The 110,667-nt window shown below is 39.3% G+C and overlaps 6 protein-coding genes across 7 annotated transcripts; 2 read left to right on the top strand and 4 right to left on the bottom strand.

The window, feature by feature from the left end:
* Nucleotides 1–1,745: 1,745 nt before the first annotated feature.
* LOC135468888 (uncharacterized) lies at nt 1,746–5,529 on the bottom strand. Its single transcript, XM_064747350.1, has 3 exons — nt 5,178–5,529; nt 3,786–3,926; nt 1,746–3,246 (listed from the first exon to the last, which is right to left on the bottom strand). Exons 1-3 carry the CDS (start codon nt 5,443–5,445, stop codon nt 3,062–3,064), a joined length of 594 nt encoding a protein of 197 aa, XP_064603420.1. The 5' UTR covers nt 5,446–5,529; the 3' UTR covers nt 1,746–3,061.
* A 5,053-nt stretch (nt 5,530–10,582) lies between these two features.
* On the bottom strand, nt 10,583–12,497 carry LOC135466962 (uncharacterized). Its single transcript, XM_064744716.1, has 3 exons — nt 12,230–12,497; nt 11,306–11,446; nt 10,583–10,767 (listed from the first exon to the last, which is right to left on the bottom strand). The coding sequence occupies exons 1-3, from the start codon at nt 12,495–12,497 to the stop codon at nt 10,583–10,585; spliced, it is 594 nt and encodes a 197-aa protein (XP_064600786.1).
* A 14,586-nt stretch (nt 12,498–27,083) lies between these two features.
* Nucleotides 27,084–60,385, top strand: LOC135466961 (uncharacterized). The gene is made up of 37 exons (XM_064744715.1): nt 27,084–27,749; nt 29,043–29,331; nt 29,958–30,080; nt 30,831–31,014; nt 31,746–31,833; nt 32,286–32,372; nt 33,248–33,333; nt 33,612–33,731; nt 33,936–34,018; nt 34,367–34,430; nt 34,650–34,717; nt 35,151–35,263; nt 36,087–36,177; nt 36,648–36,737; nt 37,973–38,141; nt 39,224–39,305; nt 39,836–39,928; nt 41,200–41,403; nt 42,911–42,962; nt 43,589–43,926; nt 47,755–48,043; nt 48,874–48,996; nt 50,829–51,012; nt 51,638–51,725; nt 52,057–52,143; nt 52,575–52,660; nt 52,960–53,079; nt 53,277–53,359; nt 54,156–54,219; nt 54,460–54,527; nt 54,942–55,054; nt 55,563–55,653; nt 55,960–56,049; nt 56,239–56,407; nt 57,446–57,527; nt 58,632–58,724; nt 59,524–60,385. The coding sequence occupies exons 1-37, from the start codon at nt 27,445–27,447 to the stop codon at nt 59,732–59,734; spliced, it is 4,770 nt and encodes a 1,589-aa protein (XP_064600785.1). The 5' UTR covers nt 27,084–27,444; the 3' UTR covers nt 59,735–60,385.
* Nucleotides 60,386–63,024: 2,639 nt separating this feature from the next.
* LOC135466748 (N-acetylated-alpha-linked acidic dipeptidase 2-like) lies at nt 63,025–79,598 on the top strand. 2 transcript variants are annotated; one of them, XR_010444152.1, is made up of 18 exons: nt 63,025–63,684; nt 64,483–64,771; nt 66,019–66,144; nt 66,684–66,861; nt 67,223–67,319; nt 67,762–67,848; nt 69,308–69,393; nt 70,620–70,739; nt 71,662–71,744; nt 73,316–73,379; nt 73,824–73,891; nt 74,146–74,255; nt 74,891–74,981; nt 75,818–75,910; nt 76,190–76,358; nt 76,806–76,990; nt 77,303–77,384; nt 77,512–77,522. XR_010444152.1 is itself a non-coding variant. In XM_064744409.1 (18 exons), the coding sequence occupies exons 1-18, from the start codon at nt 63,401–63,403 to the stop codon at nt 78,664–78,666; spliced, it is 2,334 nt and encodes a 777-aa protein (XP_064600479.1). In that variant the 5' UTR covers nt 63,030–63,400; the 3' UTR covers nt 78,667–79,598. The 2 variants fall into 2 exon arrangements, 1 of the variants encoding a protein (XP_064600479.1); XM_064744409.1 differs by lacking the exon at nt 76,806–76,990 and adding an exon at nt 78,453–79,598 and having other exon boundaries at nt 63,030–63,684; nt 77,512–77,604.
* Nucleotides 79,599–80,366: 768 nt separating this feature from the next.
* Nucleotides 80,367–83,799, bottom strand: LOC135469041 (ras-related protein Rab-1A-like). Its single transcript, XM_064747558.1, has 7 exons — nt 83,705–83,799; nt 82,793–82,865; nt 82,445–82,492; nt 82,171–82,218; nt 81,587–81,682; nt 81,077–81,208; nt 80,367–80,634 (listed from the first exon to the last, which is right to left on the bottom strand). The coding sequence occupies exons 1-7, from the start codon at nt 83,752–83,754 to the stop codon at nt 80,437–80,439; spliced, it is 645 nt and encodes a 214-aa protein (XP_064603628.1). The 5' UTR covers nt 83,755–83,799; the 3' UTR covers nt 80,367–80,436.
* Nucleotides 83,800–98,181: 14,382 nt separating this feature from the next.
* On the bottom strand, nt 98,182–105,054 carry LOC135468285 (beta-microseminoprotein-like). Its single transcript, XM_064746449.1, has 4 exons — nt 104,898–105,054; nt 102,178–102,326; nt 101,230–101,353; nt 98,182–100,535 (listed from the first exon to the last, which is right to left on the bottom strand). Exons 2-4 carry the CDS (start codon nt 102,281–102,283, stop codon nt 100,421–100,423), a joined length of 345 nt encoding a protein of 114 aa, XP_064602519.1. The 5' UTR covers nt 102,284–102,326; nt 104,898–105,054; the 3' UTR covers nt 98,182–100,420.
* Nucleotides 105,055–110,667: the final 5,613 nt, after the last annotated feature.

Here is a 110,667-nt window from a genome sequence, read left to right as displayed (position 1 = left end):
CCACTTGACCAGTTTTAATTATACAGAAGTGTTAAGAACATGTACAAACAGACATGTTGTGTTGAACATATATACCAATGGCTTGAAGCACACCATTTAATAGAATGGAGCTCGTCGCCATAAAACTACAGCCATCATCATCATCATCAGTCTGCATAGAGATTCAGACATTTGCATTCTCCTCACGCCCTAGAATATCGACCATATACTACACAGCAACATCTTGGGTTCAGATGGTTGGGATCTGTATGGTGGTGTTCAGTGGCGTGTGGGCTGTTTCATGTCAGGACTTTGTAGACGCCATATGGTGCAGTGCAGTCTAGAACCATGCAGTACTACATATTGCTGAGTCGTGTCACATCTGCTCAGTTCTGTTGTTGTGAGATGAGAGTTTCATATTGATTACTACACTGCATTATAAGAAAATATTCAAACCTGCTGTCACCCTGATACATTGCGTTTATATCGCAAGGATTATAGAATCTTAAAGGGAAATGTTACCGCACTTAAATTAAAACTGTGTACTGAACAGTGTAACAACGACAGTATGATTTCTAATGAACAACAAAATAGTAACGGTTGAGTATTAGTAAAAAGTCTTTGGCAGACCCGCTTGCCCGCCGGGTTAAGATTGTACCTAGCCTATAAACCGTCTTTTGGTTGACCGAGCCGTTCACATGTGTGTGTGCGAGTGTGAATTCTTTCATTATCTTCTGTGCTCCGAAAACTATAAAGTTTGAAGTATGAGCTATTTCTGTTGCTTTTTAGCTTAAATATTTGTATTAAGTTTGTACCTACCCAGGCACTCAAGGTTTTAAAACTGGAAAAATACACTGTGTGTGACAATAACTTAAATTAAATACCCTAGTCTAGCTTGATAACTGCCCTTTAGCCCCTTTGTTGAGGACATTTCACTAATTTGCTACAATGAACAAGTTTTGTCTGCATTAAACAATTGTTATATAATTTATGATTATTTAACATATAACGGTGGTCAGATATGTATATGGGCCCTTGATTGAGTGTTATGCCTGGCTCAAATACCGAGTTGAAGACACTACACAAGAGTGATGCCCAGTCAGGGTTAATACCTTATCGGCAAGTGTCCTTGGTCTGTCCCCTCGTGGTCAACACCAATCAATGATATTGTTCATGACTGAACTAAACATGCCCAGGCGGGCGGCATCCCATTCGGTTACCTCAGAGCGGTCAGTTCTATTGAGCAAAAACGAGAACTATATTTCACAAAGGAATATCGTTTTTTTAATGATTTGTCCATCAGAACTCAAGTATTTTCAGCGTCGATGTTCCATCGCAACATCAGCATCAGAAGCTAGCTCTTAGCGATTTGGTTAACTTTATATGAAACGCATAAGATAAGGTTTGCTTAGTTCATACATCGACGTTCGGGCAATTTGGAAGTTTGATGGCAATATTACACTCCCATACTCATAAAGCGATTTGAGCATACTTAATTGAGTAAATACTAGTTGAACTTAAGTACCGGTGCAGTAACACTTTCTAAAACGAGTGACTACTGGGTGAATATCTGGTTTGTCCTTGGCAGGTGCTTAAATAAACCAACATACTAACAATTCATATACCTTTGGTTTGGTCTTATCGGAATTCCGAGGTGCGCTTTTTGACATCTCTGCCAACGAGGGTTCTCTTGCAAATAAGAAAAACTCCAAAACATGGAACATGTTGAAAGATTAAATCCAAACTTTTATTTTAAAAACCACAGGAATTAATTCTTTACTTCTTGCAAAAACAAAACCCAATCAAACTGTCAGCATTTACTGTTGATCATAGAAAATATTCAATAACTTATATACACGTATATATATCAATGTTCACCATATGGCAACGAAAGGAAAACGTTACGATGATTCACTTCACAGCAATATGTTCTCCAAGGCATCACACAGTGATAAGGTGGTTGTTCACTAAGGCGTTACAGAATGGTAAGGTAGTTGTTCACCAGGGTGTTACAGAGGTGTCAAGGTGGTTGTTCACAAAGACGTTACAGAGTGATAGGGTGGTTGTTCTCCAAGGCGTTATGGAGTGGTAAGGTGGTCGTTGCAACAGGTACAAATAACGAAATCCCTAAGAATGTTTATCATATATGTAGACTGTTTTAGACTCATAGTCGTACCTGGATTCTTTTAAACCTTTAATTATTAAATAAATCATAAATAGGATCAAAAGTTCGTGTAGCATATATGAAATTTACGTGGTAATCCCTTCATTATTATGTGTTTATGATAATTTGTTTAGTTTCGTCTGGTGGTCTATAATTATTCATTCATTCAATCATTTGATTGATTATGGAAGACAGCGTCATCTCAACTATTTTGGGATCACATCTTTCTGTTGATAGTCTTTTAAGGAAATATGACAATTTGAGACCCACGGTGAAAACGTGTCCATCAAGTAATTCAGGCCTCTCCGTTTAGTGATTATGATTAAGGTTCAGGCTTAGGGCAACTCTTCTTAAAACAAGAAGCACGAAAATTATCTGAACATTGCCAACGTCATGTTATTATAGGGCTCACAAGGTCAAGATCATCACCACAAATAACCTTGAGGTCAACTCAAGTCTGGAATAGGGTAATAAAAACTGTACCCATCCTATTTCAATGACCGGTGACTAAATTAAGATTTAGAAAAATAATTAAGAAGACTTTATGATCAGAGTCAGCTTCTTTAGCACTAAAACCATACAACATTTACAGCTTCGGGATGCTCTTGGCGTGAGGTGAAGGGGAGGAGTGAATAGGGAGAACGTATGGCAGAAGTTACCAACCAAAAAGGATGTAAGATCATACTTTCAGGCCTCCCATGGCTTCGCTGTAATTCCAGATTAAAAGATAACAAGTTCGTCAGAATAAAACTGTTGTGACTGTTTATATCTGTTTCCACCTCTTCCCAAATGACTAACATTAGATTATTTATTGTCTTTTCTTTTAAGAGAGGGAGGTGGGCTGGAGGAATGGAGAGCATAGAGACTGTGTAAACGAACTCAGCTTGTAGGAATATTTGATATGTCCTTCGTCAGGTTCTAGGACGGCGAAGTAGCGGTACCTTTCCGGCCCAACAGAAGCAGTACACCAGCTACTATCTCGAGGATCATGGAAATCACTGCAAGTCCAAATGACCAGGACAAGGTGCGCCCAAAACCCGAAGTGATCACAGGGCTGTAAAACTTCACGCCGTATATGACGATCCCAATAAAATACAAGACGCCTGTGGAAAGGAGCAAGAACAGAAATGAGGTTAAAATATGCATACATGTATATATGACAACAGACGTTTGTATATATTACATAAGTATATCCTGTATTCTTACTCGCTAATAAGACGGTTATTATAGACGAATGATCGCATATTCCCTGTTTCCATGACAACAGTTCAAACATACTCAGGAAAACAACAGTTCAAACATACTCAGGAACGTAAGAATTATAAGGTTCATATTTAGTTTTAGAAGCGCGAATATGGCGTCCTTGACGTATAGGCTGTATCACACATTCATGTTTCAACAAATCGTAAAGTATCGTGGAGTATCAAAGTTACATGCGATTTTCATTATTATTATTATTTAGAGAAGCTAGTGAGAAATAAATGGATCATATCAAGATTTAGAAATATCAAATTTATCAAGATCAGAAATCTGATTACTGACATCTTAGTAAACTAATGTTGAGTACAGTGCAAAAACGCGTGTTAAATCAATGAATAAATAGATATTTTACATTGTAAATAACGGTGTTAAGCGAAATTACCTGTGATTATGCAGATAAAGGCCGCTAGCAGTAGGTAGTCACCGTTCTTTTCTCCCAGTAGGTAAGCCATCATTAAAATCAAAGAACCCAAGATTCCGGCAAATCCAAACACAGCCATGGCCTGAACACACGCCATCCAACCTTTACAGAACATAAATATGTCAGTCAGATATCACGATAGTTAAACTGTTACCTCTCATCTTCAAGTATAATTTAATGGAAATGTTACGAACTATACAAGTTTATGGTATTAACTGGTACATGTATTTCGACTGTCTCCTTCGCCTATACATGTGCCACAGGCTAGAATCCAACTCTGGATTGTTTCGCTACGGCTTCAAGTCGACACACCCGAGATATTTTAGTAGGTATGAGACATAAAATCATGGCGAGATGAATCATTTGTTTATTGATTTATTTTTTGCTTTAACCTTTTGGGGATCGGTATATGTGAGATTAAAAGCAAACGTCCTTGATAAAATATCAAGTTTTGATTGTGGAGGAAAAACAGAGACATTGATAGGCATTTGGGATCTATTTAGATATCTGACATATTATAGAGGCTGACATCAACCAACAACTTGGTAATGTATGGCTTGTAATACACACACAACATCAAAACAATTACAGGTACAACTTCGTTTCTTGTAGCTCTGCAAGTATTCATATAGCAAGTTTTGAGGATAGTTTACCTTGTGCTGTATTTACAGTTGTGTACGTATTCACATTGTGTCCAGTTAGTGAGTTTTGAGGATAGTTTACCTTGTGCTGTATTTACAGTTGTATACGTATTCACATTGTGTCCAGTTAGTGAGTTTTGAGGATAGTTTACCTTGTGCTGTATTTACAGTTGTGTACGTATTCACATTGTGTCCAGTTAGTGAGTTTTGAGGATAGCTTACCTTGTGCTGTATTTATAGTTGTACACGTATTCACATTGTGTCCAGTTAGTGAGTTTTGAGGATAGTTTACCTTGTGCTGTATTTACAGTTGTGTACGTATTCACATTGTGTCCAGTTAGTGAATTTTGAGGATAGTTTACCTTGTGCTGTATTTACAGTTGTGTACGTATTCACATTGTGTCCAGTTAGTGAGTTTTGAGGATAGCTTACCTTGTGCTGTATTTATAGTTGTACACGTATTCACATTGTGTCCAGTTAGTGAGTTTTGAGGATAGTTTACCTTGTGCTGTATTTATAGTTGTGTACGTATTCACATTGTGTCCAGTTAGTGAGTTTTGAGGACAGCTTACCTTGTGCTCTATTTATAGTTGTACACGTATTCACATTGTGTCCAGTTAGTGAGTTTTGAGGATAGTTTACCTTGTGCTGTGTTTACAGTTGTGTACGTATTCACATTGTGTTCAGCTTGTGGGTTTAGAGGATGGTTTACCTTGTGCTGTTCCTAGAGCAGTATAACTGCATGCCCCAAGGCCATCAAGGGCGTATGTCACCTGTGTTCCTGTACAGGTACGCCACAGGCCCACGTTCGTGTACCTCGCCGTTGGGTCGATTACATTGGAGTTAGCGATGTAAGAGAAGTATTCTCCCCATGCTGTCGTGGAAAACGCAATCCCATTGAACAGATTGGCTACCAATATCAAGATGAGTGCCACGAGAAGGAGTACGGGTAAACCCTTTACCGAATCTACCAGCCCCATCACTCTTAATCAGTCAGGGACTTCACGCAAAATATTGCTGAACTGATCCAGGCGCTAACGACTTAAGAGAGTGAAGTAGAAAAATGGGTAGCAATCCCGGTGTGAAGTCTGGTGTATGACTCATAAACACTGGTTTTCCATTTCTTTAGGGCTGGTCTATCTAGGCCAATCGATCAAAGTACGCGTTTGTACTTATACAATTGTTAGGGCCAAGTCTAGCCTAGTTCAGTCGAAACATGTAACCTTACTGTCTAGAAATAAAGGTAGGTAAGAAATAGATGTAGCCCCTAGCTACACAATTACCAACTCTCTAAAACCAACTGTGTACGAGTGGTGCACAATTTATACTGTGGTGTACGAGTGGTGCACAACTTATACTGAGTTGTACGAGTGTTGCAACACATATGCTGTGGTGTACGAGTGGTGCACAACATATACTGAGTTGTACGAGTGTTGCACAACATATACTCAGGTGTACGAGTGGTGCACAACATATATCGAGGTGTACGAGTGTTGCACAGTGTGCACTGGGACATAATACATATCCACATGATGTTAAGCACTTTGTTTAACACACCCACATTGACATATGCACCAGTGGTACACAATTTCTGTATCGCAAATATTTATGTCTTTTGTACACAGTCGTTTTTAGAAAGTATGGTATGTCTTTCACACAAACACTCAATACGACCCAATTAATAATCATGAATTTTTTACAAAATGTAACGTTAAATTAGTTATTCCCCTGAAGAAGAATCAAATAATAGATTAATCGATTAGTTTATTTGAAGTGATGCTATAAACAGCGTATGAAGAGTGTACGTGTCTTTGAGTATAATTATATTACTATTAAATATAAATCTATTGTCAGTAAAAAATATGAACAGAACGTCCAGAATCTCTGGTACTACATCATGATTGTGTGTCATTTCGCTTAAGCCGGGGCTAGGTGCCGTATTCATTGTGTAGAAATAGATCTCCACATTGTATATATGAACAGTTGCAATCAGAGCGCAATTTTGCATATTCCTTGCGTCTTTACAACATCATTGAAAACTGGTAACCGCTTCTCTCTGCATGATTCCGACCTATTTTCGCACCTGTTTTACTTTTTAATTTTTTTTAGTGGTTTCTGTCATTTTGGGAATTGACCTTGTGATTGTTGACCGGGAAAGTCCATTTGATTCACGTGTGTTACATGAATGTTGGTTTCAGACGCATAGATTTCAGTAGCGCAAACACGTCTCACAAGAATGACTTCGTAGGTTTTTCTTTCCATGTCTCCATATGACCCTGCACCACAATAATAAATCCGAAATATACTGATGTTAACGAGCATTTCATGGATAGCGATTTTTTTCTTTCACTTGACTTATTTTGTCTCCTACCAAAACTATATAAGCAAGTAAGCAATGTATTTCTGTAATTTCAAAGAACCATGCATATTGTATGGCACAATCTGGGAGCAAACGAATTACATAAAATAACTGATAATTTAAGATAGAAATATTAGGATTTATTCAGCTATATAAGTTTTCGGTAAACACTGAACGCTATGTATAGGGCACTGCGTCTCTAGAAGAATTACTAACTGATCAATACAACAGTCTGTGCGTTTATGAGTATTTTTTTACGTTATCCTTTTCACATCCACGCCATTGCTCTGTTTGATGACTTAAACTTGAAGTCAACAGTAAATTGTTACCGTACTAAGCGCTTTTATCACACTGTGAGGCCTAACATATCTCTTTTCGCTTTTCTACCTAAATTTGTGTTTACCAGGCACTTGTTCATTCTGAACTCTTCATGTCTTTTCTGAGAGTATTCTTTTAAGGCAGTTTCCGACAAAAAGTTATGAACAAAAACACATTTTTTCTGTAAGTTGTCAGGTGTTCTTTTATATTTAAAAGTTTCTAATTCTAAGCTGATTGATGAGCTGTCTATATTTTGTTATCTATCTCTCAGCTGAACAGTCGTCCCTCGAATATTGCTACAATGTTTATGTGTGTTTATTAGTCTCTCGGGTTAACTTGTGTTGCCATGCGAGATATTTCGTTGTATTTTTCGTCACGGTGGGTACATTTAGTGTAGCTTTAATAGATATGTTCAGGTTGTTCGGATCTGTATGGTGGTGTTCAGTGGCGTGTGGGTTGTTTCATGTCAGGACTTTGTAGACGCATGATTTCTAATGAACAACAAAGTAGTACGGAGATCACAGTGGTATTCACTGGGTACGGAATTCATTGAAGGACAGGCCCAAGTTGGCCAGCATTGTAGGCTACCGGTAATGGTTTCATTTCCACATGTCACTTAAACTGAGCTATGATATAACCTATTTAAACTAATCTGTTGCTATAGATTGCGAATGGAATATCTGTAAGTTACAACTCCAATGACTTCATGTTTATGTGTATGTGTAGGAGTCTGTTTATCAAGGTGTGACGAGGAAAATGAACTAGTCAGGACGTGATATCAATAATGTTAAATAATAGTGGCCTGAAAGCTTATATATCTAGATGCTCGGCACGCGATCTTCTTTATATAGCTTGTGCGACTTGGAGACATAACAATGAAGTATACATAGACTTCTGTTCGGAGAACATGTCTAATATTGGACGCTTTGCTTGTTGGCGAGTTTGCTTGACAACGTCGTCTACTTGTAGCAGGCTAAACCCTGCACAGACATGTTTATTGTGATTAATTTTATTTATCTGATTGCTTTCTAACAAGGTCTTTCCACTTATTTAGAACATATTAAAAATACACTAGCTTGAGTGACGATGAAGACATATTTGGCACAGCATATAGTCGCGGTATAGTGCATGTTGACTGCTGTAAATGATCGTGTTTTCTGCAGCTTCTGTGCTCCGAAAACTATGAAGTTTGAAGTATGAGCTATTTCTATTTTTAGCTTAAATATTTGTATTAAGTTTGTACCTACCCAGGCACTCAAGGTTTTAAAACTGGAAAAATACACTGTGTGTGACAATATCTTAAATTAAATACCCTAGTCTAGCTTGATAACTGCCCTTTAGCCCCTTTGTTGAGGACATTTCACTAATTTGCTACAATGAACAAGTTTTGGCTGCATAAAACAATTATTTTATTATTTATCATTATTTAACATATGGCGGTGCACAAGAGTGACGCCAAGTCAGGGTTAATACCTTATCGGCAAATGTCCTTGGTCTGTCCCGTTGTGGTCAACACCAATCAATGATATTGTTCATGACTGAACTAAACATGCCCAGGCGGGCGGCATCCCATTCGGTTACCTTAGAGCGGTCAGTTCTATTGAGCAAGAACGAGAACTATATTTCACAAAGGAATATCGTTTTTTAATGATTTGTCCATCAGAACTCAAGTATTTTCAGCGTCGATGTTCCATCGCAACATCAGCATCAGAAGCTAGCTCTTAGCGATTTGGTTAACTTTATATGAAACGCATAAGATAAGGTTTGCTTAGTTCATACATCGACGTTCGGGCAATTTGGAAGTTTGATGGCAATATTACACTCCCATACTCATAAAGCATACTTAATTGAGTAAATACTAGTTGAACTTAAGTACCGGTGCAGTAACACTTTCTAAAACGAGAGACTACTGGGTGAATATCTGGTTTGTCCTTGGCAGGTGTTTAAAGAAACCAACATACTAACAATTCATATACCTTTGGTTTGGTCTTATCGGAATTCCGAGGTGCGCTTTTTGACATCTCTGCCAACGAGGGTTCTCTTGCAAATAAGAAAAACTCCAAAACATGGAACATGTTGAAAGATTAAATCCAAACTTTTATTTTAAAAACCACAGGAATTAATTCTTTACTTCTTGCAAAAACAAAACCCCATCAAACTGTCAGCATTTACTGTTGATCATAGAAAATATTCAATAACTTATATACATGTCTATATAACAATGTACACCATATGGCAACGAAAGGAAAGCGTTTCGATGATTCACTTCACAGCAATATGTTCTCCAAGGCATCACACAGTGATAAGGTGGTTGTTCACTAAGGCGTTACAGAATGGTAAGGTAGTTGTTCACCAGGGTGTTACAGAGGTGTCAAGGTGGTTGTTCACAAAGACGTTACAGAGTGATAGGGTGGTTGTTCTCCAAGGCGTTATGGAGTGGTAAGGTGGTCGTTGCAACAGGTACAAATAACGAAATCCCTAAGAATGTTTATCATATATGTAGACTGTTTTAGACTCATAGTCGTACCTGGATAATTTTAAACCTTTAATTATTAAATAAATCATAAATAGGATCAAAAGCATATATGAAATTTAGCATATATGAAATTTACGTGGTAATCCCTTGAATATTATGTGTTTATGATAATTTGTTTAGTTTCGTCTGGTGGTCTATAATTATTCATTCATTCAATCATTTGATTGATTATGGAAGACAGCGTCATCTCAACTATTTTGGGATCACATCTTTCTGTTGATAGTCTTTTAAGGAAATATGACAATTTGAGACTTACGGTGAAAACGTGTCCATCAAATAATTCAGGCCTCTCCGTTTAGTGATTATGATTAAGGTTCAGACTTAGGGCAACTCTTCTTAAAACAAGAAGCACGAAAATTATGTGAACATCGCCAACGTCATGTTATTATAGGGCTCACAGGGTCACGATCATCACCACAAATAACCTTGAGGTCAACTCAAGTCTGGAATAGGGTAATAAAAACTGTACCCATCCTATTTCAAGGACCGGTGACTAAATTAAGATTTAGAAAAATAATTAAGAAGACTTTATGATCAGAGTCAGCTTCTTTAGCACTAAAACCATACAACATTTACAGCTTCGGGAAGCTTTTGATGTGAGGTGAAGGGGAGGAGTGAATAGGGAGAACGTATGGCAGAAGTTACCAACCAAAAAGGATGTAAGATCATACTTTCAGGCCTCCCATGGCTTCGCTGTAATTCCAGATTAAAAGATAACAAGTTCGTCAGAATAAAACTGTTGTGACTGTTTATATCTGTTTCCACCTCTTCCCAAATAACTAACGTTAGATTATTTATTGTCTTTTCTTTTAAGAGAGGGAGGTGGGCTGGAGGAATGGAGAGCATAGAGACTGTGTAAACGAACTCAGCTTGTAGGAATATTTGATATGTCCTTCGTCAGGTTCTAGGACGGCGAAGTAGCGGTACCCTTCCGGCCCAATAGAAGCAGTACACCAGCTACTATCTCGAGGATCATGGAAATCACTGCAAGTCCAAATGACCAGGACAAGGTGCGCCCAAAACCCGAAGTGATCACAGGGCTGTAAAACTTCGCGCCGTACATGACGATCCCAATAAAATACAAGACGCCTGTGGAAAGGAGCAAGAACAGAAATGAGGTTAAAATATGCATACATGTATATATGACAACAGACGTTTGTATATATTACATAAGTATATCCTGTATTCTTACTCGCTATTAAGACGGTTATTATAGACGAATGATCGCATATTCCCTGTTTCCATGACAACAGTTCAAACATACTCAGGAAAACAACAGTTCAAACATACTCAGGAACGTAAGAATTATAAGGTTCATATTTAGTTTTAGAAGCGCGAATATGGCGTCCTTGACGTATAGGCTGTATCACACATTTATGTTCAACGAGTCGTAAAGTATCGTTTGTATCAAAGTTACATGCGATTTTCATTATTATTATTATTTAGAGAAGCTAATGAGAAATAAATGGATCATATCAAGATTTAGAAATATCAAATTTATCAAGATCAGAAATTTTCTGATTACTGACATCTTAGTAAACTAATGTTGAGTACAGTGCAAAACGCGTGTTAAATCAATGAATAAATAGATATTTTACATTGTAAATAACGGTGTTAGCGAAATTACCTGTAATTATGCAGATAAAGGCCGCTAGCAGTATGTAGTCACCGTTCTTTTCTCCCAGTAGGTAAGCCATCATTAAAATCAAAGAACCCAAGATTCCGGCAAATCCAAACACAGCCATGGCCTGAACACACGCCATCCAACCTTTACAGAACATAAATATGTCAGTCAGATATCACGATAGTTAAACTGTTACCTCTCATCTTCAAGTATAATTTAATGGAAATGTTACGAACTATACAAGTTTATGGTATTAACTGGTACATGTATTTCGACTGTCTCCTTGTATAAAAACCTCATGTTTTTCGCCTATACATGTGCCACAGGCTAGAATCCAATTCTGGATTGTTTCGCTACGGCTTCAAGTCAACACACCCGAGATATTTTAGTAGGTATGAGACATAAAATCATGGCGAGATGAATCATTTGTTTATTGATTTATTTTTTGCTTTAACCTTTTGGGGATCGGTATATGTGAGATTAAAAGCAAACGTCCTTGATAAAATATCAAGTTTTGCTTGTGGAGGAAAAACAAGAGACATAGACAGGCATTTGGAATCTATTTAGATATCTGACATATTATAGAGGCTGACACCAACCAACAACTTGGTAATGTATGGCTTGTAATACACACACAACATCAAAACAATTACAGGTACAACTTCGTTTCTTGTAGCTCTGCAAGTATTCATATAGCAAGTTTTGAGGATAGTTTACCTTGTGCTGTATTTATAGTTGTACACGTATTCACATTGTGTCCAGTTAGTGAGTTTTGAGGATAGTTTACCTTGTGCTGTGTTTATAGTTGTATACGTATTCACATGGTGTCCAGTTAGTGAGTTTTGAGGATAGTTTACCTTGTGCTGTGTTTACAGTTGTGTACGTATACACATTGTGTTTATTTTGTGGGTTTAGAGGATGGTTTACCTTGTGCTGTTCCTAGAGCAGTATAACTGCATGCCCCAAGGCCATCAAGGGCGTATGTCACCTGTGTTCCTGTACAGGTACGCCACAGGCCCACGTTCGTGTACGTCGCCGTTGGGTCGATTACATTGGAGTTAGCGATGTAAGAGAAGTATTCTCCCCATGCTGTCGTGGAAAACGCAATCCCATTGAACAGATTGGCTACCAATATCAAGATGAGTGCCACGAGAAGGAGTACGGGTAAACCCTTTACCGAATCTACCAGCCCCATCACTCTTAATCAGTCAGGGACGCAAAATATTGCTGAACTGATCTAGGCGGTAACGACTTAGGAGAGTGAGGTAGAAAAAATGTGTAGCGATCCCGGTGTGAAGTCTGGTGTATGGCTCATAAACACTGGGTTTCCATGACACTATATAAACTGTCCCCGTCTCGGGCATTCCTTGCCCCTGACGACATAAATACTAGCCCATGGACGATCAGTCGATCCAGTTTTCCATTTCTTTAGGGCTGGTCTATCTAGGCCAATCACTCAAAATACGCGTTTGTACTTATACAATTGTTATCGCCAAGTCTAGCCTAGTTCAATCGAAACATGTAATTATACTGTAAATATAGGTAGGTAAGAAATAGATGTAGCCCCTAGCTACACAATTACAAACTCTCTAAAACCTACTGTGTACGAGTGGTGCACAATTTATACCGTGGTGTACGAGTGGTGCACAGAATATACTGAGTTGTACGAGTGGTGCACAACATATATCGTGGTGTACGAGTGGTGCACAGTGTGCACTGGGACATAATACACATCCATATGATGTTAAGCACTTTGTTTAACACACCCACATTGACATATGCACCAGTGGTACACAATTTCTGTATTGCTAATACATATGCCGTTTGTACACAGTCGTTTTTAGAAAGTATGGTATGTCTTTCACACAAACACTCAATACGACCCAATTAATAATCATGAATTTTTTACAAAATGTAACGTTAAATTAGTTATTCCCCTGAAGAAGAATCAAATAATAGATTAATCGATTAGTTTATTTGAAGTGATGCTACAAACAGCGTATAAAGAGTGTACGTGTCTTTGAGTATAATTATATTACTATTAAATATAAATCTATTGTCAGTAAAAAATATGAACAGAACGTCCAGAATCTCTGGTACTACATCATGATTGTGTGTCATTTCGCTTAAGCCGGGGCTAGGTGCCGTATTCATTGTGTAGAAATAGATCTCCACATTGTATATATGAACAGTTGCAATCAGAGCGCAATTTTGCATATTCTTTGCGTCTTTCCAACATCATTGAAAACTGGTAACCGCTTCTCTCTGCATGATTCCGACCTATTTTCGCACCTGTTTTACTTTTTATTTTTTTTTAGTGGTTTCTGTCATTTTGGGAATTGACCTTGTGATTGTTGACCGGGAAAGTCCATTTGATTCACGTGTGTTACATGAATGTTGGTTTCAGACGCATAGATTTCAATAGCGCAAACACGTCTCACAAGAATGACTTCGTAGGTTTTTCTTTCCATGTCTCCATATGACCCTGCACCACAATAATAAATCCGAAATATACTGATGTCAACGAGCATTTCATAGATAGCGATTTTTGTCTTTCAATTAACTTATTTTGTCTCCTGCCAAAACTATATAAGCAAGTAAGCAATGTATCTCTGTAATTTCAAAGAACCATGCAAATTGTATAGCCCAATCTGGGAGCAAACGAATTACATAAAATAACTGATAATTTAAGATAGAAATATTAGGATTTATTCAGCTATATAAGTTTTCGGTAAACATTGAACACTATGTATAGGGTACTTCGTCTCTAGAAGAATTACTAACTGATCAATACAACAGTCTGTGCGTTTATGAAATCACGTATTTTTCCGGCATTTCGTTATCCTTTTCACATCCACGCCATTGCTCTGTTTGATGACTTAAATTTGAAGTCATCAGTAAATTGTTACTGTACTAAGCGCTTTTATCACACTATGAGACCTAACATATCTCTTTTCTCTTTTCTACCTAAATTTGTGTTTACCTGGCACTTGTTCATTGTGGACTCTTCATGTCCTTTCTGAGAGTATTCATCTAAGGCAGTTTCCGACAAAAAGTTATGAACAAAAACATACTTTTTCTGTAAGTTGTCAGGTGTTCTTTTATATTTAAAAGTTTCTAATTCTAAGCTGATTGATGAGCTGTCTATATTTTGTTATCTATCTCTCAGCTGAACAGTCGTCCCTCGAATATTGCTACAATGTTTATGTGTGTTTATTAGTCTCTCGGGTTAACTTGTGTTGCCATGCGAGATATTTCGTTGTATTTTTCGTCACGGTGGGTACATTTAGTGTAGCTTTAATAGATATGTTCAGGTTGTTCGGATCTGTATGGTGGTGTTCAGTGGCGTGTGAGTTGTTTCATGTCAGGACTTTGTAGACGCATGATTTCTAATGAACAACAAAGTAGTACGGAGAACACAGTGGTATTCACTGGGTACGGAATTCATTGAAGGACAGGCCCAAGTTGGCAAGCATTGTAGGCTACCGGTAATGGTTTCATTTCCACATGTCACTTAAACTGAGCTATGATATAACCTATTTAAACTAATCTGTTGCTATAGATTGCGAATGGAATGGAGATAGAATTTGTGAACTAGACTAGTAGGAAACTTTGTTCTTAAGGATAACTTGAACCAGTTCGAATGAATATTTTCACATATCTGTAAGAACTTGAACCAGTTCGAATGAATATTTTCACATATCTGTAAGTTACAACTCCAATGACTTCATGTTTATGTGTATGTGTAGGAGTCTGTTTATCAAGGTGTGACGAGGAAAATGAACTAGTCAGGACGTGATATCAATAATGTTAAATAATAGTGGCCTGAAAGCTTATATATCTAGATGCTCGGCACGCGATCTTCTTTATATAGCTTGTGCGACTTGGAGACATAACAATGAAGTATACATAGACTTCTGTTTGGAGAACATGTCTAATATTGGACGCTTTGCTTGTTGGCGAGTTTGCTTGACAACGTCGTCTACTTGTAACAGGCTGAACCCTGCACAGACATGTTTATTGTGATTAATTTTATTTATCTGATTGCTTTCTAACAAGGTCTTTCCACTTATTTAGAACATATTAAAAATACACTAGCTTGAGTGACGATGAAGACATATTTGGCACAGCATATAGTCGCGGTATAGTGCATGTTGACTGCTGTAAATGATCGTGTTTTCTGCAGCTTCTGTGCTCCGAAAACTATGAAGTTTGAAGTATGAGCTATTTCTATTTTTAGCTTAAATATTTGTATTAAGTTTGTACCTACCCAGGCACTCAAGGTTTTAAAACTGGAAAAATACACTGTGTGTGACAATATCTTAAATTAAATACCCTAGTCTAGCTTGATAACTGCCCTTTAGCCCCTTTGTTGAGGACATTTCACTAATTTGCTACAATGAACAAGTTTTGGCTGCATAAAACAATTATTTTATTATTTATCATTATTTAACATATGGCGGTGCACAAGAGTGACGCCAAGTCAGGGTTAATACCTTATCGGCAAATGTCCTTGGTCTGTCCCGTTGTGGTCAACACCAATCAATAATATTGTTCATGACTGAACTAAACATGCCCAGGCGGGCGGCATCCCATTCGGTTACCTTAGAGCGGTCAGTTCTACTGAGCAAGAACGAGAACTATATTTCACAAAGGAATATCGTTTTTTAATGATTTGTCCATCAGAACTCAAGTATTTTCAGCGTCGATGTTCCATCGCAACATCAGCATCAGAAGCTAGCTCTTAGCGATTTGGTTAACTTTATATGAAACGCATAAGATAAGGTTTGCTCAGTTCATACATCGACGTTCGGGCAATTTGGAAGTTTGATGGCAATATTACACTCCCATACTCATAAAGCATACTTAATTGAGTAAATACTAGTTGAACTTAAGTACCGGTGCAGTAACACTTTCTAAAACGAGAGACTACTGGGTGAATATCTGGTTTGTCCTTGGCAGGTGTTTAAAGAAACCAACATACTAACAATTCATATACCTTTGGTTTGGTCTTATCGGAATTCCGAGGTGCGCTTTTTGACATCTCTGCCAACGAGGGTTCTCTTGCAAATAAGAAAAACTCCAAAACATGGAACATGTTGAAAGATTAAATCCAAACTTTTATTTTAAAAACCACAGGAATTAATTCTTTACTTCTTGCAAAAACAAAACCCCATCAAACTGTCAGCATTTACTGTTGATCATAGAAAATATTCAATAACTTATATACATGTCTATATAACAATGTACACCATATGGCAACGAAAGGAAAGCGTTTCGATGATTCACTTCACAGCAATATGTTCTCCAAGGCATCACACAGTGATAAGGTGGTTGTTCACTAAGGCGTTACAGAATGGTAAGGTAGTTGTTCACCAGGGTGTTACAGAGGTGTCAAGGTGGTTGTTCACAAAGACGTTACAGAGTGATAGGGTGGTTGTTCTCCAAGGCGTTATGGAGTGGTAAGGTGGTCGTTGCAACAGGTACAAATAACGAAATCCCTAAGAATGTTTATCATATATGTAGACTGTTTTAGACTCATAGTCGTACCTGGATAATTTTAAACCTTTAATTATTAAATAAATCATAAATAGGATCAAAAGCATATATGAAATTTAGCATATATGAAATTTACGTGGTAATCCCTTGAATATTATGTGTTTATGATAATTTGTTTAGTTTCGTCTGGTGGTCTATAATTATTCATTCATTCAATCATTTGATTGATTATGGAAGACAGCGTCATCTCAACTATTTTGGGATCACATCTTTCTGTTGATAGTCTTTTAAGGAAATATGACAATTTGAGACTTACGGTGAAAACGTGTCCATCAAATAATTCAGGCCTCTCCGTTTAGTGATTATGATTAAGGTTCAGACTTAGGGCAACTCTTCTTAAAACAAGAAGCACGAAAATTATGTGAACATCGCCAACGTCATGTTATTATAGGGCTCACAGGGTCACGATCATCACCACAAATAACCTTGAGGTCAACTCAAGTCTGGAATAGGGTAATAAAAACTGTACCCATCCTATTTCAAGGACCGGTGACTAAATTAAGATTTAGAAAAATAATTAAGAAGACTTTATGATCAGAGTCAGCTTCTTTGGCACTAAAACCATACAACATTTACAGCTTCGGGAAGCTTTTGATGTGAGGTGAAGGGGAGGAGTGAATAGGGAGAACGTATGGCAGAAGTTACCAACCAAAAAGGATGTAAGATCATACTTTCAGGCCTCCCATGGCTTCGCTGTAATTCCAGATTAAAAGATAACAAGTTCGTCAGAATAAAACTGTTGTGACTGTTTATATCTGTTTCCACCTCTTCCCAAATAACTAACGTTAGATTATTTATTGTCTTTTCTTTTAAGAGAGGGAGGTGGGCTGGAGGAATGGAGAGCATAGAGACTGTGTAAACGAACTCAGCTTGTAGGAATATTTGATGTGTCCTTCGTCAGGTTCTAGGACGGCGAAGTAGCGGTACCCTTCCGGCCCAATAGAAGCAGTACACCAGCTACTATCTCGAGGATCATGGAAATCACTGCAAGTCCAAATGACCAGGACAAGGTGCGCCCAAAACCCGAAGTGATCACAGGGCTGTAAAACTTCGCGCCGTATATGACGATCCCAATAAAATACAAGACGCCTGTGGAAAGGAGCAAGAACAGAAATGAGGTTAAAATATGCATACATGTATATATGACAACAGACGTTTGTATATATTACATAAGTATATCCTGTATTCTTACTCGCTATTAAGACGGTTATTATGAACGAATGAACGCATATTCCCTGTTTCCATGACAACAGTTCAAACATACTCAGGAAAACAACAGTTCAAACATACTCAGGAACGTAAGAATTATAAGGTTCATATTTAGTTTAGAAGCGCGAATATGGCGTCCTTGACGTATAGGCTGTATCACACATTTATGTTCAACGAATCGTAAAGTATCGTTTGTATCAAAGTTACATGCGATTTTCATTATTATTATTATTTAGAGAAGCTAATGAGAAATAAATGGATCATATCAAGATTTAGAAATATCAAATTTATCAAGATCAGAAATTTTCTGATTACTGACATCTTAGTAAACTAATGTTGAGTACAGTGCAAAACGCGTGTTAAATCAATGAATAAATAGATATTTTACATTGTAAATAACGGTGTTAGCGAAATTACCTGTAATTATGCAGATAAAGGCCGCTAGCAGTATGTAGTCACCGTTCTTTTCTCCCAGTAGGTAAGCCATCATTAAAATCAAAGAACCCAAGATTCCGGCAAATCCAAACACAGCCATGGCCTGAACACACGCCATCCAACCTTTACAGAACATAAATATGTCAGTCAGATATCACGATAGTTAAACTGTTACCTCTCATCTTCAAGTATAATTTAATGGAAATGTTACGAACTATACAAGTTTATGGTATTTACTAGTACATGTATTTCCACTGTCTCCTTGTATAAAAACCTCATGTTTTTCGCCTATACATGTGCCACAGGCTAGAATCCAATTCTGGATTGTTTCGCTACGGCTTCAAGTCAACACACCGAGATATTTTAGTAGGTATGAGACATAAAATCATGGCGAGATGAATCATTTGTTTATTGATTTATTTTTTGCTTTAACCTTTTGGGGATCGGTATATGTGAGATTAAAAGCAAACGTCCTTGATAAAATATCAAGTTTTGCTTGTGGAGGAAAAAACAAGAGACATAGATAGGCATTTGGAATCTATTTAGATATCTGACATATTATAGAGGCTGACACCAACCAACAACTTGGTAATGTATGGCTTGTAATACACACACAACATCAAAACAATTACAGGTACAACTTCGTTTCTTGTAGCTCTGCAAGTATTCATATAGCAAGTTTTGAGGATAGTTTACCTTGTGCTGTATTTATAGTTGTACACGTATTCACATTGTGTCCAGTTAGTGAGTTTTGAGGATAGTTTACCTTGTGCTGTGTTTATAGTTGTATACGTATTCACATGGTGTCCCAGTTAGTGAGTTTTGAGGATAGTTTACCTTGTGCTGTGTTTACAGTTGTGTACGTATACACATTGTGTTTATTTTGTGGGTTTAGAGGATGGTTTACCTTGTGCTGTTCCTAGAGCAGTATAACTGCATGCCCAAGGCCATCAAGGGCGTATGTCACCTGTGTTCCTGTACAGGTACGCCAACAGGCCCACGTTCGTGTACGTCGCCGTTGGGTCGATTACATTGGAGTTAGCGATGTAAGAGAAGTATTCTCCCCATGCTGTCGTGGAAAACGCAATCCCATTGAACAGATTGGCTACCAATATCAAGATGAGTGCCACGAGAAGGAGTACGGGTAAACCCTTTACCGAATCTACCAGCCCCATTAATCAGTCAGGGACGCAAAATATTGCTGAACTGATCTAGGCGGTAACGACTTAGGAGAGTGAGGTAGAAAAAATGTGTAGCGATCCCGGTGTGAAGTCTGGTGTATGGCTCATAAACACTGGGTTTCCATGACACTATATAAACTGTCCCCGTCTCGGGCATTCCTTGCCCCTGACGACATAAATACTAGCCCATGGACGATCAGTCGATCCAGTTTCCATTTCTAGCCTAGTTCAATCGAAACATGTAATTATACTGTAAATATAGGTAGGTAAGAAATAGATGTAGCCCCTAGCTACACAATTACAAACTCTCTAAAACCTACTGTGTACGAGTGGTGCACAATTTATACCGTGGTGTACGAGTGGTGCACAGAATATACTGAGGTGTACGAGTGGTGCACAACATATATCGTGGTGTACGAGTGGTGCACAGTGTGCACTGGGACATAATACACATCCATATGATGTTAAGCACTTTGTTTAACACACTCACATTGACATATGCACCAGTGGTACACAATTTCTGTATTGCTAATACATATGCCGTTTGTACACAGTCGTTTTTAGAAAGTATGGTATGTCTTTCACACAAACACTCAATACGACCCAATTAATAATCATGAATTTTTTACAAAATGTAACGTTAAATTAGTTATTCCCCTGAAGAAGAATCAAATAATAGATTAATCGATTAGTTTATTTGAAGTGATGCTACAAACAGCGTATGAAGACTGTACGTGTCTTTGAGTATAATTATATTACTATTAAATATAAATTTATTGTCAGTAAAAAAATATGAACAGAACGTCCAGAATCTCTGGTACTACATCATGATTGTGTGTCATTTCGCTTAACCCGGTGCTAGGGGCCGTATTCATTGTGTAGAAATAGATCTCCACATTGTATATATGAACAGTTGCAATCAGAGCGCAATTTGCATATTCCTTGCGTCTTTCCAACATCATTGAAAACTGGTAACCGCTTCTCTCTGCATGATTCCGACCTTTTTTCGCACCTGTTTTACTTTTTATTTTTTTTTAGTGGTTTCTGTCGTTTTGGGAATTGACCTTGTGGTTATTGACCGGGAAAGTCCATTTGATTCACGTGTGTTACATGAATGTTGGTTTCAGACGCATAGATTTCAATAGCGCAAACACGTCTCACAAGAATGACTTTGTAGGTCTTTTTTTCCATGTCTCCATATGACCCTGCACCACAATAATAAATCCGAAATATACTGATGTCAACGAGCATTTCATGGATAGCGATTTTTGTCTTTCAATTAACTTATTTTTTCTCCTGCCAAAACTATATAAGCAAGTAAGTAATGTATCTCTGTAATTTCAAAGAACCATGCAAATTGTATAGCACAATCTGGGAGCAAACGAATTACATAAAATAACTGATAATTTAAGATAGAAATATTAGGATTTATTCAGCTTTCGGTTTTTCGGTAAACATTGAACACTATGTATAGGGTACTTCGTCTCTAGAAGAATTACTAACTGATCAATACAACAGTCTGTGCGTTTATGAAATCACGTATTTTTCCGGCATTTCGTTATCCTTTTCACATCCACGCCATTGCTCTGTTTGATGACTTAAACTTGAAGTCATCAGTAAATTGTTACTGTACTAAGCGCTTTTATCACACTATGAGGCGTAACATCTCTCTTTTCGCTTTTCTACCTAAATTTGTGTTTACCTGGCACTTGTTCATTGTGGACTCTTCATGTCCTTTCTGAGAGTATTCATCTAAAAAGTTATGAACAAAAGCATACTTTTTCAGTAAGTTGTCAGGTGTTCTAATTTTCTAATTCTAAGCTGATTGATGAGCTGTCTATATATTGCTATCGATCTCTCAGCTGAATAGTCTGCCCTCGAATATTGCTACAATGTTTATGTGTGTTTATTAGTCTCTCGGATTAACCAGTGTTGCCATGCAAGAGTTTGTCACCCACTGGTAGCCACAGGAATGAAGACAGCGTGGTATGAAACCTACTAAATATAGACGACCACAAACATATATCGCTGGTAGCTCAGGGTAAGTATTGGACATCTAAAGGTGTGCCAGTGACACCTTAAGCAGGTCAATAGGTTAACGAGGTCGTATAGTTGTATCCAGGCGGATCGATGTAAATATCATATCAATCGAACTTACCCTCATTTTTGAATCTTTGAAGCGATCGGGCTTTGGAAAGCCTTATACAAATGGGGGCATGCGTTCAATGCCTGTATGACGTCAGGGACTTAGTACAGTGGCTTCTCTTTTGTTACACTCTCTTTTCTCCACTCTAAACTCGTACCTTCTAGTCTTCGTATTTAGTCAGATATTGCTGAGTTTCCTCAGGGCAATACCTTTTGGTCCATTCTGCGTCATTTATGAAACTTTTTGGACATCGCACCTGGTTGTCCTTTTGAACATCACACCTATTCGTCTTATTGAACGCAACACCCAAAGTTCCAATGCTGGTTTCATGCTTACATATTTTGCACATTTTCCAATAAGACTTGGATTTCCGTATTGACATGAAACGTGTCATCATCAGATTATCATCCATGTGTCTCATTAAAATGTCACACATGTTTCTTCATCAGAATATCACACATGTTTCTTCATCAGAATATCACAAATGTTTCTTCAGCAGAATATCACACATGTTTCTTTAGCAGAATATCACACATGTTTCTTCATCAGAATATCACACATGTTTCTTCAGCAGAATATCACAAATGTTTCTTTAGCAGAATATCACAAGCGTGTCTTGCTCAGAATATCCCACATGTGTCTCCATCAAATATTACACATGTTTGTTCAGCAGAATATCACACGTTTTATCATCAGAGTATCACACATGTGTCTCCATGAAAATGCCACATATGTTTGTTCATAAGAATATCACACATGATTCTCCATCAAGATGTCAAACATGTTTGTTTATCAGAATATCATACGTGTCTCCATCAGAATATCACGCATGTTTCTTCATGAGAATATTACACACCTTTAATCATCGCAATACCACATGTTTCCTCATCAGAATATTACACATGTCTCATCAGAATATTACACATGTCTCATCAGAATATTATACATGTCTCTGTCTCATCAGAATATTGCACACGTGTCTTCACCACAATACCAAGACTTCATCAGTGTGGCTGTGTTGACTGTTCGCTGATTTCCCACACAGAATTTTCACACTTATTTTTTGTTAACTATCAGACCGTTAACGATCTGGTAGAGTATCACGACTCTATTGCAGTCAGGCCTTCACACGTATTTCGATGAGAATAGCACATCTTTTTTTCTGTCCGCAGTTAAGTTACGTGAGAATACCATACAAAAAAAAAACACGATATCGATTTGCTGCACTTCGTACCATTTTCTGTGAGAAAATCAAGTTTCCGCGATAATATCACACTTGACCGTTGAAAACCAAGGTTACCAATGTTGTCTGGGATATTATCAGCCAAGGATTTCTTGTGTTACTCAATTGTGTTACTCTGAGATGGAGATAGTGCGGGTTACAGTAATTTCCTAAACTAAGAATCGACGAAGCGCAATAGTGTTATGTTGATTTGTCTGTTAGGAAAGTACGGTTTCGACTGCTTGATTTGTCTGTTAGGAAAGTACTGTTACGACTGCTTGATTTGTCTGTTAGGAAAGTACTGCTACGACTGCTTGCTCTGTCTTGAACGATATTCACTAAAAGCATTTATGTATCTGAGTGACTTTCTACATTATTCAGATGATACAGGAGTAAACATTTGACATAAATTGCCCTATTTTATGCTGTGAATATGGACTATATATATCAACAAGGCTAAACACTTTATTATCGTTTTTTATGTAACACATTCGTGAATTTATAGCCGGTTGTCTTATATATGCAAGCCTAGTTAACTTGTGTCGGTTATCTGCGTGCAAGTGTCTTGGACCTTTGAACACATGTGCTAACTGAACAGGACAGTATCCCGGTAAAACATGCTATGACATTTGCATGACAAAGGCAGTGGGTTGCATGCGTGTCTTATGCAAGGCTGGGCTGGCGCAGTGAGTGACAGCTTTCTAAGATCCAGACCACATAACACTGTGCATTATTTCACCATGTAATACTGATTTTGTTGTCTCTGTAAACCAAGTTCTCCGTCGTTCTGTACTTTCCAGAATCTGTAGTTTCCTTAAAAGACAGTTTGACAATAGGGTGACGTCACAACTATTGTGTAAGTGAGAATATTATATATCTGTATGTGTAAAAAGGCAGTTAGGGAGGCGTTCATGCCAGTTTCTGATGAAAAATCCCCTACATATGATAAGCGCAAAGCTAAAGATATACACTTCTAGAAATGATGATCAGGACTGAGGCCTGGACTTTTCGCACACGAGGCTCCCTTCGCCTGGTGAGGCATCGTGTCAGTTCGCTATCAGTATAGCATGTGCTTAAACAAGAAATACAGAAACCACAGTTTTTCTTTGTTTTTTTTTTCTCAGTTTGAATATCACAACAGCACATTTGACCTAATATCAGTCCGTTTGTCGGTGAACACTTTGTGAGGAAAGTCTGTGTAACTTTCACACGTTAAATCATACAAGTTATCTGAGTGAATATCACACCACTTAAATATTCAGCCTAAATATGTAACAGTCATATATATTATAAATTATCATGTCTCTTATCATCGCCGCACGGTTACATAAGAACAGTGACGTGTTTTCACTTAGGCAAGATCAGTTTAAAGTCGGATAAATTATGTATGCGTGGTTCTAAAACAGATTTGTTAAAGGGTGTGTTGTTATATTGATCTGCACAGGTCTGCACAGTGAGGGGAGCTAACTCTGTAACTTCACTTCATCTAGCATTTCTTGATACGGTTGGTGTGAAGATCACGTGCTTCAGTTCCATTGTTTGTGTTGACACACATTCCTGTCTTTGTTCTTGTTTTATGGTAGTAGAAAAAAAGAAGGAGACTTATCATAAGGATAACTGGACAATTTGAAAGGTATAAATATAATCTTAAATAGATGGTGGTATATGTACTTGCAGATTTGCTTACATGTATGGACCACACTGTACTCTGTACCTACCTCTAAACGGTGGCCAGCATTATGGTGGGAGGAAACCGGATGGGGGGAAACCCACGACTATCCGCAAGTTGCAGGCAGACCTTCCCACTTACGGCCCGCGAGGAAGCTAGCATGAGCTGAACTTGATCTCACGACGACTGCTATTGGTTAGAGGCACCTGGGGATATTACGCCCTTCTAGCTTGCTAACTCCTTTTCTTTAAGTACGTTTTTGTCTTCACATAACTGTGAACAGTTTAAAAGTATCATATAGCCGAGCGTCTTCTCACAATTGTGGTAGGGGTTGTGATCGGAAACAGGAAAACAACAAGGGGGATGTTATTCCTTGATGACTACAATATTTACTCGGTGACATCAGATATATCATACAGTTTCGCTCATAACTTTTTCCTGTCGACCACCTGTTGTCAGCTGAAGGAAACGTGAAATGAACATAATAATAAAAAATGACAAAAATACCAAAAGGAATGTAACGAAATAATAAAAAAAATTATTTTGATTGGTAAAAAAATGATCATGACCTTTATAAACTTTAAATATGAGTCTCTGAGTCTAATCAATTTGCACCCGTTGAACCATTGATTTCAGATCCAAGGTGTTATGTGAAACCGAGATAAGATCTGTGGTTGACCACAGTAACTACGGATGACATACATATGTAAGTATAAGTATACAGCAGAAAGAATAGCGTATTCTAGAACGACACAGCTGACCACAGAAACGTAAATGCCAGTAGGTGAGAGAAATACAAAAGTATTAGAGAAATACAAACGCATTAGAGAAATACAAACGTATCCTAGAAATACAAACGTGTCAAAGACATACCGATATATCATAAAAAAATCCAATGTATCGCAGAAAGACACAGTGAGATACAGAAATATATCAACGTATCGCAGAAAAACATAACGCATCCTAGAAAAACGTAACGGATCACTCCTTGCGTATATCTCTCCCATAAAAGCAAGTGTAGTTTAAGGGATATTATAATACGTGTCTCAATCGGTCTCCGGCGAATGTATACAAGACCAGTAGCCAACAAAGTGATCACATATATGGCCGATGTTTGCGGCCATCATTGAGACCCCAGTCCTTTCCTGCCTTTGTTTCTCTATACAACATTGCATCTCTGGACATTCCAAAGAGCAACAAAGCGTTATCGTGTTAAATTCTCTCGATGATTCACACACACACACACACAAAATCTAGTGATAAACGCTGCGATTTACAAGTGTGAGTGAGAAAAAAAAATTATAGCACGAGTACATTCCGACAAACTAAACGACCAGCGGCGGATAACGCCGGGTTTTTTAACATGTCAACAAACTACCGACCGACAGCGACAAAAACCTGCGACTGGCAACTGATATCAACCCATTGGAAGTAAACACTCATTGCGACTTTTCACTCTCGTTTTAACTCCCTAGGTTATACTCGCTTAGAGGGAATAGGCGAACTCCTAAGAATTTGACACACATCATGCTGGTGGGAGATATCTAGTGAACCTGATGCAAGACCACACCGTCGGCTACATATTGCCACCAAGGCCTTAAACATCGAACTGTGGACGCAGAGGAATCTAGAAAGCTCTGTGACCGATATTAAATGGGACTGAACGTCTCGTGTGTTTATTTATTTGATTTATTTGATTGGTGTTTTATACCGTACTCAAGAATATTTCTCTTTTAGGACGGCGCCCAGCATTATGGTCAGAGGAAACCAGGCACAGTGGAGAAACCCACGACAATCCGCAGGTTGCTGTACGACCTTCCCACGTACGGCCGGAGAGGAAGCCAGCATGAGCTCGACTTGAACTCACTGCGACCGCATCGGTTGGAGGCTCCTAGGTCCTCCACGATGCGCTAGCGAGCTAACCAGCTGAGCCACGAAAGCCCTAAACGTCTCATGTGGCACTAACGATTGGAACGCAAGCATCTTAACCCGATAATAAAGCCTCACGACCCGATTTCCAATCTCAATAATACATAACTTATATAGGTGTGAATCCACAATATGTATACAGATAAACTGCAGAAAGTACACTACTCTTCAACATTAAACATTATGCTGATAAGCTCGTTGTAAATGAGAGGTGTGCGTAGATTTAGTCGTGGACACGAGTTACGTGACCGAATTTATGATTTTAACGTGCAGCCGAAGTTCATGTTTAAACCACAAACATGTTAAGACAGGAAGATAAACAAGCTTTAATAGACCAGCTTACATGAGTTATGCAGGATTTACAGTGTATGTAAAACAGACAATAAAGAGCTTGCATTCATAAACCACAGGGCGAGGCTATAGAACATCATGTCAGGTCAGATGAATACTCAATGTTTACCTGACACCGAAACTGCTTAGCCTGGAGAAACCTGTACTTAAGTAACGGAATATTAATGTTGAGTTGTTTGCAGATTTCAGCCTTATACTGGTCAGTCAGAGTGCTTCTTCTGAAAATCGTTCCACTATATCCGAACAATAGGAATATGAGCTGACGCCAGGAGAAGCTGACCTGAATACAGCTAACTGTGTAAGCATCTGTGTGAAATCCTACCAGCTCTACTAAGGGGACGAGTTATAGACTGAGGGTTGTGGCGTTGAATCCAGACGACATCTCAGATAGTGCAGGGCTTTGAGTACAGATAAGCTTATAAGGTAGCACACATCGGCGATATGGATCGGTTAAGCGAGGAAATCTCATTCAAGAAGACAAGCAACAGAAAATATTTTGCCATTATCGCTGTCGTCGCCTTGATTGTTGGCTTTGTTATTGGCATTCTCATTGGACGATTTGCAATAGACCGGGGAGAAGGGAGTGAAGGTAATTCCCGGTCCCCGGCGGAATGTAGCACGCCCCCATTCCAAGACGGCGTCTTCCTCCCGGGGGTACCGCAGGCGCTGATCCAGGATGGCGACCCTAGGATCACGGACAGCATCATCAAGTTGATGGATCCAGAGAACATTAGAGAGAACTTAAGGTATTAGTGTTAATAGAGCATGTGTTTAACCATGGGGGCTCACAAGTCTCTTTATTTATTTATTTGATTCGTGTTTTACGCCGTACTAGAGAATATTTCACTTATAGGACAGCGGCCAGCATTATAGCATTATATTCAGGTGAGTTCAAATACTCTTGAGAACGGCGTAAAACACCATCGTAAAATAACCCATCTGGTTACGGCGTAAAACATCAATGAAATAAATCAAATACATAAATAAATTCACGTGTTCTTGAGCCAGTTGTCGATTGAGTACATTTCTGTTTGAGATGCCGCTGTCACGTGAGTATCGTGGAAATGAATGGAGGACACGACCTCTGTGCTGTAATAAATCCCGGCGTACAAATGTGACGAGTGTTTGGCTTTGATAGCTATACCTGGCGCGTCTCCCTGAAGAAAATGACGTACATTCATTGGTCAGTAAGTGAGTGCTTGGGGTTCAACGTCATACGTATCAATCTTTCAGTCGTATGACGACGATACATTCTTTGGTGTATGCTTATAAGAAGTGTATGTACACATTATATGCCACTTTATGTAGAATGTTAAGTTTGTACTTCTGGGATTCTTGGAAAGCTTATGATATAAAGCCGAATAATGCCCAAATATTCATTCAATGAAACAGGCTCATTAGTTTTGTTAAGCTACCCTACTCTTTATTTGTTTTCCTTCCGCCTTTTTTTTTTTCAAAAAATGAAATATTTCGTTTCAGTTTGACAAGAGCCTGACGAGATATCTAAGTAGATCAGTTGATAATTAACATCTGTTACACAGACCTGTACCCAATAATCATAGAGTGCCCCGATCGAGAAATTTTTGTACATTAACCAGTTAATAATTATGAACAATTTTAGGCTACTTTCTGAGTATTCTACATTGTGAAGTAAAACATTGTGTTAACGTAGGTGGTACACACGGTTTATCTCTGTTTTTACTGTCGGTTATGTTGTGTGTAGTGCCGGAGTAACATTCTGCTGCTAACATAATTTTATGTTCGGTCCTTTTTGGTGCGTAGTATATTGCGTTATATTCAATACGTATTGTATTCAACTCGATGTTTGAGCGGTTGCTCTGTTGGTATTTCAAATGAAGACCCGTTTTGCTCCGTGTACCAGTGAGTATATAAACTCGTATGATTATTAAGTATAATAAGTAAGTATAGACAATGGAACTGAATTATGGAACAAGTAACATACGTGATGTGTTGTGTGGGTTATAGAATCCCTGCCACGTCTGCTCACTTCCTGTCACATGCATGATTATGTTCCGCAGAAATCTGACGTCAGCGCCACACCTGGCGGGCACGGCTGCGGACTTGCGTCAAGCGCAACAACTCCTAGATTACTGGAAAACGCTGGGCTATACTGAAACCAAGCTGACCCCTTACAACATCCTGTTGTCTTACCCTAACGAAACGGATCCGAACGTTGTACAGTTCATCAACGAGACTGGTGATGTAACGTTTACGTCAGTGATAGCTGAGCAGATTCTTACCGATAAGGAGAACAAATCTGACGTCGTCTTGCCCTTCAATGCCTATTCCCCAAAAGCTGACGTCGAGGTGAACAATTAACTTGTAATATAAGCCATATTTTTGTAATGAAATCATGAAGGTCTTTGAAAAGACATCTTTCTAAAACGTCGGAAACCCTGTTAATTTACCAATAAATAAATTAGTTTTGTGCACTGTATTCTTGGAAAAAATGTTGACAGATATGCTGTTCATCCACAAATTGACCCTGAATTTGCATAGTATTTACTTCTCAGGTAACATACACTAGCATATCAATAAGTGTACAATTACATGGTACAAATGCCTTAAGTATATCACTGGGGACTTCTCATAAGAAAGGTTTTGTAAAAATATTATGTCAAGCTAATACAATTCAACTTTCCCTGAAAAAAATTACTCTTTATCGATCTTGTCAATTACTACAAACTTTGTCATGTTATACAATTTTAATCCTTCACACGTAGATGATGGCGATGAGATATATTGACTTTTATTTAATGTGTATTTAAATCTTTGTTATTTGATGACCATGGGTAATTCATGGTAGGTGATCATCGACGTGGAAATGCTTTTGCATCTGGGTGAGCAGTATTTGGGCAATACGCTACCGCCGCCTCTTCATCTAGTTAGTAGTGGAGTTTTCAGTGTATTTCCCTACTGCTTTGCCTCCTCAGGGAGACCTTATCTACGTGAATTACGCCAGAGTAGAAGATTTTAACTATCTTCTCTCCATAAATGTCACCGTTTCTGGAAAAATCGTCATATCTCGGTATGGGAAAATCTTTCGGGGCGACAAGGTAAGACTTACTGTACAATAAATATTTGACAATTTTAATTGATCTCTACACCATGTTGAGGAGTATATCATTGATAGGATGGCAGTAAAATTTAAATGAATGATTTCCCTTCATAAGTGTAAAAATCTCATGCTGTGATCATTAGCTACATTATCAAATGAATGTGTTGTATAGAAATAATGGAAAACCAATAGCATATCCTGACAAGCAGAGGTGTATGCATATATATCTTTTGACACACCCGCCCCATCAATATACACCGGTTAGGGTGTTTGAATATAAGGAAAGAGACAGTTTCCGTTAATCAACTACCGTCTTATGTCAGCAGATTTGTTTTACCTGACAAAGGGCGGTGGTTTCAACTGACTTCAGATCGGTATCGCTGATATACATATTTTGTTGTCGACAACTGATGGTCTAGCATGTTACACGATTTGAATACTGATTCCGCTCAGTCGCCTAGAACTTACCCTGCGTATTTCCAACATCAATGAAAACTGTTGACTTCTTGTCTTTGCATGATTCCGTCCTATTTTCGTACTTTTTCGTACATATTTTCTTAGTTCTTTGGTGGTTTGTGTCATACGTCGTTTTGGGGAACTGACCTGGAGATAATTGACCTGGAATTTCTGTTTCGAGGATTCCTTTGGTACGACTAAAAACTCTCACTGAATTATACCACAGTATAATACATTTCTAAATATACATAATGAGTGTGATTTGAGCATGTATCATCTGTAAACATCACAGGTAAATATAGCCACCAGATATGGAGCCACTGGCGTTATTCTGTACTCGGACCCAAAAGACTATACCTGGGGTACTGACCCTAAGGTCTACCCGGAAGACTGGTGGCTGCCTGACACAGGGGTCCAGCGGGGATCGATTTATTTGGGCTCAGGGGACCCGCTCACCCAGGGATACCCGGCTACGGGTGAGTATCGTATCTCAGTATAAGCATTGACTAATTAAGCGTGTTATTTTCCTGACCTGAACTGGCTTCGATCTGAAACGGTGTAAGGTCACACTGGTCTGCTCACCCAGGAATATTTGGCGGCGAGTGATTTTGAGTGTCAGCGTAAGGATGACTAATATAGCGGATTATCATCACAGACTACACTGGCTTCGATTCGAAACGGTGTAAGGTCACATCGATCTACCCAAAAACTTGGCGACGAGTGATTTTGAGTGTCAGTGTTAAGTTGGGCTGATACAGCGGGTTATCATCAGAGCCTGAAATGGCCTTCATTGTGATACAGTATAAATAAGGTGACAGCAGTCTGCTCTCCCCGGCTACAGGTGAGTGTCTGCTGGAGGTGAGTATCGTATCTCAGTGTTAGGTAGGGCTGATACAGCGGGTTATCATCACAGTTTGAAATTGCCTTCATTGTGATACAGTATAAATAAGGTGACAGCAGTCTGCTCTCCCCGGCTACAGGTGAGTGTCTGCTGGAGGTGAGTATCGTATCTCAGTGTTAGGTAGGGTAGGCTGATCATTATTATTATTTGTTGGTACCGAGAGAAGAAGGCACAGAGGTGTAATAACTAGGCTTACCTTACACATTGTTTGTTCACTTTCCACGATATTGTCGTTTCCATACACGGGGTATATACCCAAATCCCTTATAAATGACTTAAAACATTGCTTGTCCACGTTCCTCGCAGATACGGCGTACCGAAATAGAGAGGAAGACGTTTTGCCCACGATTCCCTGCCATCCAATAGGCTACAGCGACGCTGAAGTTTTACTGAGGCAAGTTAACTGTAACAATGTTCTATAGGTGTTCAGGCGAAATGATTCGTCTGAAGAGAGGGTTTTCTACAAAATGTCACCCTTAAAATCTACAGACCTACGATCTACAGACAACTCTACAGAAACGACAATATCCCAGTCTTGTGAAGGAATAACTTCAGTTTTGGTATCGTTTATTTATTGTGTTTAACAACAATATATCTAAGTCCTGAATACATGGTGCATGGATAGCGTGTGTGACAGTCTATGGTCTACTCCGTGACTTATACCCAGACTTTCAGCAGCAATACTGGAGAATAGTATACAACTTGTTAAATGGTTTACGAATTATTAAGTTTAATATTAATTAATTTGTAATTGAAAGAAAGTTTATATAAATTCGTTTTATACTTGTTGTTCGTATTATTTTGGCTTAGTTTTAGAGTTCATGAGTGTCATCTGGTTTATTGTAGTAAACTCGGTGGAGTTCAAGCACCACCAGACTGGAGGGGCAGTTTGAACGTATCCTACAACATCGGGGGTCTTATGACATCGAACACGTAAGTATATTGGTGGGGCAGTTTGAACATATCCTACAACATTGGGAGTCTTATGACAACGAACACGTAAGTATACGGGTGGGGCAATTTGACCCTATATCCTACAACATCAGGGGTCTTATGACACCGTATACGTAAATATACGGTTAGGGCAGTTTGGCCTTATATCCTTCAACATCGGGGGTCTTATGACACCGTACACGTAAGTATACGGGTGGGGCAGTTTGAACGTACCTACAAGCACCAGGAGAATGGCGGGGCAATTTGAACGTATCCTACAACATCGGGGGTCTTATGACAGAAAACACATAAGTATACGGGTTGGGCAGTTTGAACGTATCCTACAACATCGGGGGTCTTATGACAGCCCGTAAGTATACGGGCGGGGAAATTTGACCCTATGTCCTAAAACATCGGGGGTCTTATGACACCGAACACTTAAATATACGGGTAGGGAAGTTTGACCCTATATCCTACAACATCGGGGGTCTTATGACAGCGAACACGCAAGTACACGGGCGGGGCATTTCGAACGTATCCTACAACATCGGGGGTCTTATGACAGCGAACACGTAAGTACACGGGAGGGGCAGTTTGATCCTATATCCTACAACATCAGGGGTCTTATGACAGCGAACACGTGAGTATATGGGTAGGGCAGTTTGATCCTATATCCTACAACATCAGGGGTCTTATGACAGCGAACACGTGAGTATATGGCTAGGGCAGTTTGACCCTATATCCTACAGTTCATAATAAGGATACCGAATTAGTTCTGAGCAAATATTCTGGGTTATGGTCAAATCCATGTAGCTCAGATAGTCCGAGTCTGAAAGTAACAGAGGAAGTCGTGACTGTTTGTTGTATTTTCTCAGGACGGTGAAGCTGCACGTGAGCACGTACACGTCACTGAAGAAGACCTACAACGCCGTGGCTGTGATCAGGGGAGAGATTGAACCAGGTATGGTAGAGCCGATGTGCCCACCGCCTCGCAACTGACAAATACTCTGACGTAAAGGGAACCAGCGAGTACTGAATTTGAACCCGTGACTTCAAGCCAAATTCTTTAAATTCATTACATCCGACAGAAAATGGCTGGGTCTTTTGGTAACTTTAAAATATCAAATGTATTGGTAATACTGAAGATCAATTATACAATAATTACACAGACGTATTGCCACAATGATCAAAATGCAGATTAAGTCATGCACACATGACTGATGTCATATCCTCTTTCAGATCGCTATGTTATACTTGGTAACCATAGAGACGCATGGGTTTTTGGCGCCATCGACCCCTCCAGCGGAACTGCCGCCATGATGGAAGTGTCTAGGGTTTTCGCAGAGCTTGTCCGAACCGGTAAAATTTAAGTAATGATATCTGGTCAAATTATATCATAAATCGTTGAAACAGTAGTTTGCGTCTGCTTCATTACATGTTTTCATGTTTCATTGTTATTTATCGTCTAAAGTGTAAAACTCTATTGTTACATTGCCTCTGCGTTTTTATGCTGACAGGTATTTATTATAAATGTCTCATGTCCCAAATGTGTCGTACTTTCAGGTTGGAAACCCCGGCGCTCAATCCTGATATGCAGCTGGGGAGCAGAAGAGTATGGTTTGATCGGCTCAACGGAATGGGTGGAGGTAGGAAAGTATTCACCTCGAATTTCATCCGAGTAATTCTGGCTAGCTAACTTTGCAAGTACAAAGGATAACGAAAGCGTCACTTTGATCGTTCCCTTGGGTAGAGAAACTACTAAATCCAGGATTGAGAATAGCCTTGCAAAATGTTTTCCTTTGTGAACAGATCAACCTATGTGGCGACCAACTACCCTGCCAAATCCGAGACACCAAAACGATCAACTGAATACACAGTGCGGAACCTCAAAGTTAACAGTCAGTAATTTTCCAATTTAGGTATATGCATATCTAACCAGATTTGCACGTTAGTTTATTTTCTCTACACAGCGTATGCACCTTTGACTATTCCAGCAATATATCAAATCCCTGGGAGAGAGAGCTGTGGCCTACCTGAATGTCGACATCTCTGTCCAAGGTACTCATAATACTGCTTGTACGCCAGGGCGAAACCTGACTTGTTGGCTGCTGATATACTAAAAGCATTAAATCTCAAGATCATGCTGTTTAAGCATCACATATATATCTAGGATATGAATTCGTTTTGGTCTGTCTGCATCACTGTCCCTAAATATATAAATCTTTCACCGACGGTTATTTTAAAGAAGAAATAATTGGTAATTTATGACTGCTTCAGGAAACTTCTCTCTTCGCACGGCGGCATCCCCTCTTCTGTACAGTACCATCTATGAGGCCTCCAAAAAGGTTGGTCTGTGAGAGTTAGTGGAAGTGGAGACCATGCTTCCTTTGTCACTAAATGTGTACTTTATTATCATCGTCAATGTGCACAGTTATCACATTTTGTTTTCAGTCACTGAGAAGCGTTTTCAGAATTGTACACTCTCTTTGCAAAGAATAGTCCTTAATTCTTATTCTTTTGTTGCAAATCCTCAAATGTGACGGTAAAAAATTACATTTATAGTAATGTTAGTAGAAAGCCATTAAATTATCTTAGCCTAGCGCTGAACCTGTTTTTGTTTACACATTTTGATGCATTTTTGGCAACTAGAACGGACAAATTGTGTGGCAATATCCACGATCCTGGTCTCCTAGGTATTGTCGTGCAAAACATGTTTTATGTCTGATTTTCTGCGTAAAACAGAATGAAAACAGATCAATAGATTATTCTGGACCACAGGTTCCCAACCCGAACCCCACTGAAGTGGCGGCAGGCAGGAAGACGGTGTATGACACTTATCTACATACTTTCCCAGCCAAGGACAAAGACGGAAATACTTTGCAAAAACCAAGGTAAAGTCTATTTTTTTCAAACAGTGACAATATTCTTTGCAATGAAATTTTACGTGTAATAAAATGCGCTTGATTAACTGTGGATAGACTCGCTTTTTCCTCATATGTTTAGGAATGTTTGTTGTTAACATTTTGTGTCATGTTAATATAATGGTAGCGATGTAACTTCCCTAAGGAGGAAACACTGTGAAAGAAAATAAAATCTCAGTAAAAATCACACATCCCTGTTCTCACGGATTCACCCGACGCGATTCACCGTGCCAAAGAAATATATACCATTTAAAGGGCTCTACGGAAGGTGTGTGTGTTTGTACACAGTGGTGAATATTCCTAACTGTATTATTGTTATTTGGGATTCACACATTCTAGGTATATGACAAATTCTACCAATCAACTACCTACAATTTCTGCGACTGGCCTATTGCCCGAATGATCCACATCGCTGACATATATTTCTGGCGATCAGGTGCTGTTTCCGAAATGTGATTATTTCACAATAATTTCTTGACCTAAATACTTAATACATGATATCCTCCAATGTTAGTGTTCCTGGATATGATCCCGGCACATCGGACAGACTCTCGTCGTCATATGACTGAAAAATTGTTGAGTACGACCTTAAACCCCAAGCACTCACTCACTCACTCGGACAGACTCCACCTTTAACTCTCACAACTTCGTTGCTTGGACGAAAGTTGCCCTCATTCTGCCAGATAAGGACGTACAAAGTCTGCTGTATTGGATGTATGACTTCACGACGAATCCATGTTGTAATATGAAGACAACGGGCAGAATTTCAGACAAGGTTTTATTTGTTTACCAGAGTTCGGAATCTTGGGGCCGGGAGTGACTATGCTGCATTGTTACAGAGGGTGGGTATCCCCTGTCTCGATGCTCGCTACACATATGATGAGGTGAGTCTGATCAAGTCCCCCCCCCCCACCCCACCGACACACACTATAACCTGTTAAATGTAAATACGTCACTGATAATGTCTGATAATAACTTTCTATGGTAGAAGGAAATCATTGCGATGATTCGAATTTATTATCTTATTGGTGTTTTACACCGTACTAAAGAATGTTTCACTTATACGACGGCGATCAACATTATACTGGGAGGGAACCGTCTTTGATCTAAAGGTAACATGAACATTTCAGATGTTGGTCGAATTACACCTAACATCCAAATCATAGTGCAAAAACTCAGGTGTTCAGCAGAAAAGTCTAGTCCACTTTTGCATTGTTTTCTTTTCCAAGTTATAACTTTCTGAATTTATAATTCTACATTCGAGTAACTCTTCACCTTTTTAAGGAATCACTCACACCAATTCAATAAAATCTATTTCCAAACAGCTATAAACTCTTTACCATTAATTTTACAGAACACGATGAAACTAGGCTCCTATCCGCTCTATCACTCCGCCTACGAGACGTTCTTTGCTGTTGATCAGATTATTGACAGAGGATTCCACGTGAGTTGTCTTTAAAACCTTATATACTTATTGGCATTTTCAGGGTCATGTAATGATACATGTTTAGGTGAACTAGATATTCTTTTAGCCATACAGTATCGCAATCTAGTTCTAGTGGGGTTATACACTGCCTCTTTGGGTTGAACACTGTCTCTTTGGGTTATACACTGTCTCGTTGGAGTTAAATACTGTCTCTTTGGGTTAAACACTGTCTCGTTGGGTTAAACACTGCCTCTTTGGACTTAAACACTGTCTCGTTGGGTTAAACACTGTCTCGTTGGAGTTAAACACTGTCTCGTTGGAGTTAAACACTGTCTCGTTGGAGTTAAACACTGTCTCGTTGGAATTAAACACTGCCTCGTTGGGGTAAACACTGCCTCGTTGGAATTAAACACTGCCTCGTTGGGTTAAACACTGTTTCGTTTGGTTAAACACTGTGTCGTTGGAGTTAAACACTGTGTCGTCGCAGTTGAGCACTGTCTTGTTGGGTTAAACACTGTCTCGTTGGGTTAAACACTGCCTCGTTGGGTTAAACACTGTCTCGTTGGAGTTAAACACTGCCTCGTTTGGTTAAACACTGTGTCGTTGGAGTTAAACACTGCCTCGTTGGGTTAAACACTGTCTCGTTGGGTTAAACACTGTCTCGTTGGAGTTAAACACTGTCTCGTTGGAATTAAACACTGTCTCGTTGGGTTAAACACTGCCTTGTTGGGTTAAACACTGTCTCGTTGGAGTTAAACACTTTCTCGTTGGAGTTAAACACTGTCTCTTGTTTCCGCAAAGATATGTGCAGCTGCTTGAAAAAATGCTATTAATATTTTTATATTTTTCCTGTTGAGGGTAAAGTGTGGTAATGTCAACCGCTGTGTGACTGTACTCGTGTACGGTTGCTTTATGCTAGAAGCTCTTTATGCCAGATACCATTTATTTATAATTCCACCGTTATAGCCGCAGAATCCTAATCGCTTAAGCTTGTCATCAACACGACAAGAATAGTCTCATAGTGTATAAGAAATTAAGTAATCATCAGATTCCACTGATTGGACAGAGCGACTGAGACTTTTCTAAAATACATCGATCCTTTTTGTCTCTCCAATAGATGCAGTGGGGAAACTGTTGAACAGGTACAAATTCTCCTCGTAGTTTTATCAGCTAGTTTACAGAGTAGAAAGTTAGAAATTGAGGCTTCCATCTTCATCGATGCTTTTTACTCTCTTTATTTGTTGCCATCACAGTATCACACAGCTGTTGCCAATTTCTGGGCCGAGGCTGCCAGAAATCTCGCGGAATCTCTCATTTTACCGTTTAACGTGAGTGACTATGGCGTAGCGCTGGACAACTTTAGAAAGACACTCTACGACGATTACGGCACCCTCATGAACCAGACAGGACAAATAGATCTCAGTATGTATACTCAATTCTTGTTGGAAAAATAACTCAGTGCCTCTTTTTAATGTCTCTTAAAAGTAAAGCCCACATCCCCCACCTCCCTACGCCACCACGATGATGTTGACAGAATTTTTTCAAGATTTCTGTTGATGGCATCCATGATTACTTTTCCACATTTATGCAATGTCTAGTTCCACATGTCAACTAACAGAGAACGCTGTGTAACTTGTGTGACGTAAGGGATATAGAATCTCTGCTTGCTCATTCACCTCAGATGTAAATATAAGTTTATGACATGGCCAACTTGAGAGAGGCACAGCTTTTGCTTCTTCTTCTAGAAGTTGACAGATGCTCTAATGTTTTATCGTGGGTAACTTTCTTGCTTCAGTATCACAAGATAAAGGTATGTGGAAAGAAATTTATTTATTATATGGCTTGAATGTTCCTACCTTAAAATGTGTTGAAAATTTTATCAAAATTGCATGCCAATTTGCCCTGTACCTCTATCAAGTTATTGACACAACTTGTGTGTACAGCTTAAGCAACGTTAAGCAAAATGAGTAGAGAGATTTTCATAGGAAGATCTAATCGCCGCAAGTTCTAGATTGGTCAGTTTAAGGAAGACAACTCTTTGTTAGGCAGACTTTACTTCTGTCCAAAAGCTAAATGTACAAAAAAGATCGATATTTATTATCTATTAAGCCGGATTTAAACTCACAGCCTCAGTGAACAGATATTCAACTCAAAATTAATCCACATAGAACTGTCATGTAGCAAGAAAAAGTTCAATTCGCTGTTAAGGAAAGATTTCAATGAATGTTTCATCAACCAATTTATTTATTTAAATATTCTGATTGGTGTTAACGCCATGCAAAAGGCGTGCAAGTTTATACGTGCGAAAGTTCTTGGGAAGCCCGATCACCCATACGGCGTTAAACAACGATCAAATAACAAATAGAAATAACGACTCACATATATGTAGCGGTATATTCGATAATATATACATTATTGTATCAATGTTTCCTAGGGAAGGGAACATTCAGTAACGTGTTCTTATACAAAGAAACCTATCCTGTACTTTGTATTGTAAATTCCAGGTCAACTGACCTCCGCCGTTGACAGTTTTATCACATCCGCCACCGATTTCCACCAAAGAGTGAAGTCCATCGACAAGAACAAGCAAGTTGTTTAAATTACCATAGACTGCTAATTCTTCAGCAGGTCGTGATGAGAAAAGTAGGTATATTGTTATTGGTCATACAATAGTGACTAATGGATACGGCACACTTCAGGGCTTGTGATGACTCATACGTAAGCGCTTAGAGCAGTTTTGTCGACGAACTGCTCAGTTGCGAAAACCTCTCGATCCGGTTTTTTTCCTATTTGAAGTGATCCAGTCGGTGGGTTGCCAGCTTTCACCATTCACATTTGTCAAACACGAACCTGTGGACTGTCTAAATTTAATTTCTTTGATTTATTTGATTGTTGTTTTACGCTGTACTCTAGAATATTATCACTTATATATACGATGGCGGCCAGCATTATGATGGGAGGAAACCGGGCACAGCCCGGGGGAAATCAAATTCTGATCGTTGTAATGTTTGTGGAATGGAAATTACTCTGTTCCCCTGCCTTGTGACCTGACTTTCTCTCTGTCTGTCTATCTGTATGTGTTGGGTCAACTGTGTGTGTTTTGTTTCTGTGCTCAGTCCCATTCTGACCCGGATGGTAAATGACCAGATGATCCAGGTAGAGAGAGCCTTCACCGACCCCATGGGGCTTCCGGGTAGACCAATGTACCGGTCAGTATAAAAATGTTTGTAACATATTTTGATATTATGGGGGAACACACTTTTACATCTGAGCAGCATCAACTAACCTTGGGCACTTCCTTAACATCTTGAACCTGCTAATCTGGGGCCCAATCCTCAAAGCCCTTTCTCACTAAAATCAAAATTTTAAAATTTTTAAACCATGATTAATTTTTGTTACAGGAAGTTGAAATTTGGACACATCTGTTTTAACACAACAGCGATGAAGGGGACAAAATTTTAATTTCGAAAGCCCCCAAACAAGCTTTCGTACAGCATTTCAAATTTGCACTTAAGTTAGAAATGGCAGAAATGTTATTAACCCAACCCCTGAACCAATCAAAGATCGCTGAAAAGTTTAAATGGTCTTTTTCTTATATATAGTCTTTATTTTGTAATCTTTGGGACCACAATAAACCGTGACTTGTATTGTGATCCATTTGGTGAATACAACAATTTGACAGATAAATGACTGTACGTAACTATATATACAATGTAATCAGACTAGCGCATTACTTGTGCAACAGAAAGTGCTTTTGGTGGGAACGTGCAGTGCTGAATGGGCTACATATCAACAGTTCAAAGTGGTTGATATAACATAGACATGTGCTTGAATAAATGAGAAAATCGACAGATATCTAGGAACAATATTTTGGAAAATTTCCTAAAATTATACAGCTAAATATGCAAATAGGATTACAGATGTTTTTGTCTCTTTTGTCTCATCAGCCTGAGACTGGTGATATTAATACACACTGCTTAATTAAATCTCCGGCTCTCATTAATAAAGCAACCCACATGTTGCTTAATTATTTCATTAAATTTTGCCGGAAATGTGTTGTCCCCAAAAAGTAACGTAACAGGCGTAATAACACCGTAAATAACACAATGGATTTGTGAACGTTTAGCGAGAGCTCCCGAATGTTCTAGACCAGTGCAGTTTAATAAACTAAATCACTGCTTTCTTTTTGACTGATTTTGCTTAAGCCATAGCGTCTGGGGAAAATGTAAGTTGCCAGTTTTTAAAGATGTAAATAAACAATTAGAATAAAACCCTAACGGAAGTAAACTGACAAAAGGCCGGATTTCGCCTATGAAATGTGACCATTTGCCATTTATCATGCCGTCATCGATGCTCTGAGAGTTTACTCTTAATGCCGCATTCTTTTATGTTAGTAATCTGTATATAGAAGATTAACGTCATAGTTCTCGCTGATTATTTTGTGTACCTAAACAGTAACATGCATATTTTCTTTTTGTAGTCACGTGGTATTCGCTCCGAGCTCAGTGAACACGTACGCAGGCGCCAGTTTCCCCGGAATCGCGGACGCCCTGTTTGAAATAGAGAAAGACCCAGATGAGGCAAAGCGCTGGGACGCCGTCAGGAAGATCTACTCTGTGGTCGTATTCACTGTGGGATCCGCGGCCTCTACACTACGCGATGTAGTCCAGTTCATGGACTCTATGCCCTAATACACTTCATCGGACCACCTATATGCTAAGATGTTTGCAGTTAGGCTTTCCCGTGTTCATGGAATCCTGTTTAAACCCATTTGTTTTACCCATTTGTGTTGTTAAGAGCCTGCCCATTTGAGAAGTCTTACGTTGGTGTTTGACTATGTACAGTTGCTCGGAAATAAACAATGCTGTTGAACATCTAGTTTTGACGGTTTGTGTTGTTCGTCTTCTCGCTAGTAGTTATTCAAGCAAAGTAGGCCTGGTTTGAAATGATGCTGTTCATCTGTACAAAGAGGCTCACGTGGCCACACGTCACAGGTATATAGGCTCGCCTGTATTGCATTCCTGTATAACAATGGCGAAACATAAATGTACTTCAGTGTCCTATATTCGGTTATGCGTGGTTTTCTGCACCCGTAAATAATACCTGATACTCGATCTGAATGTATCACGTGACGAAGGTGAAAGAAGCAACACGCTTGGACCCAGATAAATCTTATTATTTCTATTTTACCTCATTGGCCACAACATACCATGTCAGGCAATTTGACTTATTTACTATTTGATTGGTGTGTTACGCCTTACTCAAGAATATTTCACTTATACGGCGGCGGCCAGCATTATCTCGGAAGGAAACCGAGCAGAACAGGAACCCACTAGAATGACTTAAAATTCTGTGTTGTCATCATTTAATAAGCGATAATATGAAACAACGCAAAGAGACAGGGCCTCGGGGATGCCTAGTAGGCCTACACCAGAGGATCCCGCTATATGGAGGCATACATGTGTAATATGAAAGGTGATGTCTTCATATTCTGATAATTCATTTATCAGATGGTGACTTCATTTATGATCATAGATAAATACAGAAGATATATCCACAGTCCCTCATATGCAGTACACAGCATAGTCTATTACCGGAAATACCATTCAGTCTCTTAGGTTTGAGGTTAATGGAGGGGTTTTAACGTTAATGACACTTTACGGGAGTTGAAATATGAAAACTTGGAAGGTGTGAACTAAAATCATTCATTCCATGGGTCAATTCCACACTTACACAGATACACCTTTGTGTGCTTTTGCTGATGTATGCATATTTACTGAAACTTCCGAATCTCCAAGTTGTTAGCTGGTAAAAAACAGTAAGTCATTCGATATGGCTTACATGTATGTGTACTCAGTAGTGTGATTGGAAGGAATATATACTTCACATCAACTAACTTCCAAAGATTTCGAATTTTTTTCAGGTTGTAATTTAGATATAGGTTTTATCGTCAGTTGAACAGGTTGTCTTGGGACACTTCGCGAAAAACGATAGTCGTATACACAGCAGTAACGTGTCATATGAGCTACTTTCTTGTTCATATAGATGAACGCAAAACCGATGTTTGATCTTCTCCTTGTACATCAGGTGACAGATATAGCCCATAGTTGTAAATTCTCACTGCATGAAGAATCCGTTGTACGCACTCTGATGGATCCAGCTAAGAAAATGCCCTCACATATACGCTGTAGTGTGGCAGTTCACACATCGTACGGGGCGGCCGCCTGGAGATTGGCTGTAGCAGTAAATCTATTGTTTTTTGTGGGTTTGACCTCATTAATACGTTTCTCAGAAGGCCACCTTTAACAAATTCCGCATTTTAACACTTCAATAGTTCTACGTGTACTTTAACATGTCACTATGCAAAATAACTTCCCTTGTCGTATTTGAACTGCAGAATGTAAATGAGGAAGCGTTGAATGAAACCACATAAATGCCGAGTTGGAGAGATCAACAAACCATATCCTCAGACTAGCTCGAGGGGCCTAACAATATGTTTTAAAGAAAACAATAAAGAGCTGAACATAACAAAAGGAGAGAAGCCTCGCTTGCCCACGGATCTTCTCAGTTCAGGTAAGTGTTAAGTGTTCACCTGACACAGAAGCTGCCCGGCCCTGGAGAAAACCTTTTCTATGGTAACTGAATACTTACACTTTTACTTATTATTTGGTTCAAGTACCTGGGACTATTTCAACCTTCCTACATGTATGTGAACGTAGAATAGCAACATAAGCTCGAAAGATATTCTGACCTGAATATAAGTGAATACACCTGTACAAGGCTCTATATCTGCTCTTTTGCAGGTATCGCACAGATTGCGGGGATCAGAGGTGAACTCAAAACGGGTTCCATACGTTTGGAATTAACAGGGACAACAGGTACACGTACCACCTATCGCCGATATGGATCCGCTACAGGAAGAAATCAAGTTTAAAAAGCTTGACAACAAGAAACATTTTGCTTTCGTTGCCGCCATCGGTTTGGTTGCCGGATTTATTATTGGTATTCTTATTGGACGATTTGCTATAGACCGCGGAGAAGGGAGTGAGAGTAATTCTCCGTCCCCTGCAGAATGTAGCACGCCCCCACCTCAAGACGGGGTCTTCCTTCCTGGGGTACCGCAGGCGTTGATCCACGATGGGAACGCTACGATCACGGAGAGCATCATCAAGATGATGGATCCAAACAAAATCAGAGATAACTTAAGGTAAGAGTGTGAAAAGATGAATATGTAACACCGTCCTGGGATGTCCGGTTCCCCTCGCCCTAACCCCGCCATAATGCCGGGCGCGGTCGTCTAAAATTAAATAAATAAGTAAATAAATTAAACACTGTCTGGGAAGGTTAATCTTATTCTCCATAATTTGTGTATTTTACTCTGTTAAAAACTGACATTCAAAGCCTGGGATAAAGGAATTTTTATTTCCGTGAAAAATAGATATATTTTACATTTGCAAAATAGTCATACATATATCCAGTACTTTTGTACCTATGTAATATATTAATAAATAAAAAAGTATTAGTACAAATGTTCAGAAGAATTGTACATTTATAAATATAAATGCATTGTACATGTGTATGAAAGAATTGTACATATGTATACAATAAACGTTTATTTTACTTATGTAGACATTCTTGTTGTGCACACATATGTATAATTAGAACACAGGACAATGACTTACTCACTAACGCATCTGAATTTGACTAAAGCTAATATAGTGGAATCATGCAGTACACAATGACAAGCAGAATCGTGTCTGTCTAGCTCTTTGTGGGGATTGGGGATCTCACGTTTCAACCGGAGTACCGGCGAACTTTGTACCAAACCCCAAATTTAGGTTCTAATTATCGAATGTATGAATTTAATTCATTTCAGTAGATAGTTCACAAAAATACAAATCCTGTAATTTTATTGATAACAACCTCTTGTAGTTTCAGAGCTAGCTACTCCAAAACAGAAAAAAAGACTTTTTGTTTCTATATGAAACTCCAACTTTGTTTACTTACATCAACCGCAGCAACAAATCGGCTGTGATTCTTCGTCATACTGCTGATGTATATACACCATAACTAGAGAAATAGGACATTTGTATACGTGGCGATAATTAGTCTTCAAACACGATGAATAAACCATTCATTTTCTACAAAGATGAAATCCACAATTCCCACCAGTCAGTCATCTTGCTGAAGGTAATTCTGGCCAATGCTCGTCGTTACAGACCGTGGTTCTGGTGACGTAAAAACGGAAATAGATTATTTTCATTTACATGAGTTTTAATCTAATCGGTCTGTTGGTCAGTCGCTCTGTCTGTCTCTGGGCCTGTTGGTCAGTCGCTCTGTCTGTCTCTGGGCCTGTTGGTCTGTGGGTCTGTTGGTCAGTCGGCCTGTTTGTCTGTGGGTCTGTTGGTCTGTGGGTCTGTTTGTCTGTGGGTCTGTTGGTCTGTGGGTCTGTTGGTCAGTCGGCCTGTTTGTCTGTGGGTCTGTTGGTCTGTGGGTCTGTTGGTCAGTCGCTCTGTCTGTCTGTGGGTCTGTTGGTCAGTCGGCCTGTTTGTCTGTGGGTCTGTTGGTCAATCGGCCTGTCTGCCTCTGGGTCTGTTGGTCAGTCGCTCTGTCTGTCTCTGGGTCTGTTGGTCTGTGGGTCTGTTGGTCAGTCGGCCTGTCTGTCTCTGGGTCTGTTGGTCTGTGGGTCTGTTGGTCAGTCGGCCTGTTTGTCTGTGGGTCTGTTGGTTAGTCGGCCTGTCTGTCTCTGGGTCGGTTCGTCAGTCGGCCTGTCTGCCTCTGTGTCGGTTTGTTAGTCGGCCTGTCTCTGGGTCTGTTGGTCAGTCGGCCTGTGTGTCTCTGGGTCTGTTGGTCAGTCGCACTGTCAGTCTCTGGGTCGGTTGTTCGGTCGGCCTGTCTGTCTCTGGGTCTTTGGTCGGTCGGTCGGTCTGTCTCTCTCTGGGTCTGTTGGTCCGTCGGCCTGTCTGTCTCTGGGTCTTTTGGTCAGTCGCTCTGTCTGTCTCTGGGTCGGTTGGTAAGTCGGCCTGTCTGTCCCTAAGATTACTAAAAAGTACTGTGTTGTCACCACACTTGTCTGTGTTATTAACACGAAAGATGTGACATCGGACATATATCTAATAAAACTGCAGTAATACATATGATTTATTTATCTCTAGAGTTAACTGTACGCCATATATCAAGGTGTTTTAGTACAAAGAAGGAGTAAACATAGAAGGTATCGAACTTTTTCAGTATCTTTTGGTAATATAAGGAAAGTAAAAGGATCGACCTGAAAAGTGTCCTTTCATTTTTTTTTAACATAGTGGAATCGGATGTACTGCATGGTGAAAAACCTTGAAGCTAGCCGCCTAAAGTAATTAAATGAGCAATACTGAGCAAAGAAAAGGATTGTTTAGTTTGATTGCAGCGTAGAGTCACAATGGCGGCGACAGCGAAATGGTTGCTAAAATAAGAATAGCGACTGCTTGTCAACTGTAGCCTATATAATGAAGAAAACGTGCAGCTATACAATTAAAAATATCAAGTTGTATGCGATGGAATAAGATTTAGACATACATAAAAGATAATAAACTGACGAGATTCAAATTTATTCTTAATAATGCATGGCCATCGATCGTACTAAGCTTTACAAGTTTAATGTAATTCACTCATTTGGTTATGTACTGAGGACTGGCGAACGTTTCATACTATAGATTTCCTGATCTGAATGAGAATAAATGCTTCCCCGGGTAATTACCCGCTTTACTCCCACATTCACGCTGGCCGTCGCCGTACAAGGAAATAGTTTTTAGTACGGCGTAAAACACGTATGAAATAAAAAAAAAAATGAAAGCAAAATTGTAAAAAGCTTACACTTCACGGCATTTTTCAATGCACTGAGTGGTACAGAATTTATCATGCTAACCAGACTGTACCAAGGTGAGTTATCTGTGCTTACTCGTCTTGATACGATATACATCCTGTGCCACCCTGAGCATAGCCATGTATAATATATAAATAAAATATAGATACATGTGCAGAATCTTACATAACGTGCTGGTAATAATCTGTGCACCTCATCCATCTCCCCCAGGGCTCAGAATCCTGAAACATGTTTAATTATAAAACAATGGGACCCCATTAGACCACCAGATTGTTAAAATTGCACTGAAGTCTACATATATAGGCAATACAAACAGATTATTTGTACACTGTTAAATTTTCCCGAAAAGGTTTACCGAAATAGGTGAAGCTTGGCAGTATCCGATTCAGAAAAGTTTCACTTCACATAAAAGTATACATTTATTTTTGTAATTTAAAGGTTAACATTTATAGCTTGATAAACTTTTAACGGTTATGAGAATACATTTATCGAAACATATATCAGAAAGATGCAGCCCAGATTTGTTGTCCTCATTCATGCATGCTGCAGTAGGTCTATTTGTTTTTGGAAAGGAGTGACTTAATACCCATAATTTCCAAAAGAGAAGCGTCTTATAAGGCCGGATTTAAACGTTCAGCTATTTGCCAGCTTGTGGACAGTGAGATATACCCGTACCAGAACATATACATGTTTACTGATTGTTACTTACACAATGTAAAAGATGACTAAGTCAAGTAAAACACCTTAGCTCATCTCGTAAAAGTGAAATGTTTACTGTACCAGGAAAACATTTACACAATATGTGTAAAACATATACAGTAATCGTTGAACGTTTACTGTATGATTACGGTTTTATGCCGTGCTCAGGAATATTTCACTTATACGACAGCCTCCAGCATTATGGTGAGAGAAAACTGGACAAAGCCCACGGAGGCAACTTTACTTTTACTCAGGTCTGTAGGTTTATACTAAGTTAATTCGTTAATCCCATGTGCATTTCCAAGTGAGTAAATTAAACAGTTAAACAGGAACAAAACAGGTAAAGAGGTGTACGACTGATAGTCATGGTCAGGGGCCACATATGTTGTGTATTGTTGTGTATCAAAATTACTGATGCGTGTAGCAATAGTTCATTTCCTGTCACGTGTTTTTTGTGTTTTTTTTTCCTCGCAGAAATCTAACGTTAACGCCACACTTAGCCGGCACAGCGGCTGACTTGCGTCAAGCGCAACAACTCCTAGATTACTGGAAGACGCTGGGCTATACTGAAACCAAGCTGACCCCTTACAACATTCTGTTGTCTTACCCTAACGAAACAGATCCGAACGTTGTACAGTTCATCAACGAGACTGGTGATGTAACGTTTACGTCAGTGATAGCTGAGCAGATTCTTACCGATAAGGAGAACAAATCTAACATCGTTTTGCCCTTCAATGCCTATTCCCCAAAAGCTGACGTCGTGGTGAGTGATGAGTGATAGATTTCTCTGTCGCAAAATGGCGACTCGGGTAGGCCTACAAACTGAATGATCATTCTTATCTTGCCGTTAAAGTGTAATACGTTGTTAGTTTGCCCATAAAACGTCATCGCGAAGACGGGAAAGGTCAACAGACTATACACAGCTTTGGCCCAGTTCCTTCCAAGTTGGAAAGATTCCCGTTTGATGAACTGAATAATTCAGTATGAACACCCTTACTAGCCATATATAATGCAATGAACGTAGACTGAAAATTGGACCAAATCTGCCACACAAATAATATATAATATTTCAAATTATATACAATTATTCAGATTGTGAGTGGACATCCTATGTGAATAGTGTCAGGAGGGAAGGTCGTATAGCTTCAGTATAAACTGAGAAATGAGGTCGGCTGTAAGAAGGGGGCAGAATGTTGGCTCATTCCGAAAGTAATTAACGAGCAAATAAAACCACTGATCAAGAGATATTATATGAACCTGGACATGATTATCTCGTGTTACAAGAAGTAACACTTAGCCGTTCATCTATCTCGTCAAAGTTTATGTCTTACCGATGAACCAGCACTTTAACGGGGTTGTTCCAGAACATCGCCTATATTTCGTTTATTTTCCACACTGAAATTTAACTGTTCATTGATTCTCTTGCTATATGCTCCCAGGCCACAATCGATTTGGAAATTCCCGTTACATTTGGCGGACGAGCAGTATAGGTTGATACCAGTGTAACGATTACAGTAAAAGCTCCAACCTTTTATACTGTTATAATTTGTTCACGTATTTTCACATATTTCAGTACTCTTTTTGTTACTTTAGGGAGACCTTATCTACGTGAATTACGCCAGAGTGGAAGATTTTAATAACCTTCTAACAAAAAATGTCAATGTTTCCGGCAAAATCGTCATCGCTCGCTATGGAAAAATATTTCGGGGAGACAAGGTAAGAATTCTAGCTCTATGATTGTTTGGCAGTTGTACGTGTTGCTTTTTTGTTGTTGTTGTTCCCCCCCCCCCCCTCTTCAGTATTTTCACTGGTGTTTTAGGCTAATCAGCAGTCAGGTGTATGATTAAAGGAGACTGATTTCAGGCAAGTTTGTTAGGAAATGAAAGAGAACAGGTGAACGTTTCAGTATAAGATATCTGGACAAGATATCGTAGATGGTAATAAGGAAGGCTTAATTGGTAGTTTCTAAACGCCCGGTTTTAAATTCTGTTAAAGTGATAAAATCGTAAGATAATAATAAAAAGCTGAGTGAATGGTCAATAAAACAGCCGATTGAAAACTGGGTCTCGTGTTCCAGATATAGCTCAATACCCGACCTGACCGGTCAGGTAAATTCTCGTTTAACCTACAATAGTCATTCTTGTCATGATAAAAACAGTAAATGTTTGCTTTACATGCCTTATCAATGACCGTGTACTTAGACAGCACATGTCATATGGGCTTTCACCCAAAAGAAGAACAGGAAAATCATAATATATAAAATACTACTATTAAAATGCACTGTACAGTATGAAAGAGACATTACGCATCCCTGCCCAGAGCTATAAATATCAAGCAGGCGATATTTTCAAATCAAACTTTATTTTCATATGATTCGATGAAAGTAAAACCCAGTAAGATGGGGGAGATTTAGTGTATCACAATCGACTTGAAACAATTCAAGTGGTGTCCTAAGATTTCTCGGACAGAATTTTCAAGGCTTCCCCACTTTCATTCTTCTAGTCGCCATAGTGACAATAAGCGGTTAACAGCGCTCTCTCGTGTAGTCTTGCATGAAGTTTACTGGAGCCTACTTACCTTCCATCAGCATGACACGTGTCAGGCGTGGAAAAGTTTACCAGTTATCTCGCGAACAGTCAGTACTTTATTCATGGCTCTTCGGTTTCCTCAACTCACATTACACCTGTACTGGTCGCCAGATCTAAAATCTATCATCTGTTCTGACAGAAAGTAGCAATTTGTGCTTGTGTCACGTAGAGATACATTAACGGCAGAGTAAAGTGCACAAATCCACCAGCCCTTGTACGCCGGGTATGGAGCTATATCGGGAACCCCGGTGTTTGTATATTTCATGTCCATAGTAGATATAAAGGTAACTAGTGGTGTACGTACATGGTGCCTGGTTCCTTTTATTTCTCTGTTTCAGACCCATCTCAGAATGGGAGGGCTGGTAGATTTGTGCACTTTACTATGCCGTTAATGTATCTCTACGTGACACAAGCACAAATTGTTACTTTCTGACAGGACATATGATAGATTTTAGAGTTGGCGGCCGGTACAGGTATGAGTTGAGGAAACCGGAGAGCCCTGAGTAAAGCACTGACTGTTGGCGAGATGACTGGTACATCTGACACGTGTCATACCGTTTGAGTGAGTGCTTGGGGTTTAACGTCGTACTCAATAATTTTTCATTGTCATATGACGACGAAGGGAACCTTAGGGTGCATGTACGTGTAATGTGCCTCTTTGTAGCAAGACGGATTTCCAACGCTCTTTTATCAAGAGCTGCTTCACTGAGACGACTTACCGAAGGCAAGTAAGCCGGCCCGCCCGAGCCATTATACTGATACGGGTCGTTGCATTATCCCCTTCATGCTGAACGGCAAGCGAGGAAGTTACAACTTCCTCTTTTAAAGTCTTAGGTGTGACTCGATCAAGGATTGATCCTGGATCTACCGGTCCCGAAGCGGACGTTGTATCAACTGTGCTATCCAGGCCGGTCATACCGTTGAAGACAAGGCCTTAATAGTCATCTATAAACATCACAGGTACACATCGCCACCAGGTATGGGGCCATTGGGGTTATTCTCTACTCGGACCCCAAAGACTATGCCTGGGGTACCGACCCTAAGGTCTACCCGGACGACTGGTGGCTGCCTGGGACAGGGGTCCAGCGGGGATCGATTTTCATGGGTTCTGGGGATCCGCTCACCCCGGGTTATCCAGCGACCGGTGAGTATCGTGTTTCGGATGACACTAATCATCACACTATATTGGGTTGTTATTTTGAATCAGCATGTGAGCAAATGTTACTCCACTCAATCAGTGTAAGAGTGGCTCTGCACACCTTGGGTGAAGATTATTAAACGAAATTGTGTGTTATAAAAACTTGCAATGAACATGGCAGACTGGGACACCTTTTTTCTTATCCTGACCCAGGCGTTGTAAGTCGTGTTTGAACATTATTTAACATATTGTGTGTTACAAAGACATCAAGCATGTCTGATTTGTGTCTATAGTAGGTTCAGATTCAGACGTTGTACACCGTATATGAACGCTTTTTTAAAAAACTGTTTGTCACACAGACATTCAACATAGCTGATTTATGGTCATTTTTTGTCTTGACCTACGTTCACGATTTCGTCGTTTCACGATTCTATACAAATGTGTGTTATGTCCGTACTTTCAAGATCACATAACTATTCATTAAATCTCAGCTAATAGATTTACTTTAGCGTCCCATTTATACAACGCGGTTTTAAAGAATGTGGAGTACTATCGCGTATCGCGCGCGATAAAATTCCAAACTGCTCATGTGGATATTTACCTAGGACATATCTACAACATTGTTTTCCAGACACGGCCTACAGAACTTCAAAGGAAGCTGTCCTGCCCAAGATTCCCAGCCATCCGATTGGCTACAACGATGCTAAAGTTTTACTGGGGCAAGTTGACGTTAACGTGCTTTTGAGGCCTTTGGGAGAAAATTAGGCGTCTAACTGGCCCACATAGCTTTTCACAGATCTTTTCAGGAAGATATTTTGAATCACAAAAAAATCGAGTCATTAATAAAAGTTATTGTTTTGAGTTTTCGTTTTTGAAAGAATTTATCATTTGGAACAACTTACCGCCAAATGAGATGTAGCACATATAAACTTATCTCTACTTTGTGTAATACGTTATAAGCCTGATCGGGGTAAAATTAGGCAATGCCATATACTCTCTCTATCTATTATGTATACAAGGTTCTTTTTTTTTCTTTTTTGGGGGGTTTAGGAAACTCGGTGGAGATCAAGCACCACAAGACTGGAGGGGCAGTTTAAACGTATCCTACAACATCGGGGGTCTTATGACAGCGAACACGTAAGTATATTGGTGGGGCAGTTTGAACATATCCTACAACATTGGGAGTCTTATGACAGCGAACACATAAGTATACGGGTGGGGCGGTTTGAACGTATCCTACAACATTGGGATTCTTATGACAGCGAACACGTAAGTATACGGGTGGGGCGGTTTGAACGTATCCTATATTATCTTCTCACATCAAAAACCCTGGCCACCATCGTATAAGTGAAATATTCTTGAGTTCGGCGTAAAAAAATAAATAAATAAATGGCATATTTGCGGCTTTAACTGGAGAGCTTTACCCGGATCCTCAGAGGCTGCCAATAGGCGTTGGTTTAGTCCTTGGATGTCGATATCCAATCATAAATCTGACTAGCGTCATATAAGGGAACATATAGAGCAATCAAACAAGTGTGATTGTGGATACAAATGTTTTGTTATTACAGGAAAGTGAAACTGCACGTGAGCACATACACATCATTAAAGACGACCTACAACGCTGTGGCCATTATCAGAGGAGAGATTGAACCAGGTGAGGGTGTATTATCCCACGCAAGTTGTATCTCTGCCTCGGTGGCCTTAGTATCAATTCAGAGAAAGTAATGGAGCCTGTTGTCTTCGTTTTAATTGGTACAAAGTCCATCCATTGTCACCAAAACAGCGATACAGGATATTTAACGCTATTTGCTTACAAGCGCCCTATTAACGAAAGGCTCATTTTCGTCCTAAATGTTTTGGCCCATGGTATATGATTCACTGAACTTAAAGGAATTTTGTCACAGTTATTGCAAACTCAGACATTGACCTAAATGGAGTCATATCGTCTTTCAGATCGCTATGTTATACTCGGTAACCATAGAGACGCGTGGGTGTTTGGCGCCATCGACCCCTCTAGTGGAACTGCCGCCATGATGGAAGTGTCAAGGGTTTTCGCAGAACTTGCCCGAACCGGTAAGATTCAAACAAATCATTTTATTTTCATGTTTTGGGGATGGCGTCACCTTCATGAATTTTCATGTTTCATTGTTGTCATGTGTCGTTTCCAAACTTTTGGTGTTTGCAATTTAAAATTCAATCGCTGTACATCTCATCGTGTATTCCACCTGCTGCATTCAACCCATCATCTTCTCATGTTTTAATTCGTTTAGGCTGGAAACCTCGACGATCCATCCTTTTATGCAGTTGGGGAGCAGAGGAGTATGCGTTGATTGGCTCAACTGAGTGGGTGGAGGTAGGAGAAAGATTACAGAACTGTGTTTGAACACAGTTATTGGAACGGTTATCTTTTGTTTAGGGTACAGCGTTGTTGCCATCATTAGTTCGGTAATTTCACCACTGTATCTACTTGTAGCATGAAGGACGGGAATAGTATTGACATTTATAGTGCTGTCTCATTGAAACACCATGTCAAGGATATCATACATAAGTATACACTTGAGTGCCGACGAGTATTTTGTCTTACATGCAGAGCGCCAAACAAAGTAGAGCCAGCAGTATTGGCAGTTATATATGTATAGATTCCGTATTGGCGCTTTGTCATAAAGCAAAAGATTAAACTACTTTTCCCATGCCCAAACTCTGTAAATACAACGAAATTCAATAACGTAACAGTCAATTTGATGTCCACGAGAATGATAACAAACTTAATTATATCGGCAATCTAGGGATAGGCCAATATATTTGTTATCTTTTGTAAAAACCGTACCAATAAAAAATATTCGATGGCATCAATCGACACAGGAAGGGGAAATCAAAGAATACAAGAAACATACGAAATACACGGCACTGAACCGCGATGTTAAAAACCCCAAAGGTGTCCGTTTCCCTGCGCAATGGCGACTCTGGTCCAAGGTGGACTGGCCTCAGTTTTTTGTATTCAGTCACCAGTTTGCTTACAAATCTCCATCGTTAAGGCAGGAATAGACGGCAATAGGCGAGCAATAAGAAACGTTCCCAGTTAAGGTGTGGAGAACTATCCGTTTTTATGTGCCCGTCTTCAGGTTCATGTTCTCTGATTATCATTCCAGCAATACATCAAATCTCTGGGGGAGAGAGCTGTGGCCTATCTTAACGTCGACATCGCTGTCCAAGGTATATAGGGGTCATACACTAAGATTTTATTTATTTATTTATTTATTTGATTGGTGTTTTACGCCCTACTCAGGAATATTTCGCTTATACGACGGTGGCCAGCATTGTGGTGGGAGGAAACCGGGCAGAATATATACAAGATTTCAGCACACATAATAATTATACCATTGTCTGGACTCTTGTTGTAATGATATACAGGTGGTTAATCACGTTGTCATGGCAATATTTGGGTGTTTTCAGGAAATTTCTCTCTGAGAACCGCAGCCTCTCCTCTTCTGTACAACGCCATCTATGATGCATCCAAACAGGTAAGGTTGTATTGGTGTGCGGAATTGAATGCGGTCTAAATACCACAAAATATATTTTAAAAATTCTTGATAATAAGAATTAAACCCTTAGAAAGTTAACTCTAATTCTCTGCTTGGAATAGTGCTTTTTGTGTGAAGTTCTAAGCTTAACTGTGTTGTTATGAAAGGCCTGGCGTATGATAAATGAAAGTTGTGCAAACATGATAACAGAGGGCTTATTTCTCAATAAAGCTGTAGCTGCAATAACACTGAACACATTTGTCGTCATAACAACACAGTTTTAAAAACTAGAAAGAGAAACCATCTTTATTACGTTATTTCTCCGCTTGCTGACATATATTATGTTATGACGTATATTGTGCTCGTGTTTAAAAAAAACGAAAGTAATCAAACTTCTTCTCAACTTTCTCACAGGTTCCCAACCCGAACCCCAGTGAGGTGGCGGCAGGCAGGAAGACGGTGTATGACACTTATCTACATACCTTCCCAGCCAAGGATAAAAACGAAAGCGCCTTGGGAAAACCAAAGTAGAGTCCTTTGTTAAAATTCGATAATTATATCTTAAGCAATGTGAAATTGATGGAATCTACCAATTTTTTGTCTAAAAATGTTTACCAAAAGAAGTTGTTCCGTTTATTCATTTTCTGTATGTTGTTGAAAACGAGTTGATTTTAGCCTTAGATTTGGTGCATGATGAATATCTACATGAATGTGTACTTTTATCACAAAATTTTATTTACCGTAGACCCTTGATTATTTGTGATTTCAAAGGTCATAATTCGGTGGATCACGAGAAACAGTTAACCCACGTTCTGAGGCATAATTCTGTATCTAATAAAAGATGTTGTAACACCTTGGTCAGCTTACTGAAGGCATTGGCTGCATAGCACCAACAAAGCACCATATTCCACTCAGCATGCAATAGTTGTACATTAAATCACAAGACAGTTATATAATGAGACGATGGATCCTTGTAGAACCTACAGGTACCACACACTGACCTCTTGACATAAAAAATCCTTTGTTTTGCATCAGAATCTTTAATCTGGGCTCCGGAAGTGACTACGCGGCGTTCCTGCACAGGGTGGGAGTTCCCTGTATCGATGCCAGCTACACATATGACGAGGTAGGTTGCCTTCCCCCTACTACCCACCACCAGTCTCTCACTTACATTCGTCATCACCCTCACTTACATTCGTCATCGCCCTCACTTACATTTGTCATCACCCTCACGGATTTTTGATTTTCATGAAATTATTTGGTATGGCGTAGAACGTAAGTAATATGTAAATCAACTGGTCAAAATTTGCGCAAAGTGACATTTAGCGAAGATAACTGAATAACGGAAAAGAGTAAAAATTGGTGACTTTACAAGGTTGTTGTAAACTATGAATATTAACTGATATCCTTCAATGTAATTCTCACGTTGTAGAACACGATGAAACTTGGCTCTTATCCGCTCTATCACTCGGCCTACGAGACGTTCTTTGCTGTTGACAAGATCATTGATAGAGGATTCTTCGTGAGTTGCCGAAACTATGTAGTAATCCTAAATTGGTTTTACCTTCCATTTTACATGTATACACATTACAGTTATTTGTTTAGCTCAAGGCTGTTTAATAATTTACTGTGGTGAAAATGACGATATTTAATTAGAATTTCTAATATTACTCCCATGTTAACAGCATTTGACCTACCTTTTTCCTTACAGTATCATACAGCTGTTGCCAAATTCTGGGCCGAGATTGCTCGAAATCTTGCAGAATCTCTCATTTTACCGTTTAACGTGAGTGACTATGGCGTGGCGCTGGGCAACTTCAGAACAACACTCTATAAGGATTACGGCTCCTTGATGAGTAATAAGGGAAAAATCAATCTTAGTAAGTTTATTCACCTCTTACAACGCTCACAGCACCTCTCTGCTAAGATTAGTTATTGGAGTATCACGCGAATCTTATTAAATATTTTGAACGTTGACACACAGAGCATATATACGGCCTATGATTCTGGTTATGGCGAAATAAGCAAATCTATTGCCCAGGAGAGAACAGACACATCCTTGCATTCGTGTGCTCATTTAGTGTCTTACGTTTGCCCTAACATCTTCTACTGAACAATCTATAGGACAGATCTTGAATTTAACCAAACATATTTGTGTTTTTGTTTATGACAAATTGTTCAGATTCACTTAAGTAGATAGATTTAACTTTGTAAAGGAATAATTTCTGTGTTCTTGTTAGAGTCTCACGTTTGCCCTAAGATCTACTGTTGCTGACACACACTTTGTCAAAAACACGCATATACATATAGAAGAACCAGGTCTCTTAGAAACGGACCTCTGCATTCCAAACTGCATGGTGTCCACAGCCTCAGATTCCTGCATCCATTCCATACTGGTGTCCCGTTCCTCTGGATCGACCAGCCTAAAATAACAGGCAGGCCATTTTGGTCACTTTATGCAGGTGTTGTGGCTTTTAAATTAAAGTATAGGCCTACTGCTATTGAAGGCTTAGAATGCCTTGTTCACATCAGCCACACATGCACTATTTTCAGAAAGTTGATCGATTTAGTGTTGTTCCCAGCCTACTACACTGCAACACTTTCAAAAAGATTCAACAGGAAGAGCTACCATGGAGATATGAAATACTTAGATATCCGCCATTCTCATTCCGACGACTAACTCGTGATTCTCACGACCTCTGTTTGCAGGATAAGCTTTGCTTACTTTGTTTATTAATCGTCATACAAAAAACGTCTTCAGAAACAGAAAATCTGATCCAAGCTAAGGGAGACAACTCAAACAGCTAACCATTTCTTCCTCAAAAGACGTTGATACAGGCACATGCAGCAAGAAAACGTTGATTTACTGTCAGTGAACCATGCTCTGTACTCAGTATTGTACATACTGTGCATTTCAGCTCAGCTGACCTCGGCCATTGATGGCTTCATCAAAGCTGCCGCCGATTTCCATCAAAGACTCAAGTCCATAAACAGGAACAAGTAAGTTTTCGATATTGTCATATTTAAATCATACATTGTCAAACTTTGTCTGGAACCAAGTAGTCGTACTGTTAACAAGGAACTGTTGACATCATTCACTATTTAGAAAAATATAGCTATGATTACTCAGTGTTTTGAAAGTGTAGATTTAACCATGTGTAGGTGAGGAGCCTAGTGACAAAAGAATTCTCAGAATGTAGTGTCAAAGCAGTTTTATTTTAAACGATCCAGTTTCGAGCAGTCTACTGTTGCCATGGTGGCACGTTAGATTGAGACAATTTAATACTAAAGAGTTGTACGTCTATGAATCCGACTGACATATTTCATCCGTGACTCCTTACCCGAATGTATGGTTGCATTCAGACTATTTAATCGAGAAGCTTTGCATTGCTTACCACTGAATCACGATGGTTCACGATGACCCACGACCCTGAATACTGTTATTACAGTACCGTCAGTATTTAATCGCAATTTACAGTGTGCAATGCAATGCTACGATTCAGTACAAAGTGAAACCCAAACTGTTTTCACTGGAACTAATTCTGTCAGGTGCCTTGTCACTCCAAATAGAAGCAGCATAGTTCAGTATACATCATTATTTGATAAAAAAAAAAACATCGTTCAATTACATCGCAGCATAAACAGAATAACGTATGTATGAGTAATATACAGAGATTATTTGCGGATAATTTACAAAAAAACGTTTTTCAAAATTGTTTTAGACTTATTACCAGATTTAATTTTGGACAAAGTATTCGATTTTGCACTGAGCCCAAAAATTGCGTAACTGTACCGCTATAATAAATACGACCTGCTGCTGTCATACTTTTACTTTGAACAACTACATTGGCGGCTGAGTCTGACTAAAATTGTAAATATAAAACATGACTTAATACCAGTGTAAGCACACTTTCGAACAACTGGACCCAGATGTTTGCAAAGATTACTACAAACCTTTGCGCATTACACATCAGCTATCTGTATTTTAATGTGTATTACAACCATCGGTTGTCAATTCACCTTGCGTCAGACTGCCATTTCTGCGGAGAAAGGTACCCCACCCTACCTGATGCGATGTTACCGTATTATTGTTTCTGCCCCCAGTCCTATGTTGACCCGGATGGTGAATGACCAGATGATCCAGGTAGAGAGAGCCTTCATCGACCCCATGGGACTTCCAGGCAGACCCCTGTTCCGGTCAGTATTATAATATTGGCATCCAAACAAATCACTGCCTTTTACCGTGTATATAAAGACTGGATTAAGTTAAAACACTCAAACTTGGTGGGTTTTACTCATCGGAGGCCCCCTCATACCCTATACAATGCCAATCCCTTATAACAAGTTCCAGAAAGCACAAATATAAAAATTACACAAATCTTAAAGACGGATGAGGAAAACCCACTGAGTATCTAGAGAAATAAGTGCCTTAATGTTTGGTGTATAACTGATAAGAGAGCTATGGCATAGTTTACATTCCGAATATGTCTGCCAGCAACCTGTGGATGGTCGTGGGTTTCCGCCGGGCTGTGCCCGGTTTCCTCCCACCATAATGCTGGCCGCCGTCGTATAAGTGAAATATTCTTGAGTACGGCGTAAAACACCAATCAAATAAATAAATAAATAAATATAGGATATGCTTCAATTTTATTAGAAGAAATTCGTCGTTTCGTCTTAAGACGGTTTTCTCAGAATACTTTTAAATTAGTTTATTAATTGCCTCTGTAGTTCAAAGTGTGACTAAATCTGGGCTTTAAGAACTGGGCTATTTGTTGAATATTTAGCATACAATGAAATTTGCTATAACTGACTGTGTGCTTAAAGGCATACAGAATTGTAGCTGATAAGATGGAGTGAGCTTTAACTCAAGAAATCCTATCTTCACTGTCATTTAGCCAATCAATGGCGATTATAGTTCCCTTAAATAAAACAATATGCTATAATGCCCAGTTTGTTTATTTACATTAATTGTTACGATCATACTTTCTCTTTACAGTCACCTGATATTCGCTCCTAGCTCGGTGAACACTTACGCGGGAGCCAGTTTCCCGGGTATCGCGGACGCCCTGTTTGAAATAGAGAAAGACCCAGATGAGACAAAACGCTGGGACGCCGTCAGGAAGATCTACTCTGTGGTCGTATTCACTGTGGGATCCGCGGCCTCTACACTACGTGATGTAGTCCAGTTCATGGACTCCATGCCCTAATATTGTTCTGCACATTTTAGTAACGTACCAAAAAGAAAAAAATTGCAGCTGGTATTTCAGTTCTCTTTCTTTTCGGCAATGTTTAAAACGCTGTCTTTACATAAGTATGTGACCGATTCGTCTTATTTAAGATCTACTGAGCGAATGATGCCTGCTCATGTACCACTCAGGGTCCTGTCTCATGACTGGCAGGTGCTCAAGGTGTCTTTCAATCATCCCCATACTGGAATTTTCTACATGCGTACTTATCTTGGAGGAGTAAATCTGTGCCTCACATGTGAGAAAGCTCATCGATTAATTTTCAAATGTTGGAGGTTTATTCCAAGAAATCCGGTTTCCTACATTACTGAAAATGGCCGCCGTTTTATCAGTGAAATATTATTGATTACAGCATGAAATACGTATCCATTCAAATTAAAGCAAAGAATCGGTATTACTGAACGCTATTGCTTCCTTTCTCCTGCAGAAACAAAGCAGTTTGCAGTAGGATTTCAGTATGATTGCTTTTAAGATTTACATGTGATAAGACGAAAGGGGAGATAACGCAGTTGTCTCGCGTTGTTGAACACCATTAATCAGATTTCATGTCCTTTATATATCATATATGTGTTATTAAAAGTGAAATGTTACAAATAAAACAAATAATATGGGAAAGCTGTTTAAAAAGATCTTCTTAAGAGAAGTAGTTGTGTTCATGTTTATTTTCTTTTATCAGAGAATAAAAAATATAGATTTGATTTCAAAATTAAGAAAGTCTCATTTAAAAATATTCTTAAATTTTTTCGGATGTTTAGTTCATAGATGTGGGAATATCTGCAGGGTGACGCAGCATATATTGGTCTGTGTTGATCATTCCTGCCTGGCTAACGGCTGTATAGCGGTATGGAAGCTGACAACTTCCACTTGCCATGTCGTTATTTCGAACATAACAACGTTTCAAAAAGGTTTACATGCACTGTCGCACGCATATGTGCGGCTGACAGCAAGTTCTCGTGTCCTCCAACCATAAAATCTCGCGTGCACGCGAGAAAACAAACTTTCCACGAAATCGTCGATGATGTTAGCTTCCACACCGCAATGTATGGAATGTTGACGAACTGGTATGCTGGAATGTGTAAAATTCGGTCTTAAGTAAAGACTTCGAGGATGACACATGCATGGTTATGTGTTTAATCAGACAAGGTTTGGGTACATGTGTACCGTATCTAAATGAACCAAAAGCAACCAGCTGCATATTACACATGTCCTAGTGACAAAATTTGTATCCATCTGTGTGCATAGCGAACAACGGTGTCGTATTTGCTGGGGATTGCGTCCAATCTGTGTATGGTACATATAGCTCAAATCACGGTGTCCTATTTTTTGGATAGGAATACATGGCGGCCGGTTCGATTTTTCTCTTTTTTTTTAAGTGTGATATGTTGGTATCCCTAAATCACAAACATTAAAAAGTGTAGGAACTTTAAATGTGCCTCTTTATCGATACATACATACTTTTGGTCTGGTGTTGTCTTTTCTTTAAATGACCGGCCCCGATGGGTAGAGCTGTAGATCCAGGGTCAATACTGGGTCAGGTTACACCTAAGACCTTAAAAGTGGAAGTTGCAGCTTCCTTGCTTGGCGTTCAGCATTAATGGATAGTGCAACGAATTGTACAGCTTACTTGCCTTCGGTAAGTCGTCATTGAAGCAGCACTAGATAAAAGAGCGGTGGAAATCCGTCCTTCAACAAGGAGGCACATTGCACGTGCATGCACTCTAAGACTCCTTCGTTAAGCACGACGTTAAACCCTAAGCACTTCTTCGCTCACTCTTTTCTTTTAAAGAAATGACTCGTTGCAACTGTTAGTTTCTGTACCAATGGGGTCGCGGGCTTCAATTGCTGTTTCAGCGGTGCCTTTGTCAAGAGCAACTTCCACCACAACGCCTGCTGACGTCGTATAAGTGAAATATTTTTGTGAATGTCAATAGACCTCAATCAAATAAATAAATGAATTTAAATCAAGAGGTCTGCCAAAACACTCCCGGATACCTGACGAAGGCAGGTTGCTTGATCCGAGCGCTCATGAACCTGGCCGCCTCCATATACAAGGAAGTGAAACATTCTTCAGCACGGTGTTAATCACAAATAAACCAATCAATTGATCAATGAGTCAAATGCATTACGTAACTGATATAACTACCACTACATTTGTGATTTAAAGCATGCATTATCCAGAATTAACTCATGAGATCTAGCACTAATTTCAACGATACTTTGGAAATGTGGTTGTTGTGTCGGTCAGTGGATTGATTCATAGATGACCAGCCAAACACAGCTACAAATGATTCGGATATATCTTCCCATCCTATACAGAGTAGACTATGTAACAGCCCACAGGTCAATGACCTAACGAGGACATTTCTTTCTCTCCTCAGAAACAAAATGTAGAACAAAATGGCGGGCTAATGTCATGCATCATTGCTCACATGTTGCTGGCTATTACTTGATGGTGAATTAACTGATCCGAGAACCAGAGAAACGCCTCGCTGAATTTTAATGAGATGGATGTCCAATTCATATTTTGCATTTTATGTTCACACATGGAGTTACTTTCGGAGACTGAGCCAACCAGATACCACCACTACGGTTTATCACTCATAAACCTGATAGTGTAAAACCTTCAATACGGCGTTAAACGCAATATCGTAATTTACACACTGGCACTGTACTAATAAAGTTTGATGCATATTAAAAACTTTAGTGACACAGGAAACGGTATTTCTATGAGTATTGTTTCGCTCACCATCAAAAAAACCCTAGGCTCTCTACACATTCAACCCTACATTTAACCCTGACCCACTAAAGCCCTATATGGGCTTTAGTTAAGTTGCTATTTGAACTTTATCGGTATACATACTTGAGAGCGCCTTGTGTAAGACACATGGCATGGCACACTTTTTTCTCCACAACCTGAATAAAATTAAGTTAAATAGGTTTTGCAAGCCGTCTGACAATACACTCCTTGTTGATGTCTTTATTTCTTCTGTATACGGTGGGCAAAAGGGAACATTTGTTTGTGGCTTACTGCGTACACGTCAAGGTCCCGTCACGCACTATCGACTACATTCACCAGAAATCCGTGTCAGTATAACCATGGTGAGATATCTAATACCCTTCATTGCTCTATCACATCGTCTCATCGCAACCGTTTTAAAAATGTACACCAGATTTAAGCACTGGCCCTTGACCCGACGAGCTCGATCTCCGGTGGACGTGAGGTCGTGTAGAGGTTTGACAGGAATGTGTATGTTCACCACAGGCTGGGCCTCTTTTCTGGCTACCAGATGTAACCTTACATGATCAAGAAATCCCAACCGGTCGTCGCGCAGTCAGTCACCTGACATGCCTGGATGAACGTCTGCTAAAACATTTTCTTCGCTTTTGAAAACACTGGGCTTGAATCCGGGAGTGTTTTGTGTTTGGATGACGTCGCGATCAGTCAGCGAAATGTTTATACCCCTGTTGTAAAACACGGGGGGCAGTCGGTTATGTTGCCATAGCAACACGTGCAGAGGGCTTCTATTTCTGACGCATCCAAAACATTCAGGCGTACGCGTCGTAGTATCCAGGTTAAGAATATACACGTCTTCCTCGGGCGATGTGTTTGACGACAGTCTAGCTGTTATGGAGCTTATGATCGGGGACGAGACGATATGTTTAAGAAAGAGAAACTATAAGCGTTATTACCTTGTAGTCGGGATACTTGCTGGCCTGGGCGGATTCCTAGTGGGTATACTGCTGGGGAGGTTCGCTATTCCCCGTGGGGAGGAGGACGGAATGGTCAGTCAAGCCCCCAGGTTTTCCAGCTATGAGGGTGGCCAGCATTCCACTCAGCACGATCTACCACTTGATGTTTCCCCGGAGTTTCATCGCAGGATATCGGCTGACAATATCAGGGATTACTTAAGGTAACGGTATCATCACTGTCATCAGTATCTGATGGCACAATGAAAGCCTATATAACATTGTGTATCATACCACAAGAATAATATCGGATGTATTTGCAAGTGCATGGATGTATGGAAAATATGTATTTGTTTGATCGGTGATTACACTGTTTACTCCAGAATGATTCACTTATACAATAGGGAGTGAACGAAATGTATTAAAACCGTGGTGAACTGACCACTCCACCACTCCCCTGCCCGACATACATGTACACCCTGGCTTAAAGCCGCAGCTGAACGAGCTAGAGTGTAGGGAAACACTTTTGTTTTATCTACCTCATAATAATAATTACTGTAGTTTTCTTTGGCTCTGTAACTGGCAATTTATTTACTGAACTGTAACTTTCGGATATGTAAGGATTTATACTACATACAAAATGCCAACAGCTGATTCAACTCAGAAATATATACACTCCAAATATCTAACCTGTTAAATTTAAGACCATAGTATGTTTTCTGGATGATGCTAGAATAGATTATGTTACTGTAGCATACTATTATGTTATGAGCAACAGAATAGCACGTTACACCATAAGTATTGTTCTGTTGGAAGTGATGTATCATATATAACATAATAGTGTGTAGCAATAATATAATCTGTTCTGAATCACTCAGAAACAAAGTATGTATTCTGACAGGCTAATAGAACAGGTTTTAGAGTGTGTAAGTTCGTTACACAATATGCCCTATCCAGGCCACACCCTATAATGCTGGTGCCGTGTTCCCTGTATACGTAATGAAATGTTATGTTTGGCACAGGGACATCACGTCACACCCTCATCTAGCCGGCTCTGCGCAAAGCGAGGCGCTGGCCCAAGACCTCGCTCAGTTCTGGCGGGAGTTAAACCTAGACCAGGTGAACCTCACACCCTACAACATTCTGGTATCCAAGCCCGACCGCTCCGATCCCAACGCTATCCAGTTTGTAGACGAACACGGCAATGTGGTGTTTACGTCCGCTCCCGTAGAGCGCACTCTCACCCAGCAGGACAATATTGACGAGGCTGTTCCTCCTTTTACTGGTTTCTCCCCGGCGGGAACGGTGGAGGTGAGCACATGCGCAGTAGAAATAATAACAGTACATATGTACCTAAAAGTTTGGCGCTATCTGACAACACAAAATGATCTGAAACTACAGAATCCTGTAGAAAAAAAACACCTCTACAAATCAAAAATGACAAATATATTTATTTGATACAGAGCGTAAAGTAAATTGTCACACTCTTACTTAAAAGTGACATCATTTAATACTCGGGGCACTACGGTTTATCACTCATAAACCTGATAGTGTAAAACCTTCAGTACGGCGTTAAACGCAATATCGTAATTTACACACTGGCACTGTACTAATAATGTTTGATGCATATTAAAAGCATCACACTGATCTAATTCACGAAATCTTTAAAAACGCACACAAAGATGCGATTAAATTTAAGTTACCTCGTACTCAAAAATTTTACCATAGTGTCCAGTCGAAGTAACTCTCTTCCAGGAAAATTCCATTTCTCCCCTTGTACAGTTCGATGATCTGCTTCATCATGGAGTGGATCTATAAGGGTGTGTTACAATTGCGGCCATGTTGGATCTCTAACAAGAAAGAATACCATGGTCTCACCATAAGTGTGTCTTTCATTGTGTGCATTTTACCATGGCAATTATTTGTTAGAGATTCAACCTGGCTGCGGGTACAATTTATTCGCGCCATTCTGACGGCATTACTTTCAAATAAAATCATCTTCTCACGGGCATATAACACGCCATGTAATCCTAAATCAAACAGTTTCAAGAAAACGCTAATGTGAAGTATAGGTTAGATGAAAGACCATTAAACACTGTTCGTAAACATTGTTCGATTTGTTTTTTTTTTTTTTTTTTGCTTTTTTTCTTCAACCGAGTAAAATACAACTGAAACTTTGGATTCTGCAGTCGCGTTTGCTTACCATGCTGGGACCAGTGACGTCACATCAGGCCTTGGTCACTTAGCACACACACGCTAAATCGATTTTATTATTCAGAATGAATATACATAAAGATCTTTGAAAACATTCACGAAATGGGACTTAGAACGAATTATTTTGTGGGAAAACATATATGTGACGTCAGTGATACCCTCTGGGTTAAAATGGACCACCACAGAATCTGATGTTTTAAAATCATTTTACCCGGTTAGAAAAATTCTGAAAAAAATAAATCGAGCTACTTTCCTGGACAGTGTTTGATGATCTTTAATGTGGTATACACTTCTCTTTAATGTTTCCTTTTCCTTTTAATCTATTTGTAACGCTTCTGTTACAGGCTGACCTGATCTATGTGAACTACGGGCGTTATGAGGACTTCGTCTCCCTCACACAGGACATGTCCGTGAACATCACCGGTAAACTCGTCCTAGCCCGCTACGGAGAGCTCTTCCGGGGTGATATAGTGAGTATAGGTCCGTACTTCTGTTGACTGAAGGTGGGAACCTCTTAGCCTCTTTATTTAGTTTAGCCACACTTACATACTGTGACCAGCCATTTGACAGTCTCTCCATCCAACTGATGCTTTGTTATTATTATAATGGATGTATGCGCCTTCTTCATGTTTTCAATTCGCGGCAGACACGAAAACCTATTTAAACCTAGAAGAAATTAACGTCTGCCTTTGCAATCTCTCAAAACTACCAAGCTTTTCTAATTTTTGTAACTTGGATCTGGATATAGGTATGCAGCGATTTCATTCAATTCGCAAAAGGAAGAAAGTTGATTAGTTTAATGATCTGATTCATGTTTAAAAAGTAATTCTTACTGGTAGGTAAAAATGTCAATATAAATTGAAATCATTCTGGAATTATCCCTTTAGTACGGAACAGTAGAAGCGACATGGCGGTTTTCTATTTTTAACTTTGCGTTTATTATTTTTTCCGCTTTATAATCTACGTTAAAATTTTCTCATAAATGCTGGTTGATGATTTAACTCCACAGGTGAAATTAGCGGCTCACTTTGGCGCTGCTGGGGTGATACTTTACAGTGACCCTGGGGACTACACATGGGGGGACAAGGTTTACCCTCGGGACTGGTGGTTGCCAGGGACTGCAGTGCAGAGAGGCGTTGTCATGACGGGAAACGGGGACCCACTTACACCCGGCTACCCATCAATCGGTCTGTTACAGTATTCAAGTCACCCGTGTATTTCAATGCTCATATACTAATTCTAATATTTATACAGCAAACGAAAATTACAAACGCAAATATGTTGAGTAGAGAAATGTTCCAATGTACGTTGTTTCCTGACAGTAGCCTATTTTATAACGAAGATTCGTGCCACTTAAGTGAACTGTATTAGAACGTTAACGATTGGTCATTTTAATGGCATTTCTATCACTAATGACATACTTTAGGCCACAACAAGTTATATAACAGCTTATTATTATTTCAGTAAGATATATTTTGAATCTTGAGGAATAATAAAATGTGCAGCCAGATCAGGGTCCCTCAGCTCAGCTCATGCTTTGTTTTGCAGAAAGTGCCTACAGACCTCCAAAAGGTTTTGTACCCCAGTCTTTACCGCAAATCCCATCACATGCGATCGGTTACGACGATGTAAAGTTTCTTTTTAGGTATGTACAACATTCCTCATTGTTCAGGGAAATCGCAGGGCAATTTGACTTAAGATTTCATGTTATCGTACACTAATATTGCCGAAACCAACAGGGCTTTGAGCTTACCCCTTTAGAGTTAGAAACTGTGTGAGAACAATACATGCAAACCATCCAGTTTGAAACTGAATGGATAGGCTGACGTGTTGGTTGGCATACATACTGGCTATACGGCTTCCGTGACTCTGGGGTCACGTGCTCGAAACCAATATCAGCACTTATCTGTACATGTATATGCTTTACCCAGAAAGCACAATTACAAACAAAACCTGTTATCAGTGCAACTGATTCACTTCACTAGCTCCACCCATAGAACTCGGTAATTTTCTCTAGCGGTCATATAGAAAATCATTTTGTCAAAGCATCTAATGTCAGTGTCAACTTTCTGTTTGGTTTGCACTAGACAGATGAAGGGCGCTATTGCTCCACCGGACTGGAGGGGAGGACTAAACCTTACCTACAGGCTAGGCGGAGTGAAAACGCCTAAAAGGTGAGTGACATGAACGGGAGGACTAAACCTTACCTACAGGCTAGGCAGAATAAAAACACCTAAAAGGTGAGTGAAGTGAACGGGAGAACTAAACCTTACCTACAGACTAGGCGGAGTGAAAACACCTAAAAGGTGAGTGACGTGAACGGGAGGACTAAATCTTACCTACAGGCTTGGCGGCATGAAAACCCCTGAAAGGTGTACATATAGAGGTGGACTAATCCTTACCTACAGGCTAGACGGTGATCAAAACCCTTTACAGTTACGTTATGTGAACACGCAGGCTAAACTTAACATTCAGGCTGTGAGGAATCCAAATCCCCACAGCTTACCTACAGGCCAGACACGGTGAAAAACCCAAACTTGTAAGTTGCCAGCGCAGGCGGACTAAAGCACACCAACAATCCAGGTATGATGACAAACCGAAATGGGTGTGTTACTTAAACACGTGGATTAACCGTGCCAGCAGACTGTGCGGGATTAACAACTTCAGACGGAAAGACTGACATGAGCAGGAGGACTAAGTCATACATACAGACTGTGCGGGATCAACAACCTAACAGATGACTCACCTGATAGAAGGATTAAGTCTTACATACAGACTGTGTGGGATCAAAAACCCAACAGATGACTCACGTGAATAGGAGGACTAAGTCTTACATACAGACTGTGTGGGATCAAAAATCCAACAGATGACCTACGTGAACGGGAGGAGTAAGTCTTACATACGGACTGTGCGGGATCAACAACCTCAGACGGAAAGACTGACATGTGTACGAAGACTAAGTCTTACATACAGACTGTGTGGGATCAAAAGCCCAACAGATGACTCACGTGACTAGGAGGACTAAGTCTTACATACAGACTGTGTGGGATCAAAACCCAAAAGAGGACTCACCTGAATAGGAGGACTAAGTCTTACATACAGACTGTGTGGGATCAAAACCCAAAAGAGGACTCACCTGAATAGGAGGACTAAGTCTTACATACAGACTGTGTGGGATCAAAAGAGGACTCACTTGAATAGGAAGACTAAGTCTTACATACAGACTGTGTGGGATCAAAACCCAAAAGAGGACTCACCTGAATAGGACTAAGTCTTACATATAGGCTCCAAAACCCCAACCCCGACGTGAAGTCTACGGAATGAAATCTAAGTAATGTTTAGTTTACATTTTCTTTAAGTAATTACTTAAGTAATTACATTATTTAAGTGAAATTAAAAGTTATGGATTATGTCATTAATAACTGTTGTGAATTGATTAATTTCCTTTTATGTTGTTACATTATAAGTCCTGTAGTCAAAAGTGTGCGACTCAAATGAAAAATTAATTAAACCGAATTAATGATGTCGTCAAATTCAATGCCTCTATATATCAGTATCAAATGCCAGTTACGTTGCATCTTAGTTTCAGTTTAGACATTTGTATAACGGTCTACCTTGTTTGTCTCCCCACAGTTTCGTCCGCCTGCGCGTGACCACACGTAACGAGCGGAGGACGGTGTACAACGTAGTAGGCATCATCCGTGGCTGGGAGGAGCCAGGTGGGTGGATACACTAAAGGTTGTCGGAGCAGTGGGTGGGGCTGAGGTCTGGATCCTTGTCTACCGGAATTTGTCTATCTAAGTGTGTTGTGTTGTGTTGTGTTTAGTGGGCACTAAAATTACAAAGGTTAATTGAAAACTGCGTGCGTCAAAAGCAGCAAAGTCATGGATTCCATAGGCCTAGATAATAATGGAGCGGTTATTAATACTTAAAATTAGTTACGTATTAGTTAATACTTCGTCATGACTAATATAGTCATTCGATTGATGTAAACATGAGAATATTTAACTTATATATGTGTTAACCGTGCGGTTTATGGTTAGAGGAAAGCCAGACAAAATCCGTCGGAAAGTAGTGCAGCCCGTCAAATACATGATAGCCGTCATTCATGAATCGGCTTGTCGTTCACAGAATGAACAGATTATCATGGTAACAACTACCATTGGTATATTGCCAGGTAGAAAAAGTATCAGAAGCCAGATTCGAACTCGCTGCCAGGGTCAAGTGTAAGTGATTTTAAGTGCTGATCTGTTTGGATTGAACATGTAGTCAGCAGACATCCGGGGCCGATTCCACAAAGTCGTTTTTGACTTAAGTCAAAATTGAAGTTCTCTTTATAATGCTTAGTTTTTGGTACCGAAAGTTGAAATTTGGACATGTTTATCTTAAGATAACATTGATGTAAAATTAACAAAATTTTAATTTTTAAAGCTTAAAAATAAGTCTTTAAGATTGTATTTCAAATTTTGACTGGCTTTGTGGAATCGACCCCTGGTCTTAAAACGATACGTTATATATTATATTGTTGTAAGCATTAGGCATATCCTAAGATATGTTATTGTATTAAGAGATGAAAAGGTATGGCGACCGATAGGCCCCATACCTTATCTCTCTTTCTGGATAAAAATAATTACTGCGTGCAGGAGATATAGTGGAAATTGACACAGTCATCTAGCCAATGCACAATGAATTGATGCACATAGCAAAATATACCAGGTGTGGGTACAATACAATCTCGCTTGCGTGCGAGAAATCATGCAATATGCGAAAAATCTTGATTGCATGTTAGAATTTGTCACTCTTATGAGTGTAAAAATATCGCCTGCAGGCTCGGATCTGATCATGAGAAGACAGCTAGATGATAAACGGACGATTTAGGGTCTTCCGTCATTATGGCCTCATACAAATCACCCCTTGATTGTTTTTATTTATTTACCCTGTTCAGATCGGTATGTGATTATTGGTAACCACAGAGATGCTTGGGGTTATGGAGCCTTTGACCCCGGAAGTGGTTCCGCCATTATGAAGGAACTCTCCAGGGTTTATGCGGAAATGAAGAAGGAAGGTGGGTTTAGTTAACACTTTATTTCGTTTAACATCACAATGCAAAGCCATTAGCACACATTTAGGTTCTAAAATGGACCAAACTAAGTTAAGAAATTAAAATGCGATCTGTTCGAAAATGAACAGAATTAAATTCAATTAAATGGTTATGGGAGTTAAATTTAGATGAGAGTCGCTCTATCTTCTCCGCTATGGCGTATACTTCCTCATCAAAGCCTCATTGCTTTTACTATTCAGCAATTGAAAGCTCTTCCAAACCTTAGATTTTAAAAGTCAACTTGCATTTTACCTTATGGTTTTATGAATGGAATTGAGAACCTGAGTAAAATGTTCCAGACCGGTTTCATTCTCTGTAAAGCTATTTCTTTAAGGATTTTACTTTGAATTGGTTCTAGTTTGTAGTAATATTAAAATCAAGCAATTATTAGCATCTTGCATTGCATGTGATGTGTTTCTCTTGTTCAAATTGTCACGAATTCCAAGCACTCACTCACTCACTCACTCACTCACTCAAATTGTCACAACATGTGTATGATACGTCTGAGATTCAGAGATAAACTGTAGTGTCAAGTGGGAGTGAACTGGGGCTAATTAACGTTGTTTGGTATTATTATGTCTACACTGACAAGCAATATACACTTGTGTAGACATTTGCCCTTGTCTGCCCTTAGCAGTAAAATAACTGCTCAGCAACATGATACTCTGTGCCAAAGCCTTTGCCACTCAAACACACTGCAACACATGCACGCAAGGCTCTTTGGACATACACGTCCAATAAAACTGGTACTGTAGAAGGTTTCTGTAAAACTTTTCTCGATAAAGGCTGAACATGGTATGTGGTAATCTGGTAACTGAGTTACAAAAAAAACCCATTCAGTAAGTATGTGAAAATGCTCATCCTGTAATCCCTAATTTTACCCCAGGCTGGAGACCCAGACGCTCTATCATATTCTGTAGCTGGGGAGCCGAGGAAATTGGACTGATTGGCTCCACGGAATGGGTGGAGGTGAGTTCCTAAGGATGTGGGAAGGTTGGGGACCGTCGAGTACGCGGATTACAGCTTGGGACAACCGTTAGGCAAAAACTTGTCCATCAGATTACATGTATATATGATCAAGTTTCAGTTTTACGAGTGTGGCGTTAAACAACAGTCAAATAAATTGTTACTATTCCACTCTATCATCAGATACATGTGTGAACGGAAATAACATATACACACTTAACCCTATTGTTATTCCAGTACCTCGGGTGAATTCAGATGCATTTTGGTACAATAAGTTAACAAGCATTTAACACATTGGTTTAGAAATAAGATAGATTAAAGATGCAATCTCAGAGGAGTTAATAACCTCGACGGTTAATTTTTTTTATTTATAAACACAAACTCAGTGCTTCGTATATGTGAAATGTAACACGTGTGCTTAAAATATTTGACTCGAAGTTTGTTTTTAAATCAGCCACCGGTATACAATGTACTATTGATTGAATAGGCTACTAACTGAAAATTCAGAGAATGAAAACCAGCTCCGTGTTAAATTACAACCCATTCCTAAGAGTAAAGGTTAATTTGATTAACGTAAACCATCAGAGATTATGAAATCGCATGTATATATATCACTGACAGGTTAGCGGTAAGGTAACACGCTGTCAGCAAACCAGGCTCAGGTTTAACGCCATCTGAGTCTGAAATATATCATAACATATTAGCAGCTGGATTCAGTTTTGGCATAATGTAAACCTCAGTGCTCCCATTCCACTCCAGTACTTGACATCAATATCAGTAAGGCGCCATGAACAACAACATCCAGTGTTTAAGTCTTGCCAGCATTTTAATATTACGCACTTATGCTGGGTTCAATAGTCTATCGTGGCATCGTAACTTTTCTGGCGTGTCAAACAGTACTCCTGATCTTGACACACAAAACAGTATCCTTGCCGAGCTTATTTATTTAGTTTATCGTTACTAAAGGCCATGCTCAGGATTTTTTTCTTATCATTTAGTGATTAGTTTTATGTTCTTGAATTATATGGACGGGCAAGGATTCCACCAAACGCCGCCGTTGGATAGTAGGTCAACGAATGATGAGAGCTGGAGAATACACAAATTCCATGACAAGTGAACACACATTACGTATGGCTTAGCGATTATAAGAAAGCGTCTTAACCACACGTCAGTGACTGTTTAGTTTACGATGTAAGTGGAATCATATAACGACTTAAAGGACACAGCCTGATGCGGTCAGTTATTTGCGCAACAACATGGCCAATGGCCAAGGCCTCATCACACCAAAGTCGGAAGTCGAGTGAGTGAAATTAAGGCCACATCGACAGTAGTTTCAACTATTTCAACTTTTGATGCCAAATCAGTGGTATTTCAATGATATCATGGTAATTGTAACTGGAATGAAAGATTGATATTTAAATGTAGGTAGGTAGTAGTTCAGTCGTATGAAATAAAAGTGCTTTTTGTATTTATTTGAACTAAACTAAATATCACTTATAAGAGCGTAATTTGAATGTATTTAGTCTGATTAAAGTCAAAAAGTATAGATTACCTGTTTTGTTTCTAACTGCCAGCAATACTCCAAACTGCTAAGTGATCGGACCGTGGCCTATCTCAACATCGACACAGCTGTACAGGGTAAGCAAACATTTCAAAGCCTGACAAGCCCTTATAGAAAATCTGAAGTAAAGATATCTGTGTTGCCAACTCATTCTGATTGGATAACATCGGTCATGATATACAAAAACTTTCTCTATCTAATAGACCTGTTTTCCAGAACATATTCATCCGTATTAGCCAGCAAGGTACGAATGGTCGTGGATTCCCCCGGGCTCTGTCCGGTTTTCTCCCACCATAATGCTTGAGAACGACGTAAAACAGCAATCAAATAAATCAAATCATCAGAATTATTAATCCCAGACTAAATGTTAAATAGTGTACGCCTCCATTCTTATTAAATAGTACATTTTGTCTTGCCCAGTCGATTCTGGTCATTGGACAGGTGTTTTCCTAATAAACCATTGTATAATGTCGACGAAGACCGTTTAAATTCTATTCATGTCTTTTTCACCTGTTCTTTAGGTAACTTCTCCCTGGAAGGAAATGCATCACCGTTGTTGTATCACGTCATGTATGAAGCCACCAAAAAGGTACATGGACAAGACACTTGTTTATTTAGAATAATACCCTGTCATGCTTTTGTTATTTTCCAACTAATGCGCTGTCGTCGCTGACTTTTTACTCCTCATGCTGTAACCTTTATATTACATGCATATAAAGTAGATTAAATATTCTATCTGTGGTTTAATGTGTCTGTGATGTAACAAATTGGTGCAATATACATGTTTATACTGTTCTATATTGCTATGACGAAATAAAACAACCTGTTCCATCGTTTGCCCAGGTTCCCAACCCGGATGTGGGTGATCAGAAAGCAGGCCTCCTCACAGTGTACGACAAATGGCTACAGACATTTCCGGACAAGCCCATCAGTCAGAACTTCGTACGCCCAAAGTGAGAACAATTATGAGTTATTTACGCGTTCCAGTCCTAGTTTTAGGTTCTAAATGTGGCTATGGCATATGGCTTACAGATTCCAGAAATACTGGGGAATGTATTATCCCTAAGTAATACTTTTGTTTTTGTTGCTATCCAATTTCGTTTGTCAAACCAGCCCATCATAAAACGGACTGAAATATGATATGACTTCGGTCTGCTTCCCCCAGTTTGATGTAACTCCATACGATTAATTACCACAAGTTATTACCTCACTGTTCATGAGGATTTTTTGATAATATGCGGCCGACGATGCTTGTGTAGCCGTTTGCATAGGTAAATGTTCAATGTAGACCGCTTGTCTTCTTCCTTATTGAGTGGAAAGGTCTGACAGCCACCAACGATTGATCGTGGGTTCCCCCCGGGCGTTGCCCAGTTTTCTCCCACCGTAATGCTTGACGCCGTCGTATAAGTGAAGTATTCTTGAGTATGGCGTGAAACACCAATCAAATAAATAAATATAGACACACTGTCTTTCTGCCCTTCCTCCTCTTGAATTCAATAAATACCCCTCTATCTGTCAATGTGCCTCTGTTTTCTGAGCCTCAGAACAAGGTTAACTTCAGGTTATTTTTACTCTGTTTGTTAACCAGACTGCGGGACTTGGGTGCGGCCAGTGACTACACGGGCTTCTATCAGCTGTTAGGTATACCGGCCGCAGATGTCCACTACGTTTACAACAAGGTATGCAGCTGGATTTTGATTCCCTTATCTAGTATGATGGAAATGGATGGAATATAGTTTAGAAAGTCCAAACTCGTGTTTTGCCTTTGTTTCAATTCATTGAAACGCCACATTCATAGTATGTAAAATTTGTAGGTTCTTCAGACAAAACCAGTGACCGCATCGACTTTGTGAGCGTCCACCTTTCAAAGTGTTTAGTTCCAACTGGAATCATGCCTAAGATCCTATATAGTGGACATGACTATTGGTACCCCCTCACCTGGCGCTTTGTATTATGGGGATATTCAAGCTCTAGTTGACCCAGAATCATTATGTTGTGACTTTGTTGAGGGTCATATCTGGTGTCTTCTGCTTGAAATTTCAGTGAGGCAGCATTATAAGTACTCGACATCAGGACCGAAGTATCAAGGGGACTTGGTCTTTATATGACGGAAGTAGCGTAAACCCTTTGCTAACAAGCAATTAAACCGCTTTGGTTGCCCAAAGGTTAGAGCGTCCGCCCCCGAAAACGGGCGAGCTGGGTTTAAACCCGTTGGGTTATACCAAACACTTTGAAAATGGTATTTTTGCTGCCTCGCTTGACGCTCAACACTGAGAGGTTTATGCAATAAAACAGACTGATTGTCCCGGTGTCATTATGCTATGTGACTGGATGTAGAGTAATCCTGGTCAGGTAGAATATATGTACAGGATGACAGTTTCCTTGTAGTAGACACTTTAACACAAGCTATAAATGGAAAGGGTTGGGATAAAACACCAATCAAATAAATAAATAAATATAACCGGGAAATCATTGCGCACTTGATTATATACACATTTGTTGCTTTTTTTTACAGAAACTGATTACAAACATTGCCTATCACCCACTCTACCACACGGCCTACGATACCTTCTACTCATTTCAGTCATTCGCTGACCAGGATTTCCAGGTAAAACTGACCAGAAAGCCTTATGAGAAATGTTTGGGTTACGTTTTATGTCACTGAACTGCATACGTAATATTTTTACAAGAATTTTTTCACAGAAGTATTTCCACAGAATTTTCAAAACTTCTGAGTCGATTAAGCAAAAGAAATATCAAAAAAAAATTCAGTATAGTTTATGCTTAGACAATTTGGCAAGACGCGCAACAAGGTCAACAATCCGTTAAAATTATTTCATTTATTTTCCTTTAGTGTTTTATTAAATTTGTGTACCGTTGTTCACAGACGTCGAGGACAATGGCGCATGTGTGGGCAGAAACATCCGCACTGCTGGCCGACTCCGTCATTCTGCCATTCAACATCACTGATTACGCTGAGGCGCTGCTCCGATTTGCAGACAACATTCAGAAGAATTACGGGCGCATGATGAAAGCGGCCGCCAACATTACATTAGGTGAGTGAAAACAAGTTGCTGGATGCATAACATCTAACTTGTGCCTAATAGGTGTAATCCGTCTAACAAAGGGAGGCCACTCAGCGATTTAGCCTAGAAAAACTACTTGGTACTAGAAAAAAGGTGCGGTAAAGTTTAAATTTCACGATAAGCTGATTGGCATTCAACAAGGCTTTATTCAGACTGGACACCATACCGGTCAGTACATTAAACATTGACTGGTTCTGGTTTATTTATTTCCAATATATTCTTTTCCATCGCTTTGGATGTATTTCCTTCGCCATATGCCCTGTTCTTTTTTCGTAACACTTGAGACAAAAGAGAACTCCAATTTAAATGAATTACTGTTTTATTTATTTTTAAAGGTAAGATATCTCACACAAATGCAAGATCTATTTTCCAAGCATTGGTATATATCCTAAGTGATAAATAACTCTCAAATTATAGACCGGTCCCCATGGCACAGTTGGTAGAGCGTCCGCTTCGGGCTGGTAGATCCAGGGCCAACCTTGGGTCGGGCCATATCCAAGACTCTTAAAAAAGAGGAAGTTGTCACTTCGCTTGGCGTTCAGAATTAAGGACTTTGGTTTCAGTGCAACGACTGGTTGACCCGTATCAATATAATGTCTTCGGTAAGTCGCCTCAGTGAGGCAGCACTAGATAAAAGAGCGGTGGAAATCCGTCCAGCAACAAGAAGGCACATTACATGCACTCTCAGGACGCCTTCGTCGTCATATGGCTGAAAACTTGTTAAGTACGACGTTAAACCCCAAGCACTCACTCATTCTAAGATTATATGTCACAGGTTTGGAGATCGTGCATATTCTAGATTCTCCATACGTTTGTCACGATGGCTAGTTGTAAGAATTAATCTGTATCATCAGCATGATATATACTCCAGCACTGGTCTTCATCAGTATAATCCAATAATCCTCTATTTACAGATCAATGTCATGAAGCCGTGAAGTCGTTCATGCGAGAAGCCAAAGAATTTCATCAGAGGATTACTAAAATGGACAAGAAAAAGTAAGCATAGCTGTCTGTTTGGGAACATTATAGGTAAAGTAAGCTAACATATTACATATATGATTGTTTTGACCATTAGTGTTATGTTCTTTTGTACATAAGTAAAACTTTGTCGATTTACTTTCAGACCGCTAGCAGTCCGTCGGGTGAACGACCAGTTGATGCAGATAGAACGTGCCTTTATAGATCCGGCAGGTCTTCCCAACAGGCCGCACTACAGGTAATACAATGAATGCATCACACTTTATACACCTCTTCAATCTGTTGGACATCATCTGACGTAATCCTCAGGCTCCGCGGAATGCACAACAAAGGGACAATACTCCGCATTTCGGTCTTATCGGTCAATTGTGAAGAATTTTTTCAAAAATTATTGGATCCCAACCCCGACCACGAGAAAACTTAGATCAAAAACAAAAAAAAAAAATCCAGTACATTTCATCCAAATCCAAAAAAAATGATTTTCTTCTCCACAAAAAGACGCAAGCAAAAACATAACTTCCTTGAAGGAGGTACTGTTGACCTTTCTTTTTGCGCTATCATACTGACGGTATTATGCAATTTCTCAAAGATTCAATGAGCTATTAAGTATGAAATGCACAAAACTTCCAAGCACCCGGCGTTTCTCTTTAGTCTACATTATATTTTATCAACTGAACTATGTTATTGATCATTTGGAGCGAAATCAAGAATATCTGACTACTATGACTACGGCGAGACTTGTAGATGGAGGAAATCACTGAATCTTACCAGCTACTTGACATATCACATGGCTTAAAGCCTCAGCCAAAACAGCATGAGCTGGAATCGAACTCACGAGCCCATTAATCAAGTTCATCTTCCTGTGAAACTCATTATACCGTGCAGCATGCCATGTAATACGAGCTATTCATCGCACAGCAATGAGTATATCAGCAATAGTTAAGGGTAAGTTTAGATTTTGGTCGAAATACGCCGTCTTGTATCCAAGATAACCACTATTTCAAATCAATGCTGGGTTAATATTGTTAAAACTAATCTTCCCGGATCGATTTTTCAGACAATTTTCTTGTAATCTCTCTATTTCAGACACGTGGTTTTCGCGCCTAGCGCTGTAGACTCTTACGCAGGGACGGGTTTCCCAGGTCTAATCGACACTCTGTTTGAGATCGAGACCGCTCGGGATCAAGCTAAGCGATGGGAAGTGGTCAAGAAACAGCTTTCCGTTGTCATCTTCACTGTGCTCTCGGCGGCTTCCACCTTAAGGGATGTCACAGCTTTCATGGCAGATTATTTCGTATAGCACATCTGATCCACTGGGAATTAGGAGTCCACTGTGATACAAGACCATAAATCTCAGCCTTACTGACCTGTCCAACAACTTATCAAGCAATTGTCAGAAGCGCTATTGCATATAATTCAAGCCTGGTGGTTTGAATTTAAATTCTAACCACCGCATTTACGCAATCGGACTGTACATATACAGCGCGAGTTCAAATATTTCAAAGAATCATTTCGACATGTAACGCTCTCTGTAACTGCTCTACGTGCAGTGGTTGTAAACTGGACATTGGTCGCTGCACGATCTACATGAGAAATTCCTCCCGTGTTTATGCGGTAAAGAACAACTGCTTTCGGATACTGCGCTCCACAGACTTTGTGTGTTTAAGAAGATCAGTGCGCTGATACAGTCTTATCTCAAACCGCCAGTCACAGACTACCAGTCACATACCAAAGTATCCCACGTCAAACCATCTGTCACTGAATACTGGCCATGTAACAAAGTCTCCTATGTGCAAGCACCAGTCACTGACTAACGGCCGGGTTCCAAAATCTACCACCTTCCAAAATCTACCACTAATTATCAATCGGACACCAAAGTTAACCACCTGTAGTAAACTCGCCTAAAAGGTGCACTTTCTACTGCTAGTGCGCTAGTGAGTCTCTTAATAGTGCACTGATTCACGCACTGGGCACTGAGTCACCTGTTTGTGCACTGAGTTTCCTGCTAGAGCATCTGCTGGAGCACTGAGCCACCTGTTTGTGCACTGAGTTTCCTGCTGAGAGCATTGAAGCAGCTACTAGGAGCACTGAGTCATTACCCAAATAGTGCTTCCTGTTTCATATGAACATAACGATGATGTAAATATTTGTATGTATGATTGTATTTCTAAAGCTTTACACATTTTTACGTAATCAGGAGTGACCAATATTATTTTATATTTACTTATTTTACATATGGAGTGTTGTTTTATTGTTTTGCCTCTCATTACACTAGGCATGGATAATATCCAAATAACAAGGTTGTAAAAATGAGAACACACCGTACAAATCTTCATTCATCTGATGTAAATATTTAATGATCAAAAATTTCATATAAATGTAAAAAAACAAAACAAAAAACAACGGATCCGTCATCAATGAACGCCTGGGATGGCTTCACACTTTTCGAGTTCCATTCAAATTTGTTAGTTGAAAATATGGACATGTCGACCACTCATAAATATCCCAGTATTCTGCGTCATCGCTCTTTACTTAACACAATGGTTTATCAAGTAAGGTCTGAAATTTTAAAATTGATTATCAATTTAAGTCTATAAAGGATTCTTAACCTGGTTGTTCGAGTGTAAGAACATTGTGAACGGATGGGGTTTAATTTCTGGTGTACACAGCATAACTATTTCTGTGAGGCAGCACCGTAAATATTCTGGGCGCTTTTACCATCTTGAAATTTAGACATTCCTTTCCCTCTAAAGGCCTAATAACAGTCCTCAGTGAAAAGCATAGAGATGTTTGACACTTTCATATGACCTAGTAATCATGTAATCTCAGACATAATGTGATTTGGCTTTGTGGTGATATCGTGGCCCACCACTCACTTGACACTATACGAGGCATGTGATATTAACTGTTTTTACACGTCATTACGTGTAAAAACAGTTAATATCACATGCCTCGTATAACACGCTCAAAATGTGATAGAAATCACGGTTTGAACACAAAATGTGAATGTCATAACCTGTAGTTACACATAACGTGCCTCGTGTCACAACTGTAACCAGGCCTGTCCATTTCAACACCAGCACTTCTCAGGCTCGATGGGTTTTCCTCCACGTAGCCTCGTTCTGGCTTTGTCCTGAATCGAGGCCAGGGTGTCTTTGTCCGCGTTGTTCTTCAACTCGGCGGCCATTGACAGGAAGCACTGTTCTACGTTCATGTTCTGCTTGGCGCTTGTCTCCAAAAAGGGTATGTTCAGCTTGTCTGCCAAGGCCTGATGAACGGAATGTTAAAGCAAATTAATGTAGATTGTTCTTTTCTAGTTTGTTAACGTGGACTTTCTAAACGTCATGTGAGAAGACTTTTAAACTCTCAGTAACTCTAATGGCACAATGTATGGAGTGTATCAATTGAGTAGACCACTAAACAGTCACAGAAACAAGCCGAGCCCCAGGCGGTATCCACCATAACTGTGATTGCCCTGATGTATATACCTGGCTGATAGGATGCATCGTGTCAAAATCGGACAAATACTTCTTTGCATTTACGCATATCTATACTTCACTGGCGAAATACACACCGCATACAGATATCCACCTCATCGTTCAATGTCCTTATTTTTGAATGCCCATATAACCCAGGAGATTTTGCTGCCGATTTGCTTTTATTCTCTTGTGTCTTTCTATTTTTTTTTTCACCTGAGCCAAGATTCTTACCTTGCCTGTCTCGTAGGTGATCACCCTTTTGGACTTGAGATCGGCTTTGTTCCCCACAAGTAGCTTACAGACATTGTCTCGTCCATATCTGTCAACTTCAGTCAACCAGCGCTCCACGGCATGGAAAGATTCCTATGAGTATTGATATCGTATGTCACAATATGTGTGTGCTTTCGAGGAATTCAACCGGCTCAGCCAAGTTTCTTCCCACCATGATGCTGGCCGCCGTCGTATATGTGAAATACTCTTGAGTACGGCATAAAACACCAATTAAATAAACAAATAAATCAACCGGCTTTTGGCAGCCTTAAATCTAGTTGTCAACGAGCACACACTGAATGCTAAATATAAAAAAATAAGTAAATAAAAAAATCACAAATACAAACTTACTTCATGGCCTAGCTATATTATTTATTTTTATATAATTTATCTATATTGACGTATTAACGGTATGGTAACATGCGGAAAACGATATGATGTATATACACGAGATTAGTACGGATTACTCACCGCGTCGGTGACATCATACACGATGACGACGCCGTCAACGTTACGGTAAAAAGCGGAGACGATGGTCCGAAACCTCTCCTGGCCGGCCGTGTCCCACTGCAGAGGGAAAAGGTCAACATCAGAACAACTAATATCATCACAAAACATCACACCTTATACGGGAAATTATTGAACGAATCGTTCAAAGTCAATCTTAAATAGACAAACGATTATTAAAAGCAGCTATAGAATGAGTATCACGACCCTCCGTCTTTCATAACGGTTTCATAACCACCGTATTGAATTAAAACGATCAAAAACAAATCGTTTTAATATATATATATATATATATATATATATATATATATATATATATATATATATATATATATATATATATATATATATATATATATATATATATATATATATATATATATATATATATATATTTGGGGAAAGTTTACTTCTCGACCAAAAACAAATCGTTTTTAATTCAATACGGTGGTTATGAAACCGTTAATGGAGGCGACCAGCTGCAAAAATACACTGTTCACAGAGTCTTAATTGGGTTTATCCAATGCATTTATCGAAAATATACTCACCATCTGCAGTTTTAGTCTCTTCTCACCCAAGGCCACAGTTCGAATTTTCTGGAAAGAATTACGCCATGTAAATTTTAAAGAAAATAATTACATACATCTTTGTTGCATGTATTGCGCATCTTGAAGTGATATGTATGTATTTACTTCAGGGCATGTTACAATTGTTGTAATTTTTTGTCTGTCACTTCTCATTCACCTATTTATTTATTTATTTGATAGTTGTTTACCTTCACGGTAACGAATTTTTCACTGTTATTATATTAATGACACTTACGAAGTCTACGCCTACTGTGGCTATGAAGGTCTCCGAGAAACAATCATCCTGTAAACAAAGCAAATCGAGGGTACATAAAGAAGGGTTTTGATCGTGTATCAACGTATGCTTGAATTTTTTTTGAACTTTCACTGGATTGTTCATTATATAGTTAATATTCATCATGAGGAAAACGGAAAAATAATTAACCCGGTAAATATATGTTAACAGCGAAACTGAGCGAGATTATATTTTAAAGGCACGGATGTTAAAACCATGTTAAATGTTCCATTGTGAGTCGTATATAATACATCCTGGCCCAGAACATTTTACTGCAGTAGGTATCACACAATGATACAAACTACTTACGGCGTATCTGAGCAGTATTGAAGATTTCCCGACACCCGAGTTTCCGAGGATGAGGATTTTGAACAAATAATCACTGGAAGAGATTAACAGAGCGATTGTTAAATAAATATTACTTACTTTGGCTGATGGACATTTCCTGCAAGTCATTCCCTTTATTCATTTCAAACCATGTAGAAGACGATCGTATAAACAGTGTCACTTGGCATGAATAATGTTAACGGGACTTTCTCTCTCCAGATCGAGCATATTTCATGTTTATTATAACATACATGCATGTTACATCGAGCATATTTCATGTTTAATATTACATACATGCATGTTACACAGATTTATTTATTTATTTATTTTTATTTTACGCCGTACTCAAGAATATTTCACTTATACGACGGTGCCAAGCATTATGGTGGGAGGAAACCGGCCAGAGCCCGGGGGAAACCCACGACCATCCGCAGATTGCTGTGAGACCTTTGCCGGAGAAAAAGCCAGCATGAGCTGGACTTGAACTAACAGCGACCGCATTGGTGAGAGGCTCATTCCATTACGCTGCCCTAGCGCACTAACCAACTGAACCACGGAGGCCCCTGTTACACAGATTTAGCATCATTAAATTTTGCACGCTAATATTACCGATGTTGTTGATTATAACACTGTATAGTCTATATTAATAATATTCACTTCCCACGGTAATGCGAAAGAAGAAAGATCTTATGGGAACGCTCATACTGTTGAATAATGATAAATATTCTATTACAAATCATCTAAATATTGGTTGCCGATGTTAAACGATAAGCATATGCTGATCAGTATGTAGGCTCTATATGTACATGTACATATAGGTTCCTATTTCCAGGTTTTCCTATTTTTAAAATGCATAATTTCAAATGTCATGGCCAAAGAATAAATGGTACTTACTAATCCGAGGATATACTGCTAAGCTGATGGAGTACAGATGTCGATGACATGATTTATCCAGTTTAAACTCAACCGTTATTAGTGCTAAGGTTCTCTTCTGTTAAATGTTTACTTCTTGAAATGAATGTGCGGTGTATATAAGGTATAGCTAGGCCGCGGTACCCGGGGATTTCACAACGCTGCGTATGAACAGCCACATAAACACTGCTGACGTGTAGCCCTACCTGTGAGAGCTATATTCATAACGGGGTATTAGTCACACGCTGTAACGGCATGTTTGCAAAATCTCACAAGGAATGAACACTAAAGTCATAAGGACTGCCAGTGGCAGTGGTTAGATCGTACCTGCTATTCCAAGGACACATTTATATTTAACAACATATTTTTCGATTGAACTTTCACGAAAAGACGTTGCCTTTCAGAACTCAAGCACACTTGTTACAAAACGTTATTAGGCAAAAGGATTACTCGAACAGGCTCATTATAAACAAATAAAAAACATTTAATTAATTTAAAAAATAAACAAAACAATTCAACAAGCATTTAAGGAAAAGTAACTAAAGCAAATGAACAGAGGATCAAAGAGCTATTGGTTGTCTCTGTTATTTTGTTACAAGCCAACAAAAACGGGCCTATTATTAGAGCTGACTCAAGCAGGGGAGATAACTCAAGGTAATGGGGACATCCAATATATGTCAGCATGTACACATCAACAGCGGATAACGTGTACGAAGCTGAGAAAATGTGAGTCCCAACCAGTCTTCGATGTACTGGGGAATCTGGAACTGGAATGATGCAAATCTAAACCCAACTGTTCTCAAAGATATAAATAAAGCAAAGCTTGATGCAAAATATGTCATAGTGATTAAAAGAGTTAATTTTTTTAAATATGTTAACTGATTCCTTTAACTTCCGTACATTTTATAACCGTGGTGTAAATGTTTTATGTAAGGAATAAGAAAGCCTATTAATAAGGCGAGGAACATATACATTTCACCCGGCGTTGTACCCGTTCTCCTCCACCCATAAACCCGACTATCTTCAGTCAAGCGAACTATAAGTGAGTGAGTGTCCCAGTGACTGGGGTTTAACTTCGTACTTAACAATGTCCCAGTCATATGTCAATGAAGGAATCCTCAGAGTGCATGTACGTGTAATGTGCCTCCCTGTTCCATGATGGATCTCCACCTCTCTTTTGTCTAGTGCTGTTTGACTGCGACGAATTACCGAAACCAAGTAAGTCGTCCCGCACTAGCCATTATACTGATGCGGGTCAACAACTCGTTGCTCTATCCCCTTGATGCTGAATGCTAAACTACAACTTCCTCTTTAAAGTCTTAGGTGTGAACCGACCCAGGTTTGACCCGGGATCTACCGCCCCCGAAGCGGACGTTCTACCAACTGTGCTGTCGGAGCCGTTAAGTATTCTTGAGTATACAGAGGAAAACATAAAGTAAATACACACGGGCCCGTGTACTACAAATAAGCGGCAAACTTCAAAAAGTAATGTCACATATAGCTCATTTAGATGGTATTAATATGATGGAGAAATGAATGACATCTTTTGTCATTTCTATAACAGGTTGCGGTAGTGATCATCTGTGGCCATTAAACCTCTCAATCAGCGATTAAAGGCCTTGTTGGTCTTTAGAAAGACATAAATAATACTGCCTTTTCTACTGATCTAGAAAAGAGCAAAAAGCATAAAATCTTGCGGTTACTGACAAGATACCAGCTTCACTACGATCTCGGCGATCAGACAGCAGCCACATGCACATGCAAATAACAACAGTAGAACTGGACGAAGAGTGTCACAATCTGTTACCATATTATTAGGTATTTGATGCCGTATCGAAGAATGTTTCACTTAAATATGAGGCGGACATGTTTATGGATGAAGGGAGCCTGACTGCAAGTTCAGAGTAAACCACCCCTCATTAATGGCCCAAAAATCCTGCGGCCTGAAAGGCGCCGGAATGTAACCTGCGATCCCATTGACCTGATGATGTGGAGGGATCAACAGCAGGCGAGAGACTGAAACCTCACAATGACTGGAAAGTATAATAGAAAACTGAAACATAAGCATGACAAATCTGTGGGGAGAAAAGCAGAGTGAGCTCAGATGGCCAAACACGGAGTCGCTAGTAGAAAGCAAACCATTTTAATCGTCAAAGATATGTAATTATATTCAATATTAATTCTCTAGCTCAAAACTGAATCCTACGCTATGAAACTAACACTTGGGGAACTTTGAAAACACTTTTTATTCATTCAGTTAACGCGGGTAAAATTTAAACACCTTCTGTTTGTTTTGTGCCTTAATTATAGCCATTATATTTCCTGTTTTCAGAGTGACATGGTCAGTTATAAAGACAACACTGTATCCGCCATGGCAACCTATCACTGACATCCTCTGGTGGTGACTTGCTTGGGCTGACAACCATCTGGAACCACGGTACATCCTCTGCTCGGCACAATTATTCCTGCCTTAATCCCGATACTGGAGAGAGGAGCATGACAGAACAGAGCAAATACACCAATGACTTAAGAAAAACAGACAAAGTACAGACGTAAAAGACATTAAGGTGCCTACATACGGTCAGTGGACCATACAATATATACAATATGTAAACAATCTTGAACGTATTTACATGGGGAAATAGTAGATGTATAATAAAAAGGAAACCGGGCAGCGCCCGGGGAAAGCCTACGACCATCCGCAGGTTGCTGATAGTTGTAATATACACACAAGAGAGGACGTATAGGCCTACCTATGCATACGGATAGTGTGGATGTAATAGGCAAAGAGTGCTGTACTCTTCACAAAAAATGTAGATGTAATATATAGATAAAGAAGGACCTACCATTACGTATGTAAGAAAAGTCTAGATGTAACATACAGAAAAAGATGGACTTACCTACATACAGAAGGTATTGATATAATGCATGGACAATGGTGGACGTGGCCATATGTGGATTATGTAGAAGTATTATCTAGATAAGGATGGACCTACTTTCAAATGGGAAAGTGTGAATGTAATATATAGACAAGGACGGATGTACATACATGTGGATTGTGTAGGAGTATTGTATAGACAAGGACGGATGTACATACATGCAGATTGTGTAGGAGTATTATATAGACAAGGACGAGTGTACATACATGCAGATTGTGTACTTATTGTTGTAGTTACCAAGTAGATATCAAGTGAGTTCTCTAAACGCATGGATCAAGATACAAACAGATATCAAGTGAGTTTCCTTTACATATGGATCCAGTTACACGTGTATATCAAGTGAGTTAACTCTACACACGGTTCGAGTCACCAGCAGATATCCAGTGAGTTTTCTTTTTATACGGATCGAGATTCCAGCTAATATCAAGTGAGTTCTCTCTATTCATGTTTCGAGTTACCAGCAGATATCTAGAGAGTTCTGTCTACACACGGTTCGAGATACCAACAGATATCAAGTGAGTTATCTCTACTCATGGAGATATCATGTAAGTTCTCTCTATCCATGGATTGAGTTACAAGCAGATATCAACTGAGTTCTCTCTAGCCATAGATCTACCCGCAGATATTAAGTGCTTTCTCATTACTCAACGAATGAGTTACCTACAAACACTGTGTACGATTTCGAGATTTACGGATGGTTTTCTTACAGGCCGAGTACGTCCTCGCTACTCAGGGATGGCTTTTTTCAGCCTGACTACGTCCTCACCACTCACGGATGGACTTACCCACAAACACGAAGTTCATTTTCGCTACACACCGCCTCTTCACAGTCATCGTTGTTCTTCACCTGTGAACCCGGGAGGAGTTTTAAACCTTTATATTCGCAGTATTTTATTCGAGTCCCAAATGCTGAAAATAAGCAATATATTACATAGATTTCAAATAAAGAAAAGAGATTTTTTAAAACTGACCTCACCGACCTACTGACCTCCCTGACCAGGTTTCCCAGACGATAGTTTACTGATCTCACAGCTTATACAGAGCTATAGGAATATATCTGGTAATTAACGGATCTCTTGGTTCAGACATGGAGTTTGTACATGACGTACCCCGCTGTTACCAATGTGCAGTGCATCTTTGTTGGTACATGTGGGAAAGTTCATCAATAATTTGTCAAACGTCGGTGGTTTACCTCGGCCACTCGTTTTCTCCGTCTATATCTCTGACAGCATTCGCATCAGCGCAAAATTTTCGAGTAAGGCATTAAACAATTAGTACCAAGAACAACAATTAGTACCAAGACCTAAAAAGATACATATATATTTAACATTTGACAGCACTGTCTTCCTAAAAATCTAAAAACAAAGCAAAACAGACCGACATAATTCCTCTTAACGCGGGACTATAGGGATCGTATATTCTTCGAGTTGAATTAGATTACCACGCTGAATATATGAACAGATTGTTTCCTTCCCATCGGCAAAACTGTTAACACCGTACCTGTTATTTCTGTCTTGGATTTGGCAAAAGAGCACGACGCTATGGACTGGCCATGAAGTGATACTAGAAGCACAACGGCAAACACACATTTAGGGGCCATCTTCAAATTACCGTGCGTTTCTGTGATGTGGAGATCTGCTGCTAAAATGGCTTGTGCTGTTAAATCAACTGTATTCATATTTAACTTTTACATTAAGTAGCCCTATATTGCAGAGACATTTCACTGGTGGCATTGTTGGCAATGAATCCGCTTTTATCCCATATTAACAAGTTCAGTGTCATGGAGATGATGTGCTGAGGGCGTTTAAGGGTGATCGATGTGCACCCTGCGGGTGGTTGGGGTACATTCTTGAAGAATGAATAAATGAATGAATAATTATGGCTTTAGGCTATTTCGAAGAAGAAGAAACTGCATAGTTGGCTGTTCGTAGAATACGCGTTGACAGTGCCTCCTAGGCGTGTCAACTTTTTGTTTATATTTTGCAAAAATGAAATAAACCTCAGCAGGTTCTGCTTTTTCATGTCAAAAAGTTGAATATAAATCTTATCCCAATTTATTTTTTAACCTAGACCTCAAAATACAAGTTATTTGCCACCACAAGAGCTTGACCTGTTTTAAAAATGAAACAAATATAAAGTTGTTTATGCCAATGACCAATATCTGTAAGAAAATTGAATGTTCCCTCTGTAAATTGAATTGAATAAACAGACGACTGAAGTGAACGTCCATCATATAAGTAATATATGAATGAGGTGAAGCCTTCACTAGCAACACGTTGGTCTAATGTCTCCATTTTATTTGTATCTGTATTGGTCACTTGTTTATGGTTTTTTTTTTGTTGATTGATGCTCTTGACGATGACGGCAATAGGAAGAGATAGGCTGTGTTTTTTTAATGCAAGAATGGAGGTTATTAGACTTCCAGGTCGGAACTAAAATAGGAATTATAAGTATTTATATGTGAAATATTCATCAGTGTATATAAAATAGAAATTATAAATGTATAAGGAACATACGTTCCTGGAGCATGTGTAAAAGGAACATGCGTAGAAAAGACCTATTTCTTTTGTATTTTTAGATGGGTTATACCGTAAGAGATGGCTGCGTTTAAGAATGGGGTTTACTGCAAGAACCTAAATAGCGTCCTGACCCCACGTTCAAACCACCTAAACTCTCTGCTAAGGGTTTTGACATTTTCATTGTAAAATATGCCACCAGAGTTATATAAGTGTTCGAATTCTGCGGAATTATTGCCATTAGATGAGAGTTTCTTACCTTTTTTGTACGGTTTCGTAATCCATTGGGTTTCTTCAATGTGGAGCATTGTGTACAATTCCATACACTAAGCCCCTCTCTTTTGCTTAGTCTGGTACATCTTTGAAATGCACAAGTGAGTTTCATAAGCTGTTCTAATGGAGTTTAGATTGAAAATCCTCCTGACTAGTTCAGATAAACCCTGTACATATGGCAAAGTAAATGTAGTACTGCTAGGAGATTGTGGAGTGTCTGGGACGGAAAGAGAAGCATTCACTTTGAGGGCCTGGTCAATTGTCAAACTTTGATGCTCTCTGTGGAGTAAGGTGTTATGTATGTGCTTATTCTCTTTTACCTAGCCCTGGTCCTTGTTTACAACAGATTAGCCCTGTTATTTATGGTTCTGAGTACACCTAGTTTCTGATTTAGTGGGTTTTGTGAATGAAAATCAAGGTACAAATCAGTGTGTGTTGGCTTACGGCAACAGATCACTGATATTTTTTGGTGGTAGACCTTCTTGTGGATGGCAGGTGTGCGGCCTCCATTGTCAGTCAGTAGAACTATGTGTTTCTCATTTTTACTTAGACCTTCAAGCGCTCTGTATTCATCTAAGTAAGGTTGATATTAGTTGCTTGGCATCGATTAAACACGAGTTCCCTTTTGTCTATGAATATGATTGGGTGTTATTGCAAAAGGCAGTCCTTTTTTCAACACAGACGGTTCTGGTATTGAGAGTGGTGAAGAATAAAGATTTCTGACCGATTGATAACAAACAAAATTATCTCTCCATTTAACACTTAGGCCTATGCTGTGAAAGCTGTACCATTTCAGAAATTCCCCCTCACTCTGGCCTAATGTTGGAGATTTCTTGGAAACACTATTCAACAAGTCAAATTGCTTTTGTTGCAGCAACAAAGTAGTAAACTGCGTTGTCGAATCCTCTCATCAATAAGTTTTCTGTCTGCTTCATAAATAATTTTTCGACCCCTGTTACTGACCATGCACCTTTGTTTTTAGGTGTATTCTTCGAGGAATAATGTCAACATGTAGACACCGTAAGCTGAAACTGGTATGATCTCTACTATTTTCCCAGAAATTTTTTCCTTGTTCCTAGCTACTTTGTCGGGCCTCCGTGACCGAGGTTGTTAGCGTGCTAGCAAGGCGTAATGACCCAGGAGCGTCTCACAGTCGTAGTGAGTCCAGAACATACTGCCTCCTCTCCGAACGTTCGTGTTAAGGTCTGCTAACAACTTGCGGATGGTCGTGGGTTCCTCTTCCCTTTTTCCTTCCGTTATAATGCTTGCCGTCGTCATTTAAGTAAACTGTTCTTTAGTACGGCGTCAAACACCTATCAGATAAGTAGATAAATGAATTAATTCCAATGAAATGTTAGTGTCTTGAGCAAAGAGCCTTGGTGGTTTGAACGTGGGCTCTTCCCACACTATCCCACACTTAAGAAAAAAAAAACATAAGAAAGACCTAGTTTCAATTTTCAAATGTCTTTTCCTGCACACGTTCCTTGTGCCCAGTCTATGTACCTGGTATTTATACTGCCCTTTGTACTACCTCTGTTTGCTGGAGGTGCCCCAGGTATAGACATGGATTTATGTACTTATTTACTCATTTATTTATTTACACATTTATTTATTTATTTAGTCATTTATTTATTTAGTCATTTATTCATTTTATTATTATCAATAACTTGGAGTTGATCTACCAGCCTTTACGTAAGCCTTTGTATTGTACCATGGAACTGAAGACACCTATATGAAACCATTGTGTCCACGCTAGCTTGTACAGAACGGAACCTGTAAAGTAGATCCTGGTATCTATATAATCTGTCCCTTCGGCAAAAAATTTACTCTGTTGAAGGTGATATGTTATCACCGTAACGTCAGCCATAAATATACAAGCGCACTGTCCATAATTACTATTGTATACTGGTGAAAATTTCCCGTCATGTCCGCTGACTTATGTTCATGAAGTAGCCAATTGCTTAAGGCTAGAGTTTTGCAATGTACCTAGCAAAAGGACCAGTTTGCTCTTTCAAATATCTCGTCAAGAAAAACTGTTTTAAGATGTCTGGAAAAGTTTGAACACCGATTGTAAAAAGATTCCTCATTTTTGTGATTTTGTGTTCCAATTGGTTCAAGAAATGTTTTTATCTTTAAAGAATCTGATGCTGCCACACCACAAATTTTGTGACAGACGTAATGCCATGATTGTAGGGAATGTGGAAACATTATGATAGTTGGCAATGCCAAGGGTATACTGCATATCTAAACTTATGAAGTGCTGACAATGTCAAGGGTATCCTGCATATCTAAACTTCTGAAGCGCTGACAATGTCAAGGGTATCCTGCATATCTAAACTTCTGAAGCGCTGACAATGTCAAGGGTATCCTGCATATCTAAACTTCTGAAGCGCTGACAATGTCATGGGTATTCTGCATATCTAAACTTCTGAAGCGCTGACAATGTCAAGGGTATCCTGCATATCTAAACTTCTGAAGCGCTGACAATGTCAAGGGTATTCTGCATATCTAAACTTCTGAAGCGCTGACAATGTCAAGGGTATCCTGCATATCTAAACTTCTGAAGCGCTGACAATGTCATGGGTATTCTGCATATCTAAACTTCTGAAGCGCTGACAATGTCATGGGTATTCTGCATATCTAAGCTTTTGAAGCGCTGACAATGTCATGGGTATCCTGCATATCTAAGCTTCTGAAGCGCTGACAATGTCAAGGGTATCCTGCATATCTAAGCTTTTGAAGGGCTGACAATGTCATGGGTATTCTGCATATCTAAGCTTTTGAAGCGCTGACAATGACATGGGTATAATGCATATCTAAGCTTCTGAAGCGCTGACAATGTCAAGGGTATCCTGCATATCTAAGCTTTTGAAGCGCTGACAATGTTAAGGTATCATGCATATCTAAGCACTGGAATAGCTGTTAATACCATGGGTTTTCCTTAATATCGAAACTGTGGGATACTTGACAGTTCATACTGGTTATGCTAAATATCAAAAGTTTGCGATAGGTGATAATGTCATGGTTACCCTACCAGAATATCCGAACTTAGGGATAGCTGATAATGTCATGATTATCCTAATTGTCAGAGCTTTGGGATAGCTGATAATACCATGGATACCCGGAATATCCAAAGTTTGGGAGCGTTTACTAATGTCGTGGTTATTCTGAATACCAACATTGGGATACACATAGCCGATTATGCCATGGTTATAATGAATATCAGAAAATAGGAATGTCATGGTGGCTGTATTTAAAGAGTGAAAAATGGACCGCCTTACGTTTAATTTATTTATTTATTTATTTGATTGCTGTTTTACGTCATACTCAAAAAGTTTCATCTATGTGACGGTGGCCAGCATTTTGGTGGGAGGAAATCGGGCAGAGAAACGACGTATAATAATTACGACCTCAAAATGTCTCAGTGATGCGGAAAAGCGACATATTTCATCAGTATGGTTAATAAAGCCCGCCACACAAACAAAACATTTAACTGAAGTTAACCTAGTGAAAAAATCTCAAGACATAAGTACATAAGGTATTTTCAGAAATACCGGTAAGTAGTGTATCTTCTGCATGGAGCTTACTTCATTTGACAGTTTTAGTGAAGCAAAGTATTCTTGATTACATGACAGAAAACATTAAGTCAAGTAAATATGCCCAAATACTTGCCCCCTATGCTATAAACCAGCAGCGAACTTCAAGTAGTTATGTCACATATAACTTATTCAGATGGGATTTATATAATAAAAAAAATACATAATATGCTGTATCATTTTGAACAAGTCTTGGTAGTGGTCATCTGAGTCAGAGATTAAAGGCCTTTGCTGTGCTTTAGATAGACATAAATAATACTATGTCTGATTGGTTCTTGATAGCATACAGTGAAAAGCATAAAATTTTGCCCATACGAATAAGGTACCCCACAGTACAGCTTCACCAAAACCCAAAGACCAGACAGCAGTCGTACTGAAAGTTTTGCTCGAACGTCTAGTTTACGTAACAAGCCATATATATATGCAGAGTTATGCCCCCTGCCTGTACGGAAAGTGAGCGGGTAGGGGTGGGCGGTCTGTCCCACCGTCTTCGTGTCGTGTTGTTGGATTGTATTCCGGTTTGTACTTTGGTAACGAAAATACATCTCGACCTTACTGATATTTCTCTAGAGGGTTTGTCATTGTTATATCGGCGATCCTCCTTCCGTCCTGCAACAAGGAGGCACATTACACGTACATGCACCCTAAGCATTCCTTCGTCGTCATATGACTGAAAAATTGTTGAGTACGACGTTAAACCCCAAGCACTCACTCACTCACTCCTTACATGACGTTGAAACTTTACAATGACTGGAAAATATAATATAAAAATGTAACTGAAACATAACAAATCCCGGGAATGAAGAACACAATGAGATCAGGCGAGGAAAAACGGAGTAGCTTCTGGACAGCAAACGGTTTCAGTCGTGAAAGGTATATAATTTAACTTTAACACTGAATCGTCCTGGACGAAATTAACACTTGAGGAACTTTGAAAGCAGTTTTTATTCATTCAGTTAACGCTGGGAAAATTTTAAACATCTTCAGTTGTCTTATGTCTTGTAGGCTTGTTTACTGTTCAAAGAGTGAGATAGTCAGTTATAATCTTATAACGTGTGTCGTAAGCGGTAGTCCCTCTCTATGTCGCAGTGCAAGCCTCTCACTGACATCCTGTTGTGGTGACTTGCTTGGGCTGACAACCATCTGGTACGACCGTACACCCGCTTCTCGTGAAAACTGGTCCTGCATTAATCCCAATCCTGGAGAGGAACATGAGAGAACGCAGAAAATAAACCAATGACTCAAGAAAGAAAGTACATTGTTTTGTGACAAGAAAAACATAAAAAAGTGATTGAAGGAACGAAGGTACATCCGGATAGTGTAGATGTAATGTAGCTACATGTATAGACAGGTATGGAAGTAGCTACATGTCCTTACGTAAAGTGTAGCTATAATGTATAGACAAGGATGGAAGTACCTACATGTCCTTACGTAAAGTGTAGATGTAATGTATGGACATAGATGGAAGTACCTAAATATCCTTACGTAAAGTGTAGATGTAATGTATAGACAAGGATGGAAGTACCTACATGTCCTTACGTAAAGTGTAGCTATAATGTATAGACAAGGATGGAAGTACCTACATGTCCTTACGTAAAGTGTAGATGTAATGTACAGACAACAATGAAAGTACCTACATGTCCTTACGTAAAGTGTAGATCAAATATATAGACAATCATATAGACGTACCTAGATTCGGAAATTGTAGATAGAATGTGTAGACAAGGATTGACGAAATACTTAAAGGGTAAATGGAAGGTATAGACAAGCATGAACGGAACTACATACGGAAAGTGTAGATGTAATACAAAGACAAGGATGGTTACAGCTGTGAACTTAAAATGTACATGTAATTTATACACAACGGTGGACTATATATATATATATATAATATATATATATATATATATATATATATATTATATATATATATATATATATATATATATATATATATATACACGGAAAGCGTGGATCTGATATATAGACAACGATGGATGTGAACTACACAAACGGAAAGGGTGAATGTAAGATATAGACAAACATGGACGGAACTACACACGTAAAGTGTAGATGAAATGTACTGACAAGGACAGACAGTTTAGATGTAATGTATATACCAATATGAACTCACCTAGAAACGGAACAAAAAATATACATGTAGATACACTCAAATTTAATGCTAAAAGATTTAAAGAGTTTAAGCAACACACAGATAGAGTTACAAACATATATTAATAGCTACTCAGGGGCAGTTACCGGCAAACACTAAGTGCGTTCTCCCTACTCATGAACGGAGTTACCAGCAAACATTAAGTGCGTTTTTGCTACTCATGGATGTAGTTACCAGCAAACATATAAGAGCGTTTTCGCCACTCGTGGATGAAGTTGCTAGCAGATATTAAGAACGCTCTAGCCATTCAACATTAAGTGCGTTCTCGCTACTCGTGACGGAGTTATCAGCAGACATTAAGGGTGTTCTCACTACTCGTGGTCAGACATTAAGTCCGTTTTCGCTACTCATGGATGAAGTTAACAACCAGACATAAAGCGTTCTCGCCACTCGTGGATGAAGTTATTAGCAGACATTAAGTATGCTCTAGAAGTTCTTTCTCGTTAATTGAAATAATGAGTTTTCCTCCAGACTCTGAATGCGAATGCGATTTTGTGACTCACGAAGTGGCTTTTCAACAGATTGAGTACCGATCTCGCTACACACTGAGAGACTTACCCACAAATTTGAAGTTCATTCTCGCTACACACAGCCTCTTCACAGTCATCCTTGTTCTTCACATTAGAACCGGGGAGAAGGTTTTAGACCTTTGTATTCGCAGTATTTTATGTGAGTCCGAAAGCTAAAAATGAATGACAGTTTTACATAGATTTCCAACGAAGGAAACAGATCCGTATATACGTTTTAAAATGGTAGTTCACCAACAAAATTTCTTATGCCAAGCTAAACGGAATACATTTCGTAGTTTAGTGACGTCACTGCCCAAACAGAGCTATAGAAACACAGCTTACTGATATCTCTGCACATAGAAGATGATGGCTCACTGACTCCATTGTTTATATTTAGCGATAGGGACACAGACGGTAGTTTATTCACCCCACTGCATATACAATAGGTGACTATAGGTGACGGTTTATTGGCATCACGACTTATACAAGGCTAATGGAACGCGAAGTTTACCAACTTCACGCCTTATACTGAAATACTGACTGACCCCACGGCTTACACTGAAATACTGACTGAGCCACGGCTTATACTGAAATACTGACTGATTCCACGGCCTATACTGAAACACTGACTGATTCCACGCCTTATACTGAAATACTGACTGAGCCCACGGCTTATACTGAAATACTGACTGAGCCCACGGCTTACACTGAAATACTGACTGAGCCCACGGCTTATATTGAAATACTGACTGATTCCACGGCCTATACTGAAACACTGACTGATTCCACGCCTTATACTGAAATACTGACTGAGCCCACGGCTTATACTGAAATACTGACTGAGCCCATGGCTTATACTGAAATACTGACTGAGCCCACGGCTTATACTGAAATACTGACTGAGCCCACGGCTTATACTGAAATACTGACTGAGCCCACGGCTTATACTGAAATACTGACTGAGCCCACAGCTTATACTGAAATACTGACTGAGCCCACGGCTTATACTGAAATACTGACTGAGCCCACAGCTTATACTGAAATACAGACTGATCCCATGGCTTATACTGAAATTACTGGACAGGAAATTTATACATCCCCTCGCTCGTACAGAAAGAAGTGAGCCGTTCGTTGAAGAGCATTTGTTTTCTATCAGCAATGGTGTACATGTCTGTACACCAAATGGAGGTAAGTTCGTTCGCCAGTAATTTGTCGAAAATCAGTGGTATAGCCCGGTCACTGGAGTTTCCTCACCAATGTTCGTGGTAGTAATTGTATCGGCGTAACGTTATTGAGTATGGTGTTAAGCTACAAACAAATAAGGACATAAATATTGGGAGGTGTAGGAACACAGATGATTGTATACTTGCATACACCTCACTACTTAAACAGAGAAGTATATATCAATTCACTCCATGCGTCACTCAAGAAAATAAGAAAAATCTTTTCCCAAAAATCTAAGAAAAAAAAACTAAAGCAAACATCTCGGCTGGATATGTCTCGGTAGATGTACCGCTCTATATACGCTAAATCACTGCCACCATTAGACAACTCCTGTATGACGTACGGAAGCTTGTTTTGGCATGTTGTGTTTCAGTCATGTTGTGGACAGGTTGAGACAGAGCTGATAACTCCCTGCCTCATCACCGTGCCCCCAGTGACCTCGGCGTTATTCAAGGTTTCTGTACAAACATTGCTAGTGGTGGCAGTGGTGTAAAGCGAATGTTAGAGAGCGGCGCATGCACTGTAAGGAGTATACTGATGGCGTCGTCATTGGAGAGCGAAATACAGAGCGATATATGCATATTATAAGCACTTTCACATTACTTTTATGTGTATTAACGTCTTCGTTCGGGCAAATGAACGGGTAGAAATTATTCCATTCTTATCAGCTAAATTGTTTGCACTGTACCTGTTACTTCTGTCTTAGGCGTTGTAACAGAGCACGACGCTTTGGCCTGGCCATAAAGTGAGAGTAAAAGCACAACGGCGAACACACATTTTGAGGCCATCTTCAAAATACCTCTCGGGGATGTGGAGATGTGGAGTTCTGTTGCCAAGGTGGCTTGTGCTGTTAAATCAACTGTATTTATATTTAACTTTTACATTAAGTATGTAGCATTTCATTGGTGGTATTGTTGGGCAACAAATCCCTTTTTATCGCATCTGATATTAACTAGATGAGTGTCATGGAGATGATACGTGGATGGGCTGCGGGCGTTTATAAGGGGTGATCGATGTGCACCCCGCGGGTGGTTGGAGGACAACTTTCTTGAAGAATGAATAATTATGGCTTAACCGGATCTTGAAGAAGAAGAAAACAGCGTAGTTGAATTGGTTTCTCGTAGAATACATGTCTGGGGCAAAATTGACAGCCCCTCCCAGACATGTTTTGTTTATTCGAGAAATCATGAAATAGCTCACGTAGATCTGCTTCATTGTTTTTTATGTTAAAAACAATAAACTGTGACAAAAGCTGCATATATGTTTTGTCCAAATTTTTTTTATATCTAGACCTCAAAATACAATTTAATTGCTTGCCACAGGAAGATTAACCTAGATGCTTGCTGCAAGAGATTAACCAAGCATAAATTTAAGAAAAACAAAGTTGTTATTGCCATAAACTTGTTAGATCTGTAAGAAAGCTGAATGTTCTATCAATAAATTAAAACCTGTCGTTTGGAACAAATTGATCCAATAGGCCCGTGATTTAATTTAGATATTCTGCCAGGATAACTAAGGCATTGTCAACTATACGTAATTTTAGATATTCTGACAGGATAACTAAGGCAATTGTCAACTATACGTAATTTAGATATTCTGCCAGGATAACTAAGGCATTATCAGCTATACGTAATTTTAGATATTCTGACAGGATAACTAAGGCCTTATCAGCTATACGTAATTTTAGATATTCTGACAGGATAACTAAGGCATTGTCAACTATACCTTAGTTTGGACATCTGGCAGGATAATTAAGGCATTATCAGCTATACCTAAGTTTGGATATTCTGGCAGGATAGCTAAGACATTACCATGGTGCCTTAGTTATCCTGTCAGAATATCCAAACTTTGGTCTAGCTGATATTGCCTTGGTTATCCTGCCAGAATATCCAAACTAAGGTATGGCTGGCAATGTATTAGTTATCCTGTCAGAATATCCAAACTTAGGTAAAGCCGATAATGTCTTAGTTATCCTGTCAGAATATCCAAACTTAGGTCTACCTGATATTGCCTTGGTTATCCTGCCAGAATATCCAAACTAAGGTATCGTTTATAATGACTTAGTTATCCTGTCGGAATATCTAAAATTAGGTTTAGCCAAACTTAGGTATAGTTGATAACCTGTCGGAATATCTAAAATAAGGTATAGCCAAACTTAGGTATAGTTGATAACCTCAAGGTTATCCTGTCAGAATATCCAAACTTAGGTATAGCTGATAATGCCTTAGTTATCCTGACAGAATATCCTTGCTTAGGTATAACTGATAATGTCAGTTATCCTGACAGATTATCCAGTTAGCAGTCAACATATTCATAGGCACTGTACACCTGATGTATACAATACCATTATACAATACGTACAAGGCATACATTGTTTACGTTAAAAATACTCTAATGTTTGAGTGAAAACTTCACGATTAAATTCTAAACATTTTGCGTTGTTTTCTTACTGCCCTAAGGTGTTTTTTACTGTCAGAGTAATGCCCATACATACTTGGGAGGTCTCATAACGCATGTCATATATCATTTCGTATATAACAGCATTTCAGAGCAATCATTTTTATCTGTCATAAGCTTACCACTGTGCCTTACAGCGGTTAACGTCCTCAAAAACGATTCTGATTTTATCGCAGTAAACAGGTTATCTGATAAGATGATCAATCACAGTAAAGGGGGTGCAGTGTTGAGTGCTACATTACCTTTGGGGGTAGAGAGAAAGGCACTGCATAAGATAACACGTGAACCGTGTATGCCGGCACGTTGAACCAATGTAATATTTTGTTGTTCTTTGTGTTTTTTCGCATACATCACTTTCTCCCTCAATACAGATGTGCATGTTTAGTATCGCCTTATAGGTTATTAACACCTGCGCTGTACAAGCGCATTTATTTCATCAAATATTTTCATCACAGATTTGAAAACGGAAAAGATATATAACGAAATAGATACCTTGATTTTCTCACATCAAGTGTTGCTGACAAACAGTTATAATTATGTCATACTTTAGAGGATGGATTTCCTATACTAACCACACGAAGAGCAGATTATTCATCTTTTTCCAGTCCCGGGAAAAACTTTTAAACATTACGCTATGAAATACCACGGCTCTCATTCATTCGAAATGTTGCAGGCATGTCTCCATGTTTTAAAAAATTCCATTTCGTTGTTCATTCTCGTGCCTTTTAAATATGTTTTAGAAATATTGGAATTAAATGTCTTTAATCGGGGGCGAGTTGCATACCTCGTCGGTCTCATTATAGCGGATAGCAATGGGCGGGTAAGATGGATCCAGAGCAGCGCAGGAAACTCATTAAATCATCATTTCTGCCCGCCAAAGTGGAGCATACAGTCATAACTGTCATGGACGATAAATCGGGCATCTAGGCCCTTGAAACAGTAGTGATGATGTATACAGATAGGCGACAGAGTAAGTTATATATTATGACGCCCATTGACCTGAACCATCTCTCATGTTGGGCATCTGGTCCTGGAACCTGGCATGGGAATATACCTTGGCTCACAGCCATCACTGACGATTCTGCACCCCGGAGGAGGCATACGCACTCCAGCGTTTACATCGTAGCTACAATAACAAGAAAAACCAAAAGATAGAATTAGAGGTGTTAAGTATGTATGTATAAAATGTGTGTGTGTGTGTGGGGGGGGGGGGGGGGGGGGACCGTGGCTCATTTGGTTAGCGCATTAGGGCAGCGTAATGACCCAGGAGCCTCTCACCAATGTTGTCGCTGTCCAGCTCATGCTGGCTTCCTCTCCGGCCGCACTTGGGAAGGTCTGTCAGCTACAAGCGGATGGGTTCTCGTCGGGCTCTGCGCGGTTTCCTCCCACGATAATGCTGGCTGCCGTCGTCTAAGTGAAATATTCTTGAGTACAACGTAAAACACCAATTAAATAGATAAATAAATATATATGTCTGTATGCTTACAGTTAAACGCCGTACATAACAATGTTTCATATAACGAAGAGGAGTCACAAAGTGAATCTTATTTCATAAGATATAAAAATACTTAAAAATATCTGTTAAATGATTTTAAAATCTTTTAATAAAATCCTTAAAATATATATTTTTTAATCTTTAAAAAAGATTTTTAGGTTTTTAAAGAAGATTTTTTAAAAATAATTAAAGTGATATTTCAAAGCATTGAAAATCATTTTCAAGACTTTATAAATCCTTTTCAAACCCTTAAAATGATAATAGCACATTGGTACCGCATAGAACTGGAGAAATCGTGAGCTATCTTAGGTCTTAGATTGCTCACCCGCACATGCTCATTCCGTGCGCGTTACACGTTATCGCCATACAGTCGTCCTTGTCGATAAGCCAGGAACCCGGTAACAGGTTAAGCCCTTTGTACTCACAATACCTGACCTCAGTCCCGAACCCTACAAACAACACATGTGTATGTGATTTATTTGATTTGATTGCTGTTTTGATACCTCTATACTCAAGTAATAATACGATGATTTGGATGCCTTTGAACCTCTGATGCCAAAATGTTCATGGTCCACTTGTAACCCCCAAATAAGTTGAAAGATTCACTGAGTTTATAAAAATATGCCCATGTTTTGGTAAAGTACAGAAAATAACTACGCCCAAAATCTGTATAAATGAATTAAAATGTACGACACAATGGGGAAAACTTACGTAACAAATTTTGAAGTTCTGTCTGTTTGGAAGTATGTTTCGAGGGATTGAGTGAGTGCCTGAGTGCTTAGTCGTACGTCATTTGACGATGAAGGAGTCCTTAGAGTGCATATACGTGTAGTGTGCCTCCTTGTTGCTGGACTGAATTCCACCGCTCTTTTATCTAGTGCTGTCTCACTGAGACAACTTACCACAGGCAAGTAAGCTGCCCCACCCGAGCCACTATACTGATACGGGTCAACCAGTCGTTGCGCTATCTCTTTCATGCTGAACACCAAGCGAGGAAGCTGCAACTTCCTATTTTAAGGTCTTAGGTGTGACCAGACCCAGGATTGACCCTGGATCTCCGAAACTCTACCAACTGAGCAAGTATATATTGAGAAATTGTATCGGCAAGATACCATATTGCCTGATAGCAAGTTCAAAGCCATTACATCTAGTTTGATCTCAGAATTGGATGATTTGATACAAATAGGAAACAGCTAGTGCGATATTTTCCACAACAACTAATTTCACTTAAATATTTTTGCCACAGGTAAGCTCGTGGAGTCAAAGTACTTACTGGTCCTCTCAAAGCGTGCTTCTGCAAACCCACAACTAGCTTGGGTTAGTGCAGAAAGATGGACGAGCAGAATCGTCAAACACAGCAGTGCCTTTGTAGCATACATGGTCAGGTTATAAACACTTGAGAACGTACGAAGCCCGAAGATTCTAAATCAGATAAAAGACCTGGTAGGTAGCAGTATATAAGTGATATATAAAATCATTAAAATTGGCTGTCATTAGTCTCCTTGTCTCGCCCTTCTGCTTGTTGGAATATAGAAAAGAAACTGTGGCCTAGGCTATATTTAAGGCATTGCACGCATGAAAGTAACAATATATTATATATTGGTAATCTGTAGAAAAGTGGTATTCACTTGATGTAGAGAAATGAGAGGATAAAAAACAAATGACCCTTTTCGACATCTTTGTCAACATCTTTGTATTTGTTCTTCTCATTTCTTATTGATAGGGCCAATATAACACCTATCATATCGAGAAAAACTTAGAGAAATAGACCGTAGAGCCTGAACAACACGTCTAATAACGAGGCAAACTTTAAAAATTAGATGATAGAAGGTAAGAGTACCCGAATATGACTAAAGGGGGTAAATGCACACCATTTTAAATAGGAGTGAATGTACATCAAAAAGGGGTAAAAATGCATCTTTTAGATAAGGTGCCTATTCAGTCCTTTTCGAAAAGGTGATAATCCACAACATTTCATATGGTGTTAATTCACACCCTGTCAAAAGTTGTAAACTAACATCTAATAGGACAAGCCATTTACACCCGTTATGAAAGTATAATGGCTCAATTTTAGCTCAGAATAATAGAAGTAAAAGCCGATAGAACGCCAGAATGGCTTAAGAAACATTCAAAACATGACAGTAGACCTGAGAACACCTGTGCAGTTTTAAAGCCACGATCAGAAGTAAATGGTGGAGTTTGCAGCACACCTTTAAAAACGAGAGAAAGTTTCAAAACTTAATGATAGATCCTGTAAAAAAACCTGTAATGTATAAATGAAAACAAGACGCGAGACCCCGTAAAAATAACCCTGTAACATAAAGAGAAACTAAAAATAAGCCATCAGTAACATACAGGAAAGCTAAAAAACAGACGATAGAGTCTAGAGAGTTACGCCTGTAATAAACAGAGTAACTAAAAACTAGATTGTAGACCATATAAAACACCTGCAGTATACAGAGAAACTAAAAACAAGACGGTAGAGCCTGTAAAGCATTTGCAATATACAAAGAAACTGAAAGCAAAACGATAGAACCTGTGAAACATCTAACACATACAGAGAAACAAAACACAAGGCGGTAGAGTCTTCAGAACACCTGTAATATACAGAGAAAGTGAGAATTAGACGGTAGAGCCGGTAAAATCTACGTAGTATACAGAGTAACCAAAGACTAGATTGTAGAGCCTTTAAGACATCCGTCACAGAGAAACTAAAAACAAGATGGTAGAGCCTGAAAATCACCTGTAATATACAGAGAACTAAAAACTAGATGGTGAAACATCTGTAATATACAGAGAAACTAAAAACCAGACGGTAGAGCCTGTAAAACACTTGTAGTATACAGAGTAACCAAACGCTAGATATTAGACCCTGTAAAATATCTGTCACAGAGAAACTAAAAACTAGACGGCAGAGCCTGTAAAACACTTGTAGTATACAGAGTAACCAAACACTAGATGGTAGAGCCTGTAAAACATCTGTCACAAAGAAACTAAAAACAAGACGGTATAGCCTGTAAAACACCTGTAATACACAGAGAAACTAAAACTAGACAATAGAGCCTGTAAAACATCTGTCACAAAGAAACTAAAAACAAGACGGTATAGCCTGTAAAACACCTGTAATACACAGAGAAACTAAAACTAGACAATAGAGCCTGTAAAACATCTGTCACAAAGAAACTAAAAACAAGATGGTATAGCCTGTAAAACACCTGTAATACACAGAGAAACTAAAACTAGACAATAGAGCCTGTAAAACATCTGTCACAGAGAAACTAAAAACAAGACGGCAGAGCCTGTAAAACACTTGTAGTATACAGAGTAACCAAACACTAGATGGTAGAGCCTGTAAAACATCTGTCAACAAGAAACTAAAAACAAGACGGTAAAACACCTGTAATGTACAGAGAAACTCATACTAGACAGTAGAACCTGTAAAACATCTGTCACAGAGAAACTAAAACTAAGCGGTAGAGCCGGTAAAACACTTGTAGTATACACAGTAACCAAGCACTAGATGTTAGAGCCTGTAAAACTGTAAAATCTGTCACAAAGAAACCAAAAACAAGACTGTATAGCCTGTAAATCACCTGTAGCATACAGAGCTACCATAAACAAGAGTCCGTGAAACACCTGTAACATACAGAGAAACTAAAAACTAGATGGTAGAGCCCGTAAAACACCTGTAAGATACAGAGAAACTAAAAACTATATGGTAGAATCCGTAAAGCACCTGTAACATACAGAGAAAGTAAAAACTAGATGGCAGAGCCTGTAAAACACCTGTCACATACAGAGCTACCATAAACAAGACGGTAGAGTTCGTGAGGCACCTGTAAGATACAGAGAAACGAAAAACTAGATGGTAGAGTCCGTAAAGCACCTGTAACATACAGAGAAGCTAAAAACTAGATGGTAGAGCGTGTAAAACACCTGTTATAGAGAGAGATAAACTAAAAACTGTTGACGTGTAATACGTGTAATACGTACAGCCACTTCCAAGCAAGGCTGTGTAGCCGTCAGTAGGTTACAGTGCTTCGGGGGCTCGTGGAGAACGTCTGGCTATCTGCTGGTCACGAGAGTAAGCTCTAACAACTGACTAAACTCTCCCCAGCCCCATTATATTTATAATGACGGACCGTCCAGGACAAAAACAAAAAACACACACACATGAACTATGTAATATGAACTATTATATACGACATTTTCAAAATATCAGGCTATCTATCAGACGGTAACTGCGCAGAGCAGACAAACTTAGTCGTTCAAAGTGTGATTAGAAATTACTTTTTGCAATAGGTTTGGACTAAAGCTTATCGTGCCATGGTAATCCAAATAAAACCCTAATTTAGTCACCATAATTATGACATGAATTACATAAGTATTAATAATGCCATATTATCGCAACCGTAATTATTGGTTGATAAACGTATGTTTCGTGTCGTAACCCGATCATGCCGTTCCCAGAATTTGCCAGGAGCCTTCATACGCATTGCTCTATAAACAATCGCACATATGTAATGACCACAGAGTGTAATAGTAGGCCCTTTCGTTGATAGCGGACTTCGCTGACTCAGATGGTTAAAGCTCTGACTCCCTGCGACTGTCAAGCTCCTATATATATACATACTGATGGTCGGTATAAACATCCGATGGTGATCCGGTGGTGATCCGATGGTGATCAGCTCTGCATGTGTGAAGAAGAACACCAAGTAAACCATGCATTAAAAGCTCCGATGTGTGATTTAATTATCCAAACTAAGCCGTCAATCAGCTAGAAAAACATTGCTTATACTTGTGTTAGACTTCAACATTTCCTGATTGCTTGCTGTCAGGTTTTGAAGCAAAAATGTACTAATGATAAACATCTGTGACAGATGGTGCATAACCACAATGCCGACGCATGAATGTACATGTACCACAGCATATCTTTTTGTTCCTAAAAAAAATGTGTCAAATTTCCAGAGATAAATATCAAGAAAATAAACAGAAGACATCTTATGGTTTGAATATATGTTATTACATTTTGCGATGAATAGCTTCCTTTCCTTTAGTTAATGAATTTGTTATCTCATTTACAGTTATACAGCCGCATGCGCACTCGATCACGTATGTGCTCCGGTATGAGGAAAGACAGGCATACCAGTGTTGACAGCCATGTGCGGATGATAAATGCCCAGGCGGTCAAGGAAAGGCATGGTCTGAACAAATTTGTCTGCTTAACTTAATTGTCTACATCCTGTTTTCGGAACTGATCGTGACACACTTTTGCTGGGGAATAATTACACTAAACTTCAAATGTTACCACGAATAACAAGACTGGTTGCCCATTTATGTCCATTGGTAAATTAAACACCTGGTTCTGTTAGCTCAGTTCGTTTTATTTCCCACCACGCGTTCTGCGAGATACTTTCTGACAGGGCATATCAAGTAGAGATATCGTATTGAACTCTCCCAAAAAACTAAACCTGGATTGAACTTTCTGTTAAGGAAAAGAGTGATGATAAATGTTTTTAAGACATTGATATTCATGGGAATTTTTTTTAAAATGCAAATTGCCTTGAAATGAAATGAGTTGTGTAGTTACAACGTAGGTTTAGTTATTTTTTACATCTTAAGCCTACATGTACATGCACGTGTTAATACCATTAAAAGTTAGCATCGGTGACTTTTATCATGCGATTCAAGGAGTTCATACGTGATGACTTCTGCGTCCTCGAGCTGTAGAGTTTACAATATCGTCAGAGATTGTTTCATATTGTATTTGATAAAAGATAAACACTTAGCATTTGTAGTGATGGCTTTTCTTTTTGTTAGTTTGTATGATTATCTAATTTTCTTTAAAAACCTGAATATATGGAAGAGGCCTAAAACAAAAACATCGTTTTGTCTCATAATTGGTTAATAGGGGCCGGGGCGTCTATTGAAATTGTTAGGATTATTTGTGTTTGCTAACTGCAAGCTCCAATATGTAATGTAAATGACACCAAACCTGGTTTAGCGGACATTTTGATTTTTATAGAAAACATTTATGTTAAAAATTCTACACTGTTTGACTGGGCTGTAATCTGACATGCTTTTACACAGAGAGTAGGCCTAGTTAATTCGTAAAAAGGTTTGATTTCTCTAATGTTGATCTGTACGTTGAATCCAAATATGCCAACCGGAATTTTCGGAAGTGGGAAAAACAATGAAAATTGCAGAATATTTTTTTTCCACGTAATTTACCATGTCAGCTTCATTAGTGTCAGAACACATTAGAGTATGTGTTCCCGATAACTGTAATTTTGAACAAATCACATTTTACCATGAATGAAAACTAGAAGGGCTAGAACGATGGAACCTGTACCAGATTTTAACCTAGCCTCTCTTTGGCATGCGACCAGATTTGAATTATTATCAAAAGTTTTTTTCCACAGATTTTACAATGATGCATACTTTGACTTGTATGGTAGAAGGTAGAAGTCTTATTGCACATACCGGCCCGGATAACACATTTGGTAGAGCGTCCGCTTCGGGACCGGTAGATCCAGGATCAATCCTTGATCGAGTCACACCTAATACTTTAAAAGAGGAAGTTGTAATGAAGGGGATAGTGCAACGACTGGTTGACACGTACCAGTATAATGGCTCGGGCTGGGCGGCTTACTTGCCTTCGGTAAGTCGTCTCAGTGAAGCAGCACTAAATAAAAGAGCGGTGGAAATCCGTCCTGCAACAAGAAGGCACATTACACGTACATGCACCCTAAGGATTCCTTCGTCGTCATATGATTGAAAAAATTGTTGAGTACGACGTTCTCACCAAGCACTCACTCACTTATTGCACATACTGCCCGCACCCATTTACTTAACATTGGATCTTTATTATAATGGAGGAGGCGAACACGGGATCAAATCTGCAAGAATATATTCTTTCTGTTGGTTTCCAGTAGATCAAAGCAAACAAAGCAGTGGGTCAGTATATTAAAGAAAACAATGTATTCTTTCTTCTCACTGACCGTCAATAGTAGGCCCAGGGAGTATTCTACCCACCAGTATTCAGGTTCACATCCAGTCTATCCCCTTTTCATTCTTACCTTTTGTTTGCACTAGACAATGCTAAAAGCATAGATTCCGACATTGCTGCTGGCTAGCAGTTTTAATTTATTACTTTGTTTTGTTCTTGTGTCACTTTTCTCCGTGTATACCCGTGTATACTCCCTCAGATCGTATAAACCCTGTAGAAGGCTCTATTACTTGGACGGCACAGTCATCTTCGTAGACTGATTCTTGGATTCTAATTGCCAGCTTGTGAGGTTATTCTTTACACTTACCTCCCTTAGTTTTCTATCGTCCGCTTGTTTGTGCAGTAAACAGTCGGACGATGATATTCTCACCTAACGTTGACGTGTAATAAGTGTAATAAACCCCCAATGGAGCCTCACTGGTTTTACCAAATGGGCGTCCAATGTGGTGTGGGGTACCATTGAGTCTCCAAGGTCATTTGGAGAGTTGGTCAAGTAAGTAGCCGGCCTCTTTTGTTCCTGCCTCTGAAACGGAATGTTGTGCATTTTGCCTATAAATTCTTTGCTTCTGAACCTGGGGATTTACCTGGGGATTTACATGAAGTCATATCATATAGGTGTATCATATTTATGATGAATAGTAACCGGTACTACCCTGCTTTAGTGCATTAAAACTCTATACATGTACATAATTTATACGCCTATCCTTTGTCGCTATATGTCGGCTATTCCTTGATTGCGCTCACGTATATTAATTCAGATTAAATAAATTACACAGGAAACACTGTTACTTTTCCATTACTGTGGATGTTGAAGAATAGAATATGTTTTGGGTTTATTCATAAAACTGATATAGTACATAAGAACATAAGTACAGTGTAACTTTATGTTGGTGATTTTGGATTTTTCTTTTGCCTACATAAATGCAGACTTAAGCACTGGCATGCCCGAAAACTGCTTTCATAAGTGAATTCACATATGTGCTCTATATTTTACCAATTCATGTAATTAATTATACCGGTCTATTAGATTTATTGTTCTGCCCATAGATACAGATATACTGTAGTTGTCAGCTATATCCTGAATCTGAATGTGGATGCTTTCCAAAGGCTATGCTATAGGGAGTTGTCTTTCTGAGAAACCTGTAATAGGGTGTAATACTTCAATTCTGGGAAATCTAGAATTCAGTTTTACTTCTAACTTTAAAAAAACTGTTTGTAACATTGTCCACAAGGTGGTGGAAAACACATGGGCACTTCGCTAAGACACAGAAGCCCTGCAGTTTTAGCACACTCTGTGTATTCGGGAAAGTACTTTACTTACTTACCAATTTTACTTTTATACATTAATGTTGGATGCATTCATATAATATGCAGAATTGTCCTTCCCTTTGTGTACTGGAACTCTCGCTAAGACCAGGGTACTCCTGTGTGTTAGTCATTTTTTTAATTAATAGCCCCTTTTTGTTGAAGATTCTCTCTGTTACACCCTTGGTGGTACTCCAGTTCAATTTTTGCATTTCTATATCTCTATTTTGCCTTTACCATGGCTACTATAGTTCCATGAAGTTTCAGGGTAAACATTACCTAGAAATAATTCAACAGAACCAAGAGGATATTGCTGAACGGCAACAGAACCAAAAGGGTATTGCTGAACGGCAACAAAACCAAGAGTGTATTGCTGAACGATAAGAGAAGCAAGAGAGTATTGCTGAACGGCAACAGAACCAACAGGGTATTGCTGATCAGCAACAGAACCAACAGGGCATTGCTGAACGGCAACATAACCAAAAAGGCATTGCTGAACGGCAACAGAACCAAAAGGGTATTGCTGAACGGCAACAAAACCAAGAGGGCATTGCTGAACGATAACAGAACCAAGAGGATATTGCTGAACTGCAACAGAACCAACAGGGTATTGTTGAACGGCAACAGAACCAAAAAGGTATTGCTGAGCGGCAACAAAACCAAGAGGGTATTGCTGAACGATAACAGAACCAACAGGGTATCGCTGAACGGCAACAGAACCATGAGGATATTGCTGAACGACAACAGAACCAAGAGGATATTGCTGAACGGCAACAGAATCAAGAGGGTTTTGCTGAACGGCAACAGAACCAAAAGGGTATTGCTGACCTGCAACAGAACCATGAGGGTATTGCTGAACGGCAACAGGACCAACAGGGTATTGCTGAACAGTAACAGAACCAACAGGGTATTGCTGAACGGCAACAGAATCAAGAGGGTTTTGCTGAACGGCAACAGAACCAACAGGGAATTGCTGACCTGCAACAGTACCATGAGGGTATTGCTGAACGGCAACATAACCAAGAGGATATTGCTGAACGGCAAAAGAACCAAGAGAGTATTGCTGAACGGCAACAGAACCAAGAGAGTATTGCTAAATGGCAACAGAACCAAGAGGATATTGCTGAACGACAACAGAATCAAAAGGGTATTGTTGAACGACAACAAACCCAAGGGTGTATTAGTGAACGACAACATAACCAAGAGGATATTGCTGACCTGCAGCAGAACCATGAGGGTATTGCTGAACGGCAACAGATTCAAGAGAGTATTGCTTAACGGCAACAGAACCAAGAGAGTATTGCTAAACGATAGTAAAACCATGAGGGTATTGTTGAACGATAACAGAACCAAAAAGGTATTGCTCAACGGCAACACAACCAAGAGGGTACTGCTCAATGGCAACGGAACCATGAGAAGCGGCTGGACCAAATGCTGTAGATAATGCAA

This window comes from Liolophura sinensis, chromosome 6 (assembly GCF_032854445.1).
Source record: "Liolophura sinensis isolate JHLJ2023 chromosome 6, CUHK_Ljap_v2, whole genome shotgun sequence".
NCBI classification, from domain to species: domain Eukaryota; kingdom Metazoa; phylum Mollusca; class Polyplacophora; order Chitonida; family Chitonidae; genus Liolophura; species Liolophura sinensis.
Note: the sequence above shows the minus strand (reverse complement) of the source record. Positions and strands in the feature narration are given on the sequence as shown.

What these genes read in the sequence shown, in the direction of transcription:
- LOC135468888 (XM_064747350.1), bottom strand. Translation starts at nt 5,445, where the DNA reads ATGGGGCTGGTAGATTCGGTAAAGGGTTTACCCGTACTCCTTCTCGTG. An exon ending in TGCTCTAGGAACAGCACAAG is followed by an intron (nt 3,927 to 5,177) that starts GTAAACCATCCT and finishes TGTTCTGTAAAG; the next exon opens with GTTGGATGGCGTGTGTTCAG. An exon ending in CTTTATCTGCATAATCACAG is followed by an intron (nt 3,247 to 3,785) that starts GTAATTTCGCTT and finishes TCCTTTCCACAG; the next exon opens with GCGTCTTGTATTTTATTGGG.
- LOC135466962 (XM_064744716.1), bottom strand. Translation starts at nt 12,497, where the DNA reads ATGGGGCTGGTAGATTCGGTAAAGGGTTTACCCGTACTCCTTCTCGTG. An exon ending in TGCTCTAGGAACAGCACAAG is followed by an intron (nt 11,447 to 12,229) that starts GTAAACCATCCT and finishes TGTTCTGTAAAG; the next exon opens with GTTGGATGGCGTGTGTTCAG. An exon ending in CTTTATCTGCATAATTACAG is followed by an intron (nt 10,768 to 11,305) that starts GTAATTTCGCTA and finishes TCCTTTCCACAG; the next exon opens with GCGTCTTGTATTTTATTGGG.
- LOC135466961 (XM_064744715.1), top strand. Translation starts at nt 27,445, where the DNA reads ATGGATCGGTTAAGCGAGGAAATCTCATTCAAGAAGACAAGCAACAGA. An exon ending in AATACTTTGCAAAAACCAAG is followed by an intron (nt 35,264 to 36,086) that starts GTAAAGTCTATT and finishes TTTGTTTACCAG; the next exon opens with AGTTCGGAATCTTGGGGCCG. An exon ending in CGTCGACATCGCTGTCCAAG is followed by an intron (nt 54,220 to 54,459) that starts GTATATAGGGGT and finishes GGGTGTTTTCAG; the next exon opens with GAAATTTCTCTCTGAGAACC.
- LOC135466748 (XM_064744409.1), top strand. Translation starts at nt 63,401, where the DNA reads ATGGAGCTTATGATCGGGGACGAGACGATATGTTTAAGAAAGAGAAAC. An exon ending in GCTCCACGGAATGGGTGGAG is followed by an intron (nt 71,745 to 73,315) that starts GTGAGTTCCTAA and finishes TCTAACTGCCAG; the next exon opens with CAATACTCCAAACTGCTAAG. An exon ending in CATCGACACAGCTGTACAGG is followed by an intron (nt 73,380 to 73,823) that starts GTAAGCAAACAT and finishes CCTGTTCTTTAG; the next exon opens with GTAACTTCTCCCTGGAAGGA.
- LOC135469041 (XM_064747558.1), bottom strand. Translation starts at nt 83,754, where the DNA reads ATGTCATCGACATCTGTACTCCATCAGCTTAGCAGTATATCCTCGGAT. An exon ending in CAATACTGCTCAGATACGCC is followed by an intron (nt 82,493 to 82,792) that starts GTAAGTAGTTTG and finishes CTTTGTTTACAG; the next exon opens with GATGATTGTTTCTCGGAGAC. An exon ending in TCACCTACGAGACAGGCAAG is followed by an intron (nt 80,635 to 81,076) that starts GTAAGAATCTTG and finishes TCCGTTCATCAG; the next exon opens with GCCTTGGCAGACAAGCTGAA.
- LOC135468285 (XM_064746449.1), bottom strand. Translation starts at nt 102,283, where the DNA reads ATGTATGCTACAAAGGCACTGCTGTGTTTGACGATTCTGCTCGTCCAT. An exon ending in AGCACGCTTTGAGAGGACCA is followed by an intron (nt 101,354 to 102,177) that starts GTAAGTACTTTG and finishes TGTTGTTTGTAG; the next exon opens with GGTTCGGGACTGAGGTCAGG. An exon ending in CACGGAATGAGCATGTGCGG is followed by an intron (nt 100,536 to 101,229) that starts GTGAGCAATCTA and finishes TTGTTATTGTAG; the next exon opens with CTACGATGTAAACGCTGGAG.